At 39.4% G+C, this 138,536-nt stretch overlaps 1 protein-coding gene and 1 pseudogene across 10 annotated transcripts; one reads left to right on the plus strand and one right to left on the minus strand.

Moving 5' to 3' along the window:
* Nucleotides 1-2,552: 2,552 nt before the first annotated feature.
* Nucleotides 2,553-120,377, plus strand: PIAS2 (protein inhibitor of activated STAT 2). 10 transcript variants are annotated; one of them, XM_073898252.1, is made up of 16 exons: nt 2,553-2,778; nt 15,316-15,404; nt 17,566-17,672; nt 26,969-27,443; nt 38,642-38,726; nt 47,060-47,110; nt 47,241-47,331; nt 56,259-56,393; nt 58,557-58,662; nt 60,068-60,141; nt 67,320-67,480; nt 69,228-69,361; nt 71,006-71,177; nt 77,749-77,888; nt 82,598-82,635; nt 118,235-120,377. In XM_073898252.1, the coding sequence occupies exons 2-16, from the start codon at nt 15,329-15,331 to the stop codon at nt 118,262-118,264; spliced, it is 1,875 nt and encodes a 624-aa protein (XP_073754353.1). In that variant the 5' UTR covers nt 2,553-2,778; nt 15,316-15,328; the 3' UTR covers nt 118,265-120,377. The 10 variants fall into 10 exon arrangements, 9 of the variants coding, with proteins under 9 accessions (XP_073754353.1, XP_073754349.1, XP_073754350.1 ...); XM_073898248.1 differs by lacking the exon at nt 118,235-120,377 and adding an exon at nt 85,327-92,726; XM_073898249.1 differs by lacking the exon at nt 118,235-120,377 and adding an exon at nt 85,330-92,726.
* Nucleotides 76,333-76,709, minus strand: LOC112834945 (small ribosomal subunit protein eS25 pseudogene; annotated as a pseudogene).
* Nucleotides 120,378-138,536: the final 18,159 nt, after the last annotated feature.

Consider the following 138,536-nt stretch of genomic DNA (forward strand, 5'->3'; position numbering starts at 1 on the left):
ATAAAGTCATATACTTTATCTCATTTAATCCTTCAACATTCTGAGTTCAGGAATAATCGTTCGTTTTATAGATTAGAAAATGAGGTTGTGACTTTGCTAAAGTTACAAAGCTAAGAAGTGGAAAAGCCACTCCTGAGACTTTTGACTTCATGTAGTGTAAGCTTAGGACACTTTAATTACAATACCGATGTTTTTTAATTGGAGCTAGGTTAAGGGGGTGGACCAATCAGGTAATTGCCTAGAATCCCAATCCATAAAAAGTGTTAACACATTTTATCATAGAAAGTGTAATAAGGAGGGTGCCTGGTTGACTCAGTCTGTGGAGCGTGTGACTCTTGATCTTGGTGTTGTAAATTCAAACCCCACTTTGGGTATAGAGATTACTTAAAAATAATATCTTTTAAAAAAAGAAAATGTAGCGAGGAAAAAATTGTATTTATTATTTTTTATTTTTTCGGTGCAAAAAAGGTAGTTTTATTAAGGCACAGACACAGGATCTGTGGGCAGAAAGAGCTGCTAAAAATTGTATTTAATGGAATTCCTCTGGGAGGATAGCTGTGTGTGTGGCTGGAAGTGGTAGTTTGGTATGAGGCTTAAAGCGGTGGTGAGATTATCACACCTCCCTCCTCCCCAGCTCTGCTCCAAGGACATTTCATGCCACATTATAAGGAACTTAGATGCAAGTAAGTGCAGAGATTTCTTTCTCATGAGTAGGATATACAAATTTAGATCAGAGCTGAACTGTTACTGACAGTCAAGAGACAGACATCTCCTCCACTCTTTACCACTCAGGCTTTCCACTAAACAAATATTGAATGAGTATTAGAGAGTATAGTTTAGAAAAGATGCCAAATTAGTAATCTGGTGTAGGCAGACAACGTAGCATTCTATTTCAGATGCTACTAATAGAAAACCTATCGAAAACTATCTGAAACAGTAACAGAAAGTCATTGGCTTAAGAAAACTGACTAGTAAAGAGGTGCGGGGGGGGGTTGTCAAAGTTAATTCTGGCATTTTTTTGGTGATTCTTACCCATGAGATGGGTTGGTCCTCAAGCTGACCCCTCATTGTAGCAAAATGGTTATAGCACTCCACAAGCTAGAAAGTCTCATCTCTAATCACTGAATAAATGGGCCCACACTTGATCTAATTGGCAAAGCCTGGAAATGCCCTGTAGTCGTAGTTGGATTTACAGGTTCAGCTCTGATGTAATCACTGTGACAAGGAGGACATTGGTTATGACTGGGTTGTCTGAGGCAGCACTTAGAATTCTGCGGTCAAACCTACCCAACCCTAAAATGAACACTACAAACAAGTCTCAGGGAGGCCATACTTCTCTTAATCTTGTGTTCACATTGGTCCCTCTTTTGTGTTGAAAGCCTCTTGGCGGAAGGGCTGTATTATAATCCATTCATCTTTCTATTCCCTCAAAGCTCCTAGTTCGCAGTGGCCTTCATTTAATGCCTGTTGAACAATGTTAAACTCCACTGAGGTGTAAACCAAGGCCAAAGGAGAATAAGCTCAGATCAAGAATAAGCCAAGCTAAGACCACAAAGTTAATGTTAGCGAACCAGCATTAGAAACCACTCTAGATATTGTTCATTCATTCTTTTACTCATTAAACAAATAGGGGTGGGAAGAGGCAGTAGGTAGGAACCAAATTAAACAGGGCCTTGCAAATTGTATCGTTTTAAAGTTCTTTCGTGGGTGGGTTCCAACCATCTCTTCAAGGAAACCTCAACCCTGGACTTGGTCCAGTGAATTTTTGAACAGCTTGACTCAGCATCTTCTCTCATCCTTTATCAGCACGTCAGCGGTGCCATCAAGCTTCCTTTCATCTCTTCTGCCCTCGGCATTTCATCTTTCCTAGCTATCTGATTTCCCTGACCCCTCGACTTTTTAAAAACCAGGGTTCTCCTGAGCGCTCTGATTTCGCTCTCTTATTTCACGGCTCCATAGTCCCACCGCCCAACTCTCTCAACTCTGCAGTCCATGACATTCAGTCGCCCTTCAAAGTCAGAAGGAATCAGCCAGGTTAGTACTTGGAGGATATTACCAAATCCAAAGAGGTCTCACCAATCCTGCACCATTAGATAGGAACAATAGCTTACCCAACACCCACATTTAGATTGTTCCGCCACTACTCTGGGGGATGGTTTTATTTGCGGCTGCTTTCCTCCAGCTACAGCCACCGTGTGGAAGAACACCGTTAGAATTTTCCCGAAATGTTGCTGTCTCGGAGCCCCGGGCACCTCTTCTTTCTCTCCGCCAATCCCCCGGGCCAGGCCCTCCTCCAGGCCGCCGGGTAACGCTGCAGTCGCGCCAGCGCTTCCAGGGGAGGGAAGCGCCGCGCGGGGAGAAGGGCAAGGCCACAGGCTCCGCGCCTGAAGGCGTGCGGGAGGCCCGCAGGCCGCGGGAGAGGGCGGGAGCTGACGCTCGGCGAACGCAGCGCGCAGCGAGCCGGGGCGGAAGACGTGGGCGGAAGGTGGTGGACCGGGTGGGCTGGGTGGGCGCCGGAGGGCGGAGCCCGCGCGCGCCGGGGGCGGGGCTTCCGCGCCGGTCACGTGACAGGTCCGGCGGCGGCGGCAGCGGCGGCAGCGGCAGCGGCGGCGGCGGCCGCGGCGTCTTCAGAGGCGCCCAGTGCAGGATGGTGCTGGAGGCGGCGGCGGCGGCCGTGGTGGCGGCGGCGTCGTTGGCGGCAGCGGGAGGGGGTGCTGTGGCGGCATCGGCGGCGGCGCCCGCGGGTGGTGTAAAATGGCGGATTTCGAGGAGTTGAGGGTAAGCGGGGGCGCGGGAGTGGAGAGTGGAGGCCGCGGGGGAGGGGAGGGGAGGCGGGGAAGCCGCAGCGTCGCCGCCCGCCACCTTCTTGTTTCGCGGGGACGAGTTGGCGGAGCCGCGAGCTCCGGCCCGAGTGCGAGCGAGCGCCCGCCTGGGCGGGCGCGGGCGGGGGAGGGGAGCCAGGCGGCGGAGGACGCCTGGGCCGCGCGGGGGCGGCAGGCCCGGGGCGCGGGCGAGCTGCCGGTGGGTCCCGCCGGGGGTTCGCACACCTGGCGTGGGGCGGGGGCCGCCGTCGGGAGGGGCTCAGGGGGACTCGACCTTCTCGTGTAAGGGCTGAGGTGGGAAGCGGGATTTGCTTTTCCACCTTCATGGGGTGTACGTGTGTGTGGCGATTCAGAAGTCTACACGTTACTCACTTGGTGGGAGACTATTTTGTGAAACGTGAAGTTGCCTTTAGGAATCCTCGTCTTATGGCTGATGCTACCGTTTAGTAAGATCTGTCACGAGAAAGGCCCCTTCCTTCTACCAGTGCTTCCTCTTCGAGAGAAGCCTGGTCTTTTGGGATCACTGCCTTTAATAATCGACCTTAAACCTTGATATTTTCTTAGTGCCATGGTAAGACACCCGCAAAGGCCGTGTTGTCATGAGGTTTGTGAACTCGTTTTGCTCTTGAGGGAAAACATTTCTCTTTCTAGCCTTAGAACAAGGTGAAAACTTTATTGTTGATATCTTTGAACTGTAGAGGTTTGAAAATGGGTGTGCTGGGGGTGGAACGGAAAAGATATTTTTCCCTGGGCTGATAACCTTCAGAGTCCTCAACTGAAACTAAACTGTGGTAAACGAACAGGCTTTATTTTTTATGGATCGCTGAATTACTGGCGACAGAAATGGAATACCTAGGGACGGAAACCCTGATTTAAAAAAAAAAAGTCAAAGTGTAGATGAATGTGAACTTGAAATTAACGGCATTCCTTTTGCATAACAGAGGTATGATGTTAGGGTTACTTTCTGGAATAAGAAGGAAGAGGAGGGCGCCTGGGTGGCTCAGTTGGTTGAGCGACTGCCTTCGGCTCGGGTCGTGATCCTGGAGTCCCGGGATCGAGTCCCGCGTCGGGCTCCCTGCTCGGCGGGGAGTCTGCTTCTCCCTCTGACCCTCTTCCCTCTCGTGGTCTCTGTCTCTCATTCTCTCTCTCTCAAATAAATAAATAAAATCTTAAAAAAAAAAAAAAAAAAGAAGGAAGAGGAATCCGGTAAAAGATTCAGTTTTGTATGTTTATTTTTTTCCGCGAGGGATGGAGTCGGGAAGGATGTTGGCTGCTCACCTCGCTGGTACGGTGGACATAATCAAAAGAACGTATTGGTGATTCCGATCTAAAGGGAGAGTGTGTTACAGTTTGCATAATACCTGCCATTTTCCCTTTTGTTTCAAAAAGAATAGTACATTAATGCATTTTATGCCTTATATTAGTTTATACAGAGAACCATGATAGTAGGTAAAGGGTATTCATATTGGTACGTGTAGGAGTTTTAGTATCTCAGACTGTAGAGCTTTTAACACCTGTGGAGCTTTGGAACAACCAGGCCTGAGCCTCAGCTGTAAAAATGAATGCATTAGGTTTAGGGATTGATTGAGGAGACTGAAGGTTGAAGTTAAATTTTTTTTTACCTGCAATATTCTCTTCATTTTTGCGTAGTAACGTCTATACAATTTATCCTCTTTTAAGGTTTTTTGTTGATGAAAATTTTTCCAAGACTTGCATTAGACTTTTATAAATGTTATTGGTCAAAGCTTAATAAAAAGGGAGGATTTATTTACCAATATAGGGCAGACAGGGCAGTCAGTGCTGAAGTTCAAGTGGAACTAGGAACTGCAAAGTGGTTGGAAACCAAAGATGCTTTTTTTCTCTTTGGGTCTTCCTGTCCCCAACCCCTTTTCCACTACCCCCCTTTATCTCCCCCCACCTCCTTTCCCCCTTCCCTCTTCTGCCTCCCTCACCTTGCCCTCTACAATTTGTTTTGTGGGTCAGCTTCATTATCTTTTTCTGTAAATCAGCTGTCTTTGCTTCTCCCTACACTTGATGGAAGATGGCCCCTCCCACATAGTTTACATAAGGTGCCCAACAGAGAATTACTGGGAAGAGTTTTCAGAGGAAGGATGTGCAGGTAGATGCTGGAAGAATTATCCACCTCAGTCTTCACCTTAGTTGCTCAGCAGCATCTTCTCCATTTAAAGATGAACCGTCTCCGTCCCCTGCCCCCATTTGGAACAGTGATGATGATGATGATGATGATGATGATAGGTATCCATTATAAGTGGTTATTACATACCTGGCTCTGGTCTAGGCACTTCACACATTTGTTTGATTCTCACAACAATTGTAATAGAATTGTTAGGAGAAATTGTCAGAAGAAATTGAGACAGCTTGAGTAACCTGACAGTTTGAGCTGGAAGACCTGGGATTTTTAACATCACATGTCCAGCTTTAGAGTCCATGCTTTTCAGAGTCTGAGCTATCCTGCTCTGTGTAGTTTCCTTCAGGTCCACGTGGTGCTGCTAGCCATCAGCCTGCAGTCTGTGAACTAAACGATGATAAATAGCCAGTGCCCTTCTTATGTGACATATAATAGTGGAGGGGAAACAGGACAGCTGACTGAAAATCTAATTAGAAAGGAGGAAAAGAGGAAGAAACATGTAGGGCATTCTAAATGGTCTCTGCTTCAGAATATATTCTGTGAGGGTCAGAGAGATCACCAAGTAAATTAAAGGACCAGGAGAAATGGCCAGTATTAGTTTGCTGGCTAACTTGGCAGTAGAGGAAATAGCCGACCTGGATGTCACATATATGGCTATCCATACTGCTGCTGAGAGGATTTCCATTATCTTTATCCATTATCATTCAGGGCTACTCCCTAGGGGCATGTATAACTGGAGCAGGTCACTTCTGGCTGGTGATGCCATCTCCTGTACTGGAGGTCAGGAATTCTGGGAAAGGTCATCCTCACTGTGCTTTGGTGACTCCTGTGCCTTTGCTTTGTAAGCTTAGGGTGGGGGGTGGGTGTTATTTGATGAGGCAACTTCTGTGGAACCTTAAGAGGCCGCCAGATGATTTTGGAGACTGCTGTGTAAGCCAATACCAGAGGTCTTGTCCGGTCATAGCAGAATATGGCAGCCCTACACTTCGCTGCTTTCATTTTAATAGAATACCAGCATACCTTTCTTCTAGTTCTTCTGAGAGAGGATCCGACTGGCTGAGCTTAGGTGAGGGTCCACTTCTTTTCTAATCATCTATGGCCAGTTTAGAGTCCTAGCACACAAACCTGACTCATGAGATTATCTTGATGGGTTGGGGGAAAGGAAGGAGTAAGTTCTCTGTAAATGGAAATTGTGGGCTGAGTAGTCAAGGATGATTTTTTTTTAAGATTTTATTTATTTATTTATTAGAGAGAGAGAAACCACATGAGAGGGGAGAGGGTCAGGGGAGAAGCAGGCTCCCCGCTGAGCTGGGAGCCTGATGTGGGTCTCAATCCCAGGACTCTGGGATCATGACCTGAGCTGAAGGCAGTCGCTTAACCAAATGAGCCTCCCAGGTGCCCGTCAAGGATGATTATAATAACACATCATGTGTTCCAAGCTTTCAAGGTGCTAGAGAAGAAATTATTCATTTCACTGGTTGCTTGTTTATAGCATTTATGTTGGTAGAAGTTTCTGCAGTCAAATGCTCTACCACTGAGCTATACCCCCCGGTAGAAGTTTCTGAATTAACCTAGTTTGCAAACTAACTAGTTGTGAATTAACCTGGGACAAGCTCATAAGATCTGATGGCTTCGACTTCTGTCACTGCCACCCTCCTTTCTCCTTACGAAAGTCTCTAGCAGAGCTAAGCACAGGGATGGAGCAGAGGCAGAATAGTCAGGGTTCTGAAGTCCCTCATTTCTTCAACCAGAGTGGCTTTTTTTTTTTTTTTTTGAGTTTTTTTTAGAGAGTGAGCTTGGATTTGGGGGGGGGGGGGTGGGGAGGTGCAGGGGTGGGGCAGGGTGGAGGAGCAGAGGGAGAGAGAATCTCAAGCAGACTCCCTGATGAGTGCAGAGCTCAACATAGGGCGTAGTCTTACAACCCTGAGATCATGACCTGGGCCAAAATTAAGAGTGGGACGTTTAATCGACTGAGCTATCCAGGCACCCCCCCCCGGAGTGGCTTTTTTACCCTTGTCTTTCTCCTCCAGTTGCATAATTGTATACTGTGGGCTACTGGTGCAGTCTTTTGGCAGTTCTTAAAAAGGTTCCTGCTGTTATTTAACCTGGTTAATCCACTCTCCTTACTTCTCACCACTCAAGTGTGGAGATGGAGGGGGATCTATTGCAGTAACATTCTTTTTTTTTTTTATTCCTTTCTTTAAAGGTTCTCTCTCCCTCTCTCCTCTATTCCTTATCCCCTTCCTTTTGTGCATTGAGTTTATTATCTCCATGTGCCTCAGAGAACGGGAGTGAGTGTATGTGCAGTCTTAGTGCCTATTTGGGCTAGTGAAAGAGTGAGTGATCATAACTTTCTTAATAGATACTGGCAAACCAAATGCAGAAGATCTTTTATGCTGAGTCTTAAGTAATTCTGTAACAGAAGATTTTCTGCCTAGAAGGCTTGAGTGTTTGGTTCTTTACACCTAGCAGAACTTGCCATTCTGGTAGCTTCAGGTGCTGTTAGGATATAGAGGGAGAATAGAAAGTTAATGGGGGTATTTGAGGTTAGAGTTCCTCATCCTTCATACTCCCCAACTACTGGACAAGTAAATAGATTAATAGATATGATAGATGCAACTGAATCCACCATGTGATTCTAAGTCATGAGTTGGACACAACTAAAATTTCAGGACACAACTTCACTTGAGATCATGTCTATGAAAGCACATTCAAAACTCAATATTTAACTTAAATAGATAATTTTTTATAGTAAACCAAGGTATTTTTAGCTATAGTAGATACTTTTGCATTTGTTTGCTCCTTGGGTCTGTGGCCTCCTTCCATGAATATCTTTTCTGATAAAGCTGACACTTTTCTAAATACAACATTATTCAGATGTTTCTCCTTTCTCAGAATTTTGTCTTTGTTTTCTTTTCTTTTTTTAAAAGATATTTATTTATTTGACAGAGAGAGAGACAGTGAGGGAGGGAACACAAGCAGGGGGAGTGGGAGAGGGATAAGCAGGCTTCCTGCTGAGCAGGGAGCCCAATGCAGGGCTTGATCCCAGGACTCTGGGATCACGACCTGAGCCGAAGGCAGATGTCTAACGACTGAGCCAGCCAGGCGCCCCTGCCTTTGTTTTTCTGGATTGGGTCTTAGCTACTTTATTTTTAAAATTTTTTTATTGAGATTTAATTTACATGCCATAAAATTCAGCGTTTTAAAGTGGTTTTTGGTCTATTCACAAAGTTGTGCAAGCATCCACCATCTAATTCCAGAACATTTTCATCACCCCAGAAGAAACCCAGTACTCATTAGCAGTTACTCCTTCTCCTTTCATCCAGCCCTCAGCTTCCAGTAATCTGCTTTCTGTCTGTGGATTTGTCTGTTTTAGACATTTCATAGAAATAGAATCATACACATGGCCTTTTGTGTCTGGCTCCTCTCATTTAACATAACCTTTTCAAGGTTCACGTTGTAGCATATAGCAGTGCTTCATTCCTTTTTATGGCTAATATTCCATTGTATGGAGTATACCACATTTTGTTTATTCATGAGTTTATGTATATTTGGGTTGTTTGCACTCTTTGACTAGTATGAACATTCATCTGTGTATAAGTTGTGTGTGGATACATGTTTTTAGTTATTTTGGGTAGTTATCTAGGGGTGGCATTGCAGGGTACACATGGTAACTCTATGTTTAAGTGTTTGAGGAACTGCCAAACTTTCCCCAAACTGCTGCATCATTTTACATTCCTACTAGTAGTTATAAGAGTCCTAATTTCTCCATATCCTCACCCACATGGATGTAAAGTGGTTTTGTTTTTTATTTCCCTGGTGACTAATGATGTTGAGCATCTTTGCGTGTGCTTATTGGCCATTTGTGTGTTGTCTTTGGAAAAATGTCTATTCAAACCTTTTGCCCATTTTTAAATTTTTTTTTTAAGTTGAAGTTCTTTATCAGATAATATGGTTTACTCCTTTTTATGGGCTGTCTTTTCACTTTCTTCATAATGTGCTTTGAAGCACAAAAGTTTTTTAATTTTGACAAAGTTTAATTTATAACTTTTTTTTTCTTGCTTGTGATTTTGATAAGTCATTGCCTAATCCAGTGTCATAAAGATTTATGTCTGTTGTCATATAAGGGTTTATATTTATAGTTGTAGTTTTTACATTTAGGTTGTTGATCCATTTTGAGTTACTTTTTGTTTATGGTGTGAGGTAGGGATCGAACTTCTTTTGCATGTGGATATCCACTTCCCCACATTATTTGTTGAAGGATGATTCTCCCTTGAGTTATCCTTATAGCTAGTCTCTTTTTATTCAGGTATCTGAATTTAAGAAATTGCACAGTTGAAATAAAAGTGATACGTGGAATCAGTTGGCATCATAGTCCAAACTATTCTCTATGAATGTTTACTTTGAATCCCCACCCCCAGTAATGTGACTTTTTTGGAAAAGCAGTTTGAAACAAATAAGAATTTTGTGAATTTGCAGAGAACAATATAAACCTAACGTAGACATTCAGAGCTCTCCATTTGATTATTCCTATAGGTCAGTAAAAGCTGTTGCAGAAGGTTGTTTTCTTCTTTCTTTCCTTTCCCTCCTGCCTCTTTTTTTTTTTTTTTTGACATTAGCTTTGGGGATGCATGGTTATTGACTGTATGACCTTGGCCAAATTATTTCACTTTTTCTTTAACCTGGAAAATATTTTTTAAAAAAATATTTTATTTATTGAAAGACTGTGCACATGTGTGCACAAGTGGGGGGGGCAGAGGGAAAAGGAGAGAGAGAATCCCAAGCAGGCTCCACACTCCATGCCCAGTGCAGAACCTGACACAAGGCTCAATCCCATGACCCCGAGATCATGACCTGAGCCAAAATCAGGAGTCAGACACTTAACTGACTGAGCCACCCAGGCGCCCTAATCTGGAAAGTGTTTTTGAAGATTTCTTTATTTTGCAAGTGTGAGAGAGAGCACTCACACAAGAGCATGAGTGGGAGGAGGGGCAGAGGCAGAGCTAGAGAGAGAATCCCAAGCAGGCCCTATGTTGAGAGTGGAGCCCCATTAGGGGCTTGTTCTCAGGACTCTGAGATTATGACCTGAGCTGAAATCAGGAGTGGGAAGTTTAACCGACTGAGCAACCCAGGAGCCCCTGGAAAATGGTTTTAATAATAATTTATATTCTTATCTCCATTCCTTATCGTTTTTCCCAAATGAAAGCAATACTTGTGCAGGTGGTTTAGGAGAATTCAGAAGGAAAAATAAAAGCCCTTCCTTTATTTCCCAGTAGATTCTACTCCTGATATAACTGCCTTTAACTATGTTTGGGTGTTTTTAGTTTTTTTCTTTAGGCTAATTCCTAAACTCAAAAACACATATTTTTCTGTATCTTGATTTTTTTTTCAATTCTGAACAGTGTCTTTTGCTTGACTTTAGTAGATATGAAGTTTAGATCATTATGTTTTCCACTTTTCCTAGCATTTTGATTTGTACCAGTTATTTTTTATTATTTTTTTTAAGTTTTAATTTAGGGGTGCCTGGGTGGCTCATCTGTTAAGCCTTTGGCTCAGGTCATGATCCCAGGGTCCTGGGATTGAGGCCCACATCGGTCAGGCTCCCTGCTCCGCGGGAAGCCTGCTTCTCCCTCTCCCACTCCCCCTGCTTGTGTTTCCTTTCTCGCTGTGTCTCTGTCAAATAAATAAAATCTTTAAAATAAAAAAACTTTTAAATTCCCATTAAGATACGGGGTAATATTAGTTTCAGGCATACAGTATTGTGATTCAGCACTTCAGTACATCAGGCAGTGCTCATCACAAGTGCCCACCTTAATCCCCATCACCTAGTTCACCCATCCCCCATCCATCTCTCCTCTGGTAACCATCTGTTTGTTATCTATAGTTAAAAGTTTGTTTCTTGATTTGCCTCAGTTTCTCTTTTTTCCCCTTTGCTCGTTTGTTTTGTTTCTTAAATTCCACATATGAATGAAATCATATGGTATTTGTCTTTCTCTGATTTACTTTGCTTAGCATATACTCTCTGGCTCCAACTCTGTCATTGCAAATGGCAAGATTTCATTCTTTTTTATGGCTGAGTAGTATTCGTGTGTGTGTGTGTGTGTGTGTGTGTGTGTGTGTGTGTGTGTGTGTTTATGTATATACATACATACAAACAACGTCTTCTTTATCCATTCATCTGTTGATGGACACTTGGGCTGCCTCTGTAATTTGGCTGCTATAAATACTGCTATAAATACTGGGGTGCATATATTCCTTTGAATTAGTATTTTTGTATTCTTTGGGCAAAAACCTAGTGCAATTGATGAATCGTAGATTACTTCTATTTTTAACTTTTTGAGGAACCTCCATACTGTTTTCCAGAGTGGCTGCACTAGTTTGCATTCCCACTAACAGTGCAAGTGCCCTTTTGCCACATACTTGCCAACACCTGTTGTTTCTTGTGTTGCTGATTTTAGCCATTCTGAGAGGTGTGAGGTGATACCTTATTGTAGTTTTGATTTGCATTTTCCTGATGATAAGTGATGTTGAGCATCTTTTCATGTGTCTGTTGGCCATCTATGTCTTCCTCTACCAGTTACATTTTTGTTCCTAATTCTGCTGTCAGTTGTTACTAACTTTTTGTAATAGTTAAATTTCTGTTTCTTGACCTATCAGTTTTAGAGAGTATCTCTTCGGTTCCCAGTCTCTGAGAGGATTCAGCGCCCATCCATTTCCCTTTGTTTCTCCTACCTCCACTCTTCTCTTCCAGCCTTCATTTTCTATTGTGCTGTCAAGATTTTAGCATTTATATTATGGTTTCTAACACTTTTAAACTTTTCTGTGCTTCTATAGGAAGATTCTAGAAATTGAGTATTGGACCACCCTTTGTAGTATATATCCTGATAGAAATATCAGTCACTGTGAAACCAGATCACTTGGAGCTATAGAGGAACTTCTATTACTAAACCTGTACTCTTTAAAGGAGAAATATAATAAAGTTTCCTGCTTGAGTGAGGAGAACTCATAGAAATTATTTTTTAAATTTAATGTTATGTGTTCTCATATGCAACCATTTAAGTTTTCTTGAAGATAGGTTTTCTGGAGCTCTCAACCTTCCTATTCTAATTTGGGCAGCTTGCTTTCTAGATCTGCTGTGCAGCTGTCATCCTGGGATTACATTGCACTCCTGGATTAGGTCTTTTGCTTGACTCCCATGTCTTTTTTAAATTACTTTTTTGATATTACTGGAATATAATCTTGAGTAGTTGTTTTAGGATGGACATGTGATAAACAGTCTGATTTCTTCAGTGTCTGAAAATGACTTATTGGAAGTTTAGATATAGACTTATAAGTTGGTAATCAGTTTTTCCTACCGAATTTTGAAAGCTTTGCCCTAGGAACTTAAAACACCTAGTGTTGGTAATAGAGTTCCATTACAAATCTGATGGTTATCCTTTTGTAGTCACATTGTTTAAAATCTTGGTGGTGGTGTTTTTATCTTTGGTATTTTGTGACGTGTGTTTAGTTGTAAGCCTTTTTTTTCATTCTTGGGGGTTAACTTTTTAGTTCTAAAATTCTTCAGGTGTGGGGAATATCTTTTATTTCTTTGATAATTTCTTTCCCTCCTTTCTGTTTTCTTTGAGACTTGAGGGGTGAAATTTGGACTTCTAGATTGACATGTATTTGTATATATCTGAGCATTTTCTTGATTTTGTCTTTAATATAGGATTTAGTTCAGTGATTATATTTTTAGTTTATAGAAGCTTTATTCTTTCAATAGCAACTTGTTCTCAGTTTATGGGGAAAAATACCTTGAATTCTCTGAGGAAGCAAATTCCTTTAAAAAGATCTCTTGGGACAATTCTCTTATTATAATCGTAGTTTGTGTATTTGGCTTTGCCAATTTTTTTGCCCATTTTTGTATTGGGCCATCTATTTTTTTCATACTGATTTGTGGGAGTTCATTACATATCCCAGATAATGCAAATTTTTTAATATTTAAGTTATTTAGTAAGTACAAAAGGTTGTAACAGGTAAGGTATAGGTAAATAAACATGTATGTAGCCATCATGTAAGTTAAGAAATCGTTTATTTCATTAGGTCAGCAGGGTGCCCTTTCCTGATTTTATCCACAGAATGTAGATATATAAAATTATATTTTTATCTATGTATGTAGGTTTTCATATATTTAAAAATTTTATACAAATGGAATGATCCTGTATTTGGGGTTTTTTTGGTTAATTATCGTTTTTTATTTTCCATTGTATGAATACCAGTTCATCCATTCTCTTGTTGGAAATTTGTGTAGTTTACATTTTTTTCCTATTACAGATCCCCAATTCCTTATTCAAATTTCTGAAACACAAAATGTTCTGAAAATGCAAAAAAAGAAAAATTCTATAAACGTAATCTGCACTGATTTGACACTATTTGTGATTTTTATTGATTTCATTTAGTGTAAATATTTGTATGTTTCACTGTAGAAATTCTAGGAGTAGAATTGCTGGAATTTAAGGATGTGTGCGTCTTCAGCAGTACGGGATAATGCCACATTATTTTCCAAAGAGGATTGTATCGGTATTTGGCTTTCTCCAACAGTGTAGAAGTTTTCATTACTTAGCTTTCTTGCTGACACTTTTATCAGATTGAAAGTTTTTGCCAATGAGTAAAAATTTCACTTGTTGGTTTTTAATTTTTCCTTTTGAATATGTAATGAAGGTGAGCATCTTTTATTATGCTTACTAACATTTTCTAAACCCTTCTGAAATTCTTTTCTCTTGTCCATGTTTGTACTAGGTTTAAAAAAACTTTTTCTTGCTAATTTGTAGTACTACAATTTGATCTGTCTGTACTTTCTGGATTCTAATCTTTTAATCTGGGCTAACAGCACCATCACAGTGTCTTAAGTACTCCAACTCTGTAACAACTTTCACAAAAACAAACTTCTATTGATAATAGGGTATTCATGTAGGAAATACATGGATCATGAGAATACATCTGGATAAATTTTTTCAGTATAACCAAATGCAGATGAAGAAAACAGAACATTACCAGGACTCTAGAGACTCCCCTTGAGTTACCTCCCAGTGACTAATGTTTGTCTTCTCAAAGATGGTATTGGCTTGACAGTAGTCTTAGATTAGTTTTGTCTATTTTTTTTGAAACTTATATAAATGGAACTGTGTAATGTATATATTTTTTGTGTCTGACTTTTTCTCTCAGTTTTGTTTGCAAGACTCATTGGTATGTAGTTGTAATTTGTTCATTCCCTTCCACTAGCAAAATAATAAGAGTTCCAGTTGCTTCACATTCTTTCTTGTCCACTCTTTTAATTTTAAACATTTTAGTGAATGTTTAGTGGCTTTAATTTGTGTTCTCCTAATGAGTAAGGATGTTAAGCCCCTTTTAATATGTTTATTGGCCATTTGGATATCTTTTGTGACATGGCTTTGCCAATTTTTTTGCCATCTATCTCTTTCATACTGATTTGTAGGAGTTCATTACATATCCCAGATAACAGTTCTTGCAGGTTATATTTTGCAAATAATCTTCTCGTTTCCCGAGCTCTGTGAGTCTATTCAAAGATCTTTCCTTCTCAACCTACCCATGGCCCTTTTCTCTTTGGCAGATATTTCCAGGGAGTTGGCCTCCATTTTCTACACTTCCCTTCTTTCCACAGCATTGGTCTCTCAGGTCCTTGCTGACTTTATAGTGCTTCAAGTTTTCAACTGGTTGTTTTTCATATTACCTTCAGTTTTTAAATTTTCATAGTGAAGGTTGGTCTCATACAGTCGACTCAATCATTGAGGGACAAGACATAGGCCAACTCCTTCTGCCTTGTAGTTCTTCAGGGTACTTCTTGGCTGTTTGATCCTTTGTATAATTTAAAAATCATTTTTATAAGTTATAGACACACACAAACATGCATGATCTGTTGGGATTTTGATGGTAAATGCATTGAATCTATAAATCAATTTGGAGAAAACTAAGTTTTCTTAACCATGAACATTGTAATGTCCATTTATTTAGGTCTTTTACAATGTCTTTCATAAAGTTTTATAATTTTCTTCAACTAAGCTATTGCAAATATGTTAGATTTATTTTTAGGTACTTTATTTTTGTATCGAATGATAAATGGTATCTTTTCATAATTATATTTTCTACGTTGCTGGTGTATAGAAGTACAGTTTTGACTTTGTGTAATAACCTTGCTCTACTCCTAATTGTGATAAGTTATCTATAGAATTCTTTTGGATTTTTTGTGTAGACAGACCTATCTGTGAATAATGACCTCTCTGTTTCCTCCTTTCCAATTCTTATGCTTTTTTTTCTTTCTTTTTCTTGTCTTAATGTGCTGGCTAGGATCTCCAGTACAATGTTGAATAGAAGCGGTGATGGGGGCATCCTGATCTTGTTCCTGATTTTAAAGGGAATGCTTTCAAAGTTTCACAGTTAAGTATGATGCTTGCTGTAGGTTTATTGTAGATAATCTTTTCAGGTTAAGGATGTTCCTTTCTGTTACTAGTTTGCTAATTAAAAAAAGTCATGAATGGATGTTGAATTTTATCAAAAGCCTTCTCTGCATTTTTTGAGAAGATGATGTTTTTCTTTTGTACCTGTTAACAGGGTGAAATTTGTGTGTTTCAAGCATAAAGTCAATCCTGGTTTGTCTCTTTTTTCATTATTGGACTCAAGCTGAAGATAGTTAATTTAAGATTTTTGCTTCTAATAATTAGTAATATTGACCTATAAAAAATATACTCTTTTTCTGGAAGAATTTATGTAAGATTAGAATGATCTTTTATGTATTTGGTAGAATTCCCTGATAAAATTGTTACTGGTGTTTTCTTTGTGGGACACTGCTTAACCATTGATCAATTGCTTTGTTTATAGGATTGTTCATATTTCAATTTTTAAGCCAGTTTTGGTAGGTTATACATTCATAAGAAGTTATTTCATTCATGTTCTTGAATTTATGGTATTAAGTTGTTAATCTCTAATTTTGTAGTACCTGTAATGTCCCTTTTATCTTTCTTCTTTTAATGCCTTTTTCTCTTGATCAGTATTAAAAACACTAAAAATCTGCCAATTTTTTAAAGACTTTTCGAAGATCAAATCTTTGATTTTTTTTTATGCTTTTTAATGTATCCCTCCCCCCATTTCATTAATTTCTGCTCTTTATTTACTTTATACTTTTTTGAGGGTTTATTTTTATTTTTTCTCTAATTTCTTAAGTTGGCTGCCTTGCTTTTTAATTTTCAGCGTTTTAACATAGGTCTCCATTGTTTTCCCTGCATCACACAAGTTTTGATGTGCATTGTTTTCATTATTTTTCACTTGTGAGTATTTTTCTGTTTTTCACTGTGAATTCGAGTTACTTAAAAATTTTTATTTCCAAACATATGGGAGTTTCTTTAGTTATTGATTTGTAAATATGTTGTAATTTGGAAGCATGATACGTATGATAGGTTTTGAAATCTGTTAAGACTGGTCAGTTTTTATTTTTGTTTGTACTTGGAAGAGAAAGTGTATTTTCCAATTATAAGCACAAACTTTTATATATGTCTAGTAGTTAGGCTTGTTAATTCTGTTCATTCCATATGTTTTTAGAGAGAAATATGTTAATCTTTTAGAAGAATATTTTTTCCCCAGGTTTTTTTTATAGTTTTACTAATTTTTAAAGTACATTTTAAATTGTTGCTAGTACATGAAAGTTTAAGCTTATATTTTCTTGTTGAATTGATGCTTTTAATTTCTGTATTGACTCTTTATGTCTTTGAATGCTCTTTGTGTTAATGACTACTGTTTCATATTATGCCTGTACCATTTTCTTTTGGTCAACTAGTTTTGCCCAATTTTTAAAATTCTCCCTCCCCCTACATTTTTGTGTTCTTTTAGTTTTTTCTCTCTTGTGATTAAAAATATTAATCTGTTCTAGTAATCTTGGTCTTTGTAATTTTAAATTAAGTTTTTTATTAAGGAAATTGTCAACTTACAGTTGTGAGAAGTAGTGCAGACATTTCCTATGCTTTCTACCAAGTTTCTCACAGTGGTAATATCTTGCAAAACTATAGAACAGTATCACAACAATACTTTAAGAATATTGACATTGACACAGTCAAGATAATAGACTTTCCATCACTATAAGGATCTCTCTTCTTGTCATTTTTAATGCCACACCCACTTTCTTCCCATCCCCTTAATATCTCGGACCCAGCCATCTGTTTTTCATTTCTATGGTTTTATCTTTTACAAGAATGTTAAGTGGAATCATACAGTATGTTACCTTTTGGGCTTGGCTTTTTTCACTCAGCGTCGTTCTCTGGAGATTCATTCATGTTGTTTTATGTGTTGATAGCTCATCCCTTTTTATTGCTGAATAGTATTTCATGGTTTGGATTTGTTTAACCATTTACCTGTTGAAAGATATCCGTGTTGTTTGAGAGTTTTGGGCTGTTACGAATAAAAGTGCTTTAAGATTTCTGCATAGGTTTTTTTGTGAACATAAGTTTTCATTTCTCTGGGATAAAAGTACCCAGGAGTGCAATTCCTGGGTTGTATGGTTATTGTATATATAGTTTTTTTAAGAACCTGCCAAACTGTTTTCCAGAGTGGCTGTACCATTTTACATCCCTACCAGCAATGTATGGAGTGATCCAGTTTCTCTGCATCCTCGCCAGCATTTGGTGTTATCACTGTTTTTCATTTTAGTCATTCTGGTATGTATCTGGTGATACCTCAGTGAGATTTTAATTTGCACTCCCCTAGTGGCTAATGATAACATATTTTCATGTGCTTATTTTTTATCTGTATATCCTTATTGATGAAATGTCTCTTCATACCTTTTGCCCTTTTTTAAATTGGATTTTTTTTTCTGTTGGGGTTTGAGAGTTCTAGGTATATTCTAGATACTCATCCTTTGTTGGATAGGTGGTTTGCAAATACTGTTGCCAAGCCTGTTGATTGTTTTTTCATCTTTTTAACAGGGTCTTGCAGAGCGCAAGTTTTTAATTTTGGTCAAGTCTAGTGTTTATTTTTTTCTTTTGTGGCTTTTGCTTTGAATGTCAAGTCTAAGTAAACTCTTTGCCTAGCCGTAGTTCCTGAAGATTTTCTTTTGTGTTTTTTTCCTAAAAGTTTTATAGTTTTATTCTAACGTTTAAGTTCATGATCCATTTGGAGTTAATTTTTGTATAAAATGTAAGACATAGTTGGATGTATAATTTGCTTCAGCACCATTTGTTGAAAGGCAGTCTTTCCTCCATTGAGTTACTTTTGCATCTTTGTCAACTATTTTGGCATATTGTGTAGGTCTGTTTCTGGGTTCTCTGTTCTGTTCCATAGACCTATGTGTTACCTTTGCTAATACCACATAGTCTTGATTACAGAGCCAAGTTGTGAAATGGAATGGACTAATTTCTCTCTATTTTTTCCAAATTGTTGTCACTCTTCTAGTTCCTTTGCCTTTCCATATAAATTTTAGAATAATCTTAAATATAAAAACGTCTTAGTGGGATTTGGGTTGAAATTGTGTTAAATCTGTGTCCGTTTAGGGAAAATTGATGTCGGTTCTTTGTTGAGTGTTAAAAGCCATTGGAGAATCCATTCATTTAAATTTTCTTAGACTTCTTTTATTAACTTTTTATAGTTTTCAGTATACAAGTCCTGTATGTGTTTTGTTATATTTGTAAACATGTATTTTCATTTTTTTGGAGTGATTATAAATAGTACCATGTTTTTAACTTCTTTCCGTATGTTCTTTGTTAGTGTGTAGGGATGTGGTTGGTATTTGTGTGTTGCTCTTGTCTCCTGCAACCTTGCTGAACTCAGTTACTGGTTCTAAGAGTCGTTTTATAGATACTTTGGGATCTGCAAATACAGGCAATTAAAATTTTTTTTTTCTTTCCAACCTGTATGCCTTTTATTTCCTCTTGTTTTTTCCCTTATCCAGAACTTACAGCACTATCCTGATTAATATGGTGAGAATTGACATTCTTGTCTTGTTCCCAATCTTAGCTAATGCATTCAGTCTTTTACCATTAAGTGTAATGTTAGCTATAGATTTTTTTTGTAGGTGATTTCTATCAAGTTGAGGAAGTTCTCTGTTCCTGTTCTTCTGAGAATTTTTATCATGACTGGGTGTTGAGTTTGTCAAATGCTTTTTCTGCATTGACTGTTATGATCATGTGGCTTTCTTTTATTAGCTATTAATAAGGGTGTACTACCAAAAAAAAGAGCGGGCGTATGCTATATTGATTTCAAACATTGAACCAGCCTTGTAGTCCTGGAATAAACCTCACTTGGTCGTGGTATATAATTCTTTTTATGTATTACTAAATTCTGTTTGCTAACATTTTGTTAAGTGTTTTGGCATCTATATTTGTGATGGTTTGTAGTCTTATTTTTCATACTGTTTTTGTTTAGTTTTGCCATCAGGGTAATGTTAGCTTTATAAAATGAATTTGGAAGTATTCTCTCATCTTCTGTTTTCTGGAAGAAATTAGATAAAAGAAACTAGATGAGATTGGTGTTAATTCTTTAAGTGTTTGGGTAGAATTCTCCAGTAAAACCATTTAGGACTGATCATTTATTTTTTGGGAGTTTTATTTTTTTGAAGATTTTATTTGAGAGCATGAGTAGCAGGGGGAGGGACAGAGGCGGAGAGAGAATCTCAAGCCGACTCCATGCTGAGTGTGGAGCCTCATGTGGGGCTTGATCTCACGACCCTGAGATCATGACCTGAGCCGGAATCAAGAGTTGGACGCTTAACTGAGCCACCCAGGTGCCCATATCTTTGGGAATTTTAAAATTATGAATTAAATTTCCTGAGTAGTTGGAGGGGTATTCAAGTGATCTATTTCATATTGTGTGGGTTTCCTAATTTGTATTTTTCAAGGAATTGGTCCTTTTCATATAAATTGCCAAATTCATGTGTATAGTTCTTAGTATTCCTGTATTTTTTTGATGTTTGTGGGTTTCTGTGGTGATATTCACTAATTTTGCTGTTTTAATTGGAAAGTTTATTTCATTTTTATTTGTTGGGATTATTGGTATATTTGCATTTATCCTTACTCCTTCATTTTGTGCTATCCTACGTTTTCTGTGCTTTGTCTCCCCATCTGTTCTGTTGCCGCCTTTTGGGCTGATTTTTTTTTCTGCCCTCTTTCTCATGTTTTCTGCCATTTACATGTGTGAAATTACATTGTTTGTTTTGTTTTCTCACATACTCTTGGAGTTTTCTTGAAATTTTAATACATGTCTGTAAGTCTAAAACTATCTTTTCCTTTCTTACAGAATACTTTAAACTGCTTCCCACTCTGCCAACTTACATGCATGCCATTGCCGCACAGTTTTGTTCTCATTTCTTAGCCTTAAAAATCTGATATTATAATTTTATACAATAAATGTTTGTTTAAGCTAATCACTTTCCTCCCCGGGGCTTGTCATTTTCTTTGGTCATCGTTCTGCTATGTTAGATTCCTTTAGATTCTTCTGGTTCAGCATTGATGGGCTTTTTACTTTCCCTTCCCCTGTGTTAGACACGCTTTCTTACTCATGGCTTTTGCACCTGCTGCATCTGAGGTCTTGGAATGCTTTTCCTCAGATATTCTTTGGATGTCTTCTTAATTCTTCAGTTACTTATTCAGTTACCTCCTGAGGAAGACCTCTCTTTGAAAATGCAAATCCTTTATCTCCTTATTCTGTTTTCTTTTCTTCCATTATTTTTGTCCTTTGTATTCATCATCATCTGCCATACTATAGATTTTATTTTTTATGGTAAATTTTAATCTGTCAAGCTCCTCAACTCAGTCATTCATTGGAATTTCATTATATTTATAGAATTTAGGGGCATTGACATCTTTTCAGTATTTACTGTTTTAATCTAGTAACAGGATACATTTCTTAATTTATTCAAGGGTTCTTTTATGTCTTGTTTTATGTAGCTATTGGAAAATTTTTAAATTTATGCCTTTGCATTTTAGATATTGTTATTAGACTTTTTTTTTTTTTTTAAATACTGTTTTTCCTGATCAGTCACTTGAAAATCTGTTTGATGTATAGGTAACTCAGTGAATTTTCTTAACTTATTATTAGGTCTTATTTTTCAGTGGATTTTTAAATATTTTCAGTGTAGAAAGTTCTGTCATTTGTAAATTACAAATATTGCTTCTTTTAAAATCTGTATTGTCTAGACACTTTAGAATATTCTTAGATGAGAAAACATCTTTTATAGGTTATTTCTATTTTATCTTTAAGGATGATATTTGTTCTTGATTTCTGATAGCTACCCTTTCTCATGTTAACAGAGTTTCATTCTATTCCTGTTTATTGAGAGGTTTTATCAGTAATGGGTAGGACTTATTCAAATACCCTTTTGGCATTTATGCAGATTAATCATATGGCTTTTTTTGAGCCAATAAATCTTTTTGTATTGCTTTCCTTTAACAATTTTCAGAATAACGAGTTGGTTTCTCAACATCCTGTAACAGAAATCAGTGAGGTTTTTTTTTTTTAAGTATTGTTATGAACGAATGATTTTTAATATATTTGATGTGTTTGAACTGAAGCAGTATTGTTCTCTTTGATGGTTAGATTGTCTTGTCTTGGGCTACTGAATTGTTTTCTGTGTCCTTCTGACAAGATTCCAGTAGTCTTTGATAACTTCTTTGCTTTCTGGTATGATAAAATGTTCTAGGCTCATCTTGGGGATTTTCTACCCCAGACTTGCAATTAGCTATTTACTCAAGGAACCTCCGTTCCTTTTGTTGGAAATGGTATTTATACCACAATCTGTTTTTCCCTGCCTCAAACAATTTTTGCTTGATTAAATCTAGAATACTTACAGATTTATGGAAAAGTTGGGAAGATAGTGTAGAGAGTTGCTATATAACCCACAACTAGTTTCCCCCATTCAAGCAAACTTTTTACTGTGGAAACATTCTTACAAGTTAGAGAATTCCCCTTGTACCCTGTATCTAGCTTCAGCAATGATCAACTCTTTATCTTTTTTTCGTGTCTCCACTCATTCCCCCCAATAATTTTTTTTTCAAGTTTCAGGTAATATTTTTTATTATTTTCTTAATCGAGGTATTATTGATGTATAACATATAGTTTCAGGAGTACAGTATTTGTATGCGTTGCAAAGTGATTACCACAATAAATCATCACCTTACAGTTACCAAAAATATTTTTCTTGTGATGATAACTTTTAAGATCTCTCAGCAACTTTCAAATATACAATAATTCATGGTTGGTTTGTTTTTTTATCCTTTAATTCTTTACTCTTTTTGAGGGTGTTTGTTATTTTTTTGTTTTTTGAACTACTTAATTGTAAATTTTGTATAATAATAGAAGCATTTAGGGAGATGTTCTCCATAGCTTTGGCTTTATTTATAGATTTTGAAATGTATTCTCTTTATTGTTTCTCTTAATAGTTGATATTCAGTTTTGATTCCTTCAGCCTGAGAGTTAATTTAGTCATTGTGTTGTAAGGAAGAGATCCACCTATGGTCTCTCAAGTAAAAGGGATTTAATTATAGGGAAAATGTGAATTCACAGGGATACAGTGCTAGGAACTAAGGCCTCCTAACCTCTGAAATGGGCAGAAGTTAGGAATTGTAGTATCTTTCTAATTTGTTGCATAGTTTCTCTTACGGGTTGGTCAGTCCTTTGATGTATTGATTATATATCTGGTGGCTTTTCTTTGTCCATTACTACTTATAAGTGAAGATGTAAATTGTTTTAATATTATAGTTGGGATAGGCAGTGTTAATAATGTGATCTATCAGTTTCCCTCAGCAGTTCCTTTCCTTACCTCGTATTATACATCCTAGTGGATGGAGTATCTATTTACAAAGTTTGTGTTGATCTTTACCATGACTTCCAACCTATTAGAACTTCCCCAAATTCCAGACTGCTTGTGCAATTTCCATCTTATATTTAAGAGTTAAGAGCAGTCTCAGGGAAATCTTTTTACTCATGGGTTATTGCACGTAACTGTCATATTTACTTCCTTAATGAGGTTTTCTAAATATAGCACCTTCAGCTTGCCTTCACTCTTCTTTTTTTTTTTTTTAAAGATTTTATTTATTTATTTGACAGAGAGAGACACAGCGAGAGAGGGAACACAAGCAGGGGGAGTGGGAGAGGGAGAAGCAGGCTTCCCGTGGAGCCGGGAGCCCGATGTGGGGCTCGATCCCAGGACCCTGGGACCATGACCTGAGCTGAAGGCAGGCGCTTAACGACTGAGCCACCCAGGCGCCCTTGCCTTCACTCTTCTATGTGATGTTCCAATTATATGATGACCCAGCTTTAATTTTTTTAAATAATATTGTTGTTACTTAAATTTGATAAACAAGGTTGATTTAAAGTCCTAGTCTTTTTTTTTTTAATGTTTTTTCTTTTTTAAGATTTTATTTATTTTTGCGAGAGGGAGAGAGCACATGGTGAGCATGAGCAGGGGGAGGGGTGGAGGGAGAAGCAGACTCCCTGCTGAGCAGGGAGCCCAGTGGGGGACTTGATCCCAGGACCCTGGGATCATGACCTGAGCCGAAGAAGGCAGACGCTTAACTGATTGAGCCACCCAGGCGCCCTAAAGTCCTAGTCTTAATTTATATTATCTTTTGTTTAGAAATCCAGATTGTTTATATATCTTTTTAAAGATCAGTCTGGCCATCGTATTTCTGGTTCATAGAATTTCCTTAAAATCAGTTAGCAAGCATTTACTGAGAAATTCTTTTGTGTAGAGCATTTAGCAATTGTCACTGAAGTATTAGAAGACAGACTTTGGGAGGCATCAGGGTGGACTGGATAAAGTCCACTTGGAAAAAATTATATGAAAGATATAGATAGTGGAGGTTGGTGGAGAACAGTAGCTAAAATCCCTTCTTGGTAGGGATAGCGGGATCATCTTACCTGGGGACAGCTGAAATTTGGTTGAAGACTTAGTTAAGGTGCTGCCTATGTTTGTTTGCTTTTTAAGAAGAAATGGGATCCAGCAGGGTTGCCAAGAAAAACATAGTCCTAGAATTTGACTTAGCTCCCTAGAGAAGAGAGTGTCTTAATAGTGAATGCTAAATAGAGGAGAGTTTTGTTGTTATGTGTTTTTGAATATAAATAGGGTGACCAGAGGGATGAAGTGACTTTTCCAGTATCCTGAGTCTGGATGCCAGGACTTGACCTACATGTGACTATTGATTGCTGTTGTGAAGTTTCCCACGGGGTATCGTGGGCTCACAGCCGCCCCTTTTCAGTAGTACTTCATCTTTGCAGCATTTTGCAATACAGAGACCATCCTTGTCTGCTGTCCTTTCCTTTGCCCTTCCCCAAACTGGGGGATTTCTTTTTGCTTCAGAATGTCCTGATTCTGCATTCATGTTGTGAGCCCTTATCTGTTTCTTTCTTTTTGTTTGTATATTTACAATAGCTAATAGGGTCAGTTGCATTAGCATTCTTTGCCAAATAAAGTTATCATTGGAAATAAGTGGCATGAGACCTCCCAGAAATTCCATTTTGAGAGCCAAGCTTAGGGTGACTTTGTGTTCTTTTTTGTCATTTCTGTAAAACAGGTCTCCTTAAAAGAAAGAATAATGTGAAAATAAGTAGAAGGAGGGAAGCAAAGTAATGAATTCTGAGTTAAAGTTCTTTAGAAAATATCCTGGATGTATTGTATCTGTTTGACTGCCTTTGTTAGTGTTCTTGCGATTTAATGTTGCTTACGCTACTGTAGTATAAGCCAACTTGAATTGAAGTATTGGGATTGGGGACTTTGGGAAAGATGCGTTGTGTTCTTGCTTGGCAAGACACTTGAGAAAGCTGTCATAGTCCTTTTTATCCACGAAACCTTGAGTAAACTGTAACATCTTGACATAGGCCAAGAATTTTCTTGTTTTTCATCTTTGTTGTCCATTGCATTGGGATAAGATAGATAAAATCTTCATTTTAACACATGGAGGAAGCGAAGCGATTTGAAGTGTAATGACCGTGCGTTGTGCTGTATGTTGCTATTAGAGTGTGATTTAGAGCTGCACTGTCCAGTGTGGTAGCTGCTGGCTGCATGAGGCTCTGAAGCACTTGAAATATGGTTAGATAGGCTCCAACTGTAAAATACACTGGATATTGAAGACTTAGTATTAAAAAATGTCTCATTGACACTTTTTTTTTTTTTAAAGATTTTATTTATTTATTTGACACACAGAGAGAGCGAGAGAGAGAGCGAGAGAGAGCACAAGCAGGGGGAGCGGCAGGCAGAGGGAGAAGCAGGCTTCCTGCATGAGCAGGGAGCCCGATGTGGGGCTCGATCCCAGGACCCTGGGATCATGGTCTGAGCTGAAGGCAGCGGTTTAACCAACTGAGCCACCCAGGTGCCCCTCTCATTGACACTTTTAAAAAATGGATTTTTTTTATGATTTATTTATTAATCTTAGAGAAAGAAAGAGCAAGTGTGCCCACATGCGGGGGAAGTGGCAGAGGGAGAGGGAGAGAGAAGCTCAGGCAGACTCCCCACTGAGTGAGGAGCCCAACATGGGGCTTGATCCCACAACCCTGAAAATCATGACCTGAGCTGAAACCAAGAGTCGGATGCTTTACTGACTGAGCCATGCAGGCACCTCAGAAAAGATGGATTATTTTTAAATCACAAAAATTGGTTACATGTTGAAATAATTTTTTTGATATATTGGATTAAATAAAGCATATTAAAATTTTAACTTTTAACGTAGCTACTAGAAAATTTAGAGTTAAATATGTGATTCCTTTTTCTACTGGACAGTGCTAGTTGAGTATAAAAAATGGTTGCTAGGATTACAACTTAATGGTCTCTGACTTGTGTGATATGAGATATGGAGACACAGTATATGAGATAGAATTATGATACAGTTGTACATCTGGATTACTTTGATATGTTTAAATTTGTTTGCTTTTTAGAAAACTAGCAAGTATTATTCCTGACTACTATTTAAAAATCATTGCTTCAGGACTATCAGTGAGACTTAAAAGTGCAGAACAGAGGACTTCTTTGACTTGGTACCAGCTGTAGATGTTGCCCCTGCAGACCTACCAGGTTGAGAAGGAATCCCACGGAGCTCTGGAGTGTTAACTCAGAGAGGAGGGGTGGGCAAAGTTTCCTTAGGGTCAGTTCCAGGTCTTACTCTTCATTCTGACTAGATGGGGCACTTGTGTACAAGTAAATCTGACCCAAGTGTGGTTTAACCTCCCAAGTTCTGAAACTCACCAAGTAGGTGGACTTAAGAGGCAGCAAATAATTAAAAGTATTTGTTAGGTTTTGTTGAATAAATAGATGGTGAAATGTGAAGCAAGAACCGCATATAACCTTCATTTCACACCCAAGAACAACAAACAACATTTTTCTCATCAGCTGTGGATTTCACTTGTTTTAGAAGTATGATAAATAAGATGTATGTGGTTTTTAGCTTTAATATTTAAAAATAACTTACTTTCTTATGTTGTCTGTTCCTTAATTGAGTTGGGGTGAAAAATTCATTGGATTTTTGGATCATAATTTTGTCTTGATTTTGTAGATTTACTATTTAGCATTGGAAGTTATGCATGTAATTTTGCAAAAATCAAATTTTTTGTTTGGTTAATTTATGACCTTACTGTAACAAACATTACATTGTGTGTTGATAGGGCTTAATTTTGAAAAGGAAATTTTCATTGGTTATAAATTTCATAATCATAGAGCAAATACGGGTTTACGCTTGAGCATCATCAGATAGTGAGGTGGTTAGTAGAAACTGATAGACCATAGATTATCAAAATTAATAATACAGCAAACCATAATTAATACCATGACTTGAATGTAACTTGGGCGGGCAGTGGCTCTATAAATAGGATCAATTCTAAGTGGTATGTGAAAATGCTGGGTACTAGCATATAGCAGGCGATAAAATGCTGGTAAAATCGGATTTTACAGTATATTTTAGATGGGGTTTTTATATGCTTGAGGGGACTCTTGGCTTATGTCCTTTTTTTTTTTTTTTTCCTTCTTTCCTTTTAGAATATGGTTTCTAGCTTTAGGGTTTCTGAACTACAAGTGTTACTAGGCTTTGCTGGACGGAATAAAAGTGGACGCAAGCATGACCTCCTGATGAGGGCGTTGCATTTACTGAAGAGCGGCTGCAGCCCTGCGGTTCAGATTAAAATCCGAGAATTGTACAGACGCCGATACCCACGGACTCTTGAAGGACTTTCTGATTTATCCACAATCAAATCTTCGGTTTTCAATTTGGATGGTAGCTCATCACCTGTAGAACCTGACTTGGCCGTGGCCGGAATCCACGCGCTGCCTTCATCGTCAGTTACACCGCACTCACCGGCCTCTCCTGTTGGTTCTGTGCTGCTTCAAGATACTAAGCCCACGTTTGAGATGCAGCAGCCGTCTCCCCCAATTCCTCCTGTCCATCCTGATGTGCAGTTAAAGAACTTGCCCTTTTATGATGTCCTTGATGTTCTCATCAAGCCCACGAGTTTAGGTAAGTGTTAGAGAAATTAGTTCCTTCCAGATGAGAGAATAACTAAAACAAGAGGCCTTCAACTAGTGATTAATGATTTGCTGTTAGTACTCTAAAATTGAGACATTAATGCCAAATAAATGCCAGATAAAAAATATTGGCAACCATGAATGAAATCTAGTGTAGAACTGCTAATTCATCATGCCAGCATTTTTATGGCTTAGAACTCAAATTACTTCTGTGTGTGTGGGAACAGGTACTACAAATATTGCTTGCTGTCTGTAATTTGTGTTTTGGTGTTTTTACAGAGATTTAGTTTCTGTTTAACATAGTGTTTAAACTGTTTTCCTAAGAAATAAACGTTTTATACTTAATTTGACACGTGGAGTTTGACAAACGTATTTAGCTTTTTTAATATCTGACAAGTGCTCAGAAAATGTAATAAATTTTATCATTACCAAAAATTGATACATGGGACTTTAACAAATTCTTACCTACATAATGGCTTCTTTGTTATGGTATGATTTCTTATTGCCTAATGAAATTATTTACAGAGGTATTTGGAATTTTTGATGAAATAAATTGTTTAGGGAATGGCATTTCATAGTTAATTTGGGAGTTTTTTTTTTTTTTTCCTCATCCTGGGAAAAACTCTTTTTATTTCAGGTCATTTGAGAACGCTCTTAAATATATCAATATGTTCTTTTCCTTTTGTAGAGGATTATGCTGCTGTATATCTTGAAGGAAATTTTGAGGGGTAGGACTGGGGTTAATGGAGTCAGTACGGCCTGATTGATGGCAGGCCACAGTGGCTGTGCTTTTCCCAGCCCCTTTCTCCTTGCTTTAAATGTTTTAATTTAGCAATACTTAGCCAGGCAGGTAGAGTAATACATTATCCCTTCATTATATTCATTATGAAGTAAGGATTGTGTTTATGTTTTATTATTTGTACAAAGTTCTATGAGTAAACTACTGCATCAAAGAGTAAGAACATTTTAATTTTAGACTCTTGATAACATGTTGTTGAAGTTTCCAGAAAAGCTGTGCCAGTTTACATTACAGGAACAAAGTGAGAGAATGTCTCTCATTGCCTTTCTTCCTGCCTTTATTAGGTGTTATTAAAAACAAATCTTGGTGATTTTGACTGGTGAAAGCTTGTATCTTGTTTAGATTTTTTTGTTTTTAAAATTAATAACTGCAGTAAACATTTTTAAATGTTTATTACCCAGTTGCCTTTCTTTTGTGCTTTTACCTTCTTTTTTTTTTTTTTTTTTTAAACAGGTTCATTTATCTGGTTAAAATGGTTCCATAATTCTTTTTATTTCTACCTTTGTCATGGTTTTTGGTTTATACCAGTGGACCATATCATGGCTCAGTCCCATGTTTCTTTCTCAGCAGTTATTGCAAATTTATTTTTTTTCTTTTTGTATGTATTTTGAGAAAGATTCAGATTGGTAATATGCTTAGGTGCCCCTCCCTCATGGGACTCCTCAGGAGTATGGCTAAGGTGAGGCTGGAGAAGGTATAAGAGGGCCTGTGGGGTTGCGGTTACAGTGGAAGGGACTGAAAAAGACCTGGTTGCGTGCCTCGAAAGAAGATGCAGCCATGTGTCTTCTCTACTCATCAGCATCAGTGGTGCACCAGGCTCTGTGATTTTCTTTCCTTATTTCTCTGTTTAGTTCAAAAATAGAAATTGGAGTTTTCTGCTTTTCTGTATTTCATAGCGTTTCTCTTTCATTACCTTCATAAGGTTAAAGGAGAGTAGTAGGCTTTTTATAAGTTTACTAAAATAAAATTTTCCTATCTGATTTCACTTAGATAAAATAATTTTGTATTTTATGTTGAAGAGTGGCTAAGAAAAACCTACGTTTTGCTCATAGTTTAAATTAGAATGTAAGAGATAACATATAACCTTAGGGCTTATGAAGTAACTTTTATCCCTGAGCTAAAAACTCTCTATACATATGTTTTTCAAGAGTCCTGCCTATCATTGTTTTTATGAATTTATAAACTGATTCTTGTTTTAAAACAATAAACATTTCCTTATCTTGCCTCCCCTAAGGAGAAAAAGAAAAGAATTTTCTTAATGTGTGTAATCTTGTTTTGTCAGATTGATAAAACAGTGATCTAAGAAATGCTCTTTTAGACTTGGAGGTAAAAAGTTAGAAAATCCACATCAGCATGTAGTCTGCCAAATGAAAGTGGAAAAAACTTAATCATTTCTAGTAATGACCTTTAATTGAAAACTTTCAGTGTCACAGTGTCTCAAGCAATGTAATGACATCCAGAAGTTTCCTTAATTTTTATTGTTTTATAATACTGAAAATATACATAAAAATAGAAATTCTGGGGAAGTCCATTTGTTTGGAATCCTGCTATAGAGAAACCTGTTTACATTTGGGGATTGAGAATTAAAAATCCTCAGGAATCAAAAGAGATATCAAATCCATATTTCAAAGCACATATTCTTGACATCTGCGAGCCAGTCTGTGTATTCTTGATTTTATATACAGTTGATTAGATGATTTCTAAGCCATCAACATATTGTTAAGTAGGAATTAATTGACAACATGAGAGAGACTAGAAGAGCCATGGTAGAAAAAATAGACACAAGAGGTCAAAATATGTTACTCCCAAACCTCTTGGTATATTGAAACCAATAGCCCGTTAGTAATGAGGGAGTTGCTATTACAGCATGGCCCATGTATTGATGCTAAAAAAAGAACCCAAGAAACAACCATGATGTATATATTCTATTAAAAGAGATACATTGTAATACAGTTTTCTAGTTTGGAATTATTTCCATTCAGCATGGTTAAAATAAAAATATTTTAGCATTTAAAATGGTAAACTGTGGCATCTGAAAAATAAGAGTGTACACAATACTAAATGAGGTTCTCTGTAGCTGAGGTTTTTATAACAAATGGATAATACCAAAATTCAAAAACTAACAGAAATCTCTGTTCTCCTCCCTTATATAGCTGTTCTGATTTGCTTTCACAAGCCGTCTTTCTCTCTTCTTCTCTTTTCTTTTCTTTCTCTCGTCTTTTTCCTTCTTTTTTTTTATGACAACTTTTGAAGATGAAATCCCTTTGGGAATTTTGTATTTAAGAAATTTGTCTATATTTAATCTGTACAAAAAAGAATATATATAAAACATGAAAGTATAAAAAACATCAGTGAAATGAACACTAGTGAAACCACTACCTAGTTTTGTTTTTTGTGTTTGTTTTGTTTGTTTTTTAAAGTTGGCTCTAGCATGGAGCTAGTGCGGGGCTTGAACTCAGGACCATGAGATTGTTACCTGAGCTGAGATCAAAAGTCAGATGCTTAACTGACTGAGCTGCTCCAGTGTCCCCCCACTGCCTGGGTTTTTAAAAAGAAACATTGGCAGTATCGTCACGCCATCTCCTTGCCTTTTCTGAGTTAAATCACTATTCTGAGTTTATGTTCCTCTCCTTTTCTTGTTTTACAATATATGTGTTTAAAAAAAAGTAATGTTTCTCATCCAGGTACTAACCAGGCCCGACCCTGCTTAGCTTCCGAGAGCAGACGAGATCTCTTCTGTGACTAGCTCTTTTCGTTCGCTCTGTTTTATAAGCTTTGTATGTTGCTACATCTAGCTGTTTGGTATTTTGTGAAATACCTTCAATGTATTTTGAGCCTTTAATTCCTTAAAACTTCTTCATTGTGCTTTTCAGATTACAAAAGTAATTTATGCTAGTAACTGAAAATTCAAACATCATAGAAATATAACAGAAAGGAAAGGTCCCTTATAAAGTCATATATTATCCAGCTAGAGTTGTATCAATAGTAAACTGTTTTTCTGCATATGTTTAGTCATCTTCTTTCTCTTCCTATTCATTAAAAAGGCTTTTTCCATCTGCAGAGCTACTTTGCCACATTTCTAGTGAGAGAGGACACTGTTGTACTAGTATCCTCTGCCAATAGCACCTCCTGGAGTTCTGCATTGTGATAATATTTCTTAACAGTGTTTCTTGGAAATACAGATTTGTGGGTTAAATAGACCTGTTATCTTGTAGATGTACCATCACTTAACCAGTATTCCGTGGTGGACATTTTCAGTGATTCTCAGTTTTTCATTTATTTGAAAGTATTTTAGTATACAGCATTGTGAGTCACTATTCTTGCAGTTTTTTAGACATTGCTGCTGTTAGCATTTTTGCATATGTGCTTCTGAATACTTGGGTGAATGTTTATGAAGTATAATGCCTCTGTGAAGTTAGTCAAGGAGTATAAGTACTTAGTATTTTGATATTCAGCTTTTGTTTCAGCAATTGCTTCAGAAGCCTTGTGCCCATTTATAATCCAGCAGTGTATGAATGTATTAATTTTTTCTATCCCTCATCAGCATTGGTCTTTTAATTTACTATTGGTCTTTTAATCTTTAATCTAAAAGATGAGAAATTAATAAGAATCAGCATCTTTTCATATTCTTAAATTCCTGATTATTAGGAAATACTCATTAAGCTTTCGGGTACAGTTGAATAGGTTTAAAGTGATGTGCAACTAATGGAAAGCCATTAAAATAGAACCTCACTTCTAAGGAGTTTGGATAAATTCAGACACTGTATACATTTTTATTAACCCAGTTAACGAGTATATAATGAGGATTTAATTTGGGTATGGTCATGTAGTCTAATTGTGGAGAAGCCAGAAGTATAAGATGGCCATTAGGAAGTTTGTTACCTAGCTGGGGAGGTAGTGTTAACACGAGAGCAAGAAGCAATGAGGTATGTGCCTGTATGATGAAGAACTATAAATTGTGTATCTGAAACTCACATATTTTGTAGGCCTCAGGAATGGGGAAGTCAGTCAAGACTTCTTGGAGTAGGAGTGAGACTTGAAGGAGCTTTGAAGTATGAATTTGTCTACTTTGAATTAATGGCATTTATAGGAGAGGAAACACCAAGGAAGGGGAGAACTGTGAGTAGTCACAGGAGTAGAAATGAAAGTGGCATAGTTAGGAGACCTGACTGAGGAAGCTGTTTTGAATAGAGAGTAAGACTTGGGGAGACAAGGGAAATGTAGGTTTGCGAGGGAAGAGGAGGGGCTGTTGTTATGGAGACGCTTATAGATAAGGGAGCTTAGACTGGGTTCATTCTGAAATAGGACGCTGCTGAGCAGTTTTGAGCAGAGAAAGGGTGATGATAGTGCTGCTAAGGGAGACCAGCTCTGCACTTGTGTTCTGATGGGAGACTGCAGAGAGGCAACGTTGCTATTTCATTTGTACCAAATGTAATAGTTCTGAGTAGGATGGTGGTAGTGAAAAGGGAGAGGAAGCAGCCGATAAGAACATTTTAGAAAGCAGGACTTAATGACTAATAGGATATAGAGGCTGAAGAAGAGGACTGGGGTACAGGAAATGAATGATTTCTAGTGATTGAACTCATTCTAGTGATTGAAAATTGGTAACTATTCTCCTGTTTCATAGTTCTGAATTAAAGTCACTGTTTTTCTAAGAAGCATGAAACCTCAGTACTCTCCCCACATGATCTTTGCAGCTGTTGTATAGGGAAAAAAGTCTTCTCATATTAAACATCACTGATGATTATTAATATAGTGATGGTTTCTGTCTAGATAAAATTCTTTCAAATGACTCAGGTTTCTGAGTGAATTTCATTAAATTAGAAAAATTTAGGTATGTATATAGGATTATCATTTAAAAAGTGTTCACATAAAGCAATGTTCAATGATAACTATTTGTAAACAATTGAACATTGGAATATAGAATCACTCAAGTGTTCACTGAAAGCATTCTGTGTGCCTGTTCCAATGTGTTAAGAAACGGGTTACCAAAAACCAGCTAATTTGCGAATATAGAACAGAACTTTGTATATTTATTTCTTCTATTAGAACTGTATGAGAATATTATTTTGGGTATGTTTTTATTTATACATGTTTGAGGGTTGTTTCCCCACTTTTTGATGCAGAAATATGATGGGAAAAGGAATTAAGTAAGAGTATTCTTTGATTGGCAGCAATGGTACAGTTAATTGGTGGGTGATAGGGCAGCAAATAGCTCAGGGTAGAGATCTTAGATGATGCAGTATAATAAACTATTCATTGTTACGTTGTGAATTATTTTATTTATAGATTAGCTAGACAGAGCCATGATAACCCACAAAACTGCCTATAAAACATCTTGGTTTATCTCTTCCCTGGGTGGGCCATTTTATAAGCTCCTGTTACCCTAGGCACGCATTGCTAGGAAGCATTCTTGACCAAATCTAAACCAGTTTATCAAAAGATGTCCATATAACTTTCTGCTGTGGGGGAGCTTGGGAAGTTTCCTATTTTACTAACAATAGTTAACATTTTTAGGCATGTTAAAATATTTTCTACCTGAATACCTTTTTTTTTTTTTTAAAGATTTTATTTATTTATTTAACAGAGAGAGACACAGCGAGAGAGAGAGCACAAGCAGGGGGAGTGGGAGAGGGAGAAGCAGGCTTCCCGCGGAGCAGGGAGCCGATGCGGGGCTCGATCCCAGGACCCTGGGATCATGACCTGAGCCGAAGGCAGATGCTTAACGACTGAGCCACCCAGGCGCCCCTTTCTACCTGAATATCTTACCAAGAAAAAGTCATTATTATTGAATAGTTGGCAAAATGCATCTGTTGGACGGTATTTTTTTTTTTCTTGAAATTTTGCTATCTTTGAAAAGCAGACATTTTTGATTAGGATTTCTGGAACTGAAAATACATGTGTAGTGCTGTATTGTTTTCAGAATACTTTCACATATGTTACTGCATTTGATCCACAAAACAGCCTTTATTTTTAAATATTTTAATTTTTTTTTGTGAGCTGGGGGGAGGAGGAGAGGGAGAGAGAGAATTTTTTAAAAAAGATTTTATTTGAGAGAGAGAGAGCGAGCAAGTGAAAGAGAGAGAGCCCTTGCAGGGAGGGAGGGGCCAAGGGAGAGGGAGAAGCAGACTCCCTACTGAGCAGGGAGCCCAACGCAGGGCTCAATCCCAGGACCCCAGGATAATGACCAGAGCTGAAGGCAGATACTTAACTGACTGAGCCACCCAGGCACCCTGAGAGGGAATCTTAAGTAGATGCCGCTCTGAGTGCGGAGCCTGATACAGGACTCGATCTCATGATCCTGAGGTCATGACCCCCACAAAACAGCCTTTAAAAGGCAGATGAGGGGTGCCTGGGTGGCTCAGTCGGTTAAGCGTCTGACTCTTGATTTCAGCTCAAGTCATGATTTCAGGGTCCTGAGATTGAGCCCTGCATCAGGCTCCATGCTTAGTGCCGAGTCTGCATGTCTCCGCCCCGCCCTGCCCCTCCCCCACTGCTGCTCTTGAGTGCACGCGCACTCTCTCTCAAGTAAATAAGACCTTTAAAAAAACAGATGAGCAAAAAGTTACTCCCATTTTAATTGAGGAGTAAAGAAGGACTTGGAGATCTTACGTGAATTTCCTATCACTTGGGTAATAACCAGTAGGGCTAAGATGAGGATACAGGAATATTCTGGTCCATTTATGCTTAAAAAGGTAGAAAGAATCAATATCCACAAACCTAGAATAGTCATAAGTATTATGTCATATCAGCAGGCCTCATCAGTTAGTAATTATAAATGAAGCTAGATATAATGCTAGAACCTGGGATTTATAAGATTAATGCTAAAATTACTTCATGAAATTGTGGCACAGTTTTACTTATTATTGCTGTATAATATACCATTCCAAAGTACAGTGGTGTAAAACAACCATCTTATTATGTTGGTGGGTTGTCCCTGTTAAGAATTGGAAGTTCAGCAGTGTGTGGATAGCTTGTCTCCACCCTAAGATGTCTGGGGTCTTAGCTGAGAAGACTTAGGGGCTGGGGGTGACTTGATGGCTAGAAGCTGGGATCATCTGAAGGCATCTTCACTCGTGCAGTATCCTTGCTACCTGTTGGCTTGGATTCGGCTTGGCTGTTGGCTAGAGTACCTATATAAGGCTTTTTCCTCTGGTCTAGTTTGGACTTCTTTAGAGCATGAGAGCTGGGTCTCAAGAGTGTCCCCAGAGAGCAAGGGAAAAGTGCATGGTGCTCTTATGATCTAGCCTCGCAACTTATATAGCATCACTTATGCCATCAATTAAAGCAGTCACAAGGGGCCATTCAAGTTCAAAGGGAGGGTGATAGAGACCCCACTGCTTCATTGAAAGAATGTCAAGGTTATGAGAAGGGCATGAAGGGAGATATTGTTGTAGCTGTCTTTGAAAAATAGAATCTACCTTTACCTTATGGAGGATTGTTAAAAAAGGAAAGGGTTTGAATAAAGTCGTATCTGATTCACGCCCCTGAGTCATGGTCTTTTTCCTTTGTCATTTGCTGCTGTTAACATAAAAGTGTTCGTGGAGTCTGTGTAGAATTGGTTTTCTGATCCCAAGTTGGAGACACTAATGGGAAGAAAATACACTGCAAAACCTGCATCTTACTGCTTTATATCCTGCCATTCTTTCTCTTGATCTGTATTAAAGTGACAGTCTAGCTAATAGGTCTACCTCATGGCACGTTAGGTGTGCTTTTGGCTGCTGTTCTGTAATAAAATTGTTCTGTATATAAAAATTGTCAGTGTTAATACAAATTGGATTTTATTAGCATATGCACTATTTTTTTGTTGCTGTAAATTCCTGGAATTCAGTTATGGTACACAGTGATGAAGCATCCATTTTTTTTGTAGAAACAGGGTAGTTATTTGGTATTATATTTTGGACAGAAAATTTAGCATCAAATAATGAGTTCAAAACTGTGTCAGAAAAATAAAAGCCTCTGCAAAAATGTTAAGATATAAACTGCAAACAATAGGCTGCAAGTTCTGTGAATTGTACATAAATGTTGGCATATACTGACTATGGAAGCCTTCCAGGTTCAAGGTAAGTTTCATGGTATATGGGTACTTTTCTGGGTGGGTTGACTCCAGTCACCCAGGCAAGGCCTCAAATACTGGTACTTACGCTGCGTGAATTGACCCAAGGTCCTGCACCCAGCTTTGCTGTAGTAGAAACCTGACATTTTTGGTGCACAAGGAATGAATCTGTCTCTGGGGAGATCTGTGTTAATCAAGCTGTGTTAATGAAGCAAGAATCACAGCTCTTGGGTAGATAATTTCATTTATCTGTCCTTTTTGCTATTGTCATATCTTTTCCTTCTACATATCTTAAAAATCCTGCCTCTCAATGCCATTACTTTTGCTTTATTTTTATTTATTTTTTTAAAAAGATTTTATTTATTTGCTTGAGAAAGAGCGAGAGAGAGCACAGGGAGAAGCAGACTCCCTGCTGAGCAGAGAGCCCAACATGGGGCTTGATCCCAGAACCCTGAGGTCATGACCTGAGCCGAAGGCAGACGCTTAAGTGACTGAGCCACCCAGGCACCCCACTTTTGCTATAAAGAAATCATAAGAAAAAAACAACATATTCTTTTACCTTTACCATTAATTTACTGTTTAGAGTGGTTTTCATTCCTGAAAATTTGGTTTTGAATTTGGTATCATTTCTTTTTATCCTGACAATTTCCTTTTACATTACTTGTATTGCTTATTTGCTTTCAAAAATTCTCTTGGCCTTTGTTTATCTAAAAGTCATTATTTAACCCTGTTTTTGAAGGGTATTGAATTTTCCAGCGAGTTTTTTCCTTTTACCACTTTAAAGATGACTTTGGCTTACATTGCCTTTATTCATACTGTTTTTCCTTTGTATGTTATGTGTCTTTTTTCCTTGACTGCTCTCAAGATTTTATAGTCATCATTGGTTTGCAGTAGTTTGATTTTGATGTGACTAGGTATCTTTCTTTGTATTTACTTTGTTTGAGCTTTGATCTGTAAGGGCTTCCCCTTCCCCCATGAGTTAATCAGTATTCTTTCATTATTTCCTAAACTTTTTTTTTTTTAATGCCCTGTTTTCTCCCTCTGGGACTCCATTTGTACCTATGTTAGACATTTTGAGGTTTCTGGCTGGATAGACTGAGTGCTTATACCATTAACTCTGAAAATGCAGTGTGTTCACCTCTAATCTCAAAGGTTATTCAATTTGACAGTTAAGAGGTCATTGGTGACCTTAACTATGGATAGAGAGTGGGAAATGACCTTAACTGTGGGTAGAGAGTGGAAAGTGAAATCTGTACAATAAAGAGTTGAATGAATAGGATTGAAGAAATGGAGGGACTTAAGTACTGTAGCTGTGTGTTTGTGTTTTTTGCCCCATACTTATGTTTGTGACTTAGCATTTTGTTTAATATTTAGGCCTTTGTCATAAGCCACATTTCTTTCTCCCCTCCTTTTTTAAATGTTCTGGGAAAATACGAGCCACTTTATGGAATGATTTCTAGGCACATAATTGCTATAATAAACTGTGCTTAAAGAAAAGTGTTTTACTCAAGGAGTTAATATTTTTCTTGATTTGTTGTGGCTTGTGGATGGAAGGCCTCTGACATTGGATATTTAACTGGCATCTTATTTATCTTTATGTACCAGGAAAACTGTGGCGAGTAACACACACAAGCCATTTTGCCTTGTGAGTTTGTTGCAGTACTTGTTAGGAAGCAGAAGTTCTCTATATTAGCTTTTGCTTTATTGCGTGCTAGAACATCATTGAATAATACCTCAGAATAAATGTGTTATAAAGTTCTTTGTGAAGTAAATAGATTTCAGTTTTTAATAAGATAGTTAAGGATGACTTCATTAGGTAATTTTTTAAACTAGATATTCTTCTATATATAAATAATTATGTATCTTCATTTGATCAACTTAGAAGTTTAAGTTTAAAATTTTATATTAATGTTTTGTGTAGCTGAATATAAAGGGTTGAAAACAAAACAAAGAAATAAAACGAAAGATCACCTACATATAGAGTTCTGGGTGGGGGGGGTTGACTTCCTCAAGTTTTCATTTGATAATGCTGTAGTCAAGGATGAAATATAATTTTGAACAGTTGTGTTATATTTTGTCTATGTTATAATTAGTATTTTAGAATAAAGACTAAATGCTTAAAATTGAGCCTGTTTTAAAGTGACTTTGCTTTCATGATTCCAAGATGACTGCAGTTTACTACTTCTTTATTTTGGAGTATTTTAATTATAAAAATTTCAGAATTTGACAGACTCTTGATCAGAAATGCATTGTTATTGCACATGGTTACATCCTTGGATTTGTTATCTTTTGGATATTGGATATTGGAATGTTATCTTTTTTTTTCCCTCCCCAGTTCAAAGCAGTATTCAACGATTTCAAGAGAAGTTTTTTATTTTTGCTCTGACACCTCAGCAAGTTAGAGAGATATGCATATCCAGGTAAGAGGAATGTTTGGAATATGTTTCTTCATGAATGTTGGTGTATTAGTCTGCTACGGCTGCCATTACAAAGCACAACAGATTGGGTGGCTTAAAAAACAAATTTATTTTCTCAAAATTCAGGAGGCTTGAAGTCCAAAATTAAGGTGTCAGCAGATCTGATGTCTCCTGAGGCCTCTCTCCTTGGCTTGTAGAGGCTGCCTTCTTGCCTCACTTGACCTTTCTTCTTTGTGCCTTGCATCCCTGGTGTCTCTTCCTCTTGGGAGTACACCAATTGTATTGGATTAGGGCCCCACCCTTACGACCTTATTCCCATCTTCACATATGGTCAGATGGGGGGGGTTAGGTCTTCAACCTGAATTTTGGGGAGACACAGTTCAGTCCATAACAGTTGGACTATTGTTCATTAAGCAAGCATAGTATACATTGACTAAAGTTAGCCAAATATTTAATAAACAACTTTGTATTAAAAAACAGTTTTAACCTTTGACTAAAACCCCAGCTTATTTTTTTGAATTACTTTTTGGCAATAACTTTTTTTAATGAAAATTTTATTCCAGATATAGCAACATAAAAAAGAATTTGTGACAACAGCCCAATGATAGGATGTCCATAGACTTTATCATTCAGACTGAGGCACTTTAAGAGTAAAAGTAGACATCATGTTCTTACCCAGAAAAATTATTAATAAACTGGCACTGTTCTGAGCTGTGTGGTCACCTAGACCATAAAATTAGTAGAAATCTGAAAACAATTATGAAAAGTACTCTTAGCTTTGCCGTTTAGAAAAATTTGAGAAACTTAAAATAGACACATTTATAAAGAGCAAATGAACTAAGTTGTAAGAGGAAAGAAAAGGAAATATGTAGTGTATACTTTTCCAATTAAAAATATAGTCATCTTGGGGCGCCTGGGTGGTTCAGTCATTAAGCGTCTGCCTTTGGCTCAGGTCATGATCCCAGGGTCCTGAGATCGAGCCCCACATCGGGCTCCCTGCTCTGTGGGAGGCCTGCTTCTCCCTCTCCCTCTACCCCTGCTTGTGTTCCCTCTCTCGCTGTGTCTCTGTCAAATAAATAAATAAAATCTTATACACACACACACACACACACACACACACACACACACACACACACACACACACACACGGCGCCTGGGTGGCTCAGTCATTAAGCGTCTGCCTTCGGCTCGGGTCATGATCCCAGGGTCCTGAGATCGAGCCCCACATCAGGCTCCCTGCTCAGCGGGAAGCCTGCTTCCCCTCTCACATTCCCCTTGCTTGTGTTCCCTATCTCGCTCTCTCTCTGTCAAATAAATAAAATCTTTAAATATATATATAGTCGTCTTTGGTGTTAATAATATGTATGTGACTCTTTAAAATTGCATTCTTAAAGATTTAGTGTAAGAAAACGGAGGCTCTAGGAGGTTAAGTGATTTTTCTGGGATTGTAGAGTTAAAAGTAGAAGAGTTGAGCAAATTAGAAGTCTTGCCTCCTTTCAGCTGCTCATTTGAATGCTCATCTTCTCTGAGATGTTAATAATTTACAAAAATAAGGATTCTGTAGTTAAGTTTTAGAAATTCTATATTCACAATTACATAAGTTCTTTAAGGTTGGATTGGACTTTTTGGTCTTTCATATCTTCGTCTGCCTGGTCGATCTCTCAAGATGGTGAATCCAAACTTACGGGCCTCATGTCTCTTCGAAGCACACTAACATCTTGAAGATGCTGTCTTTATGTGGAAGAGTCTGGGGCAAAGTTTTAGATTCTTTCATTAATCATATCACCTTTACTAATATATGTATAGGGTGAGAGTGCTATTGTCAAAATCTCAAATGATTGTATGTTCTGACCCTGTAAAGTTTGATCTCAGTATTGCATAGATAGACTGCCTCTTCCACAGGTGGGAGAAAAGTGTTGAAAACTAAGATTAAAAAAAAAAAAAAAAAAGACCATACAAGGATTAGTTCAAAAGATTGGATATCCAAAATAATAGTTTCAGAAAACAGAAAATTCAGAGGAGAAAATTATCAAAGAAGTAAAATGAATGTAGCCTGATGTGGTTCATTTTCACCAGGAGCAAGAAGACATTGCAGTGAGTTTTTGTAAATTTGGAAGTACTTTCAATCTTGAAGATAGTAATAAACCAACTAACAAATAAGTAGAATAAATGAAAATTTTAAAATTATATTTATATTATTGAAATTATATTTTATATCCAAAACCTTATCATTAATATTAAGTTTTGTTTGTTATTCAGTGATGATCCCTTGCTTGAGATCAACATTTACTGTGTATTAGGTCCAAAGCACTATATTATATAACACGTCCACTCTTGTTAGTGAACCAGCTCATATACATAAAATGATCTTGGCATTGCAAAGTGTCAGATGAAGAGATCCAATTTTAGTAATTACAAATAACTGATTTATAGGACGATGAGGTTACTATTAATGTTGGTGGTTTGGGAAAGCTTCAAGAGTGTTGCATGGGTCTTTGAGGGAAGGAGATTATTTAGAGTATGTTAGATTTAAAGATACATTTTTAAGTGAACAAAAAACAAAGCATCAAAATGTGAATAATATACTACCAGTTGCCCTAAAAGGTATGTGTGTGTGTAATTTGCTCAAGTGTCTAAAATATGTCTGGGCAAATAAGATCAGCTGCCTCTGTACAGGGCAATTGGATGGCCAGGGCCAGAGTTGGGATAGTTCTTTTTTACTTTATATCCTTTTTGAATGTTTTTGAAGTTTGAACTATGTGAATTATATTAAGTAGTCCAAAAAATGAATGACTAAAATTTAAATCTCAACTAAACATTTTGATCATGTTCTGGAGCTGGATTGTAGTAGTGGTTGTACAAACAGTGTGAGTATACTTAATGCCACAGAATTATACACTTAAAAATGGTTAACATAAAGTTTATGTATCTTATGTATAAAAATTAACAAAATAAAAGGCTATTTGTAATCCTCCTTTCAAAGAAAACAAATCACATACACATATAGACAAAGCCTAACATTTTCAGTCATATAATTAAATAATACAAAATCTTCTTCCTAATAAGTGGAAGTGAAAATTTGGTACCCATTACCTAACTTCAGTAATTATCACCATTTTGGCAGTGTGTATATAAACCCCCCTGCCTTTTTCTTGAAATATTCTTTTTAAAAGATTTTATTTGTGAGAGAGTGAGAGCATAAGCGGGGAGTGGGGCGGGGGGCGGGCAGAGGAAGAAGCAGAGTCCCCGCTGAGCAGGGAGCCAAGGGTAGGGCTGGATCCCAGGACCCAAGGATCATGACCTGAGCTGAAGGCAGACAGACACTTAACCGACTGAGCCACTCAGGCGCCCCTTTCCTGAAATACTTTAAAGCAAATCACAAGCATCATATAATTTCAGCTGGAAATACCTCAAGATGGATCTCTAATTAATTCTTAATATAGTCACAGTAAAATAATTCCTTAATATAAAACAATGACTAGCCCGTATTCAAATTTTCTTAGTTGTTTCAGTATTTAAACATGGCCCATGTAATTACTTTTGACTTCTTTATCTCCCAAGATTTTTTAAAAACTTTAAAGTAATTATAGATTTATAGAAAAGTTATGAAAATAGATATACTCTACCCAGCTTCTCTTAATATTAACATCTTGCGTAACCATAGTGTAGTTATCAAAACCAAGAAATTAACCTTGGTTTAATACTGTTAACCAAACTATAGGTTTTATTCAGATTCACCAGGTTTTTTTTTTTTTTTTGCTAATGAACCTCTATTCCTAGATCCAATTCAGGATCCCAAATTACCTTTAATTGTTAGTGTCATGTTAGTCTCTTTCAGTCTGTGACAGTTTCTTAGTTTTTCTTGTCTTTCATAAGAACTTTTGATACTTCTGAAGAGTCCTGGCCAGGTGTTTTGTAGAATATTTTTCAATTTGGGTTTGTCTGATATTTTGTCATGAGATTATGCATTTTTGGCAAGAATACCTCAAGTTATATGCCCTTCTTAGTGTATCATGTTGGGCTACATAATATTGATACATTTTATTTTTGGCAGTGTTAACCTTGATCACTTGGGTAAGGTACACTACTAGATTTTGGCACTATAAAGTTGCTGTTTTTTCCTTTGTTAGTAATAAATATCTTGGGGGAGATACTTTGAGATAAGGCACATATTCTGTTTCTCTTCAAATTTTTGCCCAGTGATTTAGCATTCACTGATGGATCTTTCCCCTCAGCAGTTACTTTTGTCATAAACACTCTTGTGTTCCAGTGGTGTGATTTTCTATTGTCCTTACTCTTTTTCACATTAGAGTTCTTTCTTGTAAGGAAGAGCTGTCCTTTCTCCCCCATTTACTTACTCAGTCATTTACTTGGTATCTGCGTAGGCTCTTGAGTACTCTGGATTATAATGCAGTACTATGATAATTTGTGTTGTTCAAACTGGTCTACCTTTGGCCATTGGCTGATCTTTCAGGTTGGCTCCTGTGCCCTTTGGTATGTCTCCATCTATTTCTGAGCGCTGCTTTACTTTTTGGCACCACAGAATGCTCTAGGTTCATTTTGTAATTTCTCTGCCCCAGTTCTGGAATTGATCACTTCTCTAAAGAGCTCTGTTTCCTCTCTTATAATATTTCTTACCACTCTCTTTGAAAAAAGTGGTTCATTGACTTTGTAGCATATTACACATGCTGGATTTGGATCCACAGTTACTTCTTGTGTCATTTAACTTCCATGCCTGTGGTTCTCACACTTTGCTGCATATTAGAATCACCTGAGGAGCTTTTAGGAATCTGAATGCCCATGTCTCGTTCATACCAACTCAGTTAGAATCTCTGACAATGGAACCCAGCTTTTAAAGCTCCCCAGGTGTTTCCAGTGTTTAACAAATTTGAGAACCGCTGCTGTGCATCCAGCTTCTCCCCTTTCCTGTAATGGTAGTAAGGTCTAAATGAGGCTTGAATATGTTCAGGTTCGGGTTGTTTTGTTCTAAAATTTATATTACGTCTTGTGAAGATTGATCAGTTCTCTTCTTGGTTTTAGCAATCCCCTTCCATTTGCTGCTACTGCCTCCCTGATCCTGCTGCCTCAGCTTCTCACACTGACTTCTCTTCCGTGTTCCCAGGAATCAATCTCTGATTCTCTTCTCACTACTCTGTGATAGTATTCATGAATGTGCTTTGTTATTTTTATGTTGGTGGCTTTAAAATCTCCACTTCGCTCTAGAGTCCATATTCACTGTCCCTACTTTGATGACCCATAGGTACATCAAACACAGCACATTCAGAATTGAACTTGCATTCCTCCCAAACTTGCTTATCTTTTGTTCTTTCATTTATTCATTTAGTCTCACAGCATATATTTATTTACTACCTGTTATGATCCAGGCAATGTTCCCGGCACCAGGGATGCAAAGTTGAAAAAATAAACTGGCTTCAAGGAGATTTGTGCTTGGTATATTTCCTCCCACTACCCGTTTCATTAATGGCATGGGATCTGCCCAGACAGAGCCCTCTTTGTATTATCCCACACTTCATCCACCAACCTCTGTCAGTTTGCTGCACTCCACTGATCCTTCTTTTATGTCTCTTTCACGATTTAAAACGTGATGCAACTCTACCCTCGAGGGAGGGAGCTAGCATGGTCTTTGGAGTAATACCAACTGGAATGTGAATTCTGGCTCAACCACTTAGGCTTGTCTTTATGCCCCTGAGTAAGTTACTAAAGCCCGCTGAATCTTATTTACCCAGTGTAACATAGGAAAAATAATTTCCTACTCACTCAGTAGCTGGGGGCATTGAATGTCATAACTTGCTTTACCTCTTACCCTGGTGAGTAGCAATTGCCCCATTCCAAAACCTGGGCCCCATCCTAGATGCTCCCCTTCTGTATCCTGCCTTCTGTATCTAGTCAGTCATTGAATTCTGTCTGTTTTTCTGCCTAAATATCACTCAGTGATGTTTACGTTTAAGCCCTCATCTTTTGCCGGTACAATTGCAGTGGTCCCCTAACTCTCCCGCTAACCGGGTGATCTTTCTAAAGCCCTTCAGTGTTTTCTCTCTTGTGCTTAAAACCCTGGAGTGAAGCTCGTGAAGTCCACACTCCATTGCCTGGCAATTCTCTTCAACATCTTGTTCTACTTCTGTCTCATTGCATCTCCTGTCACTGCTCTTCCCCAGCAGCTGGGCTATCACAGCTCTGTCCCTTTGCATATCCTCTTCCTCCCTGTTCTGCTTGGCAAACTTGAGGTATATTTTAGGGCCAGTTCTAGTCTCAGCTTTTCTGTGAGGCCGTTTCCAGATTTCTCCAAACACGCACTTTGTCTCACTGTACTACATACTTATTTTCTCTTAAAGCTTCATTGCATTTATTTGACTACTTGAATTTACAGACTTGATGACAACAACATCTTACTCCTTTTTATATTCTCAAAGCCTGTCACAGTGCCTGACAAATAGTAAATGCCTGCTTTATATTTGATGAATGAGATGAACATGTGAAAGTCCCCAGAACAGTGACTGGCAGAAAATGTCAGAAGATGCTTACTCATTACACCTCATGTTTGTAAAGATATATAGCACATTGCATTTCCCAGTTTATGTTAATTTCCCTTACTGGCATAAAGTATAAATCCTTAGGCAGGCTATTTAAAACGCTTTATATCGTTTTCCCCTCTATCTTTCTAGTTATGCCTTTTGCCATTTCTCTTTTTTCATATTATGTTTCCCAACCCAACAAGAGTTTGGTAGTTATCTCTGGTTGATCTTCACCCTTTCCTTTTGCTGAGAATCTGCACCGGTGAAGCTACTGTTAATGATGGAAGCGTGTCTAAGTAGAAGTAGGCAGAACCACTGCTGTATAAACCTTACTTTCTAGTTTGATTGGACTGTGATAATTGCTTGAGCTTTTAAGACAAAGTTAAACTTGCATCTTCTCTGTAGCACCTATTTTTTGTAATGTACTATCACATTTGCCACATTTTATTTTAGTTGTATGTATCTATTACCTACTAGCATGAGACCTTTGAGAGCAAATACTGTGTCTATTTGTTGCTGAACCAGCACCCAGCCTGTGAAATGTTTTTTGATTTACATGAGGGGAATGATAAGGGTTACTCACAAGAGGTCAGTGTCATCTGGGGTATGGGGATGTTTTGAATAGACACTTGAGAAGGGTGGAGGCTACTGGTGAGGGAAAGTGAAAGCAGAGTTAATAATAATAGCAGCCGGCTGCTCATACTTGTTGAGCACTTTATACGTCCAGGCACTTTACATGTATCAACACATTTAATCATCGCAACAACTCTAATTTTCCATCTTTAATAGATGTAGAAACAGGCACAGACAGGTTAAATAGTTTGCCCAAGGCCCTGCTGTTTGGGACTGTAGAACTCAAGCTGGTCACTGTGGTGCTTTACTGCCTTCCAGTGAACATAGTGAAACGAAGACTGGCCCAGTTAGAGCAAGGTGAAGGCAAAATGTACTCTTAAGAAAGGACTGATTTCTAGTACTCTTCTCTTTGACAGAGTCCAAGATTGATGATAATGGCTAAGGACAAAACTTCTACACTATATAGTGCATTCATGTCACTTGGGGATCTCGTTAAAGTGCAGATTCTAATTTTCTAGGTCTGCAGTGGGGCCTGAGATTCTGCATTTTTGACAAGCTCCCAAGCAATCACAATGCTGCTTCACTGTGGGCTCCTTGGTGGCAAGGCTTTGGAAGGTTCAGTGCCAAAAATATTTTATATGGGACTCTATTAGGTTCTCATGTAGAAATTCTAAGAGGTTCTGTGTCCCTTAATTGGATACTTAATTATAAAGTTGCCATGGTACAGAGATGCTGAGACTCTAGGCACTTGTTCTTCATTTTGGTTCTATATTAGAACCACCTGCTATAAAAACTAATGCTCAGTCTGTATTCCAGACCAATAGTCTAGTGAATGGGTTTTTATATTCTTTAAAAGTCACATGATTAAAATGCTCAGCCAAGGTTAAGAACCATTATGAGCAAACAAATTAATTTATTAAACTCTTTTAGAACCGAGGGTGCTTCTCTTCATGTTAACCAAATTTGTTTCCTGTTGAAATAAATACTGCATCGCGAAAGTTCCTGTGAATTGACGATATCTTAAAATTGCTGTAAAGACATGACTAAAATGTTAAGTAAATGAGGGTTGGTATCACTATAGCATTTTGATTAAGGCTTGTGCTGTTGGTAGGGTAGTATTCATCTTCAGGAATAAGAATAAAAATATTAATAATGCTTTTTTTCTGGTGAGAATGTTCCTGTGAATTCTCGTTGTGCCTTCTCAACCCAGTTTCTTTCTCTTTCCAACAGGGATTTTTTGCCAGGTGGTAGGAGAGATTATACAGTCCAGGTTCAGCTGAGGTGAGTTTGAAATTTTCTGTTAATTTTATACTTGCTAACTATGTGCATATAGTCCTAAACTTAAAATATGTAAACATGTTTGGGTACGCTCTTAAAGAATAATTTTTTTTTTTTCTTTTCTTTAATGCAGACTTTGCCTGGCAGAGACAAGTTGCCCTCAAGAAGACAACTATCCCAATAGTCTATGTATAAAAGTAAATGGGAAGCTGTTTCCTTTGCCTGTAAGTTGCTTTTTATTTACCGGGCTTGCATGTAAATATAGTCTAAATACTCACAAGGCAAAGAAACAGTGACAACTCCATACCAATGAGTATTCTTACTATCCAGGTTAAATACTATTTTCCACTAGAGGGATTCATGACTCCTTGGAGAAATGGCTGATTCCAGGTCTGGGGGAGATGGAAAAGGTGAGCCTGGACCATCTTGTGCCAGGAAGCAGGGGCGCTGTGAAAGACTCTTAGGATCACATCAAATGCATAATAACGGGGCATGACTTGCATATATAGGGTAGGGCAACATGTTGTGGTAGTTGTCTAAATTAGCTGGGCCTTCTCCATGGATGAGATGGTAAAAGGCAGAGGCTGCTGAGAGTGACTGGACACGGAGAGCAAGGATTCCAAGTTTGGGCCTTAATGTGCACAACTGGGGTGTAGATGCAACGGTATTTGATTGACAACCCATTGTTTAAGCAGTTAACAGTATATGGGCTTCAGCACTTGGGATACACACATGCACACACACATGCCCGTGCACACAATGGGTACAGTTTCCGGCCTGATAGATAACTCTGGACTCTCCTGTTAGTCACATCTTAAAATAACACTTAATTGGGCGCCTGGGTGGCTCAGTTGGTTAAGCGACTGCCTTCAGCTCAGGTCATGATCCTGGAGTCCCGGGATCAAGTCCCGCATCAGGCTCCCTGCTCAGCAAGGAGCCTGCTTCTCCAACTCTGGCCCTCCCCACTCTCATGTGCTCTCTCTCTCTCACTCTCTCGAAATAAATAAATAAATCTTAAAAAAAAAAAAAACAATTGTTGAACTGGATTATATATCTGTCTCCACTGAGGCTTGGAATAAGTCAGTAAATTAGTGCAGCTGTGTAGAAGGCCAGCAAAGCCATAATCAGAAAAGTAGGAGAGCATGGCCTGTTGGTCAAGCACTGCAAAGTGGAGGTGCATTTAACCCAGGACATGCTTTGAGAACTGATTTCACGAGGATGCTAAATTGCCATTTCAACAACAGAGACTACAGAGAAGGAGGTGGGGGAACTGTTTAGCATCCCTGATGAGCACAAGGCTAGGCTCTGGAAAAAGTATATAAGCAACACTGATGAATAGCTGAGCAGGCCGGACAGCATGGTCTAGGACTCTGGGCTCTACCAGAGCCAGATGATTGTCATTGAGCCCCCCAAAGTGAAGACGGCCCGTGGCCAAAGCCAACACTTGTAGTCAAAGATCTGACTTGATCGTCAGGAGTCCTGTTTTGTCTCTTCATAGCCTGTGGATTTAGAGACCTGAGAAGTACCGATTTCATGAATTTTAAAGAGCTTGAGCAATACTGCATGGTTGCTGCCTCTTTTTGAAAGATGTCTGTGGGGCTGAAATCATTTGAGATAGTCCTTTGGGGATGAATGGGGAAATTGCAGAGGTGGAATAGATGTGGTCAGGAGGAATGCTTACATGGCCCCATGCTTGTTCAAGACCCCAGTGGGACATTTTGCTTCTCAGGTTTCTGGCAATGAGCAACAGTAGATTCTTAGGAGCTGTTTTTTATCTGGATAGATCATACAAAGATCTGAACCAAGGAAAGAGGCAATTTTCCTTGGAACTAAAGGCCACCCAATGCCAGTGGGTGGCCACATGTGTGACAAAGGAATCCTGGGAAAATCACAGATTGTGGAATGCCTCTGTGCACACTTTCCATGACTGTTCATACCCAGTTTTCTTTGTCTGAGACATGTTAAAATTTCTCTGACCTTGGTTTTTCCTGTTTATCTCTCTCACCACCCTTGAAAGATCTAACCGTGAAGATCTTCTTGGTATCTAGACCTACCTTGAAGACCTGTTCAGTATCATGTGACTGCGCCAATGATGAGGGCTATCTGAGATGTGTGAGGTTCTACCTAAACTCTGGCATTGCTGCAGAAAATATGGTGGTTACAGTTCCACAAAATACTCCAAATGGAGCAGTGTTATGCTTTGGGATGGTATCTTCATCCATGAGATCTATCTATGGAGACCTCTGAATTTGTCACTCTTTCAGTCCTTTTGAGAGAGAAGAAATTAGAGTACTTTCTCTGGTAGTTTGTTACTCAGTCACTGTTCGTTTCTTTCCCAAAGCACCAACTAACCCTTCAGTACTTATATCAGGCTGTTTGTGAACATACCAGTTACTCTGTAATGAATCTGGCCCTCTCCTCTAGAGCCAGGGGCCTGCAGTGAGTGGCTCTAGGGGCTCTGTGAAGAAGGTGAAGAAATGGAGCCTTAGGACAAAGGCAAAGACAGATTTCAAAAACAGAAAGCAGGGTGGGGCAGGGGGCGCTTTCCTGACCTGATAGGGTCATCCCAGAGATCAAAAGCCGGCCTTTCCCATAGAGGCTTTTTGGCTCTGTGACCTTCGGTGGAACAGCTGCCAGTGCAACTGATACAAAACTCCTTAAACCACCTCTTGATCCACAATTGCTACTGATTGGGATAATGAAATATGGAGCCTTTACTAGCATGAGGCAGGTTTACGAACATCATATGAGTTTACTGCAGCCTCAGAAGACCTTTTGGACCTCCAGTGACCTTTTGGAAATTAGTATATTGAGCTCCTCACCACCATGGAGATCCTCAGGGACTTTGTTCCAGTTGTAAGAAACATTGACAGGTCACAAAGAAGTTTGACACGCGATCCTTGCCCATGATCCTAGTTTATTGCACAGCAAATCCTAGAGGAATAAGCTTGACACAGTCATGGAATTTCCCATGAGAACTCTGAATATATTTGAATTTGTGTCCTGGAACCAGTCCCTCTGTGTAGACCTTACTGCAGTAGCCAGTCATTATGGAACGATGATGCTGCATGTACAAAGAGAAAGCTGAATGAGAAATGGCATTACCTTGATAATAGCAATGTGTCCCTGGATTCTTAAGGCTCAAATGGTGATGAAAGCAGTTTCTGTGCTGTTTTACCCATGTCAGGATGAGTTTTAGGAGATGCCTTCATGCATCAATTTTCCAGATCCCTTAATACAAGGACAGCAGTAAGCAGCTCACAGCAGGACTTGCAGAATGACATGTGCAGTGTGGACAGGTACAAATGGAACTGTCTGAGAGTATCTCCCTTTCCCCGTCTTTGGTTCCCAGGGCTGTCAGTGTACAAACTGATGGCAAGATGAGAAAATTTTATGTTTTTAAGGACAGAAGAGAGGGAAAGGAAAAAAAGACCCTCTTAGAATGATTTTGAGGGGCTGAATTACATTTCTTTTTAACCAGATTTTGAGAAATTTCTGTAAATCTGTGGAGCTGTAAGGTTGGGGGCGTGTCACAGAAGTGGGTCGACAGTGGGGAGTATTACTTGGAAAGATTTTTGTAGAATGGAGAGGATGTGTGCTACAGTTCAGCTGACAGAAATCAAATATTTCCTCTCGGTGCAGTCAGAAATCTTCTTGGTGTTTGTCCTCTTATCGTAACATACTCTGTTTCTGTGTTCATGGAGTTCTTTTTTCTGATACGTATTTTTTCCTGTGTGAGTCATGCAGATTGTCTGCCTTACAGTAAGTCTGAGGTAAAGTCAACATTTTCTTCTTTTAAACATAACACTTCTGTCCCCCAATTTAATGAAATTCCTTTGGCCTAAGATGGGATTATGTTGGCATCTAAAAGATAATACTACAGTGGACTCAAAACTGTTGCACCAATTCAGTATTCTAAAAATTGATAAAGGCAGAGAGTCACTGATTTCAGGGTAATCAAACATGCGCACAGTCAAGTTTTTTTATGGAAACATTTTAATATAAGCAGAAGGCATAATGGATTAGAAAACCAGTCTTTGCAAATCCATAATTATATAATTGATCTAGGTAACCATCAATGGATGCTAAAACTATTAGATCAAAGCTTGATGAGGAATGTTACCATGGAGGGGTCAGCCTGACATCAGCTGAATTCCTCATCAGTCTTGACATTATTGTAAACTGGGGCAAACTCATGCGCCTCATGATGTGGTACAGTGGGAAGTACGTAACACTCCCTATGAAGTTTTGTGTCTGAAGATTCAAATCTGAATCAAATCAAGCCTGCACAACTGGTTACCAGCTTAAAATGTCTACAGGAGATAGAGCAGCAGAACTTTATACCATGAGGAAGCCTCCAAAAAGTGAGGCCATTCTTCAGGTCAAAAGTCCTGGTATCTTCAACAAAAAATGACATTGGAAAAGAAGAAGAGAGGGTGGGGGACAATAAAAATTATTCTTATTATAGAATAAAGGAGATTTCAGAGACAGCTAAGCACAATGTGAGGCTCTAGTTTGGATTCTGAATCAGACTGTAAAAGGACATTTTGTGTACCAGGCTATATATGGATAACATGATGTGTCTGGGATTTGCTTTTAAAAATAATCTGGAATGGGAGTGGGGTTGAATAGGTAAAGACGGTTTATGAACAAATATATATTGAATTGGGTGATGGGTATATGGGAGTTCATTATACCTTCTTCCTCTTTTTATATATATATATATTTTTTAAGATTTTATTTATTTGAGAGACAGAGTGGGCAAGCAGAGGGAGAAGCAGACTCCCCGCTGAGCAGGGAGCCCGGCGTGGGGCCAATCCCAGGATTCTGGGATCATGACCTGAGCTGAAGTCAGATGCTCAACTGACTGAGCCACCCAGGCGCCCCATCTTTTTATATATATTTGAAAATTTTCAATAATAAAGACATTTGAGGCACTTGGGAAATTTGAATATAGACTGGATACTAGGTAATTTTTAAGAATTATGGTTAATTTTATAAGGTGATACTGGGTTTGTTGTTTTTGAAAGGTGTTATTAAAGCTTTATATAAAAGTATGGGTCAAATGGCATTGTCTAGAATAAATGTGTGTATGTGTGGGGTGTGTATTTTTGGGTGGGCTGAGGGTGGAGCCAGAGGCAAATGAAGCAAGATTGGTAACATGTTGATAATTACTGAAGTTGGTTGGCTGGTGGGTAATTTCCTCTACTTATGTCTATGCTTGAAAATTTTTATAATGTACAGTAAAAAAGTAATCTATGTTGACAGTATTACAGTAGTGGTAGTAGTAGTAATTAGAAAATTTCGGGGGAAAATGTTAAAGGAATTAATGCTGTCAACTTTTGTCCCAATTACAAGTCAGGTAGGATGTCATCACAGAAAGGTTTTTGAGTATATCTTTTATTGGAATGTTAGGTTGAGACTGACAGATTATCTTTTACTGGCTCTTCCAGCAGCCTTTTTAAAGAAAATTTTTAGCTTTGCTCCAGAGGTCCCCTGTCAAATGAACTTACGTTTTTTTTTGCTTTAGATATGGAAAAGCGTTAGAAATGTGTTAAAGCTACACATTTATATTTTAGAAAGTTGTAATTATATCCTGTTCTCAATAACCAGGTAATTAATGGCTGAGTGGAGGTGATGGTAACGGTCAAAAGGAGAATACAAGTTAACAGATAACTCAGAACTGCCAATGAAATCAAACTAGTCAGGTAGGGTAATAGAGATGGATTTAAAATACTTGAGGTGGTTGAGACTAGTACCAAAATTGATTTTGAATTTGCTCATACCTCATTCTTGTAGTCACCTCTTCTCCCCCTTCTTGTTGCTCTCTCCCTCTGCTAGACTGACTTAAAACATTGTTGCTTGGTGTCTCTGATCCCTGTTTCGGGAGTTTACTGTTTGGTATGAGTTATTTTTATCATCTTGGCAGACCCTGTGCCATTGTTTTATTTGGCTAACCTACCAGTGAACATCCGAGAAGACAGAATTAACTTCTAGGCTAAAAACAAAAGTTTCATTGGAATTATCCAGAATGTTGATATTCCTTAGTTTTTTGCTCGTTGAACCAATTCCTAGAGTCTTTGTAAGAGAATGAATTGTTTTTGTCTTATTTCACTTGAACAACTTTAGGTGGGCATAACCTTCCTACACGTGTATGCAGGTGCACACACAGTTTCCCTTTTCCATACCGTAATGGCCATTGTGAGTTATGCTCTTAGCCTTCCTTCTTCCTTGCCCAAACTGTTCTGAATGATTTTCAAAGTCTTGATGCAAGTTGTAGATTGCAAGTTAGGTGCATTCCCACTGAATAATTACTATCCTACGAGGCAGTGAAGGAGGTTCCTTAGTTGTGATAGAATGTGTTCCTTAGCTCTGTTGTGTAATGCCACCAATACTGTATTTCATTATTTCCAACGTGTGTATTTTTAACATCACTAGAATCCAGAGGTATCTTAGAGTTGCTGATGACCAGGTAATTACAAGCTGTAATGTACTGTCATTGCTTATATTTGTATAGTCTTGATGTTATTCCTGTGGCATGACTGGTTAGCTATGCTCCTTTGGTTTTTAAGCAACATATGATTTAAGAACATTTTAAGGAAGGTTCACAAATCCTGGTTGTTGTCTGAAAAGCTTTGATCAGTGCATTCTCATAAGATCCAGTTTGTATCAGCATTAACACATGCAGTTAACTTAAGGGTGTCAGTGATCTGCAAGGAAATCTGAGTGACGCTAGTGGAGTAGAATATAGTTTTAAGAAATCCTTGTATCTCCAGAGCTCTTAGTGGCATTTAGAGAGATACCATGAAACGTACGCATTGATGACTGAGTGAAAAGTGATTCAGAAGAATTTTCTGTATATTTAAAAGGAATATGTTAGCCGGTTCATTTTGCTTATATTTCTTTGCTATGCATGCAGGAATAAGTAGTGATATGATAAGTAGGTTGTATCATTAACTGAGTGTTTTTTTCCTTCTCAGTGGTACACAGTTATGTTACATCAGTGGGATTTTAGATTCGGTGAAATATGGTATCTGCTTTTCAATACATAGATGTTTTCACAGCTAAGAAATTTTAATTTTCTAAAAATTATTATATTAGGGACACCTGGATGGCTCAGTTGGCTAAGCGTCTGCCTTCGGTTGAGGTCATGATCCCAGAGTCCTAGGATCTGAGTTCCATTTCAGGCTCCTTGCTCAGTGGGGAGCCTGCTTCTCCCTCTGCCTGCTTTTCTCTCTGTCTGCTGCCCCCTCCTGCTTGTGCTCTCTCGCTGACAAATTAAATAATATCTTTTAAAAAATATGTTAGTTTTGAACATTACAAACTGAGAAGTCTTTGGTAATTGAGAATTGGATGTAATGTGAATCAAAAATGAGTATACTTGCTGTTTAAAACAAATAATGATTAGAAAAAGTAAAGCATAAATATCAGTATTACAGCCATCAAGCTAATTTAATGCCAATTGAAATACTGATTGTTCTTTGTTAACATGATCTGGTTTTAAAAATGGCAATTTCTCTTCTACTTGGAGAGAAAGCATTCAAAAGACTTCAATAATTCCTTTGAAATTCATTAATTTGTTTTTTTCCCCATAAACTATAATACATTTTATTTTTATTATTTTTAAAAAATATTACTAAGTTTTTAAATTTTAATTCCAGTGTAGTTAACACAGTGTTATATTAGCTTCAGGTGTACAATACAGTGATTCAACAATTTTATACATTGCTCAGTGCTCATCATGAGAAGCATACTCTTTAATTCCTATAATCTATTTCACCTGTCCCCCCACTCCCCTCCCCTCTGGTGACCATCAGTTTGTTTTCTATAGTTAAAGAGTCTTTATTTCTTGGTGTGTCTCTCTTTTTCCCCTTTGTTTTATCTCTTAAATTCCACATATGAGTGAAATCATATGGTATTTGTCTTTCTCTGACTTACTTCACTTAGCATTACACTCTTTAGCTCCATGTGGTTGCAAGTGGCAAGATTTCCTTGTTTTAATGGCTGAATAATACTCCATTGTATGTATATACCACCTCTTCTGTATCCATTCATCTATTTATGGGCACTTGGGCTGTTTCCGTAATTAGGCTATTGTAAACAATGCTGCATAGCGGTGCACGTATCTTTTTGAATTAGTGTTTTTGTATTCTTTGAGTAACAATCTTTTTGAATTAGTGTTTTTGTATTCTTTGAGTAACACCTACTAAGGCGATTACTGGATTGTAGGCTAGTTTGGTTTTGCATTTTTTGAGGAACCTCCATACTGTTTTCCACAGTGGCTGCAGCAGTTTGCATTCCCACCAACAGTGCACAAGGATTCCTTTTTCTCCACGTCCTCGCCAACAGTTGTTTGTGTTCTTGATTTTAGCCATTCTGACAGGTGTGAGGTAATATCTTACTGTAGTTTTGATTTGCCTTTCCCTGATGAGTGATGTTGAGCATCTTTTCTTTTATCTCTTGGCCATGTGTATGTCTTCTTTGGAGAAATGTCTGTTCATGTCTTCTGCCCAGTTTTTAACTGGATTATTTGGGAGGTTTTTTGTTTTTGTTTTTGTTTGTTTGTTTTTAGTGTTGTGTAAGTTCTTTATATATTTCGGTTACTAAGCCTTTATCAGGTATGTGATTTGCAAATATCTTACACTCACTAGGTTATCTTTTAGTGTTGTTGATTGCTTCCTTTGTGGTGCAGAAGCTTTTTATTTTGATGTCCCAGTAATTTATTTTTGCATTAATTTGTTCTTTAATCCCCAAACTTTGTTTTCCCTCTTTCCCATCCCCAGTATTTGAATGCATTTTGAATAGGAGCTCCTACGATGAATCAATACAAAGAGGTGCAACTTTATCATTTATAAAAAGGAAAAGATTCATTGTATGGCAAGATGTTAGTATCTTTAATTTTAATGGTGGACCATGGATTTTTTTTTTTTTTTGGTACTTTCTGAACTTGTGAAATGTAGTGTTTTTTAAAAGGTCAGTTTTTTCTCTGGATTGGTGACCTTAGGATGAAGATTGTGTGATTTCCAGGATAAAATAAGAATATGTATCGGATCTATGTAACAGAAATTAGGCAAATGTGTATCTATCTTGGAGAAAATGTTTGATTCCCTGACAGAGATTTTAAAATTGTTTTTTCCTCTTACGATTCTAGGGCTATGCACCACCACCTAAAAATGGGATTGAACAGAAGCGCCCTGGACGCCCTTTGAATATTACATCTTTAGTTAGGTTATCTTCAGCTGTGCCAAACCAGATTTCCATTTCTTGGGCATCAGAAATCGGAAAGGTAAAGACTTTCTGGGTAGCATGAAAGTGATCTCACTAGGAGTTGATTTGTCTTTTCTTAGCTCAAGCTACTAGCTCTAACTTGTTAGTCTTCTGATTGTCATTTCTGAGAAGCAGTAATTTTCAATTCAGGGGTGGAGATGTAGAGATTCTTAGGGTTAAAAAGTTTAAGATTTCCTGAATGTCATCTCTTTATTTTCTTGGAAAAGAAGTGAGTGTAATTACAGTATTTCTTAAGGAAATTCTTAATCACAGTTGTTTATGTATGTGTTTAAGTAGTGTTTTAAGAAACTGGAAACTTTGGGTAATGTTATGTATTTATGAAGAGGGACAAAGCTTTATAGGCTTTGAGGAAAATGGTTAAATGTGGTTGGAAATAATCTGTTCCAGCTTTTACATGAACAGCTGTTATTTCAGATAATGTGGGAATCTCATATGAAAATATTTATTTAGAATTACATTATTTTTCCAGTACCTTTAGGTTGATGAACTTGGGCTTTCTACTGATTCTTAGTCTTAAATGTGTTCTGTCAGTTATGGGATACTGACTCATACAACACAGGATTTCTGTTTTAGAACTATTTGTTTATATATAGAAATAATAGAATGTCAAAAGAGATTTCAGTTAATCTGAACACCAACTTTTAATCTTGCTATTTCATTGAGATAAAGGGTAATAGTCCTGTTTTATGGACAGAGAAATTGAGTCATATGTTTGTAGCAGGAATTTTTTGGTTGTAATACCAAGGCAGTTGCAGAACTGGACATAAAGATCTTTGTGTTAATATTTGGACTATAAAAATATTACTGTCTCTCTAATGATTGTTTTCTTGAGCTCTCCGTTTTGAATTTTTACCGTAACTTCTCTGTATTATCATAGGGCACTGATTCCTGATATTTTTCATTTGCACAAACTGAAGGATTTAGAAAATCTTGATTTAGTCCCAAGTTAGACACTGTTTGATTTTAGCAAAATTGCTTAATTTCCTGAGGCCTACTTAAAGATAAGTAAAATCTTGAGAATGGGTATTACCTGCAAATGCAAGGGACATTGTTAAATGAGCAGGTATTAATGCTTTAAAGCTTATGGGAGGAATTTGAATAGAAGAATATATCTGTTTGAAATAATTATTAACTTACAGATTTTTGAGTAAATGATTGTAGACATTGAAGACCTGGCAGGGTTTTTTGCCCTGTAATGGGAATAATATTCTTTCCTTGTAATTAAAATGATTGACTTTAAATTTGCATACTATATTGAGTATTCAGATACTTAAAAGACTGTTGCAGGACACTAAAAATGACATAATATTTGGCTTGGTAACTATTAAAAGTGTTTTGTTTATTGAGGATCAATTGAATGAATATATGTAGTAAAATAGTAAGATAGATTTTTAGCATGTAGGTAAAATTCTATTTCATCTCTTCATAGCTCTATAAATAGCTAACGAAGGTTCCTTTGTGCCAGATCTAAGAGGTATGGGATTGGATGCTATTATTTTCTGGCCTTGTCTTTTTTTTTTTTATCATTTCTTCATGTGTCTTAAATACTACAGTAACTGTTCCTTCCCTAATGTGCATTTGGAAACAGGAATTAATTTGTCGAAGTTTTTCTTAGAAGAAAGCCGATATTGGGTTCATTTGAGGATTATTAGCTCAAGGCCATGTATGAGGTGGTCTCTTCTGCCAGAATTAGAACTTTGGAACTCTGGATTTGAAATGTTAATTCAGACCACTGGTGTTTGAACTTTCTGTAATGGAACCCATTCTTCAGTGAAAATATTGTTGACAGTTCCATTACATGAAAACAGAACAATTTTAGTTAGAAGAGGGCATGGCAGGGTACATTCTCATTCATACCATGATGGCCCTAGGACAATTAGTTTTGCTAAATTAGAAACACAGTTTGAAAACTACTGATCTAAGATATGTTATCTTTCACATGGATGTTTTAAAGTGATAAGTGATTGAGAAATACCTTTAATATGATTGAGTTTTATCTTCCCTAAAATAGCTGAGTTGATTTTGTTCCCTTCCCAGTCCTTGACCTTCCTGTGAAAGTTATTTTGAATGTTATTTTTCGAAACCGGAGTTTCTTAGACAAGTATTTTATGTAAATAGACTATTATCTCTCATCTTTAATACAGATTATCTTTCTTTGTAGAATTACTCCATGTCTGTATATCTTGTACGACAGCTCACATCAGCCATGTTATTACAGAGATTAAAAATGAAAGGTATTAGAAACCCTGATCATTCCAGAGCACTAAGTAAGTAATGTTTATAAGACTGAGCATATGAGATGCTTTAATGGAAAAAAAAAAAAAGCCTCAAATATACATTAATACAGGAATAATTTGGGAAGAATTATTTAAAAACCTAAAATGAATTTTGAGTTAAAAATACTCTAAGAACAGAGCCCTATAAATTGAAAAACGCTTCTTAGAAATCACTCCCAAGGATCAGTTTTAAATCCCAACTAGTCTGATTTTTGGCTTTTTCATGAAAACTTATTTAGGTAAATGTCAGGTTGATGGTAATTTTGATGCATATGTTGATTTGCGAATAGGAAATAGAAGTCTTCAGAACCTCCAGTGTGTAATAGAATGTACATTTTAAAAAATTCTAAATGAAGAAGCTCGTGTTGCAGAAAAAGTGTTTATCTATCAACAGTATTTGCCTTCTCAAGTTTTATTTTGAACTTTGCTTTCATAATGTATAATAATAGAGAAAAAAGTCTAACCCAAACTGTAAATAATTCAGTAACTTAATTTAATTGAACAAGACATTTTTCTGGGAAAGAGAATATTTTTCTCCCAACTACCTCCCATACCATTGAATGAACCAGAAAGGAGAAAAGGATCTACAGTACGAAAAGGGAGCCAAGTAGGGTTCTTTAAATGGTGTTGCGTTTCTTGTATTTAAACCATTCTCATCTCCTTAAACAGCAGAGTAGCGATGTTCCTGCCTAGAGCTGGAAGCCAAGGAAGCGCTTCCTTCCGTTTTCTAGCCCTGCTGCAGTTCCAGTTTCCCATTTCCTTGCCTTTTCTCTACAATGGTGTTGAATTGAGTATTAGGCACCTAGAGGCCGTGCATATATTTATAAACTTGTAGAGACCGTAACTTGCATACATTATCTGGTAAATCAAATTGCAGAGACATTATGTGCACATCTATTGTAGTTTTCAGTTGTCAAAGGAAGTATAAGAATATTTGGCCTTTTCGGTTTACAAATTTAATAGTTGTTGGAAACAACCAATACCCCCAATAAAAAGTCCTGAGTGTATGTGAGGAAAGCATTGAAGCTCCGAGTATAGCTCCTTTCCAGGTTCCTTTCCCAATTGTTGTATTGTTCTTCAGTCTTATACAGCTTTCTGTTTTGCATCTCTTCCTTACCTGCAGTTTTACTTTTAAAAAGAAATTTAAAAAATTCAATTAAACATGTGATCTAGAGTTTGCAAGTTAATAGTTCTTTAACCTAATACTGGAAGTATGATTGTGTTTTCACATTAATACTCAACATTTTGGGGGTTTTTTGTTTTCTTTTTATAGTTTCTTGACCTACTCAAAGTGTTTGGGAAACTTTGAATAAGATGATATATATTTCTATAATTCTTTTCAGAATATCACAGTTCATTAAAAATTTTTTTAAATTCCTTTTCTTTCTTTTTAAAGTTAAAGAAAAACTTACTGCAGATCCTGATAGTGAAATTGCTACAACTAGCCTTCGGGTATCCTTGATGTGCCCTGTAAGTAAAGAAACAAAACATTCTGGGGTATTTCACTTTTTGTAAATGACTTGTTTTCCTATATAAGTAAGTGTGGAAATGAATGATAACCTTATGATAGAATTTTGAACTTTTGTCATTTTCCCATTCAGGAATTTTAATGATTAAATATAATTCTAAAGAAAGCAAATGTTCTTCAAAAAATGACTAAGCAAGGAGAGACCTTAAAAGGACATTGTATCGAAGGGGGAAGAGAGCTTTATGTTCAGAATAATCTGTCACAGTTTTTTGCTGTAGATAATCCACAGCTAATAGTAAGCATACAGGGAGAATAGAGAGTTGGTTCCTTTTATCAGAATATAAACTGTATTGAAAAATAGCAATAAAATTACTATCACCTAATAAATGCTAATTGATGGGTCTGGTTTAATGAATTAGAATGTTTGAGATGTCTTAATCTGTTTGTAATATACTTCTAAATTGCATAGTAATTTATGTCTCTTTGCATAGAAACTACGGGGTGGAAATCAGTCAGCAACTCTCAGATCCTCCTGTGTGCTTGTTACTGAGCTAATTTTGGGAGAAAATACTGAGGACTTGATAAGTTGTCAGAAAGTTAATAGTCTACTTTGAGAGAGAAAACTAACTCACATGAGAAAGGGAAGACACATACCAAATGTAACCTTGCGAGTACCAAAGAGATGGGAGAGGTCAGGAATAGTGGATGAAGGCTTCTTTGAAATCAGTACTGGTGGAGGGGACCCTTTACCAGATGTGAGGAACTTTATGAGAAAAGTCACGGAATCAGGAATGTAGTTTTGGGGGCACCTCATGACCAGCCACCATTGTGAGAAATGTACAGTATTTAAATGGAGAGAGAATTGTGTCAGAGAGAGGGAGAGAGAAAGGAATAATTTGTTGAGTTCCTGTGATGTGCTTCTTAAGTTAACTGTCTTGGCAGACCTGTGGGGAAGAGTTGTTCCCATCCTGTAGATGAGGAAACTGGGACTAAAAGTGGTTGGATAACTCACCTCACAGTTAGTAGTAGAACAAGGGTAAAAACTTTGGTCTTCTGACATTATTCCAGTTACCTTAACAATATACCATAATACCAAATTGGGCTAAAATATGTTATCTTAGTTAGAAGTCCACCTCTCTTTCACCCTGGAAAGTGATGTTTGCAGATCTCTTTCTTTCTGAATTTATTTCTTTATTATCATTAACTTGAACTAACTTAGATTTATTGAAAAGGAATAGAAATGCGTGAAATTGGGATTGCTTAGAAATGGGGAACCTGTAGTTACCAGATGCAGAGAGAAGGTCTGCAGTCCCAGCAGAGAATGCCCTGAAGTGGCAGAGGCCTTAGAGGGCTTGTGTTTGGACCCAGGACCTCCTCTTCTACCCCCATACTGTGTGCAAACCTTGAGGCCTGAGTTCTTTTGAGTGTCTTCACATTACCCTTTTCCTCCCTCTCGTGTTAAAATTGATGTTAAATTGAAACACAGGAAATCGCCATTTTTTGGTTAAAAACAGTTGAATATTGACAGTTTTCTTACAGTTTAAAACCCTAGTATGTTAAGCAAATGTTAATTGCTGGCTATGTTCTAGGCACAGTCACTGCATGGGAAGGGAACTCACATTACCTTTATGTTTTAGTAGCAGACTATTCTGTCAGGAATAAAGTGCTCCTGTATAGCTTACCTAAGGGTTCTAACGGTTGCATGATTCCATTTTCTGTCTTGTTTTCTTGGCACTTGTTTTTTTCCTTTTTTTCTTCAAACACTGCTATTCTGTATGAGAACAACCCAAACAAAACACGATGGACTAACATACTAATGGACTCTCAGATTTTCAAAATAGTGAAAGTGGCCTATCAGAGTGGTTAAGATTCCTTCTATATAAAAATAGAGAACAGTTCCTTTTCACTAAGTCTGTTTTGCAGACTGTCTTTTGAGCTTTTTGAAAAAAATCATCCTACCTGATTTTTTCAGCACTTTCTAAGAAAAGAGTAAGTGGTACTTTTCAGGCTGTAGTAGTGTTAACACGAAGTTGAAGCTAACTATAGTATATGATACATGTTAATTAGAACACCAGATGTTTTGATCAAATTTAACAGATGGATGACAGAAGTTAGATGATGAGAGGAGTTTTTGAAGAGGAGATAATACCAGTATTAGTTGAAGAGAGCAGAAAGGAGTGCAGCCTGCTGGCTGTGGAAGTAACACTGGATCTGGTGCGGTGCTAGGAAATAGAGAAGCACAGAGTGGATCAGAAGCATTTGGAAGGATAGAGGTGAACCCTGGGATCAGGAGGCAGAAATGAGAGAAATGACAGCTTTAAGGTAGTGGAAGAAGTGTTTGTTCTATTTCACAGTATGTTTGTAAAATGATTTAGAGTAGACATGAGTCTGGGTAGTGGGGAGCACAGTCCAGAGCCTCTATCCTTGGGACCAATGGAAGGCAATTTTACAGTCGTTCTTGAGGGAGGGATCTGACGACTAATTATATTTCTGAACACAGTGTCTGAATTTTACACAGGGGTTCTATCTTAGTGATAATCATCTAGTGATTTTCTGCCTGTCCTGTAGAGATGGGCTGGGTGGCTGGGGGATAGAAAAGGGAGCTAGGTTTGATTTTATCTTTTAAGATTCTGACTCATATGGTTTGGAACCACTGATTTGGGCCATTTTTACTATATACATTCTTTCTTAATTTACATAGATACTAATTAGGTTACAGTAAAGTGAAAATCAGTTTAGGAACTCTATGCATAACATTTCACTCTGATGTTTATAGCAACATTATCTACAATAGCCAAATTATGGAAGCAACCCAAGTGTCCACTGACTGATGAATGGATAAAGAAGATGTATACATATGTGTGTGTGTACGTACACACACACACACACACACACACACACAGGAATATTAGCCATAAAAAAGATGAAATCTTGCCATTTGTAATGAGATGGATAGAGCATGGGTATTATGCTAAGCAAAATCAGAGAAAGACAAATACCATATGATTTCATTCATATATGGAATTTAGGAAACAAAACAAATGAGCAAAGGGACAAAAAGAGAGAGACAAACCAAGAAACAGACTCTTAACTATAGAGAACAAAGTGATGGTCACCAGAGGGGATTGGTGATGAGGATTAAGGGGGACACTTGTGATGCATACCAAGTAACGTATGGAAGTGTTGAATCACCTATATTGTACTCCTGAAATTAATATTACACTGTATGTTAACTGGAATTTAAGTAAAAACTTAAAAAACAAAATCAAAAAAGGTGTTGCATTGGTTAGGCATGATTTCTTTTATCCATCCATCCATTCATCCATCCATTATCTGACTAAATAGAATTTAACAATATACAAAACTTCTTTTATTGACACACCATAATCAGTATTAGGAAATTGATCAGATTTGGCCAGTTGGTAATAAACGCTTTTTTTAACTTGGGAAATGCTCATTAACTCTTGTAAGACACTAGGATTAAATTGAGGATCAGCAACTTCCATAGTTGTGAATGTTTTCAGTTCTGTATGTTGTGGAAATTCTAAGGCAGTGACAGGAGAGATGAAGGCGGCACTGAAGAAGAAGAAAAACAAGTTCTCAAAGCGTGGCTCAGGGATACTTGGGGGCCCCTGAGACTCTTGGACGAGGTTCACAAAGTCAAAGCTATTTTTTTTTTAAAGATTTTATTTATTTATTTGAGAGGGAATGAAGGAGAGACAGAGAGTACAAGCAGGGAGGAGAGGGAGAAGCGGGCTCCCCGCAGAGCAAGGAGCCTGATGTGGGGCTCGGTCCCAGGACCTGGGATCATGACCTGAGCCGAAGGCAGATGCTTAACTGACTGAGTCATCCAGGCGCCCCAGTCAAAGCTATTTTTAAAATAATACTAGGATGCAGTTTGTCCCTTTTTTGCTCTGATTTCCCTCATGAGTAGGTAGTGTTGTTTAATAGGGATTACCTGAATGTTGGTGATGTGCTCCGAGGGTTGATGTAGTGTGTGTTTTTGTGAATTCTTATGTTTTAAAAATGTTCGCCTTAATTTCTACTACAATAAATATTGGCAAATATAACCTATATACATAAACAGTCCTTGAGATTCTCAATTTTTAAGAGTGTGAAGGCACTCTGAAGCCAAAGGTATGAGAACTAGTAGCCCCCCCCCAAAAAAAACCATAGTAGTCCGAGTTAGAGCATTATTTAAAAGAAACAAATTACGCAAATTGACTAATATTACCTATCTTATTATAAAATTATTCAAATAGAACATTAAAACTTTAAATTGATGAGGTACTATTACTCAGAAGTAATATTACTAATAGTATGAAATATATCTTTCTAGATTGAAGTTTATGTTTATAATCATGTGTTTATTGGAAAAAATTGTATTGTGCTACATACACTATTCTGTGGTTTACTGTTATAAAATTAACAGTATATCTTAACTATTAATATCTGTAGATATGTCTTATTTTAATCACTATAGGTATTTTGTTGATTGGGTGTGGTGTAAATTGTTCTACCTTTTTTAGTGATTATTTAGGTTGTTTCCAAATAAAAAGCAATGAAGAAAAATTCCTAAGTAAAACACTAGCCAGTAGAATCCAGTACTTTAAAAAGAATCCAGTATTTTAAAAGAATAATACGTGATAACAAAAGGATACCTCTTAGGAATGCAAGTATGGTTTGATTTTAGAAAACCTGTGAAAATTATTTGTATTAATAATTGAAAGGGTGTGGGAAACCCCTGTAGTCATCTCATTAGGGGGCTAAATAGGTGTTTAGTCAGCATCAATTCCTACTAGAACTCTTAGCAAAATAGGAAAAGGTAGATAATTGAAACCAAGAACCAGCGCCATGTGTTGTTGTAAAACTAGGAGGATCCTCATGGAAGCAAAAAACATTGGCGTTTGTGTTAGAGCTCCACCAGCTGGGTCTCAGTGAGCGTGTTTGTAGCCTCACGTCATCTCAGCATCTTCATTTCAAAAGCAGAAATACAGATACTAGTCTTTCTGCAGTCATAGGGCTGTTAGAATTCTGTGAAATGTAGGTAAAAATCCTTAGCTCCCAGTAAGATTCCACATGACTTTGGAGATAATTTGTTATTAAAGGAAGGGAAAATACAGAAACAAATATCGTAAGAAGAAAAATTGCCTCAGGTTCTATTCTTTTTTTCTGTCTTAAATAATGAGTTCTGTTGTGCTATGTACTTGGATGAATCGCTGTAACTTATAAGATCCCTTTTAGAATTTTAGTTAAACACAGTATAGCACAGTGATAAGAGTATGGACTCTGGAGCCAGAGCTGCTCGGTTCAGATATTGGCTCTGCCACTTTCTAACTTTGTAATGATAGTCATTGTGCCTCAGTGTTCTTGGGGTGGCGGGGGGGATGATAATCTAGATCAATCATACAGCGCAGTTTTATATAAATATATATAATATATAAATATATATTTTTATATATATAAAGTGTCACTTTATAATATAAAGTCATCAACATTGTGCCTTCCATGTAAGTAGAACTATACAAACAATAGTTATTGCTGTGGTGACAACTTGGCTAAATTGATTTTTTTAATTATGAAATAACCAAATGTTCATTTTAGAAGAAAGAAATTATAGATAAACCAAAAGGGGGGGGAACCAAACAGGGGCATTCTAAAAATCCTACCCCTCAGGCAAAGTTAACAGTGTAATTTTGCTGTGAATTTTTCTAGACTTTATAGTGCTTGTAAAGGAGTCCGTCCTTCTTCCCTTTCTTTCCCTTTGCCATTTTTTAGTCTGTCTTTATTTGTTCTATCATCTGGTCAACAAATACTGAGCACGTGCTGCATTCTCGGTATTGTGCTGTGACAGTTGGATTACCATGGTGAACAGCGACATGGACCTTGTCCTCGTGGAGCTTAGAGTCTAGTGGGAGAAACAGATTTTCTATCAGAATAACACAGAGCTGGTTATAAACAGATATTTTCTGCAAGGAAATATATAGGGAGGGCTGTTGAAAGGCTATACAGAAAGACTTAATCTAATCTGGGTGTGTCCTGATGTTGGTATACCTCTACCAATTGGAATAAGAATTGAACAAAGCACTATAGTTATATAAAAGTATATTGGAATATCAGCACATGTGATTATACGCAAAAAATTTTCATAAGTGAAAAATACATTTGCAGTTCATATCATTTATAAGAGGCTGACTTAATGTAGAGCTTCTGTAGATAGATAACCAAAGACTAACAACCAAATGGAAAATGAGAAAAGGTTTTGAATAGATGGTTCTTAGAAACACAAATGGCTCTCAGAAGTAAAAAAGAAGCTCAACTTAAAATTTTAAGACAAATACAGTTCACGGCTATAATGGGGCATTTTTCACCTATCAGGTTGGCAGAGATGAGAGTAAATTATAGCACTATGTTGACAAGGTTGAGGGGAACCAAGCACATTGATACAAGTATATGCATAAATCAGCAGGTAGATAACTTCTGTGGAAGATATTTTGTCAGTGTGACAGAAATCACAAATGCACTTTCCCTTTGATCCAAAAATGTCACTTCTAGGAGTTTATCCTATAGATATTTATTGCAGCATGATTTGTAGTCATAAAAGATTGGAAATAATTTAAACGTCCATCACTAGGGCAGGATACTAGTTAAATAATGATCCTTTGTATCATATACTTCATATCAGTTATGATACCTTCATATCATGGTATGTGTACTGATATATATATGAATTTTGTGTACTGACGTATATGAAACAATCACCAAGTATTATGTGACAGTTGGTACAGAATTGTGTGTATTGTATGCCACCATTTCTGGAAAAATTTTTAAAATACATACTTGGTTATGCGTAGAGTATCAGTGAAAGTACATGTAAGAGATGGGTAACAGTGGTTCCCTCTACATAGCGGAACAGGTAAGAAAGAGACAGTTTTTCCTACCTGTGAATTTACATGTCAATTATTTTAAAAAAGTGAAATGGGCTTTTAAAAGTCATAGGGCAGTCAGTGAATACAAATAAAATGGGTAGCAGTCTTGATGGAGATAAATTCTGGTTTGAATTTTTTATTCATTTTGATCTTCTGTAGGATCTTTTCAGACTCTAATGAATGACTCTTGCCTTTGCGGCTTTATTCTCTTTTCTGAAAGGTTTCTCCCTGTTGTCTTTCCTGTCCTGTAGTTAGGGAAAATGAGGTTGACAATCCCATGCCGTGCAGTGACTTGTACACATCTACAGTGTTTTGATGCTGCCCTTTATCTGCAAATGAATGAGAAGAAGCCCACCTGGATCTGCCCTGTGTGTGACAAAAAAGCAGCCTATGAAAGTCTAATTTTAGACGGGTAAGTATATCCCAATGTAAGTGTTAGCTTATGTAAACATTCAGTACAGCCTCATATAAATTTTAGTTTAGCATCGTGTTACCCTTTTTATTTATTGTTGGGTTTGTGTACTGTGGGGTTTGTTAAATTCACAAGGGATATTGGTCTGTTGTTTTCTTTTAATGTCTTTTTTTTTTTTTAAGATTTTATTTACTTATTTATTTTAGAGAGAGAGCATGAGCGTGGGTTGGGGTGGGGAGAGAGGCAGAGGGAGAGGGAGAGAGAGAATCTCTCAAGCAGAGTCTGTGCTGAGTACGGAGCCCTACATGGGGCTTAATCCCACGACCCATGAGATCATGACCTGAGCCGAGACCAAGAGTCAGACGCTCAACCCACTGAGCCACCCAGGCGCCCTCTTTGTCTCCTTTTAATACCATAGTAATGCTGGCCTCATACAAATGAGTTGGGAAGTGGTGATATCCTGTCTCCTCAAATATTTGATAGAATTCCCTAGTGAAGATGTTTGGGACTGGGGCTTTCTTTGTGGTAGAGTTTTTAACTACAAATTCATTTTCTTTAATATACGTGGATTTCCTCAGGTTATCTATTTCTTTTTCAACCTTAGTGTGACTAGAAGTTTGTCAATTTTATTGATCTTAAAGTCCCAGCTTTTTGTTTTCATTGATTTTTCTTTTTTCTATTTCTTTTCTTTGTTATTTCCCTTTTCATGTTTACTTTCATTTTAATTTGCTCTTCTTTTTCTGGTTTCATTTAGGTAGAAGCTGAGGTTATTGATTTGAGTCCTTTTCTAATATAGAAAGATTAGTGCTTTAAATTTTCTTCCAAGTACTGATTTAGCTATATTCCATATTCATTTTTTAATTCCATTTCCATATTTCCATATTTTCATTATGAAAATTCATTATTCCATTTCCATATTTTCATTCCATTCAAAATACTTCTAATTTGTGTTTTTATGTTTTTTGGGGTTTTTTTTGTCTCATTGGTTTTTAGTTTCCAAATATTTGGGCATTTTCCACATATTTTTCTGAAGATGATTTCAAATTTCATTATGGGTATAGAACATAGTTGTATGCAGTTATTTTAAATTTATTGAGACTTTTACATGTCCCTAATCCTCCTTTTCCCTACCTCATGATCCTTTTTTCTTGATAATAAGCTTATAAATTATTTTTTATATAACAACCTTTATTATATTTGCTTATTTTTTTTAAAGATTTTATTTATTTAATTGACGAGGAGAGAGAGAGACAGCATGAGAGGGAACACAAGCAGGGGGAGTGGGAGAGGGAGAAGCAGGGGGAGTGGGAGAGGGAGAAGCAGGCTTCCCGCAGAGCAGGGAGCCCGATGCGGGGCTCGATCCCAGGACCCTGGGATCATGACCTGAGCCGAAGGCAGACGCTTAACGACTGAGCCACCCAGGTGCCCCTGCTTATGTTTGTTTTTATATGTTATGTTGGAGGTTGTTCTTTACTGCCAATCCCAGTTACGAGGCTCCAGGTTTCTTTCTGTTTAGTCACTGATTTCTTAGATGATACTCAGTAAGTCACTTATGTTGCTCATTAAAGATCTAAAACCTAGGAGGAAGGGGATGTAATAATGTAAACAAATGTGAAGTATTGAAACACCAAAACAAAATGTCAGATAGCATTACTTTTGTCTCCAGGGCAGTATATGTATTACTTTATTAGTTCACCTTTGAACAAAGCCGTTGATTACATTTATGTACTTCTTAATTGGTTTATAGGCTTTTTATGGAAATTCTCAATGACTGTTCTGATGTGGATGAGATCAAATTCCAAGAGGATGGCACTTGGTGTCCAATGAGACCGAAGAAAGAAGCTATGAAATTGTCCAGCCAGCCGTGTACAAAAATAGAAAGTATGTGCAGAATGGCCACAGAGAGCAAAGCAATGAGACAACATTGTCTTTATCGTTAACTTTGGCCACTAGAACTACATTTGGAACTCAGTTTGCGAACTTTATCTTTTGATCATTTGTTACATATGTAATTTCCCCGAAATGATTTTTACTCTTTCCTTAAGAAATGTGCTAAAGTTTATACCATCTTATAATTAGCTTTTTCATAGTATCTTGTAAAGTAAATGTGTAAAGTAAAGGAAGCAATCATCTAAAATTATTTTAATATATGTTGTTTGTTACAAAATTAAAAGTTATAAATGACATTTTTATGGACGGTTTTTCAGGATCGTTTTTAGGGTACCTTTTGGGGGAACTGCAAGTGGAGGTGTGCTTAGAGAGGCCACAGAATCCATCATTGGAGTGTGGGGGCAGGTGCTCACAGATTAGTTGCTAAAAAAGTGAACAGATTGTTTCCATTTCTTTGTGGGAAGGAATTTGACAATTGTCTTGGTTACCTAGGATGTATACTCAGTCGTCAACTCCCTATATCCATCCACACTGAGTGGGGAAACTAAGGGCAATTACAGTAATTGAAACCTGTAGGTGAACCTAAAGTTTTCTTTTTATCTGACGTAGTCCACTCACTGCATTTAAGTTTTGTGCTGATTATATTTGACGTTCTAACAATGTAATGAATAATGGGTACTCAGAGTAAAAAGCAAAAGATTCATGTTAATATTAATCATTCTCCTGGGGCACTTGGCTGTCTCATTTGGTAGAGCAAGCAGCTCTTGATCTGAAGGTCTTAAGTTCAAGCCCCACATTGGGCATGGAACCTACTTAAAAAATTTCATTCTCCTGTGACTGTTACTGAACCTATAGGTAGAATGATCAAGGTTTCCCTCATCTTTGGGAAGAATAGTGATTTAGTTGATTAGCTGCTGCTTTTCCATTATCAGCCAGGATTAGTTTTGTGTTAAACAGTTTACAGCGCATAATGTAATTTCTATGGTGAGTTAACATATGGTATATGTCGGCAGAAAGGAGGACCTAAGTGATTAATAGATAGTTGCTAAGAAAAGCTTTAAATGTCTGAATAACTTAAATGAGAAGTTTGGAGTTTTTTCAGCTCATCATCAAGGTTTTAAATTTTTACCAAGTTCTGGCTTATGGTGAGGGGCCTATACAGTCTCTGACATGAGTACCATTGCTTTGCTAGAATTAAGTATTCGATTCTGACTTAACAGTGCCACACATCTGTGAGAATACACAGCTTTTGAAGCCACATACTCTTGCCTGTGGCTGGAGATTGGATCCCTAACCCTCTGCTGTCCATAAAATGACTGCTAACCTGGGGAGACAAGTGTGAGCACCAGGATCTGAGCAAATCCTTTGGCAGTACTGGGGACATAAGAGCATGCTTTCCGAAGGAGGCTTTGTTGACCCTCTGGCAAGGCATAGAGCTTACTCTTTCTCCCCAGGTAAGCACTTTACAGACCAGTGTGTGGAGTTAAGGAGTTAGTCTCTATCCATTGGGCAGAGTATGTGGCTTTCCTGGCTGTATATTCTCCTGGACTTGCTGCACAGTTAAGACTTAATGGTTAGAGTTTATGTGTGTCCCACCTTTATTTTTTTTTCTTTTACTTCTCTTCCTTACATCAGGTTCAGGTGTCCTCAGTAAGCCTTGTTCAGTGACTGTAGCCAATGAGACAAGCAAGAAGAAAGTGGATGTTATTGACCTAACAATAGAAAGCTCTTCTGATGAAGAGGAAGACCCTCCTGCCAAAAGGAAATGCATCTTTATGTCAGAAACACAAAGCAGCCCAACCAAAGGGTTTGTTAATTTATAGTTCACTATTGTTTATTACACTTGGAACTGTTCTTGGTACAGGTTTGTAAATGTCTCTTTGAGAGTTGCATAACCATAGAAGGCTATTTTCATTTGCCTTTGTTTAGTTGAAATATTTTCAAGAGAGCACCTTGTTTAAAGGAGAAAATTCTGATGAAATTATTAACATCTTTGGGAAGTGAGAGTTGAACTCTTTTCATGTCTAAGTATTTCATATTTGATCCTTTTTTGTCATTTTCTGGAACCTAAATTTGGCATCACAGACCAACAGGAGTAAGCCTGGCGTAAAAATGGAGTGTGGCATTGGGAATCTGACAAGTGTGGATTCCAATTTTGATACCATTGCTTACTTGTTCTGGGATCTTGACTGAAATACTTGTGTGAGGCTCCTTTTTCTGCTCTGTAAAATGGGGTTAAATAATACCTACTTCATAAGATGATTGTCCGATTTCAATAAGCTAGTGAGAAAGCTTAGGCTCAGTGTCAGGCATGTGATAGTCTCTCAGTAAAAATTGGTTGCCTTCCTATTTCATCCTCTCCAGGGCAAACTGTGGTCAAGTAAATGCGTTCTAGCATGTAGGTTTTATGACTCATATGGCAGAAGCTGTTGCTGTCTTATGTAGTAAGTGATAGCTTTAAGTATCTAACAACAGGTGCTTCTTAGAAATTTTGGAAGCTGCAAGATAGTAGCAGAGGATTTTCCTGACATCCCATGAACATACTGTATTAGACTTGGGTGTGCCAGTCTTGTCCTTTGGGCCTCTCAGTGCACTTATTTTTTCTAATGGCTTTATTGGGGTATAATTTATATGACATAAAATTTTCCCATCTCAGCTATTAAGTTGCCCAATTCATTGATTTTAGTAAATTCAGGGAGTTGCCCATTCATCATCACAATTCAGTTGTAGAGTATTTCTAACACATAGTAAACTTCTCTCATGTTCACTTGCAGTTAATCTGCATTCACACCCCAGATCTAGGCAACTGTTCGTCTTCTTACCATCTCTATGAATTTGCCTGTTCTAGACATTTTATGTAAATGGAATTATACTCTCAGTGTATTTTGGTTTAAAAAGTCTAGAAGTTACAGCTGCCCAGCTCATTCCATGAAGTCAACTTAATTCCTAATACCCAAATGAGATTTACACATTAACAACCATACAGAATGAAGCTGGCTCACATTAGAAAGACCAATGAAAATTCTAAATTCAATCTTAGGAAATCATTTAATTATATATTAAAATGGTATCCATTACCACAAAGTAGGGTTCATCCAGGAATGCTTTATTATTAGGAAATACATTGATAAAATGGATTGTATCATAAGGATGACTATATAGTCATCTTAATGGATTCTGGAAAGGTATTTAGTTCATTAATAGCCATTCCTGATAGAAACTCTTTGAAATATCAGAATTCACTTAATGGTTTGAAGGGTTTACTGAAGCTGGTTTATTCTTAGGCTGCATTAATGAAAGAAGCATAGTGTCCAGGATATATACCCACACTAGTTTTATTCTGTTTAAGGCTAGATGATTTTTTCGTAATATCATTTTAGTCAGTATTGGTCATGAGAAGATGGGAACAGGGTGGTAAATAGTGCATACTGTAGCATGATGGGTGGATGGGTCTAAGGACTGAAGCTGTTAAGCCAGGGCAAGAGAATATGTGATATGTGAGTGAATATGTGAATATCTTGTAGTTCTTAAAAGGGAATCATTGATTAAGTTTATTCTATGTTATAATATTTGGGAGATCTAAATCCAGTGGAGGGGAAGATACATGGAAAGACTCTCAATTGGAGCTGAACGCTAGGAAAGTTGATGTTTTGTGCTAAAATCACATTTTCTGTATTGAGGTAAATTGGATGCCACCTGTTTCAGTGGATGTCATGGAGACTCATGCTATGGTTATATCCTGTCTGTAATCCCTTCCAACTCTTAATGCTTTTCTGGTTTTGTTCTTGGTCATCCTTTTCATACTGTCTTGTGGCTCAGCATCTAGAATTTTCATGATTTTCCTCTACTGTTTAAGTTTATCGTAGGACTTCTTGGTCAGTGATAGTAAGCAAATGAGAAAGAATAGAGAATGAGAAACCAGGAAAACTTTCTTTCAGTTACATTCTGGAAAGCAGTTATTTTTAAAGAGGTATTTGTTTTAGTAAAAATTGTTTTTTTTTGTTTTTTTTTAAGGGGGAGAAAGTGCACATGAGCGGGGGAAGAGGGAGAGAGGGAGAGAGAATCCCAAGCAGACTCTTTGCTGAGTACAGAGCCTGACTCGGGGCTTGATCCCACAACCCTGAGATCATGACATGAGCCGAAACCAAGAGTCAGATGCTCAACTGACTGAGCCACCCAGGCACCCTTAGAATTGTTCTTAAAAACAGTTTTATAGTTGTTTTACAATCAAGAGGTAGAATGCATTCCACCTAGACATCTGTTAACATTTTGATGGTAATCCTTCTAGTCTCTCTTCTTGAGTACCTACTCTAGTCCTTAAATGTGGTCATATAGTACCTATCAGAAGAGACAGCCACCTTAATCGAAGACTTTTAGAAAAACCTCTGATATTTTTCTACATTATAAGCTAATTCTAAATACTATGTCCCAACCCCATTCCCTGAATCATTGAATGATTACTTTGTCACTAATAAGGTATTCTAAAGACAGACTTAGGCAAATATAGAGATAATTTATTTCTGTGGATTAAGACTCATTAGGAATTGGTAAAAAAATTGTTGAATCTTTTTTATGTTTGTATGATAAAGTGGGAGCACACAGGAGATTTCAGGTTTATGGATAAAAATTCAAGTTGTTGAACTGTTAACTCATTTTAAGACATCTAAGTCTGGGCCAAGTATGATGAATTCAGTGATCCAGTATATGGTCTAGAATACTAATATTTACTCTCTAGCAGTGTTCCAGCAGTTTACCTTTGTGCTGTGATGTTATGGATAAAGCTACAAAATTTAAAATATATATGTACACATGCATAATGTATACCTATGCCTGTGTGTGTATTTACTAATCCTATGAGGAGGCAATAACATGTTACAAATTTTAAATTTTTTGTTACTTTATAATATCACATTTTTATACCCACAATTCCATCAGATATAGCCATTTATATTTCTCCCTTGTTATTCCATATTTATAAATCTATTTTTTTGCATAGGCATTAGAATCATACCTTTCTGAATGTAGTCCTTGTGAATATTCTGATTAAAACCAAAATCTGCTATCAGTGTATAATTTGATAATGGTCACAAATGACTAATTTACCCATTCCTATAAAAATGGAATTTGTGTTAATGGTTGCAAAGTTCACATATTAGAAATTAATCTACCCATAATAGTTTTTCAGATGTTTGCTAAGATTTTATTTTATTTTTTTTTAAAGATTTTATTTATTTATTAGAGAGAGAGAGAGAGAGAATGAGAGGTAGAGAGCACGAGAGGGAAGAGGGTCAGAGAGGGAGAAGCAGACTCCCTGCTGAGCAGGGAGCCCGATGTGGGACTCAATCCCGGGACTCCAGGATCATGACCTGAGCCGAGGGCAGTCGCTTAACCAACTGAGCCACCCAGGCGCCCTGTTTGCTAAGATTTTAGATGTTGATCTAATAATTTGTACCTTCACTGGATTTTGACATTTTCACATGTTGTGACAGTCAACATTTTGTACTGGAGAAACAAGGAGTAAGTTACTTAAAGTTTCATGTTATAAGAACAGAACCTATGTGATAATTAGATGTTACTATGGTGATAGACTGTGTCTTGGGACACTGACTTGATGCTGTAGGTGTAAGTAATGGAGCCAAGGAGGAAAGTGAGTTTTGTTGTTGTCGCCTATAAATCTGATTCAAGTTCAGAGGTCCATTCAGGATCAAGACAAAAGAAACTTTTCAGTGTGAGATAGCAAAGGAAGAGAAAGAGCAGGAGGAAGGTAGGCATGGGCATGTGCATGTGTGTGTGGTATGTGTTTGTGTGTATCTTCAAAAGCTTGTGTCTTACATTTAAAAAAAATATGAAGATATTAATAATATGAGACAGTCAGAATAATCAGAGCCATTTTTTTAACCCCCTCCTCAGCATGAGCATCCCAGTCTCTCTCCTTAGCCCCTGTCCCCCCCACCCCCAATTACAGATGCACATTCTGGTGTGGGAGGTAGGATCACGTGTAATCTGAAAATACTTTTGGTGATTACCTGTTGTACTTTCATCCCTGTAGGAGGACCACTGTTTTCAAATCCCTAAGAAAAGGTGTGCTTTAACACAGCATAACTGACTTGATTTCATCCCCAGTTCATTCTTTCCCCTCCACAGAGTCTGCCTTTTCTAGTATTGCTCACCTCCTGTTTGTGGTTTTAGGTCTCCAGGAGGCCAAGAAGCCTTCTGATTCTAGCCAGGCAGGTTGCTCTTTGGATGATGACTTCCATCTTCATCTACCTCTGGAAAATGTGTTTGAAATACCAGGCTTCTGTTAACTGTCTCAAGCATGTTATGTTTCCTATGGATCCATTTTTAAGAGTTCTGAACTCTGAACTATGTTATTTATTCACTGTCCTGAGAATAACATAGTTGCCAACACAGCTATATATGTATTCAAGATGACTTCATTTTCCACATTTCCAGTGACGTCAGTATTTTTGACAGAGTATAGAATAAGAGCTAGACAGAATCCTCATGTCATCAGGCAAACTAGTTTTAGAATGACTCCAGTGTCTAAATAGGTTGTGATTATTTTAGTGGTTTGAGATTTAAATGGAGGTCATGAAATAGTTTTGTCAGTTGTTTAGAGTATGAAAAAGTGTCATGCAACTATGTCATCAATTCTTATCGCTAGTATGTAATAATTGGAGCAGTAACAGGAAGTGTTTCGACCAAAAGAAAGGACATCTAGAGGTCCTAGTGGTCATCTCAGTCTAGCTTTGTGACCATGGTGCTAAGTTTCTGTTGGTTTTACTTTCTTCGTTTTTATAATGATCCCTTCCAGCTACATAATTCTGTGCCTCTCTCATTAAGCTTACAGTAGTTCACTGGCAGTGGTTTGGGATGCTAGCATTAATCTCCCTGTGTCCCTGTCCCTTCTCCTTTTTTAAAATAAATTTTATTTTTCAAAAGGTACAGTTGGTGGGACCTGTTTATGCATCTTTAGTTGTAGTAGGGGCATCTCCACCCTTGGTATTTCTGGCATAAATCACTTGAATGCCGTGTTTTGAAAACAGCTTAATGAGTCCTTTACTAAGGAGTTCCTGAAGTGTTCTGCCCTGGCCAGGGAAATGTGAATCTTTAGTTTCTCAGAGACAACAGTTGGGGTTACTAGTTTATAGATGGGACTTCCTTATAGAGTTTGTCACATGGGGCCCTTGTCAAACCAGACCAGGTTATTGATCTTAGGTCCCAAACTCTGCCTTTGGACTATTTCTTTTTGGTTTTGGCCCCAGATTTGTTCACTGAGTCTTTATCTTTCTTGGCTGACTTTCCTGCATCACGTTTTCTTCTTGTCCTTGGGTGGCATCATGAGGCTCAGAGAGCAGCTGCTACCACTGCAGCCTCACTCAGATGAGGGACAAAAACATGGCCGCCGTGAGCCATAGGGTCCCTAACATTGCTTAAGTTTCTTGTGTACATTCAAGATGTTTTTCTTGGGAGGTTGGGCGACTAAGAGAAAATGAAGGCTAAATAGATAGAATGCAGTTATCTCTCTTTATTCCTGACATTTAAAAAAATATTAATTATACTGCTTGAAATTATAAAGCTGTAATTATATATATATATATAGTGTGTGTGTCTATACGTGTGTATATATATATATATATATATATAACCAATTATAGTGTATTTTTTAAGTGTGTTTAATTTGTATTCTTAGCATGATTAGTTAATTTCAAAGTCTATAAACCCTTTTAGGGTAGATGGTATCATAGTAACTTTATATTTTTATTTCTGGATATTTTATCTTAAATCTTGAGAAATCATCTTACTCTAATTTCTGACTGCTGCCTATTGTCATCAGGTTGGCTGGCTTTAGGATGGGCTATCTTTGCTCAGGTGATTCTCAGATAAGATTGCTGGTAATTAACACAGTTCGGGTTAGAATGGAAGAGCTTGTGGTTGAGCTCTAGTAAGTAGCTTCACTTATAAAGGTGCCATGATTTAAATCAAATCTTAGGAGTCCTCCATTTTATTTCTAAATTTCTTTACAGGTAAAATTACTGACATCCACATCTGTGTTGCACATACATTAATAAGAGCCTATGTAAAAGTGTATTTCTACTTGTGGATGATGGTTTTCTGTATTGCTCCAGCACCATACATTGTGTTTTAATGCTGGCTTGCTCTTACGTCACAGCTGCTGCTGAGAGCCATCGTACGTTCATGTTAAAATGACTGTTAAGAAAGAGGAGAGTAGAGTGGAGGACTGTGTAGTGAGTAGCTGCCATGTAGTTGAGTTGAAACTTAGTGCGCTTACAGCTGAGAATGCCCAGTGGTGCGGCCCGTGTCTCCTGTGAACTAACAGCCAGATTGTTTGTAATTTCCCGTGCTATTTAAAACAGGGTTCTCATGTATCAGCCATCTTCTGTAAGGGTGCCCAGTGTGACTTCGGTTGATCCTGCTGCTATTCCGCCTTCATTAACAGACTACTCAGTACCATTCCACCACACGCCAATATCAAGCATGTCATCAGATTTGCCAGGTATGTGAAGAGTTCTTGTATTTTGTTACCAAGTTTTATTTACTTTTAATCTGTGGAGCAAATGTAGTGTTAAAATTTAAACACAAATACTAAGGGAATTTGATGGCTTCATTTAAAGGTAGTATCTGTTTTAATGCATCACATTCAATTCCTATCATTTTAACTACAGAGCAATCTATAGATTCCTATATAGTAGGAAATATAGTAGGAAAATTTTATAGGTTTACTCTTCCTCCTAAGGAATTTGTACTCAAGAGATACTTTATCATAGAAGCTTCACAGGTTCAGGAGAGTGTTTTCTCATGATCTTCTCAGTAACCCATCACAGCTTCAGAACATAGTGCTCTACCATCGGGCTAACATTACCCGTAGCTTTAACCTGTGGGCTTTTTCTCCTCTGTAAAAATAGGATCTACCAGCTGTTTCCTTAGAGCACTGCTTGGTATTTAGGGCTATCTCTTATGTGTATATTAACATTTGAAAAGTTCAGTGCTGCTTGAATTACCTTAGAACCAAGGCCATATTTATAAAATTTGGAACTCCCCCTCTCGCCCTGCGCCCCCTTCTCTTCCCTCCATAGCCATTGTTGTTGTAGACATTTTTTGTCAAATTTGAGCAAGCTTGAAACCAATGCCTCTTGTATTCATGACTTCCCTTCTTTCTGAAGGACCCTTTTGGTGCAATACAGTTCCCTCCTCCTGTTCTTAATATTCTTTTCTAGATTTGTGAAGTTAATTTTGACCTAGAATTTATTTTTCTTACCCTCTTAATGAGGTCTTTATTTTAAGCACGGTATATATTCTTTTCGGCAAGATTTGTGTTGAAACAATCGGTAATTGTGTTATCTGGCCTAGTGTAATCTTGCCACTTGAAATTTATTCAAATTATTCTAATAAAATTTAATCAAGAGAAATAGACCAATAATAGTATCTATCAAAAATTTCAAAAAGCCTACTTAACTATGTTTACTCCACATGTACTTGGGGAATTGGTGTTTTAAACATTGTTAAGCCCAGCCTGCACCAATTAAAAAATATTTGTTGTGTACAAAACTTGATGCCAAGATACAGGGGAGGTTTCTTGGTCCATAAGACAGATGGAACTCAGAGATACTTAGTTCCTAATTGCCATGTTTTCCTTTAACTTTGTCTAGTTTTAAATGAGGTTGAAGAGTGTCCACGTATCGTCTTAGTATGTGTTATAAACAAGCATTCTGGAAGAATTTGTGTTCCTAAAAACCTTGAAATACAAATTAATGCTGAAAAAGCTTTCTGTTTACTAAAGCAACCCTGGCCATTTAAGACTAGAACAGCCACAATTTATGAATCACTTGCTCTGTTAGTTTTCAAATTATGTGAGTCTGGATGAATTTTTAATTTTAGAGAATTTACATTATTTCAAAATTTGGGCATAAAGTAGACTATTTATAAAATGTGCAGATTTAAGAAGCAATAAGTTATGTTACCTGTATATTTTGTAAAATATATTTCAAGCTGGTATGGAGGAACTAAGACTAATATGCAGGGCTGATACTTGGCCAGTATAAACCAGCATGGGGATACTGGTTATTGAAGTGTTGAAATGCTTTCTTACCAGTTGATAAATTGAACAGAAAAGGATCTATTGTACTTTAGAAGAATTACCAGTTTATCATCATCTATGAATTATGTAGCAATTACTGCTTCTAAATAGTTTAGTTTTTACTTTGGTTTCATTGTTAATGTGCTCTTTTGTAGTTAGTAATTATTTTGGTTTTATTTTTGTGCATAATTTTTATGTAATTAGTCCTATTGTGCAGTTTTGATATTTATAAATTTAATAATTTATAATAAAATATTAAATAGAACATCAAGAATGGAGAGATGACAAAGTTTTAATACATTTCTTAACATTCCTTTTAAACATCATAAACATGAATCTTCTGAATCTGCAGGGGAACAAAGAAGAAATGATATTAATAATGAACTGCAGCTTGGAACACCTCCTGATACTGTGCAACAATGAATACAAAATAAAACAAATAATTTGTATTTATGGAATGGAAAACAGCTTGATTATTTCAAGAAAAAATATGACTGCCTTATTATTGCTAGTGCCATATTGTCAGGTGCGAATGGTGCTCAAAAGTTTGTATCATTAAAATTGGAAAGTGCTAAACATTTACATATTTAGTCCTGTAGCATTCATGTTTTGTTAAAGTTCATGGCTCAAGTAAGGAAAATGTGGTGTTATTAATAAGACATGTAGAGGCAGTTTCACATAAAGAAACACTTAAAATCTAAAAACTACAATTTTATCAGGGTTAATAAAACAAAACATTTAGAATGTACCATCAGAATTTTAACACTGCTTTTTAGTTAAAAATAATTGAGCATTTTCAACCATGAAATACTTAGGTGAGCATAAAAATATATAGTATAACACATTGCAATTGAAACTTGTGAAATAAGAAAACAGTATTTACTAAACTACAAAACAAGGCAGTAACATTTTAATCCTTATTCATGAAACTCCCATCTGTTTCATATAGGAACTTTAATAGTATACTTAAAATGTAAGGTGCAAGACTTTGATAATAGTTTAAAGTTTTTTGTCAGAAGGAATAACATCTGAAATACTGTATCGAACTTCAGTGTTAGTGTTTGAGAAAAAATGGTTTCAGTGAGAAATATTTACATTAAAACATTGGATTTTGTGTGGAGAGCATCTGTGTAATGCTAGGGACACAGTCAAGAGTTTCAACCAATCTTAGAAACATTTCTAGTTGTTTTATTATGGCATATTAGAAGTCCCCATATTCAGTTATCCTTGGATAAGGTGTCAAAAGATATAGATGAAGTAAATGTCTTAAATCTTTTGTCAGTATATATCGACTGGCACACATGAAATGATCATCAGAGAGAATTATAGTACATCTGAAGAGCTGGGAATTGAAATAACGAAAATATGAAGAATCTTTGCACCTTGATGGGCAGCCTCCAGTGCTGGAGCTGCACAGTTTGAAAATTATATCAAGCCTGTATATTTATTTAAATTGCAGTTATGAAGTGGGAAGTGTTAAGCATTTAGAAAATGAGCATTTTTGAGTTGATTTGGCATCAGTACACAGTATTTCAAGAGATAGTAATACTTTTCTTCAGCTTTATAAAAACGGTTTGTTATTCAAATGGACTGAGTGATTCAACAAACATTAAAAGTGATTGAACGTATAAAATTAAGTAGGCTATAAAAAGCAGAAGCTATTAAAAATGTTACACCATTTGAAGCAAAACCAAATTAACAAAATTAAGTTAATTAAAGGACATGCCAGTAAACTATCTTTGTGACTTATAGTCAATAATAGAAATGTTGAACATATAAAATTCGGAAGGTATTATAAGGGCTAGACAGATTTTGAATTACTGTTCAGATGTGGAGGATTTACTTAATAACATTAATGTGAAGAGAAACTCTCAGCTTACTGAGATGTCATCTACTGATGATCAGTATAATGGGAAGTCATTGGAAAAGTTAATTGTGATCCCCTTTGTCCAGTGTTGGCTCAGACTCCCTTGTATCATAGAGCTAGTGACAGGCATATGGAGTGAAAAACCGTATTTAAAAATGCTTTAGAAACTGAGTGCTTTCTTTCAAATGATTGGTGCTATACCTTGTATCACTTGATAAGCCTTTCTATCTTATCCTTACAGATTATAAGGGAATAAATGTACTTAAAAGAGGTATAAATTATTCATACCGGTTATTAAATATTTTAAATATCATTTCCACAAATATCCTCTATTTTGAGTAACAGTCTAATATCAGACTTTTATTCTGTATGATTGTTATATTTGAGGTGACATTGAATGCCAGCATATAAAAGTTCATAGAATTGAACAGGAATTGGCCTGTCTCACTGACCTATACCTAGTAATTTTTTTTTAATGTTTTAAAATCTAGTCAGAGAGGTTTAGGGGGACTGATTTTGAAGTTTATTGCTAGACTTTTCAGAGTTGAATTTTTTTTATTATTTATTGTTATAATTTTAATACTTCAAAATTGTATTACTGGGCAAACTTTTCCACATTCCCGTTTCTAAAGCATAATTGGAGAATCCCAGATCTTTGGTTTAGAAAACTGCATTAGCTTATAACCCAGTAAACCCTACTAAGATTTGACTTGTTAGTGAGCAGCAGTTAACCAAGTGCTTGCTTTGTGCAGAGCGTTGAACTGTGTGAACTCTTGATGTGGGTACAGGATGACAGAGAGCGATCCGTGAAACAGACATCTGTTTAAGAAGTGATATTTTAGATGAAGCTCAATGTGGTGTATTTCTAAAAAATAAATGTGAAGTATCTTAAGAGCCTAAGTATGTTTTTTTTAATGGTCCGAATCCAGATCATTCTCTCATCATTTTAATTGCTTCTCATTCTGTTAAGTGATGAAGGGGAAAAGTTTGCTTTGACTAGTCTTACTTCCCTGGAAATTTTTGGACTGGTCCCTCTAAGTCTCTGGGAGGTGGTTTTTCCAGTTGTTTTGTGAGGGAATATGTTCATTTTGGGGTTTTATGCACTTTAGATATCACTGATTGTGGTATTGAACTTCTTTGTGGCAGAATGGTAAGCACTTACCCAAATGTATTATGACTCATGATAAATACAAAATGATTTTGGGAAATAATCTTGTCTCCAAAATATGAGACAACTATTAACAAAGCATTTTTGTTTTAGGTTTGGATTTTCTTTCCCTTATTCCAGTTGATCCCCAGGTATGTATCCTGAATTTAAGCAACTAATTTGTATTTGATTGTTGGTTATGTCATACTAACTAAAAATGACCAGTTGCATAAAATCAGGACAGTCAACTTTCAGCTACTTAACTTGGTGGAAATGAATTATATAAATATTTCACAATTTTATTTGGAGGAATAAAGTTGTTTTTAAATTTATATTTTTGACTTAATACCTGAATTTTTAATTATATTTTACTTAGTTTAATAATCAGTTGGCATTTCTTAACAAGCACTTGAGTGATTAAAATGAGAGGAAGCAGTGATGACTGGAAGTTAAAACTTCACAGAAGTTATTTGTGAAACACTCATTCTATATGTAGGAAAGAGCGGAAGCTGGTTCAACAGGCTTGAATCATTAGCTTGATTCTTCCTTGTGTTTAGAGGTAGTCAGATTCAGACTTCGGGGATGCCCCAGTCTAAAGTTGCTATAAACCAGTCATTCCTGTTTTCTCTGCCAGCGATAAGAAACTCTCGAATATCCTAGAGTCCCAACGTGGAGACCTGCAGTAAACCTGGACTGACAGGCATATAGCAGAGGCAGAGCAGAGGAGGGAAAGACATGGGAGAAGCGGAAGGGGGAAGGGAAACAGACTTGGAGAGAATTGCCAAGGGTAGAGAGGGCCAGAGGAAGACCCACAGACCACTGCTTTGTAGGCCACAGAGGTTGCTAAGTCTCATAGTGGCCTCCTGTGTCAGGACTCTGTATCTGATCAGGAAAACAGCACTGGAAATTTGGGCCCAGGGTAACATGTGCAGAATGAGGAATTTCTTCTCACCCTGAGTTGACTTTGTTACATCAGTAGATTCTTTAACAAAGGTAGCTATTTGTTTTTCTAGGAAATGGATTCTTCAGGCTTAAAATATTACTGATTTTTATGAGAATCATCCTTTTAAAAAAATGATCTTGGAACCCGGAGGGTTTTGATTTCGTAGTGCTATTTGGCATACTTAACGTCAGGCTAACTTACTTGTTAAGCCAGTAGAAGGGTGAGGTGGTGCCTTCAGTTTTCCTGAGAATCCTTAGATTTTTCTCTCCTTTACCTCCGTAGTGCCCCTTAAGCTCTGTTATCTTTGTGCAGTTATGTGCCAATTATGCATGAAGAGTACAGAGTTAGAGGTGAAATGGCTGCAACCTGAATATTACAAGAATTCACAGGGCCTGTTGATAGCGGGACTGTGGTCTCTAGCATTCATCTTAAGAGAGTACCTTTTTATTACCAAGCAGTCAAAAATGGCCTGAGAGGAAGTAGAAATAAAATGTAAATTTCTGGGCTTTTTTTCAGATTGTTTCCTCAGTGTTGGTGGAAAAGTAGAGTTGATTTGATTTTAAAATAGTTTAATGCCTTACAATTCTACTCTCTTTAGAGCTTCTGAGAGGCTCTTTAAGAACTCTTCCTTCTCCCCCAACCCTTAACCAATATCCATATGGTCTCTTTGTGCATGACATTCATTTTATTGATGAACCAAGACCGTTATCCATCCTAAGCACTAAACTACTTTTTTTGGTAAGGCATCCTGAATTTTAGTTGTTGCTCTTCCAGTTACTGGCAAGTGTAAGCCTGGGGCTGTCATTGCCGTTTTAAGATCTTTTGGTAGATCACGTAGTTGAAACAGCTTCAATTTTAAATTCCTGTTTGGTGATTAGTATGTCTAATGATAGGCTGAAAAATTTGTAGAATTGATAATATTGATAGGATATCCTTACTGATCTTCTTTGATACAGTTAATCTAAAGACAAACTTTTAGGACTTCTTCTCATATATATTGGACCTCACTTATTTTACTGAAGTCAGTGTTGTTGTTTCTCACATAAAATATTCTGTGGTGACATAAAATAAAGCTGTTAGCTCCTATCTCTCTACTCCTTTTGGACAATATTAGAGTATTAAACTCGGGTTTGAATTTGGGAGTCAGCGATCAAGATGGTAAGGAAACTTGAAATATGAGTTCTTGGAGGGCGGGTATCAAGTCTCACAGGGAAGATTAGATTAGATTAGATCTTTAAGATTTATTCCGAAATTTTGTGATTATGTGGGATACTTCTCTATTCTGAACATCCTGTCGTAGTTAGCTACCATGTAGTCTCTGTTTTAGAATGAATGCTATGCCCCTGATTACACAGGTATCATTTCATGTATGTCCAAAGGATTCAGAGTGGCACTATTGAGTTGATCAATCTTAACATTATTCCTAAAGGGTCTGATTGATAGTAAAGTGAAAGAATTACTGAATTTTGCATTGTCATTTTTGCTTAATACCATTAGAAATAAGTATTTGCTAGCCTTTTTGATGTGATTTAAACCTGGTATAAATACAGTTAGTGAGCAAATTCTTGTGGAGGTTAAGTATGAGTCATAATTGTGGGGCCAATATATACTATTAAATAATTTTGATTATTGTTGACATTTTTGTACTTGTACCTATGTATGTGGTCAACAAATTCTACAAGATTTGAGAAAATGAAAAATATGCTGCACTCACTAAACGGTAAAATGGTTTACTAAATTCATGCCACCTTCCATCCAAAGATGTGAAGTTTTGAGAAATTTCTAAATCCCACTGGGATTTGAGTATGTGGCTATCACGTGTGCATATCTAACAATTTCTAGTCTCTTTATTTAAAATCAATGTAGCCTCTTCCTCATCGGCATCATTGTTTGTTTCAAGCAGTACTGTCCTCCTATGTTTTTGGATAGTCTCACCTCACCCCTAACAGCAAGCAGTACGTCTGTCACCACCACCAGCCCCCATGAGAGCAGTACTCATGTTAGTTCATCCAGCAGCAGGAGTGAGACAGGGGTCATAACCAGCAGTGGAAGTAACATTCCTGACATCATCTCATTGGACTAAAGGAAGACTCACTCGATTCTAGGAATCATTCATCAAAACTGTTCTTTCTTGGATCTCTGGTCCGTGGAAGCTATTTTTTTGGTAACAATTACTTTGATATTTATTGAAACGTCAGACGGATTCTTTGGCTTTCTGAGAGATGAACACAGATGACTGCAGCAAGAACCAAATGACATGCAAGGATTTTTCTTACTCATGCTGTACTCTGAGCATCAGATACATTTGGCCATAACTATCTTCTCCAGAGACGGATTTCAATTTCATATGTTACTGGATGGATTCTACACACATCGGTTAAATTTTTTTTTGTTGTAATAAACAGCAATAAAATTATGTAAATATTCAAGTAAACTTTTTTCTAACTAAAAAAAGATGTAATCGATGATTCTAAAATGACAGCAACTTTTGTTTAACCTGATGTGAAGGAAAAATACCTGGAAGGAAGTAATGTTTGCTGAATGAGTCCTTTCCACGGAGATTTGTTCTGTTTCATCGAATAATGAAGTCTTGCTAAGTGGCCAGAGCTTGGCTCCACTTTTCTTCTGCAGTTCCTCTTTTCTTCCTGATTCCATCAAAGAAAAATGGCCTTTGTGTTACTTATTTTTCCCTGGTTGTCATTTACACTTTGATGTTTGCTAGCAGTTGCAAAGGGAAGTTCTGGGATTTGGCTGCTCTTTATCAGTGATTGTGTTGAAGAACACTATGCAGATCCTGCCCTGACGTGATGTGTGTTATTTTTGGTAATTGTACATTCTCATTCTAGAGATTTCTACAAAATTGGGCTTGCCTTCTCGAAAAAGAAATTCTGTGCAGCCATTGAATGTTGAATGAAATGTTTTTGGAGTAACCTGTGGCTAGAATGTTCATTGGAATTTTGTTCACACTGACCAGCAACATTGAGAGCTTTGAGGCAGTATAGAAGAACAGATTTTGGGGAGGTGGGATTAACAAAGTTTGATCTCTTCCTAGGAACTTCTTTGACTCATTTATTTTATAGATAATATACAGATCTTTGTTGAAACTTTTCACATTTTAGTAACACTAACAAAGCAGATACAATTTAGAACTCTGGTCACATTTGTCACCAGTACAGTCTCAGTGATGATTTTCAAACTTAATTAGAAGACACAAACAACAGCAAGGCATGGGGACTGCATCGGATTTCCTGTTCCTTTTTTTTTTTTTTTTTTTTAAACAAGGAAATCTTTCCTGATACCATGAAGGACACGCAGAGTTAGAAGTGTGTGAATTTAAGGTGAGGAAGGTTTGGGGAGGATGGTCCTGCAGCCCGCTTTGAAAAACACTCAGTGTTCTTGATTTTAAATCCCTCAGGAGACCGAGTTTTACCCTTAGAGAAACATTTCTATCCACATTTTATATTTCCCTTTGCTTCATTTGGCTCCCTAAATTTTTGAGTTCTCAAGGATTTGATACTTTTCTAATGTTTATCTTTCTCCCCCTAACTGTATCTACTTTAAAAATAAAAACCCTTTTTAAAAATGACTAATCTGATTTCTCAGACTTAAGTGCCCAGATGAAGAGTACCGATTTCAGTTAGAACAGGGACACTTCACATTACTTCAGGGTTGATGGAACTCCAGGAAGCTGACTTGTCACTGCTTGGGTGGTTTTTGTTTTTAAACACCTCAAGTTTTCATGGCCCCTGTGCTCCTTTTGTACTGATTTAATTTCATGTGATTTTCTACATCATCCCTCCTTTGTCTACATCATCCCTTACTGTATTATTCCTTTTGGAGAGCTGCTTAATGAAAAACGTGGCAACAAACCAGAATCTTCCTTAAAGTAGTTGCACCATCATTGCGGGTTTTACCTTCTTAGGCACTAGATTTCCAGTCCATGTTACAGGCCTTTGGTCCACATAGAGAATTTCTTCCTCGTAAAATTTTATGTTGCTGCTCTAAATACAGATGCAATCTCTGTTCACTGTAATCAGATAGAAAACGGAACTCCGATTTGTGTGGTATAATTTGTTAATAAATAAATGATGTATATTTGTTACCATTTTGTTACCCTTTAGATTTTCAGACTCCCCCCCAACATAATCAACAAAGTTTTATAAGGTTAAATGAAAATATATTCATAGAAATTATTTACTTGGTTCTTGTAACCGATACCTCTGTGCTTTTGTAGTTGTGCTTTGTTTCCTTTTTACTATTTTATGTGAACAGTTTTAGTGTTCATTTTTGGTGCTTTATACTGAAATTACATAAAATTTTAATTTATACAGGCGACTAACATTTTTAAAAATACACTTTTAAGTTTGTAATCTTAAAATTGGGGCTTTTATGTATGTATCTTGGAAGGTGAGTACTTTTCTTTATGCTTTTGCCTTACAACAGCACGATCATTAAGTCATTATCCTTTTTTTTTTTTTTTTTTTTAAAGCATGGTCACCAGATACTTATACCCAGACCCTGACTTTTTAGTAGTTTATTTTGCTTGCCCAGATTTTTGCTTAACCAAGTGTAATGCAGTTTCAGAGGAGGTTGTCTTAGCTGTTCCGTAGTCAGCTAACTAGTGATTATGTGGAGTGTCTTGTTTAAGGAAAGGAACTGCAGACTGCAGCTGCTAGTCTCCTCTTACAAACACTGAGGTAACCTGCGGTTTTGATCCTTATTCACGTAGAAATGTCAAGGCTTACCTTGATTTGGTGACTCCCGATGTTGTACTTGGTGTTGAATATAGCTTCACAGCTAAACTGTGCTTACATTCACTAACTTTCTGACCCTTAGGTGAGCCACTTTAGGATTTTGTAATTTCCATTTCTGCCCAGCAGAAGGTAAATGCCTTTACCAGAAGGTAAAAATACTTGGCATCTGTCATAGGGTAATTAATTATAAGGATAAATGAAATATTAGCGTTAAATTTAGTTTATGTGGCATTTATCTTACAGTGTGCTTCAGGAAAGCTGGGATGAAAATACTATGATTAGGGGAGGATTTTAAGTATAATAAGTAAGTTGAGCCATGACTCTTGACATAAAACAAGTTTCCCTAGGGTAGAATCTTAAAATTTTGAGTTTGAAGAAAGAGTAAAATGTTGGATTTTAGGTGGAGTGGTATTCAACAGAGACTATTTAGGACTTGTTGACATTAGACCTTTCAGGCATTCTGCTTTCAGGCATTCTGCCTTCAGGCCAGTCCTGGACACTAGTCACTTAGTAACCAAGTCTGTTTTTCTTCTGCTAATATTCATTAGTTAACATTTTATCTCTTTAAGTAAATTTGATTTTTATAAAGCATTAGTTTAATTCTCATATATGCCTTTTATTTCTCTTTAGCCCCCAATTGGTACAAAAGCAGTTAACTATTTACCCTTTTCCCTTTTTTTTTTTTAAGTAAACACTTGTTTTCCTAATTTTTTTCATTTTGAAAAAATGCAGCGCTATGCGTCATTTAAACTTGGGTGTGATGTGTTTTGTGGCCCTGGATTCCACGTGCTGTGGGAGCTTATTGTCAGTAAGATCAGTGATTGATGATTCAATCTGAATCACCATTTTTTCTGCTGCAGTTCTACATGAATATGGTGAAACTTGTGGAAAACAATTTAAGAATTTCTCTGCTTTTTTAAGAGTCTGATGCTCCTGTCAAATGAATGACTGGTTTGTAAGCCCCCCCTTTTTTTGTTATTAGGAGCCACACTCCCAGTTCCTAGGAGAAACAAATAAAGCTCTATAAAAGTGCCCATTCTTCTTTAATGCTTGCCTGATTCAGTAATGTTTTTGTTTTTTGTATGTATGTCAGTAATACATGCTCACTGTGGAAAAATTAGACAATACAGAAAAGTATAAGAAAAATAATAAGCACTTTGATATTTTTGCATATTTCTTGCCAGTCTCTGCTACTTGTGAGTGTTTTCACATAGTTTTATTCATTCTCAACATAATTTGTCTTGGTTTTTTTCTCAGTCTACCTGTCATTAAAAACTGTCAACTTTTAATTGCATGATATTCCATTGTATGGATGTGCCATGATTCGTATCACCTTTCCCCATTGGACATTTTAGGTTGCATCTCATAAAGTTACAGTGAATATCTTTGTGTATAAATTATTTCCTTAGGTTGAATTACTAGAGATGGAATTTCTGGGTCAAGGATACAAACACTTTTGTAGTTCCTGATTCACTTTTCCACATGATTTTACTGATTTTATACTCCAACCATATGATATGAGAAAAGCTCTTTAACCATATTTTCCAAGAATATACACCATTCATCTCTGTGCTGGCATCTGCGCTAAGACCCTATACCTTTCTGACCCTGTGAGCTGCGCTGATTTGGAAGTAATTGACAACGATTTTCCCGGACTGTCTCAGTTTCAGCTACATCTATTTGACATGTTCCAGATACACCTGCCTAAGGATATCCAAATAATTTTTCACATAGTTTTACTTGCCCTGTGAAATAGCCCATTGTCAGACTATGTTTTCTATTTTTAGTTAGAAAATCTTGACACTTTTTTTTTTTTTTTTTAACCATTTGTACCTAGGGCCAGCCCTTAGTAGCCAGCTTTCTTTTTTTCCTCTTTCTGTAGGCTCCATTTTGGGCTTTCTGAGCTCCCCAAAGCCAGTAGGATCTCCTGAGCCAAAGGCAGTCCAAGCCAAACTGGAAGAGTGGTAAGGCTGACCAACAAAAGCAGGGCCAAGCTTTGCTTGTTTCACTTTGTATTCTTTTGTGTTTCCAGTGACATCTTGGTGTCCTAAGGGCAGCTCTGTGGCAAAAACAAAACACCCCCCCCAAAACAGATTGCTATCTCAAATGTTCAAGGTGTATTACTTTATTGATTGGCATACCACATAATTTCCCAGACTGCTTTTTGTTTCAGAATGGCTTCTTCATTCTGTGTTCTCAAAGCTTAACTCTTTTTAGTGAAGAAGAGGGTTGTGTTATAAAATAGAACATGTCTCTTATTTTGGCCTTCACCAAACTATTCACATATTCAGTGTGTCTTATAAATGTGTGTGGGATAGAGTAGAATAAAAGATCTAGTCCCAGACTTCAAAGGGCTCCTAATCAGCTTTTCCAAAAATCAGGGGTTTGTGCTAAGAATTTTACAAAAATGTCTCATTCCTTCCATTTGCCCTACAAAGGAAAGTGGTATGGTCCTCATTTTACAGATGAAGGAATAGATGTAAGTAAGTTTCTCAGTGGACTTGGGAGTCTGAAACAGACCTACCTCAAAAGCCCTCTGACTAATTAGGTTATTTGGGAATCTAGACCTAAGATTTTAATAACTGATGTTAGGTGATGGCCACAGGAATAAGGAAGGAGTGGACCCTGAAGCCATTTCAAAGGAAGACTCCAGATTCAGTGGTGTGAACAGATCCAGGAGTGAGGGCTGAGTCCATTTCTCAAGCCTGGGTAACCAGGATAATGGATCTGTTTACAGAGAGAGGATGCAGTTAGAATGGGCATTAGTCATTTAGGGGAGGCAATGAGGAGTTTGATGTTAAGCATGAGATTTCAAAAGGGAAGGGCCTGTGAAGTTTATGTTTGCTTTTCGGCAGTCTTTTGAAGATGTGAAGCCTTCCTTCATTGTTTTCACTCTCACTGGTCTCCATTCTGTAGATCTTCTAGTCCCTCCCAGTTGCCCATCCACTCTCTCTGCTAAACCATGCTCACTGCGTCTCCACATTTTCTCTGGATTTTTTCTCTTCACTGCCTTGTTACCTCAAGTCTGGCCATACTCTGCACCTCTCACCAGTGTGGGCTGTGTTTACATACCACATAACTGAAGAAGTGGGTGGTTGCTGCCCTACCTCTATTGTAATTTCTAAACATTTCTCCCCAGGCCTCTGACGAAAATCTGCCCCATTTGCAGCCCAGGCGAGGTTCTACTGTTAGCTGCTTGTACTCTTACCAAGTAACCTGACCATGTCCTTGGATTTGCTGAAGGCTTCATTTCCTGACTCACAGTGTTTCTTGCCATCTCTAACTTTGTAGTCCTTCTCAGTCTTCAACGTTTTGACGGATGATCCACCCAACAGTCTAGCTTGGGAGATTTTTGGTTACCTCTGATACTTTCTTGCACTGAAACGCCCTGTTTTCTCTGTAGTTCTTGTCTACCTTAGACTGCTCCTCCATTATTACAGCCTCAAAAGCATCCCCAGATCCCTCCTTCAGGGTCACCCATCCATCCTTTGATTTGGTATTACATGCTGCTGCTTTTGCCCATTCTTGTCGATTATTGCAAATGTTAGTCCTTTTCAGACCACACCTGTCTCCGCAGATGACCTTGCTTCCTAATGCACACAAGATTCAGTTTGCCAGCATGATTTCTCTCCACATGTGCCCATCTTCATTCTCCTTCATTACAGTCTCAGAGGATGAGGTGGGCCTGAAGGCCAGTTCAGCCCCATGGACTTTTGACTCTTGTTTCCTGTCATCTTCAGGACCTTCCTCCATCACACTCCCTCTTTTCTGAATGTCTTTCACTTCTCTGCTGCTTCTTTTGGCTTACAGAAGTCTCAGTCATCAAATACTAGGTCCTGTGTTACATGCCAGGCATTGTATCAGGCGCTCAGAACACAAGATAGATAAATACCTACCTTCACCAAAGTTGTGATTCAGTAGAATAAAGAGTGAAATAGGGAGATTACAGTGCAGTGGTAAAAGGCAAAATAGAGGGTGCTACAGTAGTACGTAGATGAGGCAACTGGCTGATGCTATGGAAGTGTCCGATGAGTAGGATCATGGCAGTTGATTAGTTGTCAAGAGAACTGAGAATATTCAGAATAGCTACACGTTTGTGTAAGAAAGCATGCCGGGCCTTATAAAGCAGTGAGAAGGCACTGAGGAGTTCTCATGATCATTAACAGTTGAGCAGCATTGGTTGAGTTTGGTATGATCGTCTCCAATTTACAAATGTGGAAACAGATCATGAGAGGGTGAGTGACTTGCCTGTGGTCATGCATCTTGTAAGTGGTGAGGCAAGCTTCAAATCCAGCTTTAACCACCTCCGTCTGTCCGTGATCATTCTATCTAAAAAGGTGTTAACTATATCATATCGCTGTTTATATTTCTGTATGGCACTTGTCACAACCTGTGTTTATATGTTGGTTCACTGTGTATTGTCTGTTTCCCTTACTAGATTGTAAGCTCCGTGAGGGCAGGGGTGATCTCATGTCACATGCATCCCAGAGCCTAACAAGGTGTGTGGTGCATAGTAGGTGCTCAATAAATATTTATAAATGAAGAAGTGGTGGATAACTGTTCGTATTTGACTTGTGCTGACAGGGAAATAATTTAATACCTGAGCAGCAGGCTTTCATCAAGAGAGGAAAACAAGAGGAGATAACGTGTTTGGGGCGGATCATAGAGGTGACACATGCTTGGGATTTGGGAGGAAGTCAAAAGACCCCAGAATCTTACAGGGGCAAGCACTGGGAATGGGGAATTTTAGAGCAGTGCACACTGAGGAAAATAAGGTGTAAGTAGGTATTGTATTTAAACCTGAAAGCCTAAATGACCCCCTTGCAGACCCAGCCTCCTGTGTGCGTATATGACTGGGAAATCTGTATAATCTACATACATAGGACCACTCATCTGGGTCAGGTACGCCACACTGAGTTACACAATACCATTGTAGATGTAATTCTGATTTGTCAACCTCAGTCTCTCAAAGGTAACAACTTGACCCAAGTCGTCATTGGAGTCTATACTTTGTTTGGAACTGGAAAAAGAATCAGTTAACCTGATGTCTCTGGAGATCAGGCCCACATGCCATTAGATGAGCAACAGGCTTATCCTGTAACATATGGGTAGTATTGAAATCATGAAAATGCAAGAGCTCAACCTGAGAAGTCAGTGAGAAAAGAGCTAGGAAAGGAACACAACAAAGAGATTGAGAAGGAGCACCTGAGGTAGAAAGAAATCAGGAGTGGTATCACAGAGTCCAAAACAATAGAGCATTCCAAGAAGAGAGTGTCAGTGGAGTTAAAAGCTTCTATAATGTAAAGAATATCCAGTAAAAGACCTAATTGATTGAATCCATACCTGATTGATTGTAACAGCTTTGTGTAAACAAAGAAAAACCTGATTAAACTATGACCCATTGCTTTCAACCGCATTGATTGTAAGATAAAGCTCATTAAAATGGGGAGGAGTGAATCTGCATCCTGGAATTTAAGAGTTAGGATAATCTGTATCTTCCTTTAGTTTTCTCAACCTGGCCATATCTAGTAATTGCACTAAGATCAAGTTCAGTGGAATGATGAGGGTAAATCTAGGTTGCATTGGGATGAGGACTGCAAAGTACAGAAATGAAGTGTGCAAATATAGACAACTCAGCTGGTCTAATGAAGGGTGAGGCTGTAGCAGTAGAAATGTGTATGGTGGAGAGAATTTTTTTTTTTTTTAAGAGGGAAAAACTTGAGTCTCATGTTTCCATGCTAATTAGATAGATGCAGACGGTAGGAGAGGGAGAAGTGAATGTGGGTAGTGCAGTAGGGGTTGGCCAAGATCATTGGTACATCTAGGTCCCTGAGCAAGAGGGGGAAGTTGGGATCCATATCAGAGGCAGAGGAGGGATGGATATGGACACAGTTGTGTCAGGTAGCAGAGAGTATAATGTTTTCATCTAATGGTTTTGCTTTTATGTTTTTGAGAACCAAGTGAAATGGCCAGTTCCAGAAACGGGAAGGAGATGAGAATGGAGGTACAAAGTCAACAGAGATAGAAATAACAAGTGTTAGGCTGTGGAGAAAAGGGAACTTTTGTGCACTGTGGGAATGTAAATTGGTGCAGTTACTCTGGAAAGCAGTATGTAGGTTCCTCAAAAAATTAAAGAGAGACCATATGATCCAGTAATTCCATTTCTGGGTATTTATCTGAAGAAAATGAAAACACAAATTCCAAAAAAGATATATGTACCCCTATGTTTATTGTAGCATTATTTGCACTAGCCAAGATAGGAAGCAACCTAAGTGACCTTCAGACTGAATAGATTCAATAGATGAATGGATAAAGATGTGTGTACACACACAGTGGAATACTATGCAGCCGTAACAATGGTGAGATCTTGCCATTTGCGACAACATGGATGGGCATAGAAGGTATGCTGAGTGAAATAAGTCAGAAAGACAAATGCCATATGATTTCACTTATATATGGAATCTAAAAAAAAACCAAAACAGAAACAGACATACAGAGAACAAACTCGTGGTTGCCAGAGGGGAGGGGGTGCAGGTATGGATGAAATACGTGAAGAGGATTAAGAGGTACAAACTTCCAGTTAGAAGTTAGGGATGAAAAATACGGCATAGAGAATATAGTCAGACATATTGCAACAATTTTGTATGTTTACAGATGGTACCTATACTTACGAGCATTTCATAATGTATGTAATTGTTGAATCACTCATTTTACACCTGAAACTAACATTGTATATCAACTAGAAATTTAAAAGGAAAAGACAACAGAGTTAGTTTGAAATAGTCTTTTTTTTTTTTTTAAAGATTTTATTTATTCATGAAAGAGAGAGAGGCAGAGGGAGAAGCAGGCTCCCAAGGAGCAGGGAGCCCGATGCGGGACTCGATACCAGGATCCTGGGATCATGACCTGAGCCGAAGGCAGATGCTTAACCATCTGAGCCACCCAGATGCCCAGTTTGAAATAGTCTTAGAATTGGAAAGAGAATGGGCTAGAACAGCAATGAGCTGGACAATATAGGTTTAACAGTGGCATCCATTTCTCTGTGGGACTTTTCAGCAGTGCTCATTGGTAAAGTCTACTTATTCAAGGCTGGGTTTTTGTAAAGTTGGTGCAACAGAAGAATGACAGGAATAACATCTTGAGGATGCTGGCAAGTAGTTGACACAAAGCTCAGCTGCCATAACACTCCTGAAATTATTCTTGCTGAAGTCAAAATGTGCACGTAATTGTCAAGTTCCGTGGACTTGACTTTTAACTTCAACATCTGCATTTGACACAGTCTCTTCCATTCCTTGGTTTTTGTGACAACACAATTCTTTTCCTGATTACTCCAGGAACTCCTTTTCTTCTCTCTGCCCTGGAAATGTACATGTAGGTGTAACTTTGCTTGGTTGGCTGCCTTTCCCAGCCACTTGACCCACGTTCCTTATTATACTCAACTACCCTCCGCTAGAATGTAAGCTCCACGAGGGCTAATATCTTTGTTTCTTTTGTTAACCACACTCTTGTAAGTGTCTAGAATAGTTTTACTTTTAACTTATGCCATTATATTTGAGGTGAGTTTCTTGTAGACGCATATGTTTGGTGTTTGTTTTTTGTAGAACCTTTATTGAGCTATAATTCACACATGGTTTTAGTTTGCAAGGGCTGCTATAAAACTCGTAAGGTGTCAGCAAGGTCGGTTTCCTCTAAGGGCCTTGAGGAAGATCTATTCCAGGCCTCTCTCTCCTTGTAGATGGTCGTCTTCACTCTGTGTCACTTCACATTGTCTTCCCTCCATGCCTGTCTCTGTGTCCCAAGTTTCCCCTTTTAATAAGGACACTTTATATTGGATTAGGGCCCACTGTAATGACCTCATTTTAATTTGATGCTTCTAAAGATTCTATCTTCAAATAAGGCCGTATTTTGGTGTTAGGACTCCAACATAACTTTTTTTGTGTGGGACACAATTCAACCCATAACACACATGCAGCTCACTCATTCAAAGTGTACAGGTCATTGGTTTTTGGTATATTCACCGAGTTGTGTAACCATCACAACTTTTTTAGAACATTATCCTCACCCCCAAAAGAAACTCTGTACCCATTAGCAGTCACTCACCCCTGGGTGAAGGAAGAAGTCTAGGCTTTCCATTCAACTTTTGCTGATGCGTAGCGATGGAACACAGGGTTTTTCCTGTGGTGTTTGACTAGAGTGATTATTGTCTAAAGTAGTTAAAAAAAAAAAACTAAGAGTGTTTTGTTTTCTCAATTAAAAGGCCATATGGCAAGTGTTGGCTAATAGAAATCTCTAAGGAAAGAGCTGCAAATTGCTAGAACTACTTGTAAGAAACATAGTTAAAAATGGTGGTTAATCTCAGGTTGTGTGAGATGATTCTGTTAATCTGTTCATACGGCATTTCTCTTTTTCCTCCCTCCCTCCCCCCCTCCCTTCCCTCCCTCCCTTCCTTCCTTCCTTCCTTCCTTCCTTCCTTCCTCTCTCTCTCTCTCTCTCTCTCTTTCTTTCTTTCTTTCTTTCTTTCTTCTTTTTTTGCAAAGTTCTTTAAATTTCAGTGAACCACGTGTTGATTACAGACTCGGAATAGATAGGTAGCCTTGGTGTGGTTTTGTCATCCCCTTCTCCCTGGCAGCTATGGCAGAACAATATCGGAGAAGGATTTCACAGGTGGAGGAGTAGGAGAAAGTGGTATGTGTATATCTCTTCTGAATACAGAAGTAATACTCATTACAAAAAATAAAAAATAAATCTGGGGCACCTGGGTGGCTCAGTTGTTAAGCGTCTGCCTTCGGCTCAGGTCATGATCCCAGGATCCTGGGATGGAGCCCCATATCAGGCTCTCTGCTCTGCAGGAAGCCTGCTTCTCCCTCTCCCACTCCCCCTGCTTGTGTTCCCTCTGTCGCTGTGTCTCTCTCTGTCAAATAAATAAATAAAAATCTTTAAAAAAAAATCTGAAATTAGGATTAAAGAGATACTTCACCCAGAGAGAATTATATTTTTAGCCTCACATTTGTTTTCTTTCAATTTGCTGCCTATTTGTTAACATGAAAGCTTCATTAATAGGCATCTCAAGAGATTATAACTGCTTGAAACTTAATTGTTTCTTAAATCATATTCCTGTACCTCTCATCGGAGAAAAGACAAAGTCTAGCAAAAGCTCTGGCAACTGGGTTTGATGATGTGGAAGGCATCAGGGACCCTCACAAAGGCAGTTTCAGTAGAGTGTGGTGAGAACAAGAGCCTGACTTGGAGGGACTCATGAGGCAGTGGGGGAGAGGAAGTGAAGGCGGTGGTTCCTGGCAAGCATGCGGCGATTTTTAATGCTGAAGCCTAAGGTATGTTTGTAGAAGGGGTGCTGAGGTCAGGGAGGAAAGGCAAGATTTTTAAAGGAGAGGATGTCAAGGAACTGAGAGGCCAGGGTTGGAAGGGCCATCCATGCAGATATTGAGATCACCAAGAAACGCAACAGGTGTAGTAGTGGACAGAGGAACTGAGCCGGGGGCTGGCTTCAGGGAGTGTGGTGAGTGACCTGCAGGCCCGTAGATGACTGCACCAAGAAGGGGTGGTATCATTTGATCATAGGAGCTGGAGGTTTTCAGGGAGGTGAAAGGGAGAATCATCTGGAATCAGTAACTGGTCCGTCCACTGGTGGGAGGAGTGAGAAAAAGTATATCCCCTAAAGAGGGTTGCAGGTAAGCAGGGTCCTCAGGGGACAGCCAGGGTTCTGCTAGATCAAGACATTGAAGGGAAATTTCAGAGAATGGATGAGAATACAGGGGATTTTGCTGATGATGGATGGACCCTGAGTTGCAGAGGACAACACTGGAAGGGTTTGGAGGACTGAGAAATAATGGGGGATGTTAGGTTGGGGAATGTGCAGAGCCTTATGGGATAAGAGTCTAAGTGGATGTGGGATTCTCTGGCTTCATGTAATGACATATTAACAGGGATGAGGGCATGATGGCGTTTTTCATGCCAGTGTCGTGTGTGTGTGTGTGTGTGTGTACACACATATGTATACACATATTTATATCAGTTTTATTGAAATACAACTCCTATGCAGTTTACCCATTTAAAGTATATAACATTGGTTTCCAGTATATTCAGAGTTGTGTGCCATGACTACAGTCAATTTCAGAACATTATCTTCACCTCCCCAAAGAAACTCCATACCCATTAGCAATCACCCATCCCCAACCGTCCATCACACCCCACAGCACTAGGCAAACACTAATCTACTTTCTTTCTATATATTTGCCTATTCTGAACATAAAATATGTGACCTTTTGTCACTAATTTCTTTCAGTTAGCACCCAATGTTCTAAAACTTCATCCATGTTGTAGCATATACTATAGCATTTCATTCCTTTTTATGGCTGAATAATATTTCATTGTATGGATGTACCATACTATATTTATCTGTCCACCAGTTGGTTGACATTTGGGTTTCCATCTTTGGCTATTATAAATAATGGTACTATGAATATTTGTGTATAAGTAGTAATGTGAACATATGTTTTTGTTTCTCTTAGATATATACCTAGGAGAGGAATTCCTGGGTCATGTGGTAACTCCAGTTTAACATTTTGAGGAACTACCAGACTGTTTTCCAAAGTGGCTACACTGTTTTAAATTCCCTTCGACAAAGAAATCAGGGCTCTGATTTCTTCTTATCCTCACTATTTGTTTTTTGTTACTTGGTTTCTAATTATAGCCTTCCTAGTGGGTTTGATATGTTACCTGATTATGGTTTTGATTTACATTTCTCTAATGATGTTGACCATCTTTTCACATGCTGGTTGGTTATTTGTATATCATCTTTGGAGAAATGTCTGTTCAGATCCTTTGCCCATTTTTTTTTTAAAGACTTTATTTTTTTAGGGCAGCTTTAGGGTCATAAGAAAATTAAAGGGAAGGTACGTAGATTTCTCATATAACCCCTGTCCTCACACGTGCACAGCCTCCCCCATTATGAACATCCTCCACTGAAGTGGAACATTTGTTAACAGTTAATGAACCTACATTGAGACATCATAATCACCCAAAGTCCATAGTTTACATTAGTGTTCACTCGGTGCATATTAGATAGGTTTGGAAAAATGTATAATGGTATGTATTCATTATTGTGGTATCATACAGAGTATTTTCATTTCCCTAGAAATTCTCTGTACTCCCCCTATTTATCTCTCTCTCCCCCAGCCTTATCCCTGGCAGCCACTGATCTTTTTTACTATCTCTGTAGTTTGCCTTTTTCAGAATGTCATATAGTTTCAAATAATTCAATATGTAGCCTTTTCAGATTGACTTCTTTCACTTAGTAACATGCATTTAGGGTGCCTCTAGTTCATGCTAAGAGTATGTTCAATTTTGTAAGCAACCACAAAATGTCTTCCAAAGTGGTTGCACCATTTTGCTTTCCCACCAGCAGTGAATTTGAGTTCCCGTGTTTTCTACATCTTTGTCAGTATTTGGCATGTCCGTGTTTTGGATTTTAGCTGTTTTAATAGCTATATAGCAGTATCTCGTTATAATTCCCAATTCCCTAATGATGTGTGATGTTAAGTATTTCATATGCTTATTTTTCATCTGTACATCCTCTCTGGTGAGATGTCCGTTCAGATCTTTTGCCCATTTTTTAATTGGGTTCATTTTCTTATTATTGAGTTTTAAGAGTTCTTTGTTTTGGAAACCAGTCCTTTATCAAATATATGTTTGCAAATATCTTTTCTGAGTCTGTGGCTTATATTCTCTTCTCTTTACAGTGTCTTCTGCAGAGCAGAAGTTTTTAATTTTAATGAAGTCCAGTTTTTTCTTTCATGGATTGTGGTTTTTGTGTTGTATCTAAAAAGTCATTGCCCAACCCAATGTCATCTAGATTTTCTCCTATGTTACCTTCTACTAGTTTTACACTTTGCATTTCACATTTAGGTCTGTGATTCATTTTGAGTTAACTTTTGTGAAGGGTATAAGGCTTCTGTCTGGATGTTTTTTTTTTTTTTTTCATGTGGATGTCTATTCTAGTACCATTTATTGAAAGATTATCCTTTCTCCATTGAATTACCTTTGCTCCTTTGCCAAAGACCAGTTGAGGGTATTTGTGTGGATCTGTATCTAGGCTCCTTATTCTCTTCCATTGATCTATTTGCCTATTCTTTTGCCAAGACCACACTCTCCTGAGTACTGTAGATTTATATTAGGTCTTGAAGTCAGGTAGTGTCTGTCTTTGTTTTTCTTCAATATTGTGTTGGTTGTCCTGGGTCTTCTGCCTCTGTATATAAACTTTAGAATCAGTTTGTCAATATCTACAAAATAACTTACTGGGATTTATATGAATCATTATATGAATTTATAGATCATGTTGGAAAAAAACCCTGACATCTTAACAATATTAAGTATTCATACCCATAAACATGGAATATCTATACATTTCTTTATCTTCTTTGATTTCTTTCATCAGAGTTTTGCAGTTTTCCTGATGTAGATTTTATACAGAATTTGTTAAATTTATACCTGAATATTTATTTCTTTTCCTTTGGTGTTAATGGTACTGTGTCTTTTATTTCAAATTCCAGTTATTCATTGTTGCTATATAAGAAAACAATTGACTTCATCCTCATCGCCTGCAATCTTCCTTAATCGCTTATTAGTTCCGGGAGGTTTTTTGTCCGCTATTTTGGATTTTCTACACAATCATGTCATCTGCAAACAAAGACAGTTGTATTTCTTCCTTCCCAATCTGTATACCTCTTACTGTCTTACTGTATTAACTAGGACTTCCAGTATGATACTGAATCGGAGTGTAAGAGGTGACATCCTTGCCTTTTGTTCCTGATCTTAGTGGAAAGATTGAGTTTCTCATGACTAAGTACGATGTTAACTGGATGTTTTTAGTCAATGTTCTTTATCAAGTTGAGGAAGTTCTTCTCTTTTCCTAGTTTGCTGAACATTTTTATCATGAATGGGTCTTGGATTTAGTGAAATGCTTTGTCTGCATCTATGATTGTGATCATGTGTTTTTCTTCTTCGGCCTGCTAATGTGATGGATTATGTTAATTGATTTTTGAATGTTCAGACAGCCTTGCATACGTCAATAAATTGCACTTCGTCGTGTATAATTCTTTTTATACATTGTTGGATATGATTTGCTAATATTTTGTTGAGGATTTTTGCAGCTGTGTTCATGAGAGATATTGGTCTGTAGTTCTCTTGTAATGTCTGGTTTTGGTATTAGGGTGATGCTGGCCTCATAGGATTAGTTAAGAAGTACTCCCTCTGTTTCTGTTTTTTGGAAGAATTTATAGAGAATTGGTATCATTTCATACTTAAATGTTTGGTAGAATTCAGTGAACCTCCCTGGTGCTTTCTGTTTTGGAAGCTGAATAATTATCAACTCAGTTTCTTTAGTAGATACAGGCTTATCCAGATTATTTCTCCTTGTATGAATTTTGGTAGTTTATGTGTTTCAAGGAATTGGCTCCTTTTGTCTAGGTTATCAGATCTGTGGGCATGGAATTGTGCATAGTGCTCCTTTATTATCCTTTTAATGTCCATGGTATCAGAAATGTCCCTCTTTCATTTCTGATATGAGTTATTTGTATCTTCTCTCCTTTTTTCTTAATTAGCCTGGCTTCAGGTTTATCAATTTAACTGATTTGGGGTGGGGGAGGGGCTGTGTTCATTGGTTTTTCTCTACTGATTGCCTGTTTTCAATTGCATTGATTTCTTCTTTAATTTTTATTATTTCTCTTCTTCTCACTTTGCATTTAATTTGTTCCTCTTTTTCTAGTTTTCTAAAGTGGAAGCTTAGATGGTTGATTTTAGGTATTTCTTCTTTTCTAATATATACATTCAGTGGTACAAATTTTCCAAATAGCAGTGCTATTTGCTATATCCCATAAATTTTGATAAGTGGCATTTTCATTTTCATTTAATTGACAATATTTTAAAATTTCCCTTGAAACATTTTTGGCTCACATGTTATTTAGAAGTATGCTGTCTAATCTCCAAGCATTTGGGGATTTTCTGTGTCCTCTCTTAATTGCTTTCTAATTTAATTCTGTTTTGGTCTGAGAGCATATTATATGTTTTCTGTTCTTTTAAACTTGCTAAGGTGTGTTTTACCCAGAATGTGATCACTCTTGATGAGTGTCTGTTTGGGCTTGAGAAGAGTGTTGTCAGATGAGGTGTTCTATAGATGCCCCTTAGATCTGGTGGATGGCACTATGCAGTTCCTTACGTCCTGATTTTGGGCCTGCTGGATCTGCCCATTACTGGTAGGTGTTGAAATTTCCAACTGTGTGGTGGTTGTATCCATCTCTTCTCGAGGTTCTATCTGGTTTTGCCTCAAATATTTTGACTTACTATTAGGTGCAGACACATTAAGAACTGCTCTGTCTTCTTGAAGAATTGACCCCATTTTCCCTGATAGCTTTCCTCCTTCTGAAGTCTGCTTTGCCTGAAATTAATAGAGCTAGCTATTCTAGCTTTCTTGGTATTAGCATGGTACATCTTTTTCCATTCCTTTACTTTTTATTATCTGTGTCTTTATGTTTAAAGTGGGTTTCTGGTAGACAATATAGTTTGGTCTTGTTTTTTTTGATTCACTGCTGAGCTGGGAGCCCGATGCGGGACCCGATTCCAGGACTCCAGGATCATGACCTGAGCCGAAGGCAATCTATCCTTTAATTGGTGCATTTACACCATTGACATTTAAAGTGATTTTTTATATAGGTGGGTCAATACGTGCCATGTTTTTTCCTGCTTTCTGTTTGTTGCCCATCTTATTTGGGTTTTTTTTTCCTCTTTTTCTGCGTTTTATATTCCATTTTTTCTTTGCAGTATGTCAATTCTATCTTTTTTATTTTTGTTTTTTGTTTTTATTTTTATTTATTTTTAAATTCTACCTTTTTTTTAAAAACTTTTTTTTTTTTTTTTTTTTAGTGGTTGCCCTTGACTTTGCAATATACATTTACAGCTAATCCCTGTCATCTGTCAAGTAATTCTGTACTGCTGCACAGGTAATGTAAAGTGTCTTATACTGAGTATTCCCAATTCCTCCCTCTGTCTCTTATGATACTGTCCTTCAGTGAACTTATCCGTAGCTATAATCACTGAATATTTTATTGCTTTTATTATTTTGAACAAACTATTCAAATAAGAATAAGAAAACTAAAAGATTTTATTTTACCTTCATGTATTCCTCCTCTAATACTCCTCCTCTAAGCAGATCTGAGTTCCTGACCTACATCATTTTCCTTGTTTTTTTTTTTTAAAGATTTTATTTATTTATTTGAGAGAGAGAGAATGAGAGACAGAGAGCACGAGAGGGAAGAGGGTCAGAGGGAGAAGCAGACTCCCTGCTGAGCAGGGAGCCTGATGTGGGACTCAATCCCGGGACTCCAGGATTATGACCTGAGCCTAAGGTAGTCGCTTAACCAACTGAGCCACCCAGGCGCCCCACATCATTTTCCTTCTTTTAGGAGAATCTCTTTTAACATTTCTTGCTAGACAAGTCTGCAGTTAACAAATTCCCTTTATTTTTGTTTGTCTGAGAGAGTCATTATTTTGCCTTCACTTTTGAAGGTTAATTTGGCTAGTGACATAATTCTAGGTTGGTTAGGTCTTTTTTCCCCCACCACTTTAAATATTTCACTGCACTCTCTTTCCTTATGTGGTTTCTGAAGATAAGTCAATGTCATTCTTACCATGGCTTCTCTATAGGTAAAGATGTTTTCTTCCTTTGGCTTCTTGCAAGATTTTCTGTCTCTTTGATTTTCTGCAGTTTGAATATGATATGCTTAATGTAGGTTTTTAAAATATTTATCCTGCTTGGTGTTCTCAGAGCTTCCTGAATCTGTGGTTTGGTGTCTCATTAATTTTGGGAAATTCTCTGTGATTATTGTTTCAAGTATTTCTTTGGTTCCTTTCTCTTTTTCTTTACCCTCTGGTATTCTTACCAAGTGTATGTTATACCCTTATAACTGTCCCACAGTTCTTGGATATCCTGTTCTCACTCGCTCTCTTTTTTTCATTTCCATTTCCATTTTGGAGGTTTTTATTAACATTTCTTCAAGCTCACTGATTCTTTACTCAGCCATGTCCAGTGTGTTGATGAGCCCATCAAAGGTATTATTTTTGTGACAGCATTTTTTATTTCTAGCATTTATTTTTGATGCTTTCTTAGAGTTTTTATCTTTATGTGTTATCTCTCTGTTCTTGCATGGTGTCCCATTTTTTTCATTGGAGTCCTTACCTTATTAATCATAAGTTGTTTTAAATCCCAACCTGGTAATTTCAGTATCTCTGCCATATGTGGGTCTGGTTCTGGTGCTTGCTCTGTCTCTTCAAACTGTCTTTTTGGTTTTTTAGTATGCCATATAATTTTTTTGTTGAAAGTCAGACATGATATACTGGGTGACAGGGGCCCACTGTTGGTTCCTGTGATGGTTTCTGCTTTGGGGCTTCTGCTCTGATTGCTGGTGATTCTCTGTGTCTGCCTGCCAGCAGTTTGCACTGTGATACTAGTTCTCTGCTGGATCTAGAAGGGTTGTTGGTTTTCAGTTTGAGCTTTCTTCCTGTTGCTAGGGTGGGAGTGATGACTTCTAAGCTCCTTTCATGCTGGACTGGACTCTTCAACTTTTGAAGAGGACTCTTGGCTTCCTCCTGCATTCCCACTTCTTGCCCTGTGGCCTGAGACATAGGACTCATCTGGCTTGTTTCCCCATCCCTCTCGGATTGCTTTCCTTCATTACCATACATCCAGTGTCTTGGAGAATTATTTTTTCACACTTTTTCCCATTGTTTCAGGTAGAGGGGTAAGTCTGACTCCTGTTATTCCATCTTGGCCTCAAGCAGAAGCAGCAGGTTTTATTTTCAATAATAATATTTAATGCCAGTTTTCCTCCCAAGCACTCTCTATTTATAACTTTATTTCTTGGGCATGTCTACTACTTTAAGTGAATAAGATGAGAGGTAAAGGAAGTACCACTTTCCCTCCCCAGTAGAGCTGTGGCTAAGCCAAATTTGGCAGCATTTTCCTTGGTCATGTCAGCTTCCCAGCTGTTCTAAACTCTTTTCCTTATTGGTTGTACCTCTTCTTGTCCAGGATGTGAGAGCCCACAGCCTTTTCTCCCGCACGCCCTAACCTCCAAGTCAGCCCTTTTCTTTCATGCCATCAAATGGTAGCTTGACTCAAAGCATCCCTACTCATGTCTTCAGTTAAAGAAGTAAAGCTCTAGCAGTAGGATTAGGTCCTTAAAGGCATTTTATTTTAATGGGGGAAGACATGGTAGTAACAGCATTCTAACTTAAACAACGTAGAGTTGTATCACCCACATCGTTATTTCATCTGACCCTCATAATAACTTTGTACTGCAAGTTGGACTGTGTGCATGGATTGCTCATTTTAAAAGATAAAAGAGAACTTTGATCTAAAACATGTGGAACGTGAATCAATACTGGTTTCTCGGTGATTTATATAATGATTTGGAGATACATATTTTCAGAGCTGATGGACTATCTCTCATTCATAGCAGCCATATGTTGGGGGATACAGAAGCCTAGGTTTTTAATTCTTGAGGAAAACTTCCGTCTCCGCAGGTAATTACACGGTCTGGCTGCATGACGGGAGGCCGGGGGTGGTCATGCTGCATATATGTCTTTTTCTTACCTGGACGATTGTAATTGTAGGAAACATGTCTTGTTGCTTTCATCCTGGCCTCCCTATGGCTATTTCTCATAGCAACAAATTTGTCTTCTTAAAACACAGATTGAATCAGGTAACTGCTCTGCTTACAACTCTTCATTGTTTTCCTGGCTCACTTGGTAAAATACAAACGCTTTTACAAAACATGACTTACAAGGCCCTCCGTTAGTGATTCTAAACTTTCACTTGTGACCACAGTAAGAAATATATTTTACATTATGTCTTAATATACACGCTTTGTATATACACATATTATTTTACTATTTTCTTAAGTAGGCTCCATGCCCAGCATGGAGCCCATCAAGGGGCTTGAACTGAATACCCTGAGATCAAGACCTGAGCTGAGGGTGCCTAGGTGGCTCAGTTGGTAAGCATCTGCCTTCGGCTCAGGTCGTGATCCCAGGGTCCTGGGATCGAGTCCCACATCGGGCTTCCTGCTCAGTGGGAAGCCTGCTTCTCCTTCTCCCATTCCCCCTGCTTTTGTTTCCTCTTTTGCTGTGTCTCTCTGTCAAATAAATAAATAAAATCTTAAAAAAAAAAAAAAACCTGCGCTGAGATCGTCAGATGCTCAACCAACTGAGCCACCCGGGTGCCCCCCCCACACCTAGTTTTTTAAAGAAAAGTTTGAGAAACAGTATTGGTCCTTATATATCTAAGAAGTATCTATGACTTCATTATCATTTAAATACAGCATGACTGATCATCTGGTAATTTCATTCAGTATATTTTTCATCTCTGGAAGCTCATTTGGGGTCTAATTTTAGTCTCTTCCAAGTTGCTATTTGATTTTTGAGCATGTGGAATAAAGTTACAATAACTGTCTTACTGTCCTTATCAGCAAATTCTAACATCTGGGTCAGTTCTGGTTTGCTTTTGATTGATTGATATTTCTCCTAATTATTGGTCATGTTTCCCTGCTTCTTTGTATGCCTGGTAATATTTGTTTATGTGCCAGACATTGTAAATTTTACCTTGTCAAGTGCTGAATATATTTGTATTCCTATGAATATAGTTGAGCATTGCTCTGGGATACAGTTTTGTTACTTGGAAACATTTGATCCTTTCAGGTCCTGCTTTTAAGATTTGTAACTCCAGAACAGTGGTCTCTCTAGAGCTAACTATTCCCCACTACTGGGGCAAGATCTTCCCGGTTATTATACCCAGTGCCTCTTGAATTATGAGTTTTTACACTCTAGCTGTTGGGAATAGGTACTATTCCTGGCTCTGTGTGAGTGCTAAGCATTGTTCCCCCCTAATTCTTCCAGGTAGTTCTTTCCCCAACCTCAGATCATTTCCTCACACACACTTAGGGATAACCACGGGGATGAATTTCTTAGGGGGTGCCTTTCTGTTTAGCTCCTTGTCTCTGGCACTCTGTCTTGCAAATTCTCACCACCTTGGTCTCTCTGGGTTCTTGGCTCCATTTCCTTAATCCAGGGGCTCTTCTGGGCTCTGCCTAGGTTCTCTGTGCTGCAGGTGAGAATCTCTCTAGGCAGTAGGGTGCACCCCATTTGTTTCCTCACTCCTGGGGATCACTGTCTTTTGCCGCCTGATGTCCGGTGCCTTAGGAGCAATTGTTTTACATATTTTTTGGATATTTTGATTGTTGCAGGCATAAGGATACATCCAGTTCCTTCTTGGGTAGAAGGGAAGTCACTAAATTTTTTTTTTAATGTTTCAGATTTCTTTCCTGGAATGTAATGAGTGTTTGTGACAGAAAAATGAGATATAATACCACCTCTATTTTTATTTCATTCAGACCATTGTCATAAAAACATTCACATTCTTTTTTAAAGATTCCATTATTTATTTGACAGATTGACAGCGAGAGCAGGAACACAGCAGGGGGAGTGGGAGAGGGAGAAGCAGACTCCCCTCCAAGCAGGGAGCCAGACGTGGGGCTTGATCCCAGGACCCCAGGATCATGACCTGAGCTGAAGGCAGATGCTCAACGACTGAGCCACCCAGGCGCCCCAAAAACATTCACATTCTTAGGAGTGTTAGCAAATATAATAGAGTGATGACTTTTAAGTCTTGTTTTCAATTTGAAAAATGCTATCCTTGATAGTATTCTTTCTAAAAAATGAACTCATCGTAATTGAACAACTGTCAGAGTATTGACACATTCACCAACAGTGGATTATAGGACCAAGAGTGGATTGTGTTAATATAAAATTCAAATAATACAGGAATGACCCTGCCTGGGCCAGAAAGTCAAATGGAGCTCCATTCTACAAAAGAGGAAATGACCTGTTCCTTCCATTTCATCTGTTCATCACCTGCCCCTCACTGTTTTTCCTATACTGTTTGTCTCAGCCATAGTGTTTATTGAGACTTGTCTCGTTCCTGTAGAGAGTCCATGGGCTCTCTATTAGGTACTTTCTATTCTAATAGCCATTTCAGTAGATATTTCTGATACTTCTATTTTTTTAAAAACTGCTGATTGTGACCCACTGCATTGATTTCCTGACACATTAAACTGTGTCAACCAGCAGTTTAAAAAGCACTGCCTGACAACACTGGGTGTTGTCCACTTGGCTGCATGCAGACAGGTGTCTGGCCAGGTTAGTGCCTCCTGCTACAACAAGCAACTTCCAAACTGGCAGGTGGATAAGTGGGATGTAAAAAATAAAAAAATAAAATAAATAAAAATAAATCCAAATGATAGAAATAAAGGAGAGAAATAGAAACATCAAAATTGTGGGATAAATGGAAAGCATGTGTCTCATACATAAGTTTTTCTTAATCTCTGCTAAATCTCTACTTATTGACAAAGATGGTCATATGAGAGAATATGCTGTTTACAAAAGAATCTGAAACAAGAGCACAGAAATACTGGACTTAAATAGATAGCAGAAGATACATTAGGCAAACTCTAACCCAGAGAACATTGATGTAACTGTATTAACATCAGAACAGCCACAAAATTATCAGATAAAACAGTTTTGAAGTTACATGCACTTAGTAACATAGCCAAAATATCTATTGCAGAAAATGTCAGAACTGCATTGAGAATGAAAAAATCCAGTTGTAGGAAATAGTAACACACCTGCCTTTGTAATGAATAGAACAAGCATATTAAAAAATTAGAAATGTACCAAATTAAATAACATGAAAAACATGGTTTAGTGAACATATAGAGGACCCTATATCGACCAGCTGCAGAATACACATTCCTTTAGAGCACAAGTGGGACACGTCGTAAAAACTGACCAAAGACTAGGCCAGCAATTTCAAATCTCAAAGGGTTGAAGTACCAGAAGTATGTTCTCTGACCACAATGCAATTAAGCTAGAAGTCAGTGCAAAAAATCCTGTCTGGAAATTAAGAAACCTACTTGTAAATAACTCCTGAGTTCAAGAAGAAATAGTATTAGACAATAGGAAGTATTTAGAATTGAATGACAATGAAAACATGGTACATCAAAACTTTTGGGATGCAGCTAGAGTAATACTTGGAGGTTTGTAGCCTCAAAGATGTATATTAGAAAAGCTAGGCTGAAAATGGATGAGACAATCCATATAAAGTTAGAATAAGACTAGCATAGTAAATTAAAAAAGCAGAAATAAAATAGAAAAATACAATGGAGTGATCAATATGTTTTCATCCCAGCCGTTCACCCTCCTCACCATGCTGAGTTACCCTTCAGATTCCAGTTTAGCCATCCCTTTCTCTAGGGCCGTGGTTCTCTAAGTGTGCACTGGGAGACTCTGTCAGAACTGAGACTGAACCAAGACTCTGGGGGTGAGGCCTCCGGGGCTTTGCAAACTAAATGTATTTTAAGGAGTCCTGCAGGCAATTCTGATGCCCGTTTAAGTTTGAGAACCACTGCTCAACCCACTGCTCATACTTGAGTTTGTGTTAGAAGCCCCTGGAAAGCTGACTTAGGAGATCTGGGATGGGATTTCTAACAAGTTCCCAGGGGATAGTAATGCTGTTCTTTTAGAGGTTGCTGTTTTAGGGGCTCTTAAAAAATTGCTCAAGAGATTCTGATGGTTTAGTCTGGGCTGTGGCCTGGGCTTGGCAATCTTTTGAAATCTTCCTAGTGTTTCTAGTATGCAGCCAAGGTGAAGGGTCACTTCTCCAGGAAAACCCCAACAATCCCTGGCCTCCCCAGCTTTGGGTACAACTCTCTCTCAAGAGCTCTCCTGGCACTCTGGGCTTCCCTCCCCAGGAGTCATTGTCCTGCTGCCAAGGACAGACAACTATCTACTTACCTTTTCTCTCATCAGAAGGTAGACCTGTTGTAGGCAAGGATCTTGCCTCCTTTGCTCTTTTACCCTCAGTGCTTTGAAAGGCACTCAGTAAATATTTGTTGAATAAATAACACATAAAATACCTCTATTAGTAGTGCTCACCAGCATGGGGGATTGTTGGTGCTCTCCTTTGACATCAGTAGAAACACAAAGAAAAGCCTGTGTTCTGTGGTTTGGGATGAGGTCTCTGGAGGGAGAAGAACTAGAGCTATGCTTCCTGTCCCTTGGAATTGAGCAGTCTGGCCAGATCCTGAGGTAGCGGTTAAGAGTGTAGACTCTGGGGCTAGCCTGGGTTCAAATTCTGTGTCCCTCTCCACCACTCACTGCTTGTGTGATCTTGGCAGTTACTAAAGTGCTCTGTGTTCCAGCTTCCCCTCGTGCAAAATGAGGATAATTGGAGTACCTTCCCTTTGAGTTTGTCATTTTGGAGGATTAAAATACAGGTAAAGCCATGAGAGCAATACCCAGCTTCTATTAAGTACTATTATCACTCCCTTTCAGTTTATGGATGTGATCAAAATTATCTGATTATTTTAATCTCAGGTTAGAATAAATGGTTCTCATTTCCCAAGCCCCTAATTAAGCCCAAACATTCGCTTTTTACACCGCAAGTGTAAGCAAGATAAATAACAGTGAAGCAACACAAGCTAATAAAATTAGGAAACCACAAGGCATGAAAGTATTTGCTAGCATGAGTTCCTGTATTTCACTCAGTTTGAGTCCCTAATTTAAAATCAGTTTGGTTTTAAACTGAATGCTCTTTAGCATACTTTTTAATTGGATATATTTGGATATAATAAGGCTATTGCATTTTTCTTATTTTGTAACTAGGACCAGGCTTACGTTTTGTTGCTTTTATTAATACCCCCACCAATTTCTTTTCTTTGCAATTCTCCTCAGAGCTTACAGGTAAGATTGCTCTGAGCTCTGGAGAGAGGTAAAGATACTAAAACATATTTCCTGTGTTAGGGTACTGACTTTATTGGGGATATATAAAAAATGGCCTTTTCTATAACTTTTTTTTTAATCCCCGAAAAGCTATATCTCATAATCCCATGAGGAATACAGGGTAGAAATCTATTTCTTTCTCTCTCTCTCTCTCTCTCTCTCATTTTCCAAAGGGAAACTAAACTACAGACTATTCACCAAAGGTCAGACAGGACTCCAAACTGACTTCCAACCCAAGACCTTTCCCATCAGGCCCTGCTGTCCTGGGAGGAGCAGTAACCATCCTACATAGAGCTCGGGAGGAGGTCGTGGCAGGTGGGTGCCAAAGGACAGTGCAAGTTCACCCGTTTCATCCAAATCCACAAGCTCTAACCCCATGGTTCCCAGCCCCGGCTGCACATCAGAGTCACTTGGGGAGCGTTTTAAGAATTAACCTGTGACTGGGCCTCCACCTCTGACCGATTAAGTCAATTTCTGGAGAATGGGGGTCCAGCATGGGCACTTTTTAGAAAGCTCCAGGTGGGGGATCAGAGGGGGGGGTGCAGGTGGAGGTAGGTATTCCAAGGGGCAGCCGGGGCTAAGAACCCTTGTGCCTGGAAGTAGGAAGTACCTGGAATGAGTGAATAGGTGAGTGGACCTGTGGGGCTGTAGGAAGCTGCGGCCCACCGAGGCCCAGTCACCTGCTGTAGGGAAGGTTGATAATTCCCGAGGCTCCCGTGTACACAAGAGAGCCCTCGCTGCAAGGGAAAGCCTGCTGCAGTCAGGAATGGGGGTAGCAGGAGAAGTCCACCCTGAAGCTCCAGGTCCTTTTCTGTCTCTCTTTACTCCATCGTCCCCTCACACCCCAGCAGGGGAGCGGGGGGCGCTAGCCTCTGGGCGTTGGTGCTGAGTTAGGAAGCTACCCTGGCCCGCAGCCCTTTGAGGGAATATTGCTGCAGGTCCTTGGGGTGGTCAGGATGGTCCCTACCCAGACTTGAGAGAGCCCTCCAAGCCGGGGAGAGAGGACAGTGGGTTTCTGATGGTGACCAGTGCCCCTTCACGGCTGCTGCCCAAAGGTCTGATGGCCAGGGACAGCCAAAGGCATGTCAGGAGCTCTTCCCAAGCATGTCCAAAGAGCCAGTACTCCAGGGTGCCCACAGGAGCGGTGGCTGGTACCTGGAACCTCTTCAGACCCCAGCACCTCTTGGGTATGGGTGTGGGGGAGGCTCTCCCTGTGCCTGAGGCTGGATTTCCTACCTGTTCCGTGAGTGGGAGTGGGACGGAGGCACAAGCAGGATCATATTTATTGAGAGGAAATAAACACAAATGCCGGAGTTTATGAACAGATTTATTCCTGCTACGCATGCCACGAAAGAGAAAGGAATTAGCCTTCCTTGAGTGTCTAACAGTAGCTGACATTTAGTGACCCCTTCCTACGAGCCAGGCACTGGTTAGCTTGCTTAGTCAGCACAGTGACCCTGTGAGGGAGGCACTGATATCTCCATTACACAACGGAGACATTGAGGTGGCCACAGTCCCGCGCCAGTAAGAGGGAAACTGACATTCGAGTTCAAGGCACCTCGTTCCAGCCTCTTACTCGGATTGCTGGCTACGTTTTCACCTGCCTCTTCTTACTCAGTGCTCAAGACAGCCTTTCAGGCAAGTGGCATGTCACCCATTTTCCATCAAGGAGACTGGGGCACTGAGAGAGATAAACTTGTTTGACCCCTCACAGCTAGTAAATGCGGCGGGGAGAGGGGAGGCTCAAGATCTATCTGGTGATAAACACAAATTCTGACTCACCACATTACCTCTGCCAGATGCTTGGACTCATTCTGTCTCCCCTCCCTTCCGGAGGGAATAACCACAGAGCCAGGCCCTGCCCGGCCTCGCGAGGCAGACACATGTGCGTCTGTAATGTAAGTAATGACGTTGTGATGGGATACATGCTAAAACAGAGTTGTGGGTGAAGTCTTAGGGGCGGTGGGGTAGGGTAACGGCCCTGGCATGACAGAGGGAGGGCAAAGTTCTGGCCCAGAACCAAAGGAAGTAGGGAATTTTCAGGTGACTCGGCTCAGCTGACTCCTCCCCAAGTGAAGGTATTAGCATGAGAAAAGGCCCCAGAGAAGAGAGAACGTGGACTCAAAGATCCACATTTTGTAGAGTTTGGACATTATGCAGTTTTGGGGTCCCTCTTCGGGAAAATGCAGTATTAGGAAAACAAAGTTAGATAGGAAAGTAAATATTTACAGAGGGTGAAAAAGATCAGAACAGTTGCAAATTCGAAAAGCTGACTGTGTTGGAGGTCTGTAGGACCACCCTCGGGCTCTGTGATAAGCTAGAAGGACTCAGAAAAGCAGTTAGGCTAGTGGTTGTGGTTTATTACAGGGAGAGGATGCAGATGAAAATCAGCAAAGGGGAAACGCACAGAGGGTGGGGTCCAGGAGAGACCAGGTGCAGGCTTCTATTCGTCCTGTCCCGGTGAGGTTGCACGGGCAGCACAGAATTCTCCCATCCATGCTGTGCATCAACGTCTGCGAAGTGTCACCGAACAAGTGAGCCCACCTGAGACTTGTGTCCAGGGCTCGTACTGGGGGAGGTGTCAGTCGAACAGGCAAGCAGCTCCCATGCAGGTGATCTTAGCTACTCAGTGTCCAGCCCCCCAGAGGTCACACTGATAGGGTATGGCCCAGGGCTTTGGACACACAAAAGCAGGCATTCCCCATCGGTCTCACTGTTAGCCTAAACTATCTGTTCACACTGACAGAATGTGGCCCAAGGCCTCAGGTATTTAAAAACAACCTCTTATCAGGATAGTCCAAGGGCTCAGAAGTTCTCTCCCAGGAGCCCGTAAAGGACCAATCTTTGGAATGTGCAAAGTTTGAACAGTCTGAATCTGTTAAGCTAACCCTTTATTGCAGACTGATAAATACCACAAAAAGTCCAGCAGAAATTTTTTTTTTATTAACTGCTTGACATACCTCTATAAAACATTGCTCAGACATTACTGCATATTTTCATCTTTTCATAGTTTGTAAGATTTTCTATAGAGAGAACAGAAAGTTCAGTTTTCTAGTAGTTGGTCCGAATTTATTGCTGGTAGGATGCATACTCAGCTTCACAGACATACCCACTGTTCGTAGTACCACTCACTACAGGTTTGTGTTTGAAAAACACTGGAATTCTGATGCACTTTATTTCTCACAATTCCCATTAAGAAACATCATGCATTTATAATTGCCTATGTTGCATTATCTGCAAATTTTACCAATACCTATGACGGGTGAACACGTGCCTAGAGCCCTCGTAGGGCCTTTAAAGGGGTCCCGGGAGCTTAAGTTTCCTCAGCTTCGTGGTAAAACCTCCTCTGGATTAAAGAGTTAGTCACTGGCAGGCTAGCCTGTGCCCAACACAGTGCTGAGTTTCACAGGAGCAGCCCCGATCCCTGCTCACGAGTGCGCAGGCCTGTTAGGGAGAGTAAGGTGTAAAACCGTACAAATGAGGAACAAAATTGACTTCCAGGCCTGGGAGAATTTAGGAGGTGTCTTAGTCTGGGCTGAATTATCAAAGTAGCAGGGACAGGGTGGTTTACACACAACAGGCGTGTATTTCTCACCATTCTGGAGGCCAGAAGTCTGGGATCAGGGGGCCAGCACGGTTGGGTTCTGGCCCCTCTTCCGGGTCGCAGACCATTGACTGTTCATTGTAGCATGTGGTACAAAGAGAGAGCTCTGATCTCTTCATCCCCTTCTAAGGACCCTAATCCCATTCTTGAGGGCTCCAGCCTCATGACCTAATCACCTCCCAAAGGCCCCACCTCCCCATATCATCACATGGGCGGGGTAGGTGTCAACATCGGAATTCTGGGGGGACACAAACATTCTGTCTAGAGCAGGAGGTCTGCGAAGCTTTCTCCTTGAGCCCCCCTGCCCTGGGGTCCTAATCTTCAGATTTAGCTCTGACCCAGGACCACTGAGGACCAAAGGGCAGACTGGGGATAACTAAAGAAAGTGACGAATCGGGAAACTGCTTTATTACTAACAGAGTGAATTTTCTAAGAGATTCAAATCTAAGTGCCTCCTTCATTTAACATGTGTGGTAGTTTTTTACCAAAATTATTTAGTAAGCAAGATCGAAACTTATAAAGTGCAGTGTATAATTGACCACTGGTTTATTTGTATTTAATGGGTAAATGAAACAAATTATGGATACCAAAGTCTATTATGATAAAGATTTCAACAACAACAAACCAAAAAAACTGACATATGAACTAGTGAATAAAGTGCTTATATATTTTAAAAAGTTTTTAACTCCAGTCAACATACAGTGTTGTGTTAGTTTCAGATGTATAATGTAGTGATTCAGCACTTCCATACATCACCCTGTGTCATCACAAGTGCTCCCCTTAATTCCTATCACTTGTTTCACCCGGCCCCCCACCCCCTTCCCCTCTGGTGACCAGCAGTTGGTTCTCAATAGTTAAGAGTCTGTTTCTTGGTTTGTTTCTCTCTCTTTTTCCCCTTTGCTCATTTGTTTTGTTTTGTTTTTTAATTCCACATAGGAGTGAAATCAAATGGTATTTGTCTTTCTCTGACTGACTTCACTTGGCAGCATACTCTCTAAATATGTCATTGTAAATGGCAGGATTTCAGTCTTTTTTATGGCTGAGTGATATTCCATTGTATGTATACACCACATCTTCTTTATCCATTCATCTATCAATGGACACTTGGGCTGCTTCCATATCTTGACCATTGTAAATAACACTGCTATAAACATAGGGTGTGTTAAAGCGCATATATACACACATATATATATGCATTTTTATAGATTTTATTTGAGAGAGAGTGAGTGAGAGAGAGGATAGCAGAGAGTGTGGAGAACTACAACATATTACCAAGTTGGCTACAAAGAAAGTATTTTAAGAGGCGCCCCACCAGGCAGTATGGACAGCTAAGCTGTTTCCGGCACTAAGACACAGGAGTGGCGTGCGCGGCTAGACACAGGCAGCGCCCGCCTGAGCTCTGTGGGGAGGGACAGTCCTGGAGAAGGAAAGAGGCAGTTACAACCCTCAGACACAGGCTGCGCAGCAGGGATGCCCCTTGGCTCATGAAGCCTGCTCACCTGAGAGCTCCCCCCGGGGGATCGGCGACAGCCTCTGCAATTGGCAGCAATGGAGTTGTTAGAAGAAAAAAACCCGGAGGAGGTCGAGCTGCCTGAAATCAACATCGGTAGCGGAAGGCCGGTCCTGCACACCTGTCACCCAGCACAACATGTCACCGAACAGCAGCTACAATGTGAGCATCCGAGAGGCTGAGAGCCTTCTCCTTCAGCCTGTGGGCCCCACGCTGAAGGTTCTGATGACACCAATGGATGCCAGTTAGGTAGCCCCGTACGTGCCAAGCGCTTCCACGTACATCCTCTTATTTTTAATCATGCATCACCAGAGAATGATTTACCATGCTCTATGGAAAGAAAGATAACCTTGCAACTTAAAGCAGTCATTCTCAACCCTAGCTGCACCCTTGGAACACCTGGGGAGTTTTACAAACCTGTGGTGACCACACTGTACCCCAGGCCAACCAGAATTCAGGGGCTAGGAGCCAGGCAGAGCGGGCGCCCACAGTAGAGCTGCTTTCTGCTTTCTCGTGTATCTGGGCCTTGGCCTGCATGGGGGTTGGGAAGGGCCTCCGGCCCCTGAAGATGCCCTGCATCACTGCCCAGGAGCACCTGGCCCCGCAGTGGGAGGGACGTGGGGCCCGAGGCAGGAGGGCCAGAGTGGGGCAGCTTGGAAGGACTCTTGGGTGAACGGAGATTTAACGAAGCAGGAACTCAGCCTGCTGTCCAGCTGCCTTTAATTATCTGAATTTAGAAAGGAAGACAAGATTACGGCAAGTGCTCTATTTTATTTTAGCTCAGGCAAACCCAACACCATGGGTAGAAGGAGAAAAAGTAAAGGCCCCATTCAGAGCATACTTCCTCCGAGAATTCAGGAGATTTCTCATTTGTCTCCCTGTCAAGGACCATTTCATAACTCGGAGCAGCTGTTTTTCTTTTATGAGCCGTCTTCATTTTTTACCAAATGGCTGTGCGTGTTTTGGTCTATTTCTGTACTTTTGATTCTGTTCTTTCAGTAATCTGTCCCTTCACGTATCACTGCCATACTGTTTTAATTATCAAGGCTTTGTAATGCATTTTAATATCGTCAAGCCATTGCCCTCTTATTGTGCTGCTTTTTTTCAGAGTTGGAGGAAAAAGTTTAATCCAAGTCACAAGTTCATCTAGCCTAGATTTAATCTTTCATGTCAGTGCTTTGTGGAGTCCTTCCCTCCTTGGCCCTGGTCCCCGTTCTCTTTTCTTCATCTTTGGTGAAACTGTCTTTCAAATTAAATCTTGTAAGTAGATGAGGAGGAGTGGCTTAGGTGGGATGGGGGTGGTGGGGTCCTGGAAACGTTGCCACAGAAACCCATGTTCTGAAGAAGGGTCTAAAAATCCCTGACTTACGTACTTAGGATGCTGCATGGTAATCTGCTGGAAATGGCAAGCTGTTCTACTAAATAACTGTGATTAGTATCATTTTTATATTGACGGCTCATTAAAATTTTTTCCTCTTCTCACTGTGTAAACACTCCAATCTATTAACTATGAATAGTATTCTCTTAGCTGATGTCTTTGTCTCTCTTTCTTGCACATACACACACACACACACACACACACATCTCAGGGGACAGACCCAGACCTTGCCCCATTCTCCCCAGGACAAGTGTTAGGCATGGCATGATTTTAGGGCAACATTCTCTCCCTCTCTCTTTTTTTTTTTAAAGATTTTATCTATTTATTTGACAGAGAGAGACACAGCGAGAGAGGGAACACAAGCAGGGGGAGCAGGAGAGGGAGAAGCAGGCTTCCCACTGAGCAGGGAGCCTGATGTGGGGCTTGATCCCAGGACCCTGGGATCATGACCCAAGCCGAAGGCAGACACTTGATGACTGAGCCACCCACACGCTCCAGGGCAGCATTCTCTTAGCATCCTTCTTCATCTACTTATTAATGCCCCTCATTTCCTTTATAAGAGAAAAATCCTTTCATGACATAAAAGAAACTGGTAAGCATTATTGTGAATAAGCTCTACTCCAAGCACATAAGAATTTTTTTTTCTTTTTTGGACAGCTACCAAGCAAAAAGATGAGGAAACCATGAAGGCCACTGTGTGTCAAGGTCATAGGAAAGGGAGGATGGATATACAGAAGGCTCTGGGGACTTCACAATTTTGTTGTGGCCTCTAGTCATTATTTTTCTACCTGCATGTGTACAGTGAGAACGGTGGGCTCATGAGAGCTGGAGCCAGAAAGATAGGGTGCAGCCTTTAATTACGGAACCTTCATTTTTTCCTTATTGGTTAAGTCAGCCTGTTCAGCCATCATTCTGTTGAGCATCTACTGCATGCAAGATGCTGTGGAGAATACAGAAATTTAAAACCTCAAGGTTTTTATGATTTCTTGGAGAAATAGGCAACACAACCTCACAGAAATAGAAGCAAATGACAAATTTGCTGGATGATAACACAGGTGAAAATCTGCATGATCTTGGGTATGATGATGACTTTTTACATACAACATTGAAGGTAAAATCCACAAAAGAAATAATTGATAAGCTGCACTTAATTAAAACTAAAAACTCCTACTCTGAACTCTATAGAACACTTATGAAAGAAATTGAAGACGACAAAAAGAAATGGAAAAACATTCCATGCTCATGGATTGGAAGAACGAACATTGTTAAACTGTCTATACTACCCCAAAACAATCTACACATTAATGCAATCCCTATCAAAATACCACCAGCATTTTTCACAGAGCTAGAACAAACAATCCTGAAATTTATATGGAACCACAAAAGACCCCAAAGAGCCAAAGCAATTCTGAAAAAGAAAAGCAAAGCTGGAGGCATGATTCTGGACCGTCAAGCTGTATTACAAAGGTGTAGTCATCAAGCGAGTATAGTACTGACATAAAAACAGACATGTAGATCAGTGGAACAGAATAGAAAACCCAGAAATGGGCTCACAGCTCTCTGGTCAACTAATCTTTGACAAGGCAGGAAAAAAAAAATCCAATGGAGAAAAGTCTCTTCAACAAAGGGTGTTAGGAAAACTGGACAGCCACATGCAGAAGAATGAAGCTGGACCGCTTTCTTACACCATACACAAAAATAAATCCAAAATGGATGAAAGATCTAAGGAAGGTCTATAGGTGTTTATAGCAAGGTCTAAAGACCTCCTATGAGACAGGAAACCATCAAAATCTTAGAGGAGAACACAGACAGCAACCTCTTTGACCTTGGCTGTAGCAACTTCTTACTAGACATGTCTCTGAAGGCAAGGGAAACAAAAGCAAAAATGAATTATTGGGACCATCAAGATAAAAAGCTTCAGCACAGCAAAGGAAACAACCAACAAAACTAAAAGACAGCCTACAGAATGGGAGGAGATATTTGCAAATGACATATCTGATAAAGGGTTAGTATCTTAACTCTGTAAAGAACTTAACAATCTCAACACCCAAAAACCAAATACTCTGTATTTCTGTATAATAATAATAATCTAGTTAAGAAATGGGCAGAAGACATGAATAGGCATTTTCCAAAGTAAACATACAAATGGCTAATAGACACATGGAAAGATGCTCAGCACCACTCATCATCAGGGAAATACAAATCAAAACCATGATGAGATACCACCTCAACACCTGTCAGAATGGCTAATGTTAACAATGCAGTAAATGACAGAGGTTGTCGAGGATGTGGAGAAAGGGGAACCCTCTTACACTGTTGGTGGGAATGCAAACTGGTGCAGCCACTCTGGAAAACAATATGGAGGTTTCGCAAAAAAGTTAAAAATAGAACTACCCTATGACCCAGCAATTGCACTACTAGGTATTTACCCAAAGGATACAAAAATACAGATTTGAAGGGACACATGCACCCCTATGTTTATAGCAACATTATCAACGATAGCCAAACTATGGAAAGAGCCCAAATGTCCATCAACTGAGACATTTAGACATTAGACAGCTAAAGAAGATATGGTGTATATATACGATGGAATGTTACTCAGCCATCAAAAAGAAGGAAATCTTGCCATTTGCAGTGGTGTGGATGGAGCTAGAGTATATTATGCAAAGTGAAATAAGTCAGAGTAAGAAATACACTATATGATTTCACTCATATGTAGAATTTAAGAAACAAAACAGATGAACATACAGGAAGGAAAAAAAAGAGAGGCAAACCATAAGAGACTCTTAACTACAGAGAACAAACAGGGTTGATGGAGGGTGGTGGGTGGGGGATGGGCCAGATGGGTGGGCCTTAAGGAGGCCACTTGTTATGATGAGCACTGAGTGTTATATGTAAGTGATGAATCACTGAATTCTACTCCTGAAACCAATATTACACTATATGTTAACTAACTAGAATTTAAAAAAATTTTGAAAAAATAAAAACTAAAAACTCCTGCTCTGCAAAAGTCATTGTAAAGAAAATGAGAAGGTGAGACACAGGGAGAAAATATTTGCAGAAGACATTTCTGATAAAGGATCGTTGTTCTAAATATACAAAGACCTCTTAAAACTCAACAATAAGAAAACAGCTCCATTTAAAAAATGGGCAAAAGTAAAAAGATAGGCAAAAACCCAGATACCTCACCAAAGAAGACACACAGATGGCAAGTAAATATATGAAAAGATGCTCAAATGAGAGGTCATTATGGAAGTGCAAACTAAAACAACCTATTAGAATGGCCCAAATCCAAAACACTGACAACACCAAAGGGTGGCCAGGATGTGGAGCAACAGGACCTCTCATTCACTGCTGGTACGGCCGCATTGGAAGCCAGTTTGGCAACTTCTTACAAAATTAAACATCCTTTTACCATATGATCCAGCAATCGTGCCCCTTTGTCTTTACCCAGAGCAGTTGAAAGTTTGTGTCCACTCAAAAACCTGCACATTGATGTTTATAGCAGCTTTAGTCATAATAGCCCAAACTTGGAATCAATAAAGATGTCCTTCAGTAGGTGAATGGATAAACTGTGCACATCCAAACAATGGAATGGTGAGTACAGCACTGACAAGAAATGAGCTATCAAGCCATGAAAAGACATGGCGGAACCTTAGATGCATGTTACTAAGTGAAAAAAACCAATCTGAAAAGGCTACATACTGTGTGGTTCCAACTATATGACATTCTGGAAAAGGCAAAAGTGTGGAGATAGTGAAAAGCTCAGGGGTTGGTAAAGGTGGGGATGGGGGAGGAGAGATAAATAGGCAGAGCACAGGGGAATTTTAGGGCACCAAAACTACTCTGTGAGATACTATAAGGATGGATACATGTCATTATACATTTGTCCAAACCCATCTAATGTACAACACTGAGTGAACTGTAATATGAACTATGGACTCCAGATGATAATGATGTGCCCGTGCAGGTTCACTGATTGTGACACATTTCCTGTTCTGGTGGGGATGGTGGTGGTGGGGGAGGCTGTGCATGTGGGGGGAAAGTGGGGTGGGGGTACATGGGAACACTCTGTACTTTCTGCTCAATTTTGCTGTGAACCTAAAACTGCTCTGAAAAATAAAGTTGTGTTGTTTTTTTTAAAGGCAGTCTACACAAACACTTTGAACTTCCTCGGCTTAAAAAAAACTTCATGGAAATGCCAACTATCAATTGTTGCCTCTAAACAAAGGAATTATTGGTTAAGAAAAAATGAGTTTCAGGGGCACCTGGGTGGCTTAGTCAGTTAAGGGTCCAACTCTTGATTTTGGCTCATGTCATGATCTCAGGGCCGTGAGATTGAGCCCCAAGTTGGGGTTCTTTCTCTCCTTTCTGCCCTTCCCTCTCCACCTCCCCCGCCCTCACTTGCACGCTCTCGAAAGAAAGGGAAGGAAAGGAGGAAGGAAGGAAGAAAAAGAAAGAAAGAGAGAGAGAGAGAGCGAGAAAGAAAGAAGAAAGAAAGAAAGAAGAAAAGAAAAAATGAGTCCCAGACCTAAATATAATTCCTGAAGCTGTGAAACTTACAGAAGGAAACAGAGAGAGAATCTTTATGATCTTGTGTTCGGCAGTGACTTCTTAGTCAACACCATAAACACTCACTAGGAACAAAGATACTCTGAACTTCACTAAAATAAAATTCTGTTGTTTCAAAACACACTGTTGAAAAAATTAAAAGGGGAGTTGCAGACTGGGAGAAAATACTTGCAAAAGACACATCTGTATCTGGAAAAAAAATATAGGTATGTGTAAAAATTTAACTAAGAATAAGAAAACAAACAACCAATTATTAAATAGGCAAAATATTTGAACAGAAATTTCACCAAAGAATAGACACGGATGGCAAATGATGTATACATTAGCACAGCTGTAGAGGGGGAATAAATCCATGGGGGAGAATAAACAGATCGCCCATGGAAAAGAATTCCAAATAACTCTACCCTGAAAGATGTGGACCATAACTCTCCACTCCTTATGCGGGGCTACACACGGTGAAGACTTCTTTCCCAAGGGTATAGCACAGAGAAGGGGTGAAGTAACGTTGCAGTGAAGGCTGACAAACTCTGCTTCAAGGTCAAAATCAACAGTGATTAGTTATGTTGATAGTATGTGCTCTTGACACGATATGATGAAAATGGCACTTTACCTCTGTGGTCTTCTTGCCAAATACCAATAAGCTCAGTCTAATCATGAGAAAAGAATCAGATGAACCCCACTTGAAGGGCATTCTACAAAATACCTCCTCAAAACTGTCATCACAAACAAGGAAACTGAGAAGCTGTTACAGTCCAAAGGAGCCTAAAGACACATGACAACTAAATGTAATGTGGTGTTCAGGATGGGATCCTGGAACAGAAAAGGGACTTTAGGTAAAAACTAAGGAAATATTACACACTGGACTCTAGTTAATAACATCATATCAGTATTGTTCATTAATTGTGAAAGATGCACCACACTAATGTAATTTGTTGACAATAGGAAAAACTAAGTGTGGGTTATTTAGGAGCTCTCTGTACTACCTTTACAATGTTTTTTTAAATCTAAAAACTTTTTTTTTTTTTGAAGTAGGCTCCATGCTCAGCGTGGAGCCCAGTGTGGAGTCCAGTGCGGGGCTTGAACTCACAACCCTGAGATCAAGATCTGAGCTGAGATCAAGAGTCAGATGCTTAACTGACTGAGCCACCCAGGTGCCCCAAATCTAAAACAGTTCTAAAAAATAGTTTATTTTTAAAATGCTGTTTACAATAACATCAAAAAACATAAAATACTTAGGAAGAAATTTAACAAAAGATGTGGGAGGCCTGTATGCTGAAAACTATAGAGCAGAGCTGAGAGAAACTCAGTAAGATATGAGTAAATGGAGATGTATTCTATGTTCATAGATTTGAAGACTTAATTTGGTCCAGATGTCATATTGTTAAGATGCTATCCCAATTATAATCCCATCAGACTTTTTGCAGAAATTGGAAAGCTTATTCTAAGATGTACATGAAATTGCAGAAGGACCTAGAATAAGCAAAACAGTCTTAAAGATTGAAGTTGGAGAATTTATACTGCCAGATTTCAAGACACACTATGAAATTATAATAGATAGGACAATATGGTATTGGCATATGGATAACTAAATAGATCAATGGAATAGAATATCAAATCTAGAGGTAAGCCCATAGAGTATAACTTGATTTTTAACAAGAGCACTAAATGAATAATGGGGGAAAGGAATGTCTTTCCCAAAAATGGGACTGGAACACTGAATGTCCCTATGGAGCAGAAATGAACCTTGACCTCTACCTCACACCATACAAAGATTAATTTGAAATAGGTCCTAAATTTAAGTGCAAAAGGTAAATCTACAAAGCTTCTAGAGAAAACATTCTTAAAACACCTAAGTCCCTAATCATAGCAGAAAAACATGGGTAGATTTGACTTCATCAAAATTAAAAATTTCTACTAATCAAAAAAACTTATAATCATGTCAGAAATAAAAACACAGACCACATTCCAGGAGGAAATATTTATCAGCCACTTTGACAAAGAACATGTATCCAGAATGTATCTTGAAAGCCTCCTACAAATCAATAATAAAAGACAACAGCATTATGAAAAGGACAAAAGACCTATGCAGGTTCTTCATAAAGAAAGATATAAAAATGGCTAATAAGCATATGAAAAAGCTACCCATTTTTCTTCCTCCTCCTCCTACATCTTCTTTAGGCACAGGTATTGGATAAGTGGGGGTGGCATCATTCACTCAGTGTATTAGGGTTCTCCAGAGAAACAGAACCAATAGGGTGTGTGTGTGTAGAGAGAGAGAGAGAGAATGTTTAAGGAATTGTCTCTCGTGATTGTGGGGGTTGGTGAGTCCTAAATCTGCAGGGCAGGCTGGCAAGCTGGAGACCCAGGGAAGAGCTGATGTTGCAGCTCGAGACTCAAGGTAGTCCAAATGCAGAATTTCCCCTTCCTTGGGGGGAGGTTGATCTTTTTTTTCCTAGGGCCTTCACCTGATTGGATGGGGCCCACCCATATTGTGAAGAGTAATCAGCTTTATTCAAAGTTTTCTGATTTAAATGTTAATCTCATCTAAAAAATGCCTTCACTGAAGCATGTAGAGTAGTGTTTGACCAAATGTTGGGTACTGGCCCTGGCCAAGTCGACACATAAAACTGACCAACCCATTGAGCAAGCATTAACTGAACACAACTTCCCTAGGTATGCCCACTGGTGATACAGCAATGAAGGAGAGGTTGCTGTTCTCAGCTCTCTCCCAGTCCGGCAGGTTTAGCAGCTTGCACACCCAGAGAGAGAGGCAATGAACTCACCCAGCTGGTGGGCATGAAGGAGTAGAGTGTGGGAAAGCTTTCCAAGGGAGATGACAATTGAACTGACTCTTGAAGATTTATTGCTGTATTCTGAGCTCCTAGAACAGGGCTTGGCACAGAGCAGTGCTCAAAAAATATTTGTGAATGAGGTCAGAAGCTATGGAAAGAGAATAGAGCGGGACAGTGATAATCCTTGCATGCCTGGCTAAGGAGTCAAATGCGGTGAAGAGCATCTGATGGGTTTTAAACAGTGCGTGAGATCGGCGTTGCGAAGTCTCGTGACAATGTGGAGAACAGACTCTAGAGGCTGGCAGGGAGGTTGGAAAAACAGTCCAGAGTGTACTACATTAGACCAGGAATGACATGAATAGGCAGCTAACTAAGACATTGGCAAACCTAATTGGTGAGGGACGGAGAAGAGAGATTTAGGGGCCAGGACTGAATGCTGGAGAGGCTCCGGGGAGGAACCCAGCACAGGACGGGGCCTCACACACCATTATTTTCACAGATGAGGAGTCTGAGACCCAGAGAGGGGATGCAACTTGCCCATGGCCACACAGCATGCTGAGAGAATGTATTAGACCAGAACCCAGGTCCTGTCTCTGATCAGGTGCTCCTTCCATGCTGGATGGACCGTGTCCTGCTGTCTCTTGCTCTCCCAGCCAACCTTGTCCTCAGGGAAGTTTCCAGTGTCCTCGGAGCGTCTGCAGTGGGAGATGAGTCCCCAGGCGGCCTCACTCAGCACCACCTCTGGCTGCGGAAGAAAAGGCCACAGCACTGCTGAGAAGCTGGGGAGTCTGGGGGATGGTGCTGGGGGCAGGGGTCACCTGAGGATTCTTCTGGGCACAGTCCTCATCCCTGAGTATCTCCCTCGTCATGGCTGAGGCTGACCCTGAGTGGCGGCTGTTATTTTAAGTAATTCACGTTGGAGGGAGGAAGTGAGGGAAATGTGAAAATGCATAGCTATTGCAAGATGTGTGTGATAAATGAAACAGGGAACATAAAGACAGACGAAGAAGCACATCTGTTATTTTCCTCCTTTTTATAGCAACCTGTAAGGCAGACTTTTCACACTAAGTAGGAACCCCTTAGCTCCTGAGCAGTCTTCTGGCCCCAGCCCTCATTAGCCCCGACGGGAGCAGTGGAGGAGGGTGCTTGCTGCCGGGGCCGCGAGAACTCGCGTGAGCCCCCAGAACCGCACCCCACTCCAGGCCCTCCCAGCAGGGCAGAAACCAAGGTTTTGTCCGGGAGCGGGTTGGTGGCTTCCTCTCCATTTATTGAAGTGTGGGGCGGCTCCCTCAGCCAGTCCCTAAACCCAGGGACATCTGCTCCCAGACTGCTCCTTACAAGCAGCTGGGAATGCAAAGGGGACGTTCGTAAGAATAGAGACACGGCTCCCTTCGCGTGGGGAAATACTGACATTCTTTCTCTCAAGTCACTTTGCCTCTTTTTAGAGGTGGATGGTGTGCCCGGTGCCCGCGTGCCAGTGTTGTAGGGAGCTGGGGCCGACGCAGCCAGAGGATGCTGAGCTTTCTTCAGGGGGCTCTTCTCTTTGTTCCGAGGCCCACCAGCTGCTGTGAGGAAGGATCTAAGGGCTGCTGGGGGGACCAAGGCCCCCAAAACAAGCCAAGTCAGCCTTCTTGGGGCCTCGGACTTTCCCTGGGAGCCTCCTTCAGAGTGAAGCATCGATGCCGAGGTTAAAAACAAATCACCCTGGGAGCGCGTCCAGATGAAGCTGTGGGTCACTGGGGCCTCAGCTCTCATCAGGTCATTTCTGTCAATTGTAGGATTCAAGGGAAAGAGCAGGTCGGCTCCTTCCTGGGTGGCAGTCAGCCCTGAGGGGAGCTGGGGCAGCTTCGGAGGAGTGAAAAAGACATCTAAAGACAGAGGGGAGGGAGGAAGGGAGGGAGCTTTTCAGGGGAGTGACCAAATACTTGGGATGACTGCCACAAGGCAGGCAAAAGAGCAGGGAAAAGCCTCATCCAGGAGTGTGGGGGGCTCTGTGGGGCTGGAAACCACCGTCTCCAGAAGTGCCTGTCAGCATGACTGTGTTACTTTCTCCAGCAGCAGGCCAGCAGGAGTGGGTGGTGAAATCATCACCGGCTGGGGATGGACCAGGGGGGTACAGCCGGAGGACTGTCCTCCCTCCTCCTCCCTCTTATTTGGGGCAGGAAGTAAGCAGTGACTGGGTGAGGCTATGTGACTGGGTTCTGGCTGTTGGGATGTAAGAGGAACATGTTGCATGGGGAGGCTCTCTTCCTCCATTGTGCTGTCTGGAATGTAGACACCATGGCTGGAGCTCCAACAGCCATTTTGGACTCTGAGACAATGTGCTAGAACATGAGCAAACAGCAAGAGAAGAGGAGCATGGGTCCCTCGTGCACTTAGAGCTACCATCCCACCCCTGAGCTAACCACCTCTGGATTTCTTTCTTTCTTTCTTTCTTTCTTTCTTTCTTTCTTTCTTTCTTTCTTCTTTCTTTCTTTCTTTCTTTCTTCTTTCTTTCTTCTTTCTTTCTTCTTTCTTTCTTTCTTTCTTTCTCTTTCTTTCTTCCTTTCTTTCTTTCTTTCCTTTCTTTCTTTCTTTCTTAAGATTTTATTTATTTATTTGACAGAGAGAGAGACAGCAAGGGAGGGAACACAAAAAGGGGGAATGGGAGAGGGAGAAGCAGGTTTCCCGCTGAGCAGGGAGCCCGACGCGGGGCTCAATCCCAGGACCCTGGGATCATGATCCGAGCCAAAGGCAGACGCTTAACAACTGAGCCACCCAGGCGCCCCTGGATTTCTTTTATGTGAGAGAGAAATACACTTAAAATACATTTTAAGAAGGGTTATTTTGGGTTTTCTATTATATACCACTGAACCTGATCCTGATAGAAACAAACCAAGCATGAGGAAATCGTGGGTAATTATAAGAATGTCAGTAAAGTGATTGACCACGAGGTTTTATTTAGTGAAGCAGGAAAGGACAAGAAGCCGGGAGGTGGCCCGTACACTGGAGAACGGGGACTCCAGCCCCATTCTAACACAGCAGAGCAGGCTAGTGGGGGCTGAAGATCTTTAAGAATGAAAAGTGGGAAGTTGTGGTTAGAAAGTAGAATTTCTGACTTTATGCTTTCAGAATGTGCTTGACAAGACGCGGTCATGGTATGCGCTAACATTACCTGAATGCTTCCCGTGCCTCTGACTGCCTTTTAAGTGGGTGAGGGTGTGCTCAATCTCAGTCCCCAGCGTAACCCTGGAAGGTAGTTTCTTTTATTAACCTATTTCATAAAGAAAGAAACTGAGGCTCAGAGAAGGCAAGAAACTTTTCCAGGGAGACAAAATGTAACTGGCTGGATCACCATTAGAACCAAGGCAGCCTGACTGCAGAGCCCAAGTTCTTGGCCAGGCTTCTCTGCCTCCCGCAATGGGGGCTCCCCCAGGGGGAGGGAGGAGAAGCATGCAGGCGCAGGGAGGTGGAGGCCCGTGAGGCTGGCTCATGGTTGCATCTTCTGGATGGCCGTCCCAACCTCCCAGCCTGGAGGCAGGAGGCCAGGGCAAGGGGAAGGCAGCCAGCCTCAGTACCAAACATTGAGTTTACAGAGCAGGCTGAGGAGAGGGTGGGCCATTGGTGATGGGAGCCTGGAAAAGGTATGAAGGGCTCGGATCTGGCCACCCAAGAGCAAGCTGACTCTGCCCTGGGTCCTGGGGTCCTGCGGCTTGGGGGAGAGCACAGGAGTCTAGGGAACATGCACCCTGCAGCAGGAAGCAGGAGGGTGGGCTCTGGGACCTGGGGGACTGGGGGCCTGGGGGCCTGGGTGCAGATCCCACTCTCTCCTCTACCTAGCTCTGGCACCTTGGACAGTTACTGAACCTTTTGTGCCTCTGTGTCCCCAGGTGTGTAAGCTCCATAACAGTTCCTTCATCTACCTTCATTCAAGGGAGATTACACGCATTAAGAGCAGGGAAGTGCCATGAAGAGTGCCTAGCACACAGTGAGCGCTCAGGGCCCCGGTGGTGCTGTTCCACACCCCGGTGGAGAAGGAAAGGAGCTGTGACATGGTGAGCAAGCGGAGGACAGGATTCCAGAGCAGACAAGGAGAAACCGCAGGGCTTGGCTGAACCACCTCCATGGGAGGCTGTCATTCTTGTGCTCTGCACTTCACTTTGTTCACATCCCTAGGCCTCCTCTCCTAGGGTTACTTGCTTGTCAGTCTTCTTTGTCTCAAAGAAGGAAAGACCCGGCCCCTTCTAAATAAATGTCTGAACACCTTAGGGAGGGATGAGGAGTTTCCCCCGAGCCCCCAAACTACACAGAGGCATGTCTTGCCCAGCACCCATCCCAGGGACATTATCCAGGAGTAGTTGTTGGATAATGGCAGGGACAGCCCAGTGCTGCCAACATGGCCAGGCCGGGGCCTGACTTTGGTTCACTGTCCTCCTCCTCCCACCAGCTGCCCAGCTTGCCCCCTCCCAGCCCTGCCCCTGTCCTGGCCACAGACGCTGCCTTGACCCTGAATGCTCCACATTCTGTCTGCTCCTGGAGGGTCCCACACGCTCTTTGCATGGCCAGCTATTTACTCCTTGGTGTCTGCAGTTATTATTAGACACCACCAGAACCCAATCCTGCTGGGGAAGGTTTTATCAGCAGGTGTTGTAAGGCTGGCCATTGTGTATCTATTGAGGAAACCCTCTTGCGGGGCAGAGACAAGCATGAAGGTGACAGTGAACCAGTTAAGGAACCAGGCACCTCTGGGCCAAAGAAGCATCTGGACGGCCGGGGGCCCGTGGGCGGGTCCGAATTGCCTGCCTGGTCTCAGCCCCTCTGGGGTAGGAGGGCTGCAACTCCAGGACACATGCTGGTGCAGCCTCAGAGCTCAGAGGCTGGCCCTTCCTTGGCCGCCGACCCACCGGGCAGTGTAGGGCAGGCCATTTTGCCTCAGTGGACGTCTCGGCATCTATCTGTGAAATAGAGGTAATGAGTGCCTCCCGGGGCTCTTAAAAGGCCCAACCAAAGGAATAAAAAGGAAAATGCAGTGACCGTCACATGGGCCACCATGCACGGAGTGCCCAGCATGCTGCCGGACGGTGATCTGACCCACAGGACAGAGATGGTGTCTCTTGCTCGGATTCACAAAGCTAGTGAGCAGAGGAGCTAAGATCTGGATCTTGGTAAGTCTGGCTCCACAGGTCATGTTGTTGCCACATGCTATGTGCCAGAAGGCAAAACAGCCTCAATATGTGACCCACCACCACCCTCACCCCTGCCCCCCGGGGTTTCTAAGAGGCCTGGGGTGTGAGGTGAGCAGGAGAGAAGACAAAGAGAGGATAGAGGATGAAAGGAGCGAAGAGAAATGACGGGGCACATTGGATTGGGAGCGGCACGAGGCGGGTCCGGGCGCTGGTGGTTTCCTTCTTTCTTTCTCTTTTTTTAAAAAGATTATTTATTTATTTATTTGACAGAGAGAGAGAGAGAGAGAGAGAGCACAAGCTGGGGGAGCTACAGGCAGAGGCAGAGGGAGAAGCAGGCTCCCCGCGGAGCAGGGAGCCCGACGCGGGGCTCGATCCCAGGACCCCGGGACCACGACCTGAGCCGAAGGCAGACGCCTAACGACTGAGCCCCCCAGGCGCCTCTTCCTTCTTTCTTTCATCTTAGTGGTGGTTCCTTGGGTGTCTTCACTTTGTGGTAATTCATGGGGCTGTACACCATGATTTGCATACTTCTCTGTACATATGTTATACTTCTTAAAAAGGTTAAAAAGAAAATAGGAACTTTTTAGCATATAGTTATTGAGTACCAATGTATTTTCAAAGTTCACACACTCTATTACTTATGCAGCTCTAATCTGCATCTATTCAAATGACATTAAAAGTTATGTTGAAGAATCTGAAGATATTCCGGTAAAATTCTCAAGAGTCTGGGCCAACGTATAGATCCCAGAACTGAAATTCTGGGAATTGTTGACCCCTGCCTTGTGGCTAACTAACTCCTGACATGGAACCCACCATTGGTCATGGGTCCTCCTTCCTTGGAATAGTAGAGTAATGAGCTAGAGGGAGCCTGGATCTTCAAAGACTTTTTTGAATGGAGCCACTCTCTGAGCCTTGGATTGCTCACCTCTGAATGTCTGTTATGTCACAGGTAAAAAAAACCAAAAAACAAACTGTGTATATTAAGTCTTGTTGTTTGGGGAATTTCTGTACCCAGAGCGGAACCTGATTATAACTCATCCTCCTTCTCTGCCCCGTGAAAGACACGATGACTTTCCTTGTCTTCCTTGGGCCTCGTGGTTAACCATGGAGCTGATGGGAGCCCATGCTTTGGCAGGCCCCAAATTGGGGAGCCAACAGGTCACTCACCACCCTGAAAAATGCCATTAACCACTTCAAAATTAGGCCCTACATGAACGCTGAATGGATGACCCAGGTTGAGTGATTTCAGGGGATCCAGGGAGTCTCTCAACTACCCCTTTCACATACATGGTGCCTGAAATTCCATCTTTATTTGTGAATTCATAAGAGTATGCATCTTTGAGAATTCGTACTTAAATACAAATGATTCTAGGTGGGGGAACCATATTATATTATGTCTCACATTAGCATGAAGTCATTTATCTTAGAAGTAGAAACTGAGTTAGAGAATTGTAGAGACGAATGGGCCCTTGGGGGATCATTTAGCTCAGTGGTTTTCAAAATATGCTTCAGCAAAGCCCTTGCATTTTTATAATGGTACTTCTGGGCTGCCATTCAGGCCAAGAAGTGCAGGAGGGGAGGATGGAGGGCACGGAGCACCGCTGTGCTTCAAAGCCAGGTTTCCACGCTGGAGAAAGTTTTAAAAACCACAACTCTCTTTTATTTTATAGGTTCAAAGTCCAAGATTGCCACTAGGTTAATGTAGCCTGAATTCAGAGGGCTGGTCAGTGGCAGAGCAGGGCCTACAATTCCGGATTCTGCCCCTGAGGGCTGTGCTCTCCACCATTCTGTGCTTCCCTCGGTGAGTTGCAGATGTGTGTTAAGGAGATGGGATGGTGAGACTCAAGATGGGTAAGTTTTGATAGGAGGAGAGCGAAGGGGGCAGATCCAGGTCTGGGCTTCAGTGGGAATGCCACAGAGTTATGGGCAGTAGACAGTCCTGGGCACTTGGAGTAGTCAGGGCTGATGGGGATGAGGGAGGCTGCTGAGGACACCTGACCCCCTTCACAAATCTGTTGAGACTCAACATTTATGAAATCTCTCTATCTCGGGCCATTGCAAATAATGCTGTTTATCTTAGAGTTGTGTAGCTTTATGGTTTACAAAATGCTTTTATAATTTTACATTTGATCTTCAAAAACTCCTACTTTGAGGGCTAGATATTATATTTTCCAGTTTCCATGTGAGGATACCAGTGGGTTAGAGAAGGCAGGTGTCTCTCCTGAGCTCCTAGGGCTGTGACCTAAAGCATGTCTCCTCTGACTCCCCTTCCTGAGCTCCTTCCCACCATCCTGTAACATCTCCCCACCCCCACACTGGCAACTACGTTCCCAGCCTGTCTCTGTCTTTGCAGCCAGACACCAAGGCATTCAGACGTAAACATAATCTGTGTCCACACTTGTAATTTGGCTGACCTGTTGCCTGGCTTCTTTCTTGTACCGCAAGCTTGGTGAGTACAGTCGTAGGTGCTGCTGTCAGTGAACCAATAACGTGTGTATGTCTGGGGAAATGGGCAGGAGACAGGGCCACAGGTGATCCTCTTCATGGTTCTGAAACAACATTTCTGGGACATTGGAGGGGCACCTTTTCTCACTCTCTTGTTTGTCTGTCATCAACACTAATCAATGACAGCAATGGTACGCCATCAAAAGGAAGAAAGGAAATGTAAGTGAAAAAGTGCTGCTCTTGATGATGTTGGGTTGACTCTCCAACATCCATTCCATCTCCAACTGTGTAAGCAGCTATGTGGTTTCTGGGATTGACCCTGGCTCCTGGGAAGGGTTCTTTAGTAGACTAAACCAACTAGGATAATACCCTCCCGTTGTCAGTGACTGGTTCAGGAATGCAGTATAACCCGGTCAGTGCATGGCATCCCTCTGGTGATTATTATTGATCCTAGGTTGGAGGAGTCTCTCTCTCTCTTTCTCTCTCTCTCCTGCTATCCTCCCAATTACTAATGGCAGCTCTCATATAACCATGAGGACAGCCACTCTTAAAAAGAAGCCTATACTTTAGATGGTAGAGCAGAGGATGGGAAGAACCTGGGTTCTAGAAAGATTGATTAGCCAGTTGCAGAGCGCACCCCACCTCCAGTTTTTCTGATATGTGGGATAATACATTTCTTTATGGTCTTTGTTACTTTAGCCAAAAGATCTAACTGACACGATGACCTTTAGAACACAAGAATTTATTGTCTCCAGAAGTGAGATGGCATCTCACCAAGCAACCCATATTTGTGCTCAGGAGTCCCTGGTGACCAGGGGCCTATGTTTACGAAAGAGATGGTCCAGGTTAGGGGGAACTTTCTGCATGGAAATGTCATCCCATGATCTCCAAGCTGTACTTCAAGGGTAATTGAATCTGTGCAAACATGTTGACGGTGGAACAGATTAACATGTTATAATTTATCAGGCCTTCGTAGACGTCCTGCCCAAACACAGGGGAATGCCTTTCACGGTGATTCTCTAGTTCAGTGGAGTCGGACTTTTGCATGGGGCTCTGCAAATCACATGGTGTGGCTCTGGGCGGAGAAGCAAACTGTAATCTGTGGACCAACTCTGGTCACACTCCTGTGTTTCCTTATTGTTTATTCTTTCACATTACAACAGCAGAGCTGTGTACAACAGCGACTGTATGGCTCACAAAGCCCTTTCAGGTTGCTGACCCCTGGTATACAGCACTGTCCACTCGGCCCGTAAGTAGTGGCCATCTGGGCAAATCCACAACGTAGCCAGGTGAGGGCCGTCGTACCAGTGACCACGCTTGTGAACAATGATCGGTTATCAGGGTGTTTGGGCAGAATACATCAATCCTGTTGTTCTTCCAGTGTAAGTACTGATGTGGTTGGATGATGATAAATTTCCCTTAGACACAAATCCTGTTTCCACTAATCCCTGTTTATAAAACCAGGTATGTATTCCTCTAGAAAACCGCTCCCTGTTAGACTGCGCCGGGAATGTCTGAGGATGTGGTGAAGGGGATGGTCACCCATAGGTCACCCGTAGGTCTCTTCACACGGCTCTGCGTGTGTTTCTAATAGGACATCGCCTCTACCACAGGCACTAGGATATAAATGAAAGCTATCAGAGCCTTTCCCAAGGGCAGGGTTTTCAAAGGGAGGAAGAAGAGAGTGTTTTTGCGCCAGGAACCTGTGGAGCAGAGGGAACCTCAGAAAGTGGCAAAAAGGGTGTCCTGGAGACACGCTCTGCGATTGTACCAGTGTGCAGTGGACCGGCCCTAACCACACTTCACCAATTTCCATGAACATCAAATAAGAGGGCCGATGAAGCACTTCATACAGCGACAGTGTTCATATATGAGGCAGTAAGCCCGTGCCTCTACTCCGTGCCTGCTCCCCTGGAAGGCGGCAGAGAATTCCTTCTCAAGTTGGCACAACAACGAGAAGAGTGGTGGGGCTGCCTGCCCCTGGGTAGGGGTGTGTGTGATGCTGCAGCGGTGGGGAGGGGTCTGGTGCTGTCAGCGAAAAGAGAGCTAGGCTGTCACGCCCATGCCTTTTCAGGCATTTCTCCCTCCAGCCGCTCTCTACCAACCTGGAGGTTGATTTACCCAAAATGCAAATCTGATCATATTATTCTCCTACTTAAAATCTTGCAATAGTTCCGTGGATAAAATCCCAACTCCTGTGCTCCGGTTCCTGCCCACTCCTCCAGCCTCATCTCTCCAGCCACCCTGAGCCCAGTGGGACACGTGGCCCACTGCCAGGCTTTGTCCGCATTGCCCCCGCCCCAGTCCTTGACCTGGCTAATCATCCTTCCCCGGCACAATTCAGGTCAAAGGCTACCTCGTCTGAACCCCTTCCTTGCCATTCAGCTCCCTACCCACCTCCCCAGCCTGCCACCCCCCATTTGGGTTAGCAGCTTACTTGCCCTACTAGAGGGTACTGTCTGTCTTCTTCACTGCCACCTAAATTCCTTTAAGGGCACTGACTATGACTTACAGATTCTCATTTCCCTGGCATGTCACGTAATATCTAGCACATAGTAGACACTCGCACCACAGGCACTGAAAGCCTGGCCTTTGAGAACCTAGGACAGAGGCTAAGTGACACATACTTTGCTGTGGCCATGGTGTTAGGACCGGGAATCTCCTCTGGTGTTTTAGAAATGGATGATCATAGTGGGACACACATCCCTTTTCTCTTTTCAGGTACCCAGGGAACATTAAACTTTTCTAAGCAGCTGTGTTCCCAGGGCATTCTTTTGAGGTTTTGGCATTATACAGACCACCAACAAAACATGTCGAGGAGCCTGCACTAGACTGGAAATGAAAAACATTCTCTCAGCTGAATTTTTCAGAGCTCCTCCTCGGAGGGCAGAACCTGATCCCAGGGTTTCTACCCCAGGACTTGGCCTTGAGGGTGAGTAAAGAAGATACCGTGTCATCTAAATGTGTCCCGAGTGACCTCATTATAAAGCGTGTAGTTGTTTCTGGCTCCCTGTGGGAGTGTGACATCCCCAAGGGGGAAATGAGCCTTTTCTGCTCTTCGATGCAGGAGCTATTGTGTATTAATACCAAGAAGCCTGTCTCTGCCTTTGGAAACAGACTGGACCCATCAGGGCAGATACAGCAGAGGAATCCCCAGGGGGTGGTGCTAGGACCAAAGGAAGTGTCTCTCAGGTTGGAGATGTGAAGGCCATAATGTGACTTCATAGCCTTGTTCAGGATTATTTAATACGTTATTCTGAACACACCTCGTACATTGTAAGGGAACTGAGCACAGATTTTAAATTCTAGTGCTATTCTATAATAATAACTTAATAAAAACCAGTAGGCTCCAGTGTCTGCAGCTGACCGAGCAATGGTGAACCCCAGCTCTCTAGATTCCGAGATTATCACTGGGCACTTTTGCTCAGTGGCTGCAAGACACCCTCAGCACAGACAAAGTGTCCCCAAATCAGGAATCAGCCTCTTGGAGCCTGCCTTGTTAACACAAATATAAAGAGGCATAAGAACAGCATGTACTTATCACAAACTCCGTGAACACATGGGTGGAATGTCACTTACATAACCTGGCAGGTTGCAGTTGTGCCGTAATGTTACAAACCCTGGCTTTCTTAAACCAGCAGAAATCTCTAAGGTCTTCTTTTAAAAAAAGGAATCTTTCCGTTTCCTACTGGAGACAATGCTCACAGCATGAGTAATGCCCATCAGTTATCAGTAATTTAGCAGATTGTGCCAGTGTTGACATTTGTTCTTGGCTTAATTGTGCGTGCGTGTGTGTTTTAAACAATGATGCAGCTGTCCCCATTGCTGGCAATTAGGATATAAAAATGGTGTTCACTGAATCTGGCATAGTGATCAGCTATCCATGTGTTTACTCTTTTGTTTGCAAGGCCTTCCGAGTGTTTGGTGCAATTCCACAATCAGAATATAGATTTGGCTTAAAATGGAACCTAGATCCATATATTAATAGCAACAACAGGGACTGCGGACCTCCTTGTTTCAAGATCTTTGGTCTTTGACTCCACCGCCGACGCTTGTATCTGAGTGTATGTTAAAGGTACCTCCCAACTTGATACCAAGATGGTCGGATTTAAGACGCTGTTAGGATTAGGAGAGCCCTGTCAGCAGAGGTGCGCTGGACTATTGCTGATCGTTTGCACGGTATCAAGTGATCCAAACACATTGCACATAGAAGACTACCCCAGAGTTCCCAGCTGTGGCCAAAGTCGGCATCAGCCCTCACTGCAGATTCCTGCAGGCCACCTGGCCATCAGGGAGAGTCCGCACCCAGCATTAAGTAATTCCTTTCTCTGGACTCTTTTGGCTCTTAGCTCGGTGGGGTTTTCGCTATTAGATTAGCCGGTTATTGTTAGCATCAGCTGGGGTGTGGACCAATTCCCATTAGGTCATGGCAGGTTTGAATCAAATACCTATGAAAAGAAAAACCTGGCCCTTTGGAAAACTGGAAGGAAGGAATCACTAAAGCTGAGCCTTCTGTGACCCAGCAATTTCACTTCTAAATACAGCTACCCACGACAAGCATGCGTGTATTCACCGAAAGACGCACACGGGAAGGCTCATGGGGGCAGCTCTCCGGGGGTCCGTCAACAGTACAGTGGGTAAGTAGGCTGTGTCACAGTCCAGCCATGACATACGATACAGAAATAAGATCGAACAGACTAGAATGGTATCTGTAAACTCTCTAAACCATAGTATGCGAAGTATTCGTTTTCTGGCACTGGGAAACATGGCCAAACCAATTCAGTGGCTGAAAACAACATAGGCTTTTACCAGCTCACAGTGGTGTAGGTCTTAAATCTCGCTTCTCCTCGGAGGGCCTCACAGGCCAGGAGCTCAGGACCCTCTTCCCAGTTCATTCAGGTTGTGGCGGAATTCAGGGTCTTTCTTGTGATTGGAGGACTGACGTCCCCCATTTCCTTGTGGCCTGTGAGCCAGGAGCCAGTCTTGGCTCTCAGAGGCCATCAAGAGCTCTTGCCATGTGGAACCCTCTGTCACCAAAGCCAACAGTGAAGAGCTTCCCTCGAGTCCATCTGTCTCATGCTTCAAAATCTCTGTCACCAGGAAGAGCTTAGTCCCTTGTAAAGGCTCATGTGATCAGTCCCACTGAGAATAGTCTCCCTTAAAGCCAACTGATTTGGGCCTTAATTACATCCCACCATCCCTTTACAGCAGCACCTAGACTGATGGTCGATTGAATAACTGGGAGAAAGTGCGAGTACCAGAGAGGATGAGGAATCTCAGGGGATTCTCTAAGAATCTTAGAATTCTTCCTACCATACACAACGACATGGAGGGACCTTCCAACTGATGGTGAGCGAAAGAAATCAGACATGAAAGAATATATAAGGTATGATTCTGTTTGTATAAAATGCAAGAACAGGAAGCACTGATCTTTGGGGTTAGAAGTCAGAATAATGGTTACTCTTGAGTACATAGTAACTGGAAAGGATCCGGAGAGGGGTCTTGCGGCGGGGAGGGGGGGGGTACTGATAATGTTTTTGTTTCTTGATCTGTGTGCTGGTTACATGAGTGTGTTCAGCTTGTGGAAACTCAGCAAGCTGTACGTTTTTAGAATAATTTAGATTTCTTATTTTAAAATAGATTCGTTTTGTTTTTCCAAGGCACTATGCGTTCAAAGACAGCTATCAGAGAGGGTACTTGATGGGGGTGGGGAATCAGCAGGAAAAGAAAGGAAATGAGAGTGCTTCCCCAGCAGTGATGGGGATGGTACCTCATGACCTCTGCAGGGGAGGACCAAAGAAGTGAAAAATTAGACTCTGTCAACTTGGACCGCTGTGCAGGACCCGCCACATAATGTGTGTGGTCCAGGGCAAAGCAAAATGCAGGGCCTCCTAGTTCAAAAATTATTATTTTTTTAAAGATTTTATTTAATGTATTTATTTGACACAGAGAGAGGAGGAGAGAGCAAGCCCAAGCAGGGGGAGT

This window comes from Callorhinus ursinus, unplaced genomic scaffold (assembly GCF_003265705.2).
Source record: "Callorhinus ursinus isolate GAN/ISIS: 27379988/994484 unplaced genomic scaffold, GSC_fseal_2.0 scaffold11, whole genome shotgun sequence".
Classification (NCBI taxonomy): domain Eukaryota; kingdom Metazoa; phylum Chordata; class Mammalia; order Carnivora; family Otariidae; genus Callorhinus; species Callorhinus ursinus.

What these genes read in the sequence shown, in the direction of transcription:
- PIAS2 (XM_073898248.1), top strand. Translation starts at nt 15,329, where the DNA reads ATGTTGAATAGAAGCGGTGATGGGGGCATCCTGATCTTGTTCCTGATT. An exon ending in GGGCATCAGAAATCGGAAAG is followed by an intron (nt 56,394 to 58,556) that starts GTAAAGACTTTC and finishes CTTTCTTTGTAG; the next exon opens with AATTACTCCATGTCTGTATA. An exon ending in GCCGTGTACAAAAATAGAAA is followed by an intron (nt 69,362 to 71,005) that starts GTATGTGCAGAA and finishes TCCTTACATCAG; the next exon opens with GTTCAGGTGTCCTCAGTAAG.